The sequence below is a fragment of the Alligator mississippiensis genome, chromosome 12 (assembly GCF_030867095.1).
Source record: "Alligator mississippiensis isolate rAllMis1 chromosome 12, rAllMis1, whole genome shotgun sequence".
Taxonomy (NCBI): Eukaryota; Metazoa; Chordata; order Crocodylia; family Alligatoridae; genus Alligator; species Alligator mississippiensis.
In genome coordinates, this window is record NC_081835.1 from 7,690,134 (window position 1) to 7,823,960 (window position 133,827).

The 133,827-nt window shown below is 45.6% G+C and overlaps 1 protein-coding gene across 1 annotated transcript; it reads right to left on the reverse strand.

Moving 5' to 3' along the window:
* Positions 1 to 804: 804 nt before the first annotated feature.
* RYBP (RING1 and YY1 binding protein) lies at positions 805 to 65,793 on the reverse strand. Its single transcript, XM_059716128.1, has 5 exons — positions 65,651 to 65,793; positions 65,215 to 65,340; positions 9,930 to 10,106; positions 9,696 to 9,794; positions 805 to 5,072 (listed from the first exon to the last, which is right to left on the reverse strand). Exons 1-5 carry the CDS (start codon positions 65,674 to 65,676, stop codon positions 4,820 to 4,822), a joined length of 681 nt encoding a protein of 226 aa, XP_059572111.1. The 5' UTR covers positions 65,677 to 65,793; the 3' UTR covers positions 805 to 4,819.
* Between the last annotated feature and the right edge of the window lie 68,034 nt (positions 65,794 to 133,827).

Consider the following 133,827-nt stretch of genomic DNA (forward strand, 5'->3'; position numbering starts at 1 on the left):
ACTTGCAGGACCAGGGGCCTTAAGCTGCAAGCTCTTTGAGGCCAGCACGATTTGCTTTGTCTCTCCGACACGCCCAGCAATTCTTCAGGCTCTCAACAACACCACCTTCCTGTTTCTTCTTATTCTTGGCACAAACTATTTTGAAACACTGCCAAGTGAGCTTAGAGTAGTCAGAAACCACAAAAGAACCAAAGCTCTTTCTGGTTTAAGAGTTCCACAGGCTGAAAGTGCAGGGATTTTAAGTTTAAGATTGGAAGCAGCATAATAAATTTTCTTCTACTTTTTCAACTTAGAAATCCTCTTGTACAGTTACACAGACAGCACCTCAATCATGTACAAAAACATCTAAACTGAAACAGTCCAATAAGTAACACTTTTTGTGGACGTCCAGTACTGCTTGTCAAATACCAGTATTTTTTTCAATGCAAAAAAATGTAAGTAGATTTTCAATTAAGGGTTTTATAATTTTGCTCTTGGGAGTTAGCTAGATAACCCAAGGGCTCTTGCTAAAATCCTTTCTGCACTGTGGAAGGGGGAGGAGAATCATTTCTCTCTCTCGTGTCTAAGGCATTAAGACCCAAATCCTGCAAACACATCTGAAGGTTTAGGCGTGCATTTAGTCCCACTGGCTTCACATATAAGGGTACCCACTGCAGTTAACCACGATCTTGCGTGTTTGCAGGATTTAGGGACATGAGCTGTTTTTCATTCTGTGCACTACACAAAAAAGCTGTTTCAACAATACTAGCTGCTCACCTTGTCCGAATCCTGGCATCTCCCAAAAAAGAGAGCTTTCAGATATAATTAAATTTTACTATTTTATTTGTGAAAAAACTACAAGCAGAATTCATAAATAGACATTTCTATTTAAAGCAGGAAAATGATAAAGTGGCTTCTAATAACAGTCGTGCACATGCCAGTAACAGGAATATATTAACATCTTTTATTTGCTAGACAAAGAGCAGTGTCCAATATAAATTTCCCAAAAACATTTAAGACCTGTGAATTTCTGACCAGTTCACAAAACCACCATTGACACTTTAGCATGAAGATTAAAACAAACCTAACAGGACTGTCAGCTCTAAAGACTTTACAGAGCGGAGAAACTTTCAAAAGCGTTATACAAGCTGTCTTTCTGGGCAAATGAAAAATAGAGCTCGTATAATACATTAACATAAAAATCCACAAGATAAGATTATGTTTTGACATACTTAAACAAGCATTCTATATTTGTCTCCAACAAACAAAGCTAAGGAAATAATGTAACCATCTTTACACAGTAAATTAAGGTTACAAGTCATACACAAGAACAGAACTGCTTGCGCATTAAAAACTGTTCAGCTCCATTGTCATACTCTAAATGTTGGCTCTTAAACCATTTTCGGTTACATACAAGCAAAGGTTATTATATAGTCAGCAATTAACAAATTTTCAATAATTTACGTTTATGGTAGCTTAAAAAAGTAGACTGAGAATGATCTTGATAAGGCAGGTGAAAACATCTCAGTGGAAATTAACTCACAGAAGCTACTGCCAGGTTTTAGATCTGTCCAATTTGAAACAACCAATGTGTTCCAATCAAAAGAAATAGCCTTTGTGTTGAAATGCTTCTACTCTTCCTTTTTCCTTTGCATGACTATGTCAAACTGAGCAAGTCAGGCAAGCTATGTTGGTGTGTAGGTGTGTCAGGGTGTGTGTGTCTGTGTGTGTGTGTCTGTGTGTTTGTGTGTGTGCGCGCGCGCATGTGTGTGTAAAAGTTGAAACTTGAAAACATAACACTGTGCTTTACTTACCTGCTTTCTGTGCCACTGAATACCAAGCATATCTGGTCCATCCTCTACACTAGTGTTTTTTTGTTGTTGTTAGGTTTTTTTGTTTGTTTTTTGTTGGTTTTTTTGTTTTTTGTTTTTTGTTTTTTAAACATGCTCCCTACAGATAGCAGGTTAAAACTGAAAATGCAGAGCGTGGAGCGAATTCCATTTCCAGATACATGCCTTAGGGGTATCATCAATTCTAGAAATTAAGTGTAAAAGTAAACACTATCCTTCAAATCCACAACACAACAGCTAAGAAAGCGGCCCGGGTAAGTTCAAATGCTTAGCTAGCAATTTCTACTAAATGCAGAGTTACAGTTCACTTGTTGCAAAGTAATTTTCCACTCTCTCTTTACAATATCCTATTTTATAAAGGAGGCACACCAAAAAAGAAAAAAAGATCAAAAGATGTCACTGAATCAGTAGCCTATGAGTAGCTGGTTACTGTGTGTTAAAGCTTTTTCAACTAATCTACAAGGTCCATTCACTTTATATGAAACAAATTTCCTGGTAGACATCATGCTTTTATGCACAAATTCCCAGATCCAGCAAAGAACTTAAATATGTGCATAACTTTAAGCACCAGTATAGTCTTTTTTGAAACTAGGGGGGAGAAGCAAATGCTTGTCTCCAGGCTTTGCTGGATCAGGGCCAAAATGCATGCAAGCCTAACTGATTATGATTCATTTATAAAGCAGTGCAAAATATACAACTTCAGGGGCATCTTCAAAAAGTCTCTCTTAAAAAATTATTCCAATACATCTCAGTAAAATAAATAAATATGGCTGACCAGTTTACCCTCCCTGAGACCCTTAAAGGAATAGTAAAAACTGGAAAAGGAATGTCTTTGCAATATCCCACTAATGTTAAAATGTGGATCGAGAAATTCATAGTATTAAAACTATGTATATTATATTTTCTTGATGCTCATAGGGAGCATCTGATTTCCTTTGGTTCTTTAATAAATACTTTAAAAATGTTGTTTATAAAGGTAAATACAGCCTATATTTCCAATATAAGCAGAATTAAATGGGGGTGTCCATGTTAAGGTGTTCACAATAAAAAATGCAGTTGCAAAGGCCCTGCTTTTTACCATACACCTTCAAGCACAGCTTGTAATGAATTAGTTAAGTACAGAATACTTTGATCGTACGTGTGAAAGGAACCTATGTCTGCTACTCAAAACCACGCTGATCTGAAAACAAAAATTTAGCTCAGTTGCCTCCACATACAGAAATGATTTTTGCCAAGCTAATAATTCGCAATGGAAGAAGCTAGCACCAGGTTACTATTAAATGGCCCTCTTTCCAAACATGGCACCCAAAAAAGGGTATCCCAATGCTGTTGAATAAAGCCACAGACTCTGTGCCTGAAATTACTGCCAAGCACTCTGGAGCCACACAAATAAGGATAAAAAGCCAAAAGAGCTCCAAAAGTTTAAAAATAAAGCAAACGATATTTGTTTCACCTCTTCAGACTAGTGTTCTAGCAGGCTAACACCTAGAAGGAAAACTATAAAGCAAGGCTAACAGACCAAGAAATGCAGTCTGAATAGCTTTAGAGCTAGAATGAAAGAGATACTGGCCATCCGTCTGAGCTGCACTTGTTGCTCACTTGCCAGCCCGAAAGCTTTTCACAACTTTAGCTCCCACAGCAGGACAGCTAAACATGTCCCAACACTGACAAACCTCACATGTCGTCACTGGATGATCCGCTGTTCAGAAGTCACTCTTGGAATCCAAACCCAATTCAAACACAAAATAATCCCCGTAACAACATGGAAGGAGACAGACATGAAAGGGTTGGATCAAGGAAGAACCATGAAACAACAGATGGGAACAAGTAACCATTTCTTACATCAGCCCCCCAAAAAGGCTTCTGGCCCTACAGTTCTCTCTTGCCTTGAATCCTAACGCAAAAAGCTACTCCACAGACTTTTAAAGTTACCGCAGTTAACGATGCAGGTCTGGAAAAATGGATGGAATTCATCAAAATTACACAACGTTGTATTTTTGTGCAACTGGCTATGCAAAAAGATAGTGAAATAAAACAGGTTACCAGCATACGCATGAAACTGTGGCATTCAGCTTAGTTTTGAATGCACCCACTTGAATCAAGACGTGAACTTGTGATTTGTCAGTCTGAGTTATCCTACCGGGAATGTGTGCTATCTGGAGCAGTCTTCCAACAACAAATCACAACACTCATATAAAAAATAAACAAACCAGAAGATCAAAACTATTTGTCCAGCCAAAGCATGGGGAGGAGGGGGAAGGAGGGGATGGGGAAAGGAACAAAAAAAAAAATAAAATAAAATTCGGGTCCCATCTAGATTCAAACCTTCAGGAATACACTTCCCATCTCAGACCGGTTCCATTTCAGCTTCAGCACTTTCACAGAAGGGGACTGTCCCAGATCTTTACTGTTCAATATTATTGTTTCGCTTCACAGTGTTTCAAGCACCAGCGTTTCCATGTATTGGTTTCAAATAACCCTTTATATATATTTATTTATATATATATTTATATATAATTTATATCAAAACTGATAGTACACAGTATAACTGGAGGAAGAACTGAACTTAAAGGATATGCTGAAAAAGAGGATGGAGTTTGTGAATGCAATAAATAAAGCCCCCTTCCCCTGCCCTCCCCCCCACTCCAAAAACAAAAGGTTGTAATGTTCATGGAAAATTGTGCACAGCAGATATTATAAAAAAGTAGATTCAGGAGCACATCCAATTATAAATGATTGTTAGGAAAATCATATAAAACAATGGAATACATAAAAGTGTCAAGAGTAATCGTCAGGGTGCGAAATTCCTTGGTGGCCAGATGCCCATGGCAAGCAGAAATTATCCTGGTTGCATCAGTAAGAGGTCGATGTCCAAGAAAGTGTATGTTCAAGCACAGAAGAGGCTCTCCAGGATTTAAACAGCATGGGCAGGTGGAGTGTTTGAATTTCATACCCTGATTCATAGTTTTCCACAACTCCATGTGCAATTTTCAGAAAGATTCATCGTTGACTGCTGACATGTCCCCCTTGGGTGTGGAGGAGCGGGACGAGCCCTTGTCTGTGCTCTCAGAGCCAGAGCTGCTCTGATTCTGTTGTTCTGATCCTGCACTGGAGGTCACTGTAGATGAGGATGTGGAAGAGGAGCGAGTCTTTTCTTTAAAGTCTGTGATAATCACTGTGACGTTCCCTACTGTGACTGCCAGCTGCTGTGCAGTACTTCTGTCCACATTTTTCAGTCTGGGTCTAAAAAAAGAACAGAAGAGGGGAAAAGGAAAGGTTTGTTAGGAACAGTGTTTGGGACAAACCTTCTGTGTTGGCAGCCCACTTGCACCGGCAGGTCTCGGACATTTGGAAGAAAATGCAGCACCCGCCCCGTGCTTGGAGCTGTGCAGAGCACGCAAAGGACTCAGCAGGCTTTTTGCTCCTGTGGCAGCACAGTCTGCGTGGGTTGTAGCAGGAACACGTTCATGCCTGGGGGGGGGCGGGGGAGGGGGGGGGAAGGGCTGCCTGGCAGACCTCTGCCAAGAGGATGGGAAGGTTAAAGAGGTACTCCCTCAACCCTATTCTGACAGAATGGAGGATGCTATGACACAGCTGTGGGGACAGGAGCCATAGAAATCCTCAGGATCCCCTCCCCACAGGGCAGATGAAAGAACTGTTATCTGAATTCTCCATCTCATCACGTGCCCTGATATAATGAGACAAGGCTGTGACTTTGCAATACAAAACCACATGAAAGCATCTGAACATGGCTTTCATTCCCATATGGAAACTCTGCAGCTGCAAGCGAGTTGGGCACTGGGACAATCTGGCTTTCCTGCTCAGTTGTTCCCAATTTCTATGAATGAGATGCCCAACCAGCCTGTGTATGAAACAGCTCAAAATGCTCCCTCCTGAACAAGGCCGTTGGAAGTAAAACCCAGAGCATTCAATTCTAGTTTTCAGTTAGCTCTTTCCCCATTAGGAGACAACAGGAGAGCAGAGCACATTGGTATTTATAGCTCAGGATTATCTCAGTAATTTGCGTGCTGTGCTATCATGCAATTAGTAAACCGGCTAATAAGGAACTGGGCTGTGCACAGAGACTGACATTCACATATGCTTTCAAGGCTCGAGCTAAACCTGATACAAATATACAATGAAATGAATTAAAGGCTAACTTGAACAAGGAAGTACTGAAGGTGGTCTAACGACTTATCTCCAGCTACTGGAAGACAAAGTTTCTCCTGCGACTAATTTTTTTTGCAAATATCTAGTTGATCTAATAAAAGATATCACCTCTTCCACGAGTTTTGATTCCTTTTGCCTCTAGACAAATATGGCTACTACAACCTGGATACCTTCTGTGACTATCTGCATTTTTACAATCAACTCCTTCCCCTTACAACCAAGGATATGACAGGCAGTAGAAAATTCCCAATCAGGGTAATTACCGAGGTTATTCTCCAGGTCACTGGGAAGTTGCCTTCTTAAGAGATATGGGGGAAAGATGGGTTAATTCAAGACCAAGCCCCAGCTTTTAGACAAGCAGGCATCAGAATGAGCCTGCCTTTTCTCATCTGCTTGTGGCTCATTTTAAGCTAGCTCAGAACAGCAAAAAAAAGATAGGAAAGAAAACTGATCTTTTCTTTTCCCAGCCTATTCATGGAAGGAATTTGTAGATGACCTTTCTAAGGCTGCCTCTTCCAAGTGATGGTCCTTTAAGAAACACCGGGAAACTGCACTAGGGCTATCAGCCTGCGGAAAATAGTGATGGACTGAAAGTTTCTGAGGGCAAATAATAACATTCTTGCAAATCCTCCAAGATGCTCTTATTCCAAAGAAGTAGCTTTACAGGTAACACATGAAACAATGTTCTTATTCACTGCATTTATAACATGCATTTAAAATGTGCTTAAAATATTCCTGTACTGAGATAAAACAGCCATGGAATAATCTTGTTTCTATTTACTATTTATTCCCTTTCCACTAAGTAACTCCATTCTTCAAAACTGTAGTTACTCTCAGTGAATTTGAATACCGAGTCCTACACCCACATGCTTGTGTGCTGTATACCCATACGTACAAGAGTGTGTGAAATTTTCACATATAACCACAGACTTAGATGAAGTGATTAACATCGCCCAGCTTGTGGGGGAGGAGAAAGGCCAAGTAGCTCAGCATAACCGGGGGTTTCAGCAGTTCTCAGGCGTAGGCTCAGCAGCCTGAGCATGGCCAACATCACTACAGTAAGCATGCCAGGAAGTGTAGTAAGTTTATATATTTTTCTGAACCAAGCCCCAAGTTCCTCTAGGAAACCCAGCTCTTCCTGTAATTTTACTGGCCTGTTTGTTTCTCTCATGCTCAGAAACAGCTAAAAATCCTGGCCTGGATTATCTCCCTGTCCGCACTCTTCTCCTCTTGGTGATCTCAAACGCATTTCTACAGAGAAAGACAATCCAGCCTAATATGAAATAGCTTTGCAACACATACGCTTCGATTTCCTAACTTAAAATGCATGAGCAATGAGAAATGCCCTTCAAGATCCACCTCAGAATAGAGATTCCCCCTCAGTTATATGACAAGATATGGTTGACTAATGAAATTAAATTTACAGCTGAATTTTCATGCAGACGTTGACATTGGAAAATACACTATTTGCCATTACACATTTGGGGGTTGCTTTAATGGTGCAGGAGAGATCCAGTTTTGTAACTGCTGGGGTTTCTGGCTCCTCAATGCTAGAGAAAGCTTCTACGTATTTCAGCACGTTAGCAGCTGTTCGTTTGCTACCGGCAGTTAATCCGTCATGCAGGTACGGGATAGAAGTTCGTACTAAGGCCACAGTCAGCAGAAGCACGTGGCCATGTTCCTGCCATAAGCACAGTTGAAAGGTGGTAGCGATCAGAGGAGCACTAGCACAGACTGACTGGCCCATGCAGAGTACAGCAGGTCCGAGTCTCTTGAACACCTGGAATTTACAATGGCCCTTACAAATGGGGAGGGACAGTGCTCTACCGCTGCAGCACAAGTATCTGGTATTTTCTACAGAGCCTAGTACAATGGGAGCAGTGCAACTTAACAGCATGCTGCAGGCTTTACATTAACAAGAAGTAACAACCGGAGACAAAAGACCATCCTGCCACCCCCTCGGACAAATGCCCCAAGATCCACACAGATTTCTCAGAATTTCTGAGAGGGTTAGTTCCCAGCTTGCTAAAAAATGGTTGAGAGATCTGAACAAGGACAAAGACCGAATAAATGATAAAGTGTTTCTATACAAATAAAAGTTATTTAAAAGAGACCTGGGATGGATGAACCTCACTGACAGCCAGGAGCTGAAGCTGCAACAAGAAAACCAGGGTTAGAGCAGCAAAAGTGTTAAAACTATAAAAATTGTCGGTAGGAAGCTGCTGTATCATCAATGCTGCGTTATGTCCTAGGTCAGACCTGACAACCTTCGAAAACTATTTTGGTATAATAAAATCTTCCCATGATGCACAGAATGGATTAGAATAGCCCCACAGTGACTGAGCAATCCTGCTAAGAAGTTCACCCAGCCTAGGTCATTCTTATATATATATATATATATATATATATATATATATATATATATATATAAATAAAACCTAACCATTTAATGATAGCTGACTGGCAAGGTGTCTCAAAATCCTCCTATGACCAAGATCCCAAACTGAATATTGCTGCAACACATTTATACAGCAAAGACACAAATCCTTGAGAGAAGAAAGGCAGCACTCGTCAACAGTCAACTCAATCTTCTAAATCAAGCAGAGCAAACTAGTTCTGCAGGTTAAGTGAGCCAAAGGACCAAACGTGTGAAGAGTAGCTAGCATTAACAAACACTGCTTTCCTATAGCTTAGGAATTTCCAACATAATAGCAATTCTGTTGAATTGTGTAATATTAGAATCCATATGCAGTGGACTGGAGACCTTGTTTTACCAAACTTAATACCACAGTAGTACACGACCCATTAGTTTCAGTTTCACATTTTCCACAAACCACAGCAATTCAGCTAAGTTTCATTATAAGTTACTGTAGTATGCAATTCACATGCACACATAGACAACACACACGCAATCCAGTTCCAGTGAGATTTAGGTGTCCAAATTCTGCCTTCATGACCTCTATGATTTCAAGTTGTTAACAAGGCCAGAATTTGGCCTCCAAGATTAGCAACTGCTGATTTTGAGAAATAAGGAGTAAGACTTCATATAAAAAAAATACAAGTCAACACAGCTGAGGGCAAGATTGGACCCTAGCACACAGGTCAACTGCCATCCAACTTATCTATTTCAACCATCCACTTTATCCTGAGGCAAAGGAATAGAAAGTTTCCCGTGTTCAGGCCAGATCTCCTATGGTCCTTAAAAGCATATATTCAAAAATGAATTCTCCAGATAACTGAAGTGCTTGTATTGAAGAGCAAGGCTCCAGGAGAACATAACATGCCCACTCCTCACACTGTTATTGAGTATCAGGGAAAGAAGATGTGAAGAAGCCGATAGGTGACAATTTAAAAACTGCTTAATAATGATTTTTCTACACTGCAGTTTAGCAGCCAAACAACTGCCACCCCGACCGAGTTCTGACTCCTTTATTAGAGGGCAAGAACCAAGCAGCTATTAATGATTATTCGCACTACTTGAAGCTGCTCTTTCCAGAAATGTTCACATGCATAGGCATTACTGATGCCCTCACCAAACTCATTCTGTAAGGAAGTACAAATACTCTGTTTCCAGGTCTGTTAATTCAGTTTTACGAAACTACTCATTGGGACTTTTCCATTCAATTCAGTTTTGATGTTTCATTAGTGAGAGACGTCAAGAACAGCAGCTACAGCAGCTGATTCTGTAAGAGTTACCTTGAAGTGTGATTTGAGTCGCTGGTCTTTGTTGTTGTATTCCCAGACTGTATACTGTTTGCTTCACTAGGAGGATCTTTCACAATATCTGACTTTGGTCTGCAAAAGGAAAGAGAGAAAATATAAACAGCAGGTTTCTGGCTGAATAACGTACAATACTGCCTGACAACATCACTACTTAAAGCTTCAGCAGAGAATAGCTCTGCGTCTTACTAGTCTGCCCTTGTCACTTACTTAGTCTTCTTGGTGTTGTTCTTCTTTGTAACACTTGGACTGATTTCTTTTTCCTTGTCAGGTTTTTCTTTGTCTTGCTTTTCCACTTTTTCTTTCTTTTCCTTTTTAGGTGGCGGTGGGGTCGCATATTGCTGAGCAACTTGTTGTGCCACCAACTGTGAGTTTATTCTAGGCTTTCTATAAAGAGAAAAAAAATACCCACTATCAATTATTTAATAAAGAATGTGTCATTTTAAATGCAACAAACAACATTACAATCTATCCATCAATCAAAGAAGAATATTTTCCTCCAGGCGCAGAGTATATTTTCCTCCTTAATATCTGCAAGCAGGAAATTTTCAGACTAAGCAGCTAACACTGCTACAAAATTGGAGTTATATTGGTAATCCCATACGTTTTTAATCATTTTCAATATTCCTAACAAATGCAATGCTCCTTTTCTTCCACAGGCGTCATAAATTTAGTCTTTATACTTGGGAGACAATAGCGAATGATAGTTTTCAAAGTTGCCAGTGCTGGGTTTTTTTATTCTATTTTATCAAATGGACATTGGTAGCACGTTGCACACAGAAAGTGAAATCAGAGGGTCATGTGCTCTGCTTAAGCTAAGTTTCCAAAAAAATTCTACATGTGTGAAGCGGCAGACTTGCAATTCAAGAACAACAAAAGGTAACTAAGGGTTGCTCTGTTCCAAAGGCTGAGATTACAATTCACTGCACAGAACAAATGGGACATTCACAGAGCCTTGAAGACACTCGTCTGCGCCAGTCTCTAACTGGTACACCCTCAGTGCCAGTCTGGAAACTCCAACTAGTGCTCAGTTTATCTATACAATGTATATTCACAGTTACACAACCTCCCCCCCCCCCCCAAAAAAAAAACAAAAACAAAAACAAAAAAACGAAAAGAAAGGATGCTCTTCCTGGAAAGTAGTGACACCCTCAAACAACTCAGCTAGATTAGATGCAGGAGGGGTGGTGTTCATGCTCTTGCAGGCTTGCTCTAAAAGCAGAGCTAAGTCTAAAGCAACCTGCTGCTGCTGCCCAGTAAGTGGCAAAACCAGGTAAAGTGAGGTCCCTAGTTGTTGCTGTGACCAGTAGCCGCAGGCTTGGATTTCTCAGATAGGTAATGCTGTTCATAAGGCAGATGGTAGGCAGAGAGAAAACACAAGAACAAAATTTATGAAAAAGTTAGTCAGGGAGAGAAAACTGGAAGAGAAACAATGTAAACAAGCTCTTTGTTCAACAGATTTCTATTGCAAACTATTATCTGAAGTAGAGTGATAGATCAGCACATAATTCACTGGTTCTGCATTCTTACTAGAAATGCATATACTCATATCTTCTGTAATCCTCATCCAAGCTATTATCACCTTGAACTTCCTTCCGTGAAGCAGTTCACAGAATATTTTTACAGCACTACTTCTGATTTTTAAAACTCTAGAAATCGCAGGACTTCAAAGTCTGGCTTGTGACGGAATTAGAAGAATCCAGGCCCTCTGGATCCTACGCTTCAGAAGTGCATTAATGCTGTAACCATCTCTCCAAGAATCTCTGCAACATCGTTGATCTCTAACCTGGGTACAATGAAGATCCAATGCTGTATATGGCCTGGACCATGACAGGAGTATTGCAATTAAGCAATGCTTGGCCAAACACTATTATACTATTTGAATGGACGAGGTCTTTGTCTTTCTAACACTATCGCTAGAACATGCAAGCCTAGTAATTTCAGTTCCAAAGCTCGGAAACAAGGTAAGAACGAACCCCCTGACAAACTTAATATGCAACATCTACAGTGCCTACTCCAAGGACTAACAGAGGGTAGGTCTACAGTACAATCAAGGGTGCAACTGCAGGCTGTGCATTCATATCAAAGCAGTTTTAAAAACTCACTAGCTTGGGTATCATTATCACTGGCAGCATAGCCCTGGCAGAAGTTCCGTTCAGATTGGCCACCCCGAGTATTTAATTACGGCAGCAAACAAATCTTGATGCTGCAGCTACCAACCCCCATGCTAGCAAGTTTAAAGCACCAGCTACAGTCATGCCTCTGACGACAACGTAGGCATACCCACAGGAACATTAAATCACCATGCGTCCCTGTTTAAATAATGCCAGGCTACTGATTAGTCCGCTCTTCAGAATGTCAGTTCTTTGGCTTCGCTCAATATTATGTGGCAGTAAAACCAAGACAGTTAAAAGATACCTACAGTGAATGGTGGAAGGTGCTTTCACAGACTAATAAGTCTGCTGCATAAACTTACTTTGGTAATAGAAAAAAGCATCACACTAAGGACTGCTACTGAATATAGTCCTTGTAAGACCAGAAATTAAATCAAGAACTAGCTTAAAAGCTGCTTAGTGGTTTCCTGGTTCTTCGGTGGAGAAAGACAACACTATCTGCCAATAAAACCTTTACACTGATCAATGATGTGTGCAGACAACAGAAGCAGCACAACGAACGGTTCCTACTGCCATCACGTGAAGGTCTGTGCAACTAAAAAAGCCTCTCAGTAAACAAGGGAAGGGATTTTGCTGGTAATTCCTGTGCTTATATTAAAGCAAGGTTTCAGGGGTTCAGCTCAATTACAAAACACACTATTAGGTCCAGTCTGCCTACTCAGTAAGTTACAATCATGGTTGTAAATGGCTTAAACCAGCCATGTTGCACCTAAATTCTTCAAACACATGCTTACAGCCTAATCCAGTTTATAACATGGCTGTATTCACTTCTGAAGTGAATACAGATAATATGAATTCAACTCCTCATGCCGCATTTTGAACTCCTTAATAGTTAGGATTTTAGAGATAAAGTGAAGAAGGCAAAGCTATGTCAAGTGCTGCATGGCTTTGGTTACCAGGAAATTTAAACAAACGTTCTCTTGCACACCAGACAATGAAGTTGTAATGTAAGCATAATTGTCCTTGAAAGCTTTTTTCTGTATAATGGTTGCTAAGACAGTGTACATTAAGAAAGCTTCTTTGAAAGAAGACCATTTTACCCATGAATCATCCATCTTCAAAAATGTTCCCCTTGGAGGAATCAAGGGTAAATGGGATTAAGGGTAAATCTACTGAACTATTTTGTTGTTTTTAATGGAAGATTGGGGACAGTTTCACATCTGTATGTTTTACAGAGATGATCCTACAGCTTGACTGCATAGCAGGTAGTGGACATAAAACATGACACGCAGAACTATTTAGCTGGTATAAAAAAGGAAGATTTTACTAGACGAATGAATGCAGTCACACACACAGCTCGTTAAAATAGCAGAGATGATCGTGAAGTGCAACCTGTTGATCTTTTAAATTTCCAGGAATAGTAGAATTTCACAACTTTTCCTTGTTACCAGTTTATACGGTTGGATAAGAAACTGAATAGTCACATTATTGCTTGGGTTGGTAGCTTATTATCATCTGTCCTAAAAAGATCACACAACGAAGGAAGAGAGTTGACAAATCCTTGGAGAAAGGGGGAAGATGCTGTCTTCTTATATGACTGACCTGACTGCTTGAAGCTGCTTTTTCTGCAGTGACAAACTTTAAATTATTTGCTGTTTTAGATAATGAGTTAAATCAGAAGCTCTTACCATTTGTGCTAATGCATTTTGTCTAAACTAAGTGATACATCAAGGATCCAGACTACCAACGTGAGGCATGCCTCAAATAAGGTGATCTACTTTACAGACTTTTGATTGGCTCTTTGTGATGGTAGCCAGGTGTGGAGCTCTCCTACAACTTTAATGACTGGGGAACTGATAATAATATACTATATTTATAACCTTCCCAACCCACATTTTCTGCCAAAGTCTGGAGTGCTGCGCTTCCCAGTAAAATATTAAACTCCTTTAAAAAGGGGCACTATCAACCTGGGGGGAGGGGGAGGGGGGAAATCACATTTCCATTTGAAAATACGCTTACTTGTAACTTCAAAAGATGCCATAAACTGGAATAAAAAAATCCCCGCAGAAAATGGGAATGGGGCTGGTTAAACACTTCTCCTGCTTGTTTACTAGAAAGTACCATGTATTCAGTGTTGCAGCCTCCAGGCTGGTCAGGGACATAACTCTTGCAGTGCTCCACCAATTCACGTGCCTCCTCTACTCTACAAGAAAGTGAAAACTGCAGCAGAAATCTGAAATTGTGTGCAAAGAAAAGGGGGAGCAGCAGGCAAGGGCTGGGAGGGGTAAGGGAAGAGACCTGCCTGGGAGAAGAGACTAAATAATTTTAAAATGGCATTTAATATTTTAAGGGAACGGCCATTTATTTGGATTTCTAGCAAATTTGGGGAAATTAGAAGAGGACAAAAGTGCACAAGTGAGGAGGACCAAACCTACTGAGAAAGAAAAAGGAATAAACCCAGTGATTAGGGAGCTGTTGATACTCAAGCTACAATGAGTAGGAGCCCTTTAACACTAAGAAAAAACAAGTAAAAAAAAAAAAATCAAATGCACTGCTAATCACACAGCTCAATATAGACTGCTTTTGCAATGTCCATGTCTGTAATATAGCTGGTTGGCTTCTAAGCCAAATAAATTATCTCCAATAGCAGATCTTTTCCACAGAGACAACTCAATATTTTTTTTTAAATACTTAATGCACACCTGCTGTAGAGACCTAAGCCAGATGGCACTCTCCATACAATATTCTGGGTCCTTCTGCCTCCATGACTTCACAGAGCAAGCTGAAGTTAGGCTATTTCCAAAACAGGCCGTTCTCTACCAGAATTACGGACCCCTTTCTATAGTGGTGTAGTCTATTAAGTTTTTTCCATGTCAGAGGACTCGGTACTAGGCTCTCACTATAACAATAATAGAAAAAGCTTGCTTTCCCAACGTCCCAAAGAAGGGTATGCATTCAGCGTATTCTCTGATGGGTGCAACTGCTCAGACTTTGAAATGAAAGAGGAAAGGATGAAGATTTTGGGAGGGAGAGAGTGGTGAGAGGGCTAAGCCATATTTCCCCTTGGAACACAGTGAATTAACCTATTGCAGAGCAGTGGGCCACCACAGTACAGAAGGATCCCTTTCCACTAGTTTAATACCCTACTGTGTTCCGAATCTTTCTGGACACTTTACATTCAAGATCTACAAAAACAGACTACTTTAACACAAATATCCTGTTATTCTCAAATAAGGTCGCATGAAGGGAGAACAACCCAAAGCAGAAATGTCTCTAGACGACTTGTGAACACTAGTAAGAAAGAAAATGGCCTCAGAGATGAAGATGAACCACTCTGGGGCCAAATCTTGCTGAGACAGAAAGGGCACTGAGTTTTAATGGACCTTCAACAACCATTTGACTGCTAAAACAAAAGCAGAGGCAGCCTCCTCTCAAAATTGTGCGACTAAGACAGAGTCAAGGAAAATACACTAGTGGTTCAATAAGCTATCTGCAGTCTTTACTCAGACAAGCTTCCCAGCTACAAACGACATTTTTTCTACCAAGACGGGCTAAATGAACTAGACAGAATGCAAAACTAACTACTTCTGGCTCATGTCTAATGCTGTTAATAAATCACATAGCATCCCCTGAAAAACCTTTAAACAGAAAGGACACAAGACTTCACATGGCTACATTCAGACAAAAACTCCACAGAGCAAGTATGGAGTTAACTGCAATGCTCTGCCTCTTTCCGCAATCTAGTCAGAGTCCTCCTAAAGCATCCAAACAAGGTGAGCGTTCGAAGGAATACCTACAAATCTGCCGGCAGGTTTTCCCCTTGGCAGTGCAGACGGCTACTGGAAACTGGTCAGGCACAGAACACCTGGCAGAAAGCAGCTTCTAATCTGTTCTCACCCATATGGCACTGGGGCAGCAGATCACTTTTTTGCAGAACTTGTTAGAAGTATCTGGCAAGAGAAATACACCTTGCAATAACTATTCAGGGGTTGTGATGGTGCTAGTACCATTTGGGATGACTGAAATATGACAGGTCGAACACAAAAAGCTAAGAGGTAAGTTTTATTAATATCCAACAGCCATGTAAAGCCCAACAAATCCTCATGCTGCCTGCCAGCCAGTCTTGTGCCACGGGACAAGATGGCCAGTCTGGGGAAACCTGGTCACTTGAAAACTGAGATAAGCTACACATCAGCAGCCAGCACTGCCTGTCAAACACATTTTACAGCCATCACATCTGAAGCTCTCAAGTGCAGGCAGAGAGCTTGGTCTTACATCAGAGGACACGTAGTTATGTCGAGTTAATATGGCAGTGACATTCTAGGCAGCGAGCACTTGAGTCAAGTGGATGTGCGAGGCAGCAAATATAGTGCTCAGAAAACCAAGACAAAAAAGCAAGCAAGCACAAATGCAGGCCTTGTGCTAGGCAGGACTTTAGTCAAGATGGTATTCCCTAAGTGGAAGTAAGAATTAGCAGCATCACCAGAAGGCAAGAGGGTGAAAGAACAGGTTATTTCCCTAGGACTAGTTAGAGCAATGAGTTATTTCAGCAGTAGAAGCTGAACAAAAGCCAAATAGGAAATACAGGAAACCCTCGCTATTCGTGGGTTTGGCATTCGCAGCTTCACATATTCGCGAATGTCGAACCCACATTTTAAATACACTTTGTACACTTAGAGGAGCTCCTTGGGAGCTCTGTGCTTGCTGCCGCCGGGCTCCCACCACCACTGCCAGAGCCGTGCCCACCCCTAGCCGCCGGGGGCACTGCGTTCACGAACATAGTGCCTTATTTGCAGATTGCGCCACTCACAGGGGATACAAGAACATATTCCCTGCGAATGGCAAGGGTCACCCGTATCTTCTTTTTAATAACAGAAAGGAGGTGGTTTTTAGGACTGCACTCTTCAGCCAAACAGCCCGAAACAAAATAAACAACACCGTAAGAGGACTTGAAACAGCCAAAGCAGGATGGTTACAATACAGAAAAGCATGATGCACCTCAGAGGTGGCGACCTGAAGCACATGTGCCACCAAGCGTTTGTGTGTGTGGCATCTGGCAGATCAGGGACGGTACAGGCAGCACAGAAGCAGATAGGGCAAGCAGCAGAAAGCAGAGCAGCAGATGAGGTAGGAAGCACAGGGCAGGAAAAAGAACAGTAGATTAAGTAGGGAGAACGATGGAGTAGAAAGCAGAGCATATCAGGAAGGGGAGGTGATCAGAGTGGCATGGGGCTAACTTGTGGCACAAGTGCCAAAAAGTTTGGCTCCCACTGACGTATCTGTTGTACAAGCAGACTGGCTGGTGCATCTGGATGCTACTTTGCTCTCTTCCATCGCTAAAGAATGGCAACTGAGAGGCTCAGAGGAAAAGAAAATCCTGTTTTTGAATGTCTGCATCTCTCCCCCTCGCTTCACTTGCTTCAGAGATGACTTTGAAGCCTGGAAGGAATTCCACTGGGGCCCAGCTTGGCAAATTGGATACTCATCTCCTTTACTTTGTTTTGGCCTCTTCCAAAAGGGAACATATCAGCTAATGGCTTATTGACTAAATACTCATTCTAGAGCAGTTTCAAGGCCAGGTACCCAAAATCAAAAACGACTACTCTTTAAAAAGATTTAGAACTTTAAAAAGTATACAGGTTTCTGAACACATGCCACTCCTGTAATACTACCAATTTGTGTGCATTAAAAATAACAAATCCTGAAGATGGCATCTAAAAGAGTTAAAATTCTCCAGGCCAAATGCCGAGACTGAGTCGTTCCTTACTTGGGACAACTCCCGCTGATCAAAATAATGCTCTGCCTATGTAAGGACATAACCATCAGGAGCAAACCTTCCGGGTTTATCCCTGGGCACAAAAGCACAAAATGTTGTGCTTTTATAAAACAGTTAACTAGAGAAATTAAGCTAAAACAGAAACAGCCAAGCTCAGCTCAACAATGTTTTGAAAACTGTGGCTGGGCAAGTATAAATTTAGTTCTGGAGGCCACGGATGCATTACAGTTCAGATCCTGAGAGCAGATACCTTCAGGCATGGACCAGCACAGAGATATATATTCACCTCTTCAGAGCGGTTTTAGCATCTAGGTCTTTAAAACTGATTACTGCGTATATGGGTAAATAAATGCTCTCATTACTGTCTTTTACTGAGACCAGTACAAATGTCATTTTTATGACAGTAAAGCTCTACCCCTAGGCACTGCATTAGTTGGGGTTGAGAAGTTTTGTTTTGGTTTTTCTGAAAGAGACATTTTAGTAGCAAAGCCACTAAGATCCTTTGTGAAGGCCTTTCATAGTGCACGTGACTAATTCCTGATGGCTGTATAGTTGCACATTTTTGAGGACTGAAAAAATCTTTCCAGTACAGATTTTCTTCCTTGCCCACAATATATTTCCCCTGTCAAGAGCTCATCCATTGGGATGCTCAGATTCATGACTTTTGTCTGCTATTCACAGCTATTGCTTTTATCAAACTCAGAAGAATAGCACAGAGCAGCATCTTCCTGATACGAGTTATATTTACAGGGAATGAGAGTGAAATGAGGCCGTAGCAAAATCACTTTCACAAAATGGTACAGAATATTTTCCCTACGAGCCTAAACTTTGCATCTGCTCAGGAGGTCTGTGTCCTGTTTCCAGGACTAGAAAGATGTCATTCCATCTTCCAGAGAGAGAAGGGAATGACTCTTCTAGGTACCAGTACTGGCTCGTTTGATACCCAGGAAGCACAGAAAATCTTAAGGGACTCGTACACTTCTCAGAAACTTAGATCTAATTATAATGGTCCTTACCTTAGAGCAACTCTGTTAGTATAGGAATGAAAATAACAGCAAGTAGAATTTCATGGGGTCCAAAGCCTTATGTAAGCAAAATATTAAGGATTCTGGATAAATTCATTCAATTTCTAGCTTTAATGCAATACAAAGACCTCTGATACAGTAGCATTACCCTTCGAAGAGAGTAAGGGCTGCTTCTATGCAGTGCAGCGCAAACTCAAAGCGTAGAAATATTCTAATAATCATGTGAGTACTTATATTTACATATAAAGAGGGGAGAGGGGAACCACAGTCGTTAATTATAGAAATGTTTACTGCCAAGATCGTGACACAAAAAGGAGCACACTTCTGAGACGGACACATGGTGACAGAAAGATTGAAAGCAGCCCTTTAAAACAGGAGTGTCAAACTGGCTGGGCCAGTTTGCAGGCCAGATCAGGAACAGCACCATGCTGTGTGCAGTATCCACAGCACCAGGTCCAGCCTTCCACTGTATGAGGCATGTGCCACGCATACTGGACCAGCCCTGTGGCCTGGCTCTGGCACAGCCTGATCTGCACTGGCCCTGGAGCCAATGTACCAAGCTGGCCTGGCATGGGCGTCGCATGCCACGTATGACCCGTACCAAGCCTGTGCTGTGTGCAGCAGGAGCAGTACCTGGTCCAGCCTGCCTTCCACGTGTAGCACAGGGACTGGGGCCAGTACATTCCCTGTGCAGCGTGTGGTGCTGGCCCAGAGACCCATGGGCCGGATCCAACCCATAAGCCACGGTTGATACCCCTGCTTAAAAAATATTAATCCAAACAGCAAATTTTGTTCGCTCAAAATCTGGATGTTTCAAATCTAAAATCAGAAGTTTTAAGTTACTGAACCATGTATGAAGTTGCAGAGTGTGAACACTTGTTCTTTCATGCATGGTATCAAGCTTATTTGCTGTAATCATAATTGTAGAGATCAGAAAGTGAATAGCAGTGTGCACAAATTCTCTCTCTCTCTCTCTATATATATACCATTATGCAACACTGCTGACATAAATGGCAGTTGTTCACATGCGTCTGAGAAAGACTTCAGACCTGCACACAGCATACTAAACAAAGCATCAACAGAGTAAGGCAACTGGACAACTACAGAACATGATCTGAAACATAACAGGGAGAAATATTAGTGCTTAAACAAAGTACAGAAATATCTTACTTCAAGACAATCTATATTCTTCTAATACAAGTTAAACTGTTTAAAATAGTCTGAATAAAAACTTTTAAGAAGTAACTTACAGATGATAAATTGATCTCATTTATTCATATGTAAACAGAAGTACGATACATATGTTCAAGAAGAGAAGTATATTTATTTTCTTGGAGAGAATGAAGGAGTGAGTGAGAGCTTGATACTATTTTTCATTTTCTCTTTTAAATTAACAGCACAACATTGTATTTTGACTATTCTCAATACAACTACAGGCTTCTCAAGTGAAGAAATACTGTCTACAACAATATATACACACACTACTTAAGACCTCGTCAACCCTGAAATAATAACTGGTCCACGGGACTTGGCTTCCATCTGGCTTTATTATATAAATAGAAATTTTACTGATGGTCTATAATTGGATGTAACGTTTTTAGTCCCATCTATTTTCGAATGCCCGACAATGCTGTAACAAGACCAGGGAACACCTATGCTAGAACCAGTTCCCTCGACTCTTGTAACTTCAGCATAAACTGAGCTTTAGTTGTTCATTATACGGATCAGTTATCTTCAGAAGTGGAAATGGAAATGTGAATTTATTTGATTAGGTTGTGAGATGGGTGGAAAAAGGAAAGTGGCATACAAAAGTAAGTACTATTGATAACATTTTATACCTAATAAAATGTGAATGAGGAAGGCAATAATCACTTTGACAAAAAGGTAAAAATATGCTATTTTCCACCCCAAAAGAAATTTACGTACTTTTACAATATGTTGGCACTATAAGAAAGATTTTAACATCTCGGTTGCAGGACTCATTTCAATCTTTAATTCCTTCACGCCAAGTAGACTTGTTTTATGAAATCCTAAATTGCTTGCCTCTTCCCCCCTCCACCCTTTTTTTTTTTTTTTTTTAATATTGCCTCATCTTCCCTTTTATCAATTATTACATTTCCATATTCACCGCCCACCTTTACACACCAATGTACAGATTGAGGAACACACTCGCAAAGAACATTAACATGACAAAAGTCAAAAGAGAGTATCTAAACCAAAACGCATATTATAAGAGAGAACAACTGTAGATTCACTAATAGAACAGCTAGTCTGCTGTCATTAAAGAGGTAGGAAAAGTAAGCTGTAGTAAAAGACTCAATAAAAATACTCATTCTGCTCTGTAAGGAACCTTATCTAAAAAGAAATAGCTTCACAAATTTGAAAAGGTTCCTTTTGCTTGAGAGAGAGAGAAGAGTGATGCTGCATTCAATATGCTTAAGGAAGGGGAGAGACCTTGGGAATTTTTCAGCATGAAGCTCAATGCTTTTATATTAAGAAATCAATACTTATAGCTTTTGTGTTTGGTGCATGTAGATTACGTGCTGTAGGACTGTATGAAAATGTGTACGGCAGAAGGAATACCTGAGAAACATGGGAGTGGAAACGTAATACCTTTGCACAGCTAGAGGCCACCTCAGAAATGTTCCTCAGACAATAGGAGACACATTTTTAGAAAACGTTAAGTCCTAGCCTAAACAGGCTACAGAGTAAGCAAGGGAGAAAATATATAAAAACAGATTTTCAATGAAGTAGTTACAGAACTGATTACAATGGAGATCCCATCCATTAGGACATCCAAAATTAAAGTTACACAAAAAGCAGAATGCAAATTTGAACGGCACAACTATTCTGAACTCTGCTTCTAGCAACCAGAAATCTTCCCATTGTTGCTTCTCACCAAACTAGGGGGGACCTTCCTCATTAAATCTCACAAGGACACCATGGAGCCTATAGTTTCTTCCTTTTAGGGGGTAAATATCCTGCTTTTCCTTTTAAAATGCAGAGAAGGAGAAGGGATTATAAAAAGGGTAATATTTGCTTTCTCCTTTGAAAACAATGAAAGAAGCATACTGGAAAAAAGACACTGCTGGTAAATTGTCTAGTTAAGACCATCTCAGCCTACTTATTGCGATATCTGCTTTACTACACTACACCTGCCCATCAGGGATCGTCACTGACATTTCACTTTACATGAGCTTAGAACCAGACATTACAAATTCTGGGACTCAGGCTTGCTTGTCCCAATATGACTTGGATAATCCGTGCTTCCATGACTATTTTTAGCTATTTAAAAAATAATAAAGTGATTCATAGTCCATCACCCTACCTAGTCATGCCACCAGTGAGCAAAAGCCTGGCTCTTTATGGCATCTATAGAGTCTTTTGGGCCATACGTGCTTTTTTTGTGTGGCCATTATAAAAGTGATTCTCAACAAGGGTGCTCTGGCAAGATCCTTTAAAGGGTGTAGCAAGGTGTGAGGAGTTAGGCAGATAAGCACAGGCTCAAGCTTGTCCCCCCTGCCTGGCTGCCCTGGCCCCTTCTGAAAGGAAGCAAGCACTATAATATATAAATGGATAAATTACTTTTTGAAATTGGGTTCATAATTCACAAAAGTTATGGAGGGATGTCTAGAGTCCAAAAAGGCTGCATTATATAATATTAAAAAATAATCCCAAAAGAATTTCCATCAAACAGTAGCATGAGCCAGGACTTGCCTTTCCAAATAAAAGGGTCAGAATTCTGCAATCCAAAAGCTTTGAATATTTACATACTTTGCCATAAAATGACCAGCCTACAACCACAATATGAAAATCAAAACCATCTATATGTTTCCCATGATTGGCAGTACATGCATTAACAACAAATCTAAATTAAAAAGTAAATAAGGACCATAAACCAAGTGCTGAATCAAGTGAAGAACACCTTATATCCAGCTCTGTACGCTGCCAAACCCTGGATCTGCTAGCCTATAGTCAGAAGGAGCTCCAAAGCGGAGGCCCTACGCTGAGAAAGCCAGCCTGAAAGGACAATGCCAGGGCCAGATAGTAAGAACACCCTAACTGATTTAAACTACAGTTATGGCATAACTCATGAGATGTACCCACTTATAACGCCAATCTGCAACAACTTACAAATAGCTCCACTGAACTACTCATAAGCATGTGCATTTAGGCATGTGCATAAATCTTTTCAAGATCACACCCATAAGTATTGGCCCCATAGCATCCATTACCAGCCACAAAATGTATATGTAGTCCTTAAAGGGTAACATTAAAAGACAGAGCATTAAGACAATCATCTCTGGAAGTGACCAACATACAGGTGACACAGGTTTATATTAGACACTGGAGGTGACTAGGAATTTCTTGATGAGAACCTTTTCCATTGAGAAATGCTAATTCACTGGAACTTCATATGGGAGCATATCAGTTTTGATAGAATCATGGTGTGGAAGACTTTACAGATGCTGAATGGAATGGTTGTTAAAATATGAGAGATATCCTTCCCTTGATTAGCTGAGAGCTTTGTGCTTAGCACAATCACCTGCGTGAGTGTCTGTGCTCCACCTGGGTTTCCCGAAGCCCGGCGTCTGGATTATTGGTTGTCGAGCAGGTTGGGCTCTGTTTTTTCAGGAAGTTACAAGAGGTCTCAGTGGACATGTCAACACATGCATATTAAAGCGAAGCAATAAAATCCAGCGCTTATTGCTCTGGGCGCACTGTTTGCATATGTGCTGGGGACTGCAGCATGTTGAGCTGGGTCGGAGCAGCCCCAGTTGGCAGGGGGCCCCAAGAGTCAGCCTGCCAGCCTCAGGCTGCTCCCCCCAACTTCAATGTGCTGCCCGGGGGCTGTCTGGGGCACTAGGGTGCTTCCTTGTGGGGCTAGCCAGCAGGCAGCCCCCACACTGAAGCACCCTGTGCCCCAGCCAGCTGAAGCAGCATCTGCATGTGTGCTGCTGTGGAGTACAAAACTCCGCAGCAGGATAGTACTTCTATTTACAAGTATTATCCTGCTGCGGAGTTAATTAATTAGTTTACTTCAGTCACTATGCAGTAAACATCTCATGCACCCAGTGTCATCCTAATGTGGAATGAAGGTTTTTAAAATATATATATATATTTATACTTTTAGAGTTGTTTAGGATAGGAATACCATGCTCTTTGGAAAGAGCAAGTCACCACCTCCCTCAGTGGCTACAGAAGGGAAATGGGCCACTGCTGCTGCTAACAAATCTAGAAGCTGTGAATCATGTTGGGGAACACAAGACAGTTCCTGAGATAATACACTGTAGATGCAAATGTTAAATTAAAGAAAGATCAAAACAAGTTAGATATTCTAGACCAGAATGTGGCACGTGAAGGTATTTTGCTTGGCGCATGTGCCTTGGGATGGATGGTGGGGAAGGGGCCAGGGCTGTGCTGCCATAACAAGGATTGGGTCTCTCATGGCTCCCCTGCCATCCACCCCTGGCACTCCAACACCTTACAAGTTGACGTTGTGGGTATTTTTGCCACCCTGCCCAAAAACGCTGCTGACCCCTGTTCTGGGCAGTGTGCTGGACAAAGTGCTGCTCACTAGTTCATTAAATCAAGGGTGTCAAACTCAGGCCTGCCCAGGGGCTGATCCAGACCCTAGGGTTCCTTGCAAGCCAGATGTGTGGGGCAAGCAGTGGAGGTGGCAGAACCAGCGGTAGACCTGTGCCGGCAAGGGAGTGAATGAGGGCTTAGCCATTGATGGCCACATCCAGTGGAGCCCTGTAGCCCTGGACTCTGAAGCTGGCCCGCCAGGATCCCCACGGGCCAGATAAGGGTGGTGCCACAGGCTGAACTGGGCCCAAAGGCTGTGTGTTCGTCACCCCTGAATTAGAGTTTACCACTTGAGATGGTCTCCAAGCCAAAATAAAACACATTAAAGCTAAGAGGAAATGCCAGCCTTTTACATGCCACCTGTACATGCCTATCTGAAAACAAGCTCCCCATTCTTCCATGTTGAACAAGCAATGAAAGGACGGGTAAATGGAACTAGGCAAGCTGCACGCTGGTCCCAAAAATTAATCTGTCCTTTTTGAAAAGTAACATGGGAGTTTTCAACACACCAATCCTCCGTATGCTTTTATACATAGTTTTCCCCCCTAAATCATCTTGCTGCTCATTCATTAGAGTGAATGGTAAGGCCGCGACTCAAGAACTCACTACAAAGTGCTTTGCAGAACAGCATGACTGAGGGTTAGGAGAAGCCAAATTCTCTCTTCTCCCCCTTGGGAGCTATTTCATACACTAGTGTGCATGACCAGCAGTACTTAACAGGGTTTTTACTCCCCAAAACCATTCAAAGCCAACTCGCGTCGGAAAAAAGGGCAATTTAAAATATATATTAAGTAACAAACAGGAATCTAAACTGCTACTTGGCAAAATATGACACTTCTTGTTTAAAACAAGACAAACTTGGCAAAATATTACGCTTCTTGTTCAAAGTAAACAAACAAACATTGCTTTAGTGTGGTTAAGCCACTAGTGGGATTGAGACACTGCAGATGACCCACAGTTACGAGTCCTACTCATAATAACTCTATATCCCTAAAGCACCAATGGGGAATACTTCCCTACCTAATCTCTAGTAGCTAACATGGGTTCACGGTTAAGCCAAAATGACTATCCAGCAACTGCAGAAAGAAGCAAGTGCTTCCTCCAACAAGCTCATACTGGAATCTGTCCTGATGCTGTACAAGTCCACAGTACTCCAACGACCTGAATGCCGCTCCTCCACAGTTGCAAATGGATATAGAAGTCTTCACTTTCTGTCCTAACTTGCTGTGTAACTCCATTATGGATCTGGCTGCTTTTCACTGACCAATGTAGTAGGTTCTTTATAAAGAGTTTTAAGCCACTGAGTTCTTGCTAAATGCGCAAGATCATACAGGTAACACTAGAAGCATCTTACATTGTAACTGAAGGAAAAAAATACACCAATAACAACCAAGGGAAGGACTTCGGGCATGTTAAAAATTGGTGCTCTCTTGTTCATCTTTAGTTAAGAATAAAAGTACGTATTTCTTATTTAAGTTTAGAATACAATGATAAGGCATTTCTGAGTATAACATAGAAGAAATAAATAACTTGGCAAAACGAAATAAAAGCGTATGCAGTCTTCAAGCAGACTTTCTTTCATGTTCTTTTTAACTGGGTATCTGAGAAGTGCACAAACATAATCATTAGCTTCGCAATTAAGGTAAATTAAACACACAAGTCTTTCACCTTTTAAAATAATGAGAAATAGATAAGATTGCAAATTCATGCTGAATTTATAAAAAATATTGATGTTATAGATAGTTTTCCTATGACAACGTGTGAACTAAGAAATAAGACAAATGACCTTAATGTTAACCACAGGAAGTCTGAAGCTCAGCGGATGAGCTTGTATTTCCCCAAGTAAAATACATGATAGGAACTGAAGCCACGATACTGAACCATTATTTTAGGCACTTGAAGATTTGTTTAGGAGCATTTTATAAAACTTGGGTATTTTAAAAATTTACTGTTCAACTTCTAAAATCTATGGGACAACTTTTTAAAAGAAGTTTCTCTGCAGTAAACTTAGCCACTTAAAATAAGAGCCTCTACTTTCCCCAAAACACATGGAAAGAACCGCATAACTGAGACCGAGACCTTCACAAAGACAGACTCGTGAATTAGCAAGTGAACATGATGAATATGAAAAAACAGTCATTATTTAGTTCTTGTGCAAATATGCTGCACACAAATGGGTCAGTTCATACTTAATCATCCATCGGCACTCACATGCCATTCCTTAAAAGGTTAACTGATATGCCACCTGCATGCACACGTGAAAACTTTTTGAACAGTGATTTGGGCCTGGGGACAAAGAGAGACAAGGCTACAAGACAGCAACATGGAAGTTGCTGCAAGCAGTAACCTACTCTTGCAGTTGTAAAGGCCTGTTAATCTAGCTCAGAAAATCTATACAGGCAACCCCTGCTTAACACTGTTTCCCTTAGCGTTATCATGCCCACTTTAAATTGATACCCGATTTCACTTAGCACACAGTGAGTTTTATTATAACGCTCGCAGTCACCATCTTGGGTCATTAAAAACAATTGCGGTTGCAATCTTGGGTCGTCAAATACTTCCAGTTTCGCTTAACGCCCAGTTTTTCAGGAACCAATTAAGAGCGCTAAGCGGGGGTTGCTTGCATTGGCACTTGTGAGCTTGCACACTGAAATGGGCAAAATTGGCTTTTGAGTCTTCTGTTCTTTCCCTTTGTGTTTTGGTCTTTCAGCATCATGGCACAAGGTTATTTGTCTACCCAAATAAAAAAAATGGGAAAGGTTATTAAAAGCTCACAACAAGTTACTTTCTCACAGGCTCATCATTTGAGAAGATGGAGGGAAACAAGTGAGACACTGAAAATTTACTTAAGCCAGGCAAAAATCTATTTGCCCCTGCTCCCCTTCATCCCCCATGGTTACAGATGAGATCAAACTAATGACCGTTTACTTGCAGGTGAAAAAAAAGAGAAAAGAAAGTTCCTCTTGCAGCACAATTGTGAATAACCGAAATGGATTGTAAAGCTAGAAACAACTAGGATGAATGTAATCAAACACTCAGATTTACAGTGTACATTTACAAATAGAGATGATTTATTTTAAATAGTGCCTCAGATGTATTGCTCTGTTTTCTAAACTAAGTGCACTTCTCCAATTGTACAACTATGAAGAATCCGGACATATCATGGATAGCAGGTACATTTTGTCACTGGGAGTATGCTGGGTCAGAAACTAGCCTAGCCCTGTAACATTGGTTTCTAACAGCTTTGCATGGTCATTGCAAAGGAATCTCTCTTTTCCCCCTTCAAACACAAAATCAGAAAGACAAATGGGATTTGCTATATCTGAAGCAAAGGAATAGCTGAATTAAACCTACATATTACACAAATACTTTAAGACCGTTTCAAATAACTGTTTCAATTCCAGGCTTTGAAGTCCTAAGTTAAAAAGAGAGTCTAGAAACTACATCACACCTTGATCTGCAGGGCCGCCCGCCCCGGGCCCTGCACTTTGGGGGCCCCGTAGAGCCGGACGGAGCGGCCATGGCAACTCTGTGCTGCTGGCTTTGTGTCCAGCCACTTGCTACCCTGCCGCCGTCACCATCGGCTTCTTCACATTCAGGGCCCATGGGATCAGGGTGGGGCCCCGCACCCTGCTCCGGTCAGCTCTGTTGATCTGACTTGACAGGTCTCATCTGGGAGCATTCGTTGTTTCAAGGATTTTGGTCACTTGAACCGAGACTTTTGTGCTCATTTAAAGAACTTCAACCAGTATTTCACTAGACTTGCAGAGGGATGGAACAAGATGCCTCTGGAGGTGGAAGAGCACCCGACTGGGTCAGTGGTGCATGTGCCCTAACTGTAAGCGTGATCCAAAGGCTGTGGATAAAGCAGGGGATAGCTTTTTGAAAGCTGCCTGGCTTCCCTCCACACTCCTACAGCTGCCCCGATACAGTTGGCTGCTAGAGAATTTCACATGTCAGCCGCAGGCTCTGGCAACAGGCTGCCGAGCTTCTCTGCTCCCACGGCACTTGTCTCAATCACCAGAGCGCACACAGGCCAGCCACCAATGAATGGTACCAGCTCCCCGCTACAAGCAGCATGCAGCTCTCCAGTGGCGCAGGGAGGAAGGGAAGGGCTGAGAGAGAGAGAAACAGGGAGGGAAAATGGCAAAAAAGACACAGAATAGAAACACTGAAGGGGAGTGGAAGAAGAAACACTGGTAATGGTGCCAGAATGCAGTGAGAAGAGCTGTCAGGAAGGCAATCCCCTGCCCAAGGGAGCTGTAACACAAACCAGCCTGTTCTTCAGTCGTCCCCTTCCCCCATTACTGCTTTCAATTTCAAGTCCTTTTTCCCCAAAGCCCAAATTAATGATGGGGATGGGGTCTGGAAATTAATACAACATTTCTAAAAGCATTCTTCTTAAAGGCACGCTCCTGTGTAGTCCTACGCAGGCCCACTGCACAGGACTGACTTTTTAATGAAAGGGACGTCCTGGATTACGAACAAGTAATCACCTCTTTAAAACGTGCCAAAGTGCCTCCAATTTTCAAAACACGTATGCCACGCAATATTCAGTGCTGCAAGGTCTTTAGTAGCATTAAAGCCATGATGCCCAAGAAAAACTCCAAGCCAAAAGGCTACAGAGATTTAATATGATATAACCTATACCTGTAAAACCCTGATTTAAGTAAGGAAAAGCTGGCCATCATGGCTGAAGAAATATAGAAAATGGGTGGAATACTAAGAAGCTGCAATGATTCTTTCAGTCTTCTAAAAATTACTTTATCGACACTACCAGGTGTAGAATGACTTTTTTTTTTTTTTTTTAATAACATTGGGGCTTTCCCAACATCTAATGTATTACTAAGTTTAAATGATGGCTTTCTGAATTTCTAGCATCAATGAACAAACTTTTATCTATCAATAAATGTATAACATTATTCCAGACTTCCCCATGCAGTACCTGCCAATGTACTTCAAACCCAGAGAGACCAGGGATCACTTCTTATAGTCTGCCAACAGCCAAGAGCCTAAAAAATCAGTGCTGTGAAACAGGACTGACATGGCCTATGAATCTATTAATGGTGGTGTCTGGCAGAAGTGTCAGCTGGCTCTTCCACCTGGGAACCATTCTTGGGCAAACTTGCTTAATGTTACACAATAACTCCCCTTCGGAGAAGTACAGATGTCACATAACCACACTTTCACTTCCAGCATAGACTACTAAATCACTACAGACACACCAGCTTCAAATCCTGTATAATCTTTGAGTGCAATGTCTGTGAAATAAGCATGCGCAAATGAATCTGTGCTATAATGCTACAAGGCATCCCGGGAAGTCCTGGCATATCACTGTAAAGCTTTATTATGTTCACAAAAGACTGGGACACTGTACACATATAGATAAGCAAAGGAGTGTGGCCAATCACTCATTGCCAAGTGCTCAAGTCCAAAAGGGAGGCAAACGGGACAAGTCTTCTTTATTCAAAGACAGATGCTCTAAATATGCTCTCTTATTGCAGACCCTCTCTCTCGGGGTTTTACTAGAACACCAAATAAGAAGTCACCTATAAATAAGACATCAGCTTTATGTTCAATTATAAACAGTGCAAAGTTTTAAGGTGTTTAAATTCTACAGAAAGCTAAAACACTTTAAAAATGAACATCAATGGTAGGATTTCCTTTATGAAAACAAAGCTGTTCTTGGGCAAACAGAAAAGTAGCTTTATAAACAAAGTTCCAATGAACAGTACAAATCCAATGTATGACACATACTCCTGTCACAGCACAATTTGCAAGGGAATTAAGTTTATCAAAGCTTTTTTTAAGAGGAAAAAAAATTACTACTCCAGAAAGTAGTTTGCCTCTTTAAAATCCATGACAAAGAATATTTATAATTATCTATAGCACCAGAAGCAGACACACAGAGTACACAGGCATGCATTTTCAAATTCACACCAACATCCCAAAGTGCTATCTATCAATATAGCTGCTGTTGAGACCATTAGAAATGCAACTATGCAAAATGCTCAGTGCATTTCACAATCTCCTCACCCTCTCCCTCCAGCCTAATTAGGAAGCCTTACAAGAGACCTTTTTTCCTTCCTTAGGCTCATAATACTAAATTATCCACATGTACCTAACAGCAGAGTAGAAGGTGATTACCTTTAAAAACAAAGCTAGCATCAGAAAGAGTGATCCTGTACCATAAAAAGGCAGCAACAGATACATAAATATTGGCATTTTGTAGCTCTACGAAGTAAAACACTGATTTATGAATAAGGGATGTATTTGGTAGCCATGTTGGTCTGAGACCAAAAGAAATGAAAAAATCTAGAACTCTTGGTTCAGAAATTATACCTTTTATTAGACTAACTGAGAAATTGCAAATATCTTTTTCTGCAAGCTTTTGGGATCTATGAATAATACCATCTACTTTATTGGTCCAAGAGGCAGAATGATAATTTTTTGGAGAGAGTTTTGCTTAAAGCTAGCCTTAGAATAAAGGGATTGATGTTACCATATTTCTTCTTGAGTTTGCTACATCTATTTTAGTTATGGACATCACTTTACTGCTCAGCTAAATTACTTGATTGTGCAAAAGAACAGCACCCTTAATCTCTGAAGAGTGCAAGCATTATTAAGCTAAGCCAGCATTTGTCAGGTACATTTGTTATTGGTTGTGGGGTTGTTTTAATTAAAAAAAAAAAAATACTAGTAGTACAGTCTGAAGAAGTAGTTAGTCTTGCTGAGAACTAGCAGTTATACTATGAGCTGGTGCCAGCTGTAAATCACTCCAACCATCCTGGCACCATCATTTAAAGTCATTTTCCATTTAAAGAGTCGCACATCAGTGCCAGAATAGCCTTTCATTACCCATCCCACTTAATACCCACAATCTCTCCACAGCTCACTTGTTCAGTCTCCACTGACCAAGGAGTATACAGAGACTGATGTGTGGATTATTGGGATTCCTAATGCTTTTTTTCCCTGCTGGCTCAAAGCTGAGCACTTGGCAGTGTGCCTGACCCACAACACGTGTGGAATTGTCAGCTGAATACAATATGTCATCTGGAGAGACTCAGACTGAAGCACAACTAAACGATGCCTGCTTAGCAACAGCCGCAAGCTTCCAAAACTTCTAGCTATCAAACTTTCAAATGCTAGTAGAAAAGAACTAGGCTTTGCAGGATTCGATTTTTATCAGAAAATGCATGCACACACTGGCACATCCCTAACTTCGAGCAATCCTGAAAATTTAAATTGATAAAAATGTAAAATGCTAAAAACCCCCCCACTGATTTTACCCATTAAAATGATAAAAATATAAAATAAAAATTGATTTCTGCCAAGCCTTTCCAAAGAAAAAAAAGATACGTGAGTGACTGGTTGGGTATTTTCCCTTCCTAATTTTATGCTGTGGGCCTGTACATTTATAAAAGCAAGAACAACATTTAGCCTTAGACTGCTGTAACAATGCACATGAGTGCAGGAGTACTACAGAGTTTTCATTTGACTTAATACTTTTTCTAATAAGAAAAATTCTCAAAATATGGAAGTAAGAATTCTGTTTTGAAATCTGCCTACATAGTCTATGGACTGTGTAAATATTGCAAAGGATTCACTGGCATGAACTTGCAAATGAGTTATGACTAAAATGGTTGTCACTATTAAGTTCCAGATATTGCTATTAAATTGTTGGTAGCAACTTTTCTGGACAGGAACAAATCCAGCACAAATACAATTTTGAATACATTAGCTAAATGCAATATTGGAAAACACAAATTACTTCATTCTTTTCCAATATCTGATGTTAACTCTCTGCACATAAAAGTATACAATAACAGTCCAAACACAGAAGAAAAGAACACCAAGTTCCTATGGACACTGACTTGGATTAAGGGATCACTGTTGATGGAAGATAAATATCTGTCTTTAGGGGATTAGACATTAGGGAGCATCTTTAAAATGCTGAATTTATCATCTGGCAAGCTGGATTCATTTATAAATTAAGTTAAAAAAAGGAAGCCCAAACAGCATATAAAAGTCTTTTCAGCAAATACTCTCATTTATACTGATCTACTGGCTCTCCACATATATAGTTTTTATAAAAGTGTAGCTACTGTCAAATTATAGGTTACTGAACTTTATGACTTCACATAAGCAAACAACAATAATGGAAAGCTGGGAAATTGCAAAACAAAATATACTTTATTTGGAAAAAAAAACATGGTACAGACCTAATTTTTGCCACTAATAAGTGTATTTTAAAAAAGAAACAAGGATTTTTGTGGGCGATATCTTTTATTGGACCAACTGCATGGTTGGGAGAGCCTTAGACAAGTTTTCGAAAGCAAAGCATTCTTCATGAGGTCTGAGAATAGAAGCAGGCAGAGCAATGATTGAAAACGGCGAGGAAGGCTATGAAATTTGAGAAGAGAAAAATCCCAGGGGTAGCAGACAAACAATTAAGAGGAGACAAGATAGCTTCATTAGTGGAATATCAAGACCTTTCAAAAGGAGAGGGTCATTATTACCTGTAGTATGAAGTATGATTTTCAGGAATTGGTTAGTTTACATTATGCCATAAAATCAGTATCAGCGTTCAGTGTCTAGCCAGTTTATGAACTTTTGTTCCTGGGCTTGCCTTTTGAAGGCTTTTTGTAAATCTCCTCTGAACACATGGATAGCGAGGCCAGAAAGGGCATGATTTTTCTGTGAAAAATGCCATGCAAATTTTCTGTCGTTTCACCTTCATAGTTACCATGAGGTCGTCTGGTGCACTGGATCAGACAGGCCACATTTTGAAAAAGATGCATGTAGGATCCCTGGATTCTGATGGGTTGGGGTGCGGAGAAGGGGAAGGGGAGGTGTTGATTGCTCCATGGGTAGTGAAAATGCCTCAACAGGTTTTGCATCCGTTGTTAAGGCAAGGCTGCATCCCATTTGAGGTCTGCTGAACAGCAGGTAATTTGCTTCTGATGATGAGCTGGATGAAGTTAGGGTGTTGTTTGAAAGCCAGGAGCAAGAGAGCTGGGCATAATTCTCCCAGGCTAAGTACAGACAGTCTGAATTGATTCAATCTTTGCAGGTTAGTCTAAACTGTGTAGATTGAACCGATAAACAAGCAAACAGATATTCACTTCCAATTCCAGAAATGCAGCCACCTGCCTGCAGTGGCCCAGGCCAGAATCTGGGGGGTGCTAGAGTATGCCTCCCTGCTCAGCTGGGGCAGACAGCTTGAGCCAAGGCAAGCCCACCCACCCTGCAAGGGGGAGGGGGGAAGGGGGAGGGTGTGGTGGAGGTGCAAAGCATCCTGGGATGCTAGGGGACTGTGAGTTAACTTCATCTGAAGGGGATCTGGAACAGAAGTTCAATAAACTGATTTAACCTAAATCAGTTCAGTCTGATACTACATCTATCCGGGCTTATTTTAAACCGGTTTCGGACATTTGGAAGTGGTTTACATGCACTGATTTTCTGCTGTGTTACAGATCTGAAGTGGTTTCTGATCACTTGCACCAGTTGATGTGTAATTTCTGTCCCTAGCCTCAAGGTCAGCAGAAGAATCCTTCTAACTCTCCACATATTAGTAACTTGTCAAGCTGCATCTCTAGGCAGAAATTCAGGTGGTGTTGTGATAAGTTAAAGATGTTGGTGTTCTGGATACTGCCATCTTGATTCTCTCCCACCTCCTGGTAGAATTTCTCTCTTCTCCAATTTCACAGCCCTACACACTGTTTTTAAATCAACACTGCGCCTACTTCTTTTTTCAGACATCATGAAGAATACTTTGTATTTGAAAACTTGCTTAAGGCTACCCCAACTGTGCATTCAATCCAATAAAAAAGATATCGCCCACAAAAATCCTTGCCTGACAATTCCTGGACCACCATGGCTACAACATTATTCAAATACTACCAAAAAGTAGAAGATGTTTTATGAGGGTAACACAACACCTTATCCAGAACAGTAATGTTAGGTCACTGAGAAGTGATGAAAGGTCATCAAGGTTGGGTTGTTTGGGGGTTTTGCACACATTTAGGTGTGTATCTTGCCTCTTTTGTCTTAGTAACAGAGTGACTAAATCTTTTTATTGCTCTAGCTTTCGAATAGGCCCCTAAATTAGAGACTTTATTATCCTCATTTTATATTGGAGAACAGGGACAATAAAAGACTTTAAGGGACTTACTCAACAATATCTGTCATGAAATGGGCACCCTAACTGCTAAACCACCCTTCCTCAGATTGGGGCAAAAACTAGGGTTCATGACAAATCTGTGAGAGTTTGTTACCTTATGCTGCTTCCTAATTTAATTTTTGCTTGGTTTGGATACATAATTGCCTAATTCTTTTAACACAAACTGATAGTTTTGGCAAAACTTCAGTTTTGGGGGGGTTTTTTAGCGTCAAACTGATGAGTCCAACAGGGTCTGATCTAGTGACCCACTCAGCATGTCCCAAGAGGTACTTCCTGCTCAAATGTGCACTAGCATCAGGTGATAAGGAGTGCTTAATTTATAGGACTAATTCAACACTTTCTTGATCTCAAACACACACTGAAACAAATAATTCTAGCTTCTCAGTTTTCATGAACTTGAGCATCACTTAACAGCAGAAGCTGCAAGTTTCAGATCAGCAGGATTTTAATCTCAGTGATGTCTGAGTGTAAACCCTCCCTCCTATTTACACCTGGAACAGTTCACTTTTCATATATAAGTTTCCTCAAGGGAAAGAAGTAGCCTGAAAATGGCACACTTACACATATAAAAATGTGTCAAAACAGAAGTCACAGCACAAAAGCAAAATTCAGAAGGCTTTCTTTGTACATCATGCCTAACAAAAACCATCACATATTGAAACAAACACTTAATCTATTTAAAATATAAGCTCTCTCCTGTGCCCTAGCTAGAGTTTGCTTCCGTTCTGTTTATTTCACAGGTTCCTGGTTTATTCAGCTTCTTTCCTCCTCTGGCAACAGCCAGATCAGCGTGGTTTCTTACAACTAGCTGAAGTGCCATGCAAGTCACCTCATCCAAAACCAACAAGTACTACTCTCCATGGACCTGTCCCTCCATAACTTTGGATTCAATTCACACAAGGCTCTTTGAAACTTATAACTGCCCCTTCCCATTACCATTCCCTTAAAAGCTACTCAACTCTGTGAAAGAGCACAAATTATCTCAAGTAAAAACACACTAAAAGAACTAAGAAGGAACCTTCTTTTATTAAAGCTTTTGATTAATTTAATCTTTTTTCCCCCCAGAGTTTAGGGTTGTACAGTCTAAATTTAATCATGTACCTACAAAATTTGCATTTTAAATACTACTTAGTAATCTAGGAAAAAACTTGCATCTACATTCATAACTTAACAGGAAGAGATCTACCTAGGCATAACAAAACTCTACAAATGTTTTCCCAGAGATCCTAGAAAAGCTCCCACATGAGATATACATTGAAGATAAGTTGCATTTCTTCAGTTACAGAGAAGCACCCATCAAGAGTGTGCTTAGGTAATTTAGAAAACACATCCACTTGCCCAAGTCCCACTTCAACAGGAGTACTGATGCCTTAAAGGCAAGTACTTTTGGTGATATCTTTTAATGGACCAATGTTATAGCTGGGAGAGAAGTCTGACCACTTCTTGGTCACATGCTATCCTTTTCATACATTTTGTGGACCATCACAGCTGTAACAGTACTCCAGACCTCCTGCCTTAACTAAGAAAAGTTACTTACCAGGGACTGGAAGTCTTTGAGATGTATTATCCATGTGCACTATGGGCACACAAACCACAAGTACTGGAGCTCAGATTTCTTCCCTTAGCAATGCTTGCAAAGCAGGACATAGCCCCAACCCTCCTTGAACTCTGCACTGAAAGGATCAAGGGCAGTACATGCTCCGGTTTCCTCACAACTGCAGTCTCCAGAGGAATTATCCACGATATTGGTGAAAACGAAGAAATCCAACCTGACTCCCACCTGGACAATAGAGTTCATAAAGGAGGAACTCTGGGACACGCAAGACATAATTCCACTATGACCTTGAAGACTCGCTTCTCCATTCTTGGACATCAACATCTTTGTGATGCAGCATGCCAGACTTCACTTCAAATTCATGCAGTCCTATTTCAAACCTTCTGCTCTTCGGTGACCATCTTGTAAGCCCAGGGTGATGGTTCCTCAGTGATTCAGTCCTTCCTAGCCTAATGGAAAAGCCAATCCAATATACGCAAAGGAGTTCTGTTCCTTCCCTCACACTTAGAGGCTACCACAATGTATGCCACTATGTTAGAGTGGGAAGATCGTATTCATGACCTCCAAGCAAAAGGTGTCTGAAGCCAAAGCAGACATAACTTGACATCAGTGTGCTGGAACTCAGAACAGAGTGCAAACCGAGTCCTCCTACATTGTCTACAAGTATAGTGTGGGAAGATTATGAGACGTCATCACCACAATATTATATCTCTGGGTTGTCCAACTTCTGAGTGGTTTGGGGCCACACAAGCAAGAGTCTCAGAGCCTCCTGGGCTGCATGCCATTTAGGTGCTGTCCCCACCTCTCCCCACATCCACCTGGTAGGCACCATCCTGGCCTCCCCTCTCAGCTCTGCCCCCCCCCCCCCCCCCCGGCCCTGTGCTGTACCTCACCCTGCTGCTGAGGCAGGGGCAGGAAGCAGAAGCCAAAAGACAGAGGGAGAACCCCAAGATCCCAACTGGTTCTAGTGCAGTCAGAGCAATGATGGGGAGCAATGGCTGGGTGGGAGCCTGGGGGCCATAAGTTAACTTCTCATGGGCCACAAGTTGGAAAGCCCTGTTTTATCTCGCCAAGCAATGCCATGCAGGATCCTCACCCGCAGGGAACTGGTGTGCCTGTGGCACTCGGGCATTCACTACCAAATACTCTTATTGGTGATGTACTTCCTCCTGCCAGCTTGCACCTAACACAGTAGAAGCTGTCTCAGCAAATACAGGCCCTTACATCACGAGTGGGAGGTCAAGAGTCCAGTTTTCCATCTCATCTTCACTGACTAGTGTTGCACCAGATGTCAACAAGTTTGCACCAGATGTCAACAAGAAGTGCTAGTCCCTCTGCTCTGAGGGAAGCTTCTCACAGGACCCCAAAGTGTTACATTCCTAATTTCATGGTCAGAACCCCTCCCATATGTCCTCTTCCCCATGACAACCCCATGAGTCTTTTGCAAAGTAAGGAGGCTGGTCAGAACTGCTGATATTTGATTTGTGCGAGTACAGGGCTCATGAGCCTACACAGCAAAATGAAGGTGCGATTGCAGCCCAGGTAATTTTGAAAGTGAAGATGCTTTGCCTTCAGTAGAGGCAATACATGCCCTCTACAAAAGCAAACTTGTTAACTTATGCACCTGAATCATGTGCTACAACCACACCTTCAATCTGCTGTGTAGATATCCCCCTTCAGGCCAATACTCGGATATTATTAGGTTGAACCTGATATTATTAAGGTTCATCAGCCAAACTTACTGAACTAGTCCAAATCAGCTGGGCACTTATGGGTCTTCCCTTCATGAGTGTTATGAACTGGTGTGTATAGAAGGATCAGTCTCAAAAACTCAAGGATTGGTTATTTTAACAATAGAACAAAGCATTAAGAGCAAAAGGATTTAGGTCTCTATCCTACCTAAAGTTCAACCATTCTGTAATGGCAGCCTAAGTAAGCTTAGAGGATTTCTGGAGTCCCTCAGCAAGTGTGTGCATCAGAAAGCAACCCCAGAAAAACTTCTGCCCCCTTGGGAACAAGTGTCCCAGCTTTATTGTTGTGAATTCCTGGGCTCATCAAAATGTGTCTGCAAACTGGCTGGAGCCAGGAAATAGAATTTTCCCTGCTAATAGTTCGGGAGTTCTCTCTTAACAACCTTTAAATGCCTCCCAAGTGGCAGTTTATCTTGAGCCTTCCTGCTTGTTTTCAGGCATACAGTATGCATCCCACTAACCAAGGAAGCAAGCAGCATTTAGGAACTCCAGAACAACCCTATTACAGCACAACAGACTGCAAGATGAAACAGCTACAAACCTAACTCATTCAAGTGGGGCTTTAAGCCCCAGGGAAACACTTGCTCTCTAAGTTATGCCTTAGTGTCCCCTTTAATGCAGAATTGCTTAATTTGAAGTCAGTAAACTTTAAAGAGGGCTAAGTTAGTCTCCATACTGCACCTGCCTCAGTTCCCATAATTGCTGGGGGGGTGGGGCAGGAGTTCAATAACATTTTCCCCATTTTTCTCTCTCTCCCTCCAAGGAGGGGAAGAAGGGAGAGACAAAGGCAGGAGCAACACAGCAGCAACAAAAGGATGCAGAAAAATAAAATAGAGTGCTATCAACATCCACAATAAAATAAATAGCAATCTTAGGTGTTACTCAGAATAATAGGTTTTAAAAAACCTTTCAGAGAGAAGTGCAACTTAAATGCATATCAGTCATTGAAATGAGGATTTTAAAGGGACACATTCATTTATGTGGAAAAAAAAAAAGTAACAGTATGTTTATATGAAGAACAGAAGGAGACTGCATCCTCCAAGGCCTCAGCACTGTAAAAAGCTTCACATGACAGCAAGAGGCTGCCCTCACAAAGCTCAGAGCAGGTTTAAGACCCAAGACTTTTGAAGCCACTGAGAGCATTTCATACTCAAGCCAAAGCATCAAACTGGTTTTTCCATCTTAGGAACCTACATTCAGCTGATGCTTTCATGAATCATGCTTTAATGATAGATGAATTCTTTGCTACAAATTCAAGAACTTAGGCTCCATTATACTCATTTCGTAGAATCATAGAGAAGTAAGGCTGGAAGGGACCTCTACAGGACATCTAATCCAATCCTGTGCCTGAGGCAGTATCATCCCTATCCAAACCATCCTATACAATAGGCCTTCTAATCTCCTAGCAAAACTAGTCAGGTAGCTCATTCAAGTGAGAATTACTCATATTAATATGGCAGAGCACCCTCCTCCCTCCCCCCACCAAACTTCAAGAATCAGCGTGCCAAATTCCTCAGCCCAATTAGACTATATTAACTCCCTATCCACATGCTCCTGCAGACTAAATCAATATACAAACAATTGTACTGGCTGGGAAGCAACTTCCTCAGTGGTTTACAAACCTATTTGACATTCCAATACCTGCAATGAAGTTTTATGTGAAGACACCAGACTTTTCTTGAACTTATTTTACAGCAAAGGCATTGTGCCCTCTACTGCAAAGCCCGCTGCTATCAAAGCATCATTCAGAAATTTTTAGTCATCCATATTCACAAAATGATTCTAAGTCAACTCAAATATCAGACATCTAATTTATGATGTTGTCTGTTCTCAGATTCCAAGGTCTGACTTTCATTATATCCTAAAAACAATTGTTTAGGGCCTGAAATTAAATGGAGATTTCAAATACAAGGACTGTTGGGTCTGGTTTCTGAGAGCTGAGCTCTTACATAAGTCTTCCAATTAATTTTAATAAGAGCTAGGTTGACCTCTAAATCTCCACACTGCATTTAGTTACCCATGACCCGACACCCAGATGTAAACAAAAATGGGTGGCATTACACGTTTAGCATTGCTGGGCTCATTTGAAAGCTGGAATACAAAAGGAAGACGACAAGTTTCACCTTGTAGTTCATCTAAAGTCTGGATCTACTTTGAATATATATTTGCACTGATAAGTGATTCCAGGCTCTTGTTAGCATTTCCTATTTTACATCACATTTCATGTCTTATCTCTACAGAGAACACACTAAAAGTACACACTAAAAAATACACATGCTGGGAAAAACCCTGACTTTTCTAAACTCTTGCGATACAGTGATGATGTTAATTTGTGCACATTTATAACATAATCGTCTTATGGATTCACATTCTTTTCAGTGAAATAACTTTTAGAGGACTGGAGGAGCCTTCTCACCTAATTATTGAATATATCTGTGGCTACTATCCTCACTCAGGGGTGGTGCAAGTAAGAGATGTCCTCATATCTGCGAAGCAAGATATAAAATTATCTGAGGTGACAGCAAAGCATACAAAAGAAAATAAGTCACCAGGGAAATACTGTCACCAGAACCATCTTCATTTTATCCCTTTCTAAACTGGGGGAGGATTAAATCTTCTACTCTTAGCCACACAACATGCAGTAAACCTTTCCCAATAGAGCTGTTTTGTAATGATCAGCCTCCTTGCATTTTTTCTTTTTAGATGCACATCCAAATTTTAGTTTAAAATTCAACTGATACGTTTACTATGGTACCCTGTATTGTTTTGGATTATCCATTGCCATCTCCTGAAGAACTCTCAAGATCATTGACTGAACTGGCAGAGCAAAGCTGATGATCAATGGCTGCCTCCTCAACTGCTGAGTTCAGCCAACAAGCTACTTGTTAATTCAACAGCCAGAACAAATTTTATTGATCAGCTTTAGTGCTCTCTTCCTTACTAGAGGAAATATAAGCAGAGTTGAGCTCTTGCTAGGAAACACCAGCAAGAAAGTGCTAAGGAAACAAGTGGTTCTATTATCATCATAAAACAATGATATATGTACATTTATATCATGTTTTATTTGTTCAAAATACTAAAAGGAAATGCACAGCATTTATTTAACAGGATTCTATTTATTTCCAAACTCTACACTGTTGTCCTTTTCTCTCACTGTTGGAGTACAGAATGCAAGGAAGGCAATGGGAGAAAGCATGAACTTCCCAATATCAAGCTAACTGTATGTTGCCTATATTGCAAAGTAAAACCCATCTTCAATGAAACTCCTCATTCAAAAAGTTTCTATGGTGGAATTTATTCTGTGATGGTTGCTGCCTGACTTTTTTCTTAGATCTGTGTATAGACCCTTTTCACAGTAAACTGTAAAAATATTAAAGCCTACAGATGGAAATGATAAAGTGATCATTTACATAATAAATATTATACAGCTTTTTACCAAGACCCTACCTAAATAAATAAATAAATAAAGCTGCCCCCAATACCCCATCCCTCTCCGCATTTCCACCGTACAGTGAATCATGGTTGATTTCAAGACTTTGTGAGAATCATGTGGTGTCCCAAAGAAATCCTTATTTTTGTGCTTAAGGTCTGTACTTTTGGTTCATTTAAAGTACCTGTTATTTATACTATAGCAATGTCCAAAGACCCAGTCTCCATCGCCATCCCACTGTTTTAATAACTCTACTTTAAGAGCCAGCTAGATATGTATATATGGTCCTCCTCCAGAAAAGTTCACAGTATAAGCCTATCACAGCCTGACAGACATAGCAGTACCAGACCAACAGAGTTGGGCCAGCAAAAGCTGCTGGTACAGATGCAACTCTACTGGCAAAGCTATGTTTTGTACTAGTCTATCTTATTTTACTGCTAGAAATGGTTTCACTATGCCAGAACTAACTGAAACTTTCCCAGAATGGCAGTGTCCAAAATAGGAGTACTTTGCCTGGTTAGTGTATACCAGTCCCGCACTCCTCATTTAGTGGAAGCCTGAGACAGAGATGAGAAAACAGCCAAGGGAATGAGATCCATCCTGTGCAATCAGGATGAGGGGAACAAGATGAGTCTTCTCTTTAAAGCAAAGCGCATATTTTATGTCACAGAAGTGAGTAGGCTCAGGGAGATGTAAAAGGAAAATTCACACTGTGGAGCAGAGGAAGTGGCCAGCAGAAAGCAAAGTGGTCAGCAATAACAAGCTCCTGCTATTTTCCTTGCCTTCGTTTGGGAAGATAACTTCTTACATCTAACAAGATCTTCTGGTCCTACTTAGGTGAGTTTTCTGTTGCTTTTAGGATTGTGGCTTTCCCCTTCTCCATCACCTGCCTCAGTCTTCTCTTTTTTTCTATTTGCGGTTTTAGCACACAGAGCTAAGCAGCATGTCTACATCTTGGAAGCTCTCTGCCCCTTACCAGAGTACTGCCAACTTGTCTTGGAGAAAGAGGAAGATTTAAATGAACCAACAGCTGCTCAGCGTTATGCAGCCAGGGCACAGGCCCAAAGCCTGAAACAAACCTGGTTCAGTACACAACTAACAGCAAGCAAGTACACACATTCACAATTATGGGAACAGACTCATGTCCAACTCGCCCCATCAGCTGGCTTCAATTGGAGGCAGAATGCATGCACTTTGTGAGGTGAAGTTTTCCTTTCTGGAGTCCTTGATGACACTTGCAAATTGTCTTCAAAATCGTATCACAGAACCTAAAGATTGTGGAAGAAAGACACTGAGGGAACAGCTACCACCTTGAAAAAGAGGGCCTACAGAACTGAACACAGGATCCTGTATAACTTGAGCTCAATAGCCAGGTTCTGCACATGGAAACCGTACCAGACTCACACTTCAGTAGATTGGGCACATAACATGCAGACAGCAGTGGCTTGTTTCATTCGGATAAATAAAAAGGTGTCTCAAACATGCGGGGACAACTGCAGTTTGAATGAGAACAAGCCACCGCTTAGGAGCTCAGAGGGGTACATACAACAAATGCTGAGCAATGGGTTATACACTAAATTTCCAAGCAAATTTAGTGTAACACCATAGCTTTCTTCAGAGCAAGGTTCTCAGATCTGGTCCTTTGAAATACGACAATTCCTTTCCAAAATATGATCCTCCAACTCAGATTGATTAGGTTCCAGAGTTACTCAAGTGTCAGGCTGTCATGTTACTATATTAATGCTTATCTTCAACATAAAGGTATCAGGCTGTATGCCAGCACAAGCCTTCCTAAAGCCATCTAGAAAAAAATCTCTCGGAAACGTGGTGGCATTCAAGTAGCTGCCCAGGCTTGCACAGTTACTTCTTGTCTGAACCCCAGTCAGAACTGTAGTCGTATCTGGCAAATATGACAGAATACCATCTCTATATGCATAAGATATTTATAAAGTTAACATTAATAATCTTTCAGAGCACACATGGACAACATGCGCAAAAAGAGTTTGAAGAGTATGAACCTTACCAGTTAACAGAACCACTCTGTCTATGAAGTCTATAGTCTTTCTAGACATGTTATAGCAATTGTTTTGTTGAGTTCAGACAAGTTCAATAACCACTTCAGCATCCCGAAATATTTTGGGCTCCCAACACAATTAAAACATGGACCAAGTTTTGTAAGCATTACATTTAAGACTGGTACTGCACACTTTCTTGGAAGCGGCTGCTTGAAATAGCACAAGCAGCAGAGAAAAAAGTAGAACTGACTGGGTGAACTAAGGGTTTAACTCGGGGATGGGCAAAATGTGGCCTGCCAGGCCATTCTATCCGGCCTGCAGGATCCCTAAAAAAAATTTAGAAAATTAATATTTATCTGCCATTGGCTGCCTGTCATGCGCCCCCTCGATGGCTTGCCAAAACTCAGTAAGCAGCCTTCCGCCCTAAATAAATGCCCACCTCTGGTTAACTCCTTTAAACGGGATATACAGTTCTGCTTGTAGAGATGACAGTTAGAGGTTCCAGCAACAATGGCGGCAAAGAGCAGATCATCTGATATGGAAGGTATCCCCGCTTGAGACCTGTCCTGACCTGAAAGTTATTCAAAAAGACGCAATTGTAAAAGATTCTTCTACCTGAATCCTAGTGAAATAAACAGATGATGGCAATAAGCCTGAACAGGCAGCCGAGTTTCCTGAAGAGTTGCCACAATGCTTCTATTAATCCCACGAAAGGCCTGTTAGCTTAATAAAAAGCTGTGTATTGTGGTTGGTCTTGTTCACATGACTTTTCCTGGAATTAACAGACACTAGAGATCACATTGGGAGGACCACATCATGCTGTGAAAATACTGAAAAGAAATGGTCTTGTATACATGATTCTTTAAACATACCCACAACTTTCCAATATGTAGGGATTGAATGTGGCCTTGGGGACAATTTCCTTTAAAAGCTTTTCTCTCTTTTCAAGGCCTGCTTTAGTTTCCCATGCTTATTGATGATGTTGAAGTTTTGATATAGTATAGAGAGTCCATACTCTTGCCTAATAACATTTATAAAAAGATTTTTCATGAAGTGCTTCAATTTAATCTAGTAATAAAAGAATGCACAAGCTAATCTTCAGTGACTCTTTATGCAAGACAACAGCGTATTTAATTCTGTCATCCATGTCCTATAGTGACTTTGGGGAGCTTGCAAGCTGAAGGTTAGAGGCAAAGGAAAGAACCAGCAGAGACAATTTATGGGGCTCCTGGGGCTCTTCCTCATTCTGAGGGAGTTCTTCCTGATCCTGGGAAGGAGACAGACCTGTTTTGTAGAAAATTTCCACTGGTTTTCTACAACTTCCCAAACCATCATGTTCCAGTTCCAAAAGTGGCTCCCTCCTAAAAACTAGCCGGGGTCTCAAAGGAAAAGCAGTCATACCAGCACTGCAGCACATCTCCTAGATCAGAACATGCAGTCTCCTGTCTGCCCTCAACAGAAGGAGCAGAATATTCCCTGCACACATCCAACAACAAGGAAAAGTAGAGACAGACATCCTGAACATATCGGTAATCCGAAACTAAACTACAAGCAAACACCTGGGGACTCCAGCACAGCTCAGTTCAACAACTGCTTGCTTTTCCCAAGAATACTCATTCTTGACATAGAGGGTGCTTGCAGCCATGAAAACAAAAACAGTGCTTTACTCTTAAGCTCAGTGCGCCCATGCACCAAGCCCAGCACATGCCTGGAAGAGGCACCGCGTTAGTCTGACCCAGCTTGCACAACATCTGTATAGATCAGGCTGATTGAATCAGCTATTAGATAAAAGTGCCAAAAAGCCCTATACAGATGCTGCGGAGACAGGTCAAACTAACACACTTCCTCTTCCGGTATAGCACTGTTTTTGGTTGCCTTTATTTATTTATTTATTTATTTATTAAATCTGCAAGCAGCCCTAAAGACAACATAAAAATGGACCTACCAGAGAAAACTTGGCTGTCTCTACTACACACATTTGGTGGAGCAGACAGATATGGTTTCAAACAGACCACAACTTAGGAGGTTCAAACTTGGTGAGAAAACTTACCACTTTGGCCAAAAAAAATTTCTACATGGGAAGATCATTATTTTGAATCTATGTATGACACAATGCTTCATAGCAAAGAAGGAAAAGGCAAGAGCCTGAGATCAGCAAACTTCACCTCTCGTCTTCCCGACCCTGTGGATTAAAAGACCCTTGACTAAATGTTCAAAGGGCTGCACACGATTCTCTCTTGTTGTGAAAAACCAGGACACGCTGTCTTTGCTTAGGAGCCAAGGAAACACACAAGCTTACTGACAGAGAGCTAGAATATCCCACTCGGACTGCAGGAGAAACAGAGCGCAGCACAGAGAAGTGATTAATAAGGTTCAAGTTCCATCAAAGCCACCTCCCATGATTGTATCGGGAACTAAAGCCAAGCAAAACTGACTTAAAACCAAAATTACTGCATATTTTGTTTCTTCACAATCAAGCAGTTTCCTGCATTTTAAGCTAAAAATATTACTATCCATTATAACGCTCCTCAAATCATTTGATATATCAGGGTTTAGAAGTAATATGGGGGCGTGAATACAAGAATGATAATGCAGACTGCAGATTTTTCCTCAACTTCAGACTTACGTAACAAACAGCAATAATAGTCTCCCACCTGTCTAACTCGGAGCTCTGAGCACCTTTTATTTTTTTATTTATTTATTTTTTTTAACCTACTGTTAAAAATAAATTAATACACCTCACTTCGGGATACATGTTTAAGTAACTAAAAAAAAGATAACAATTAACAATCAAAGGAAATTAAATATTAATTTAATTCCAGTTTGCTGTTTTTCTTGAGGCTTTACCACGTTAAGGTTCTAATCCAATATCCACTGAAGACGAGGGAAAAAGCCAAACCGGTTTTGCAGGCTTGGGGCAAAGTTCATGAGAGGTTACCCAAATGGCTAAAAAAAAGGAAAATAATTTTCCACATCTGTTACCTGCTTCTCCAACCATTATGAGTTTTTAAATGCCTTCTAGATTAGAATGAAAAATTGTCAAAACACCAGTGGGAAGACTAATTGGATTTACAACGTGAGAGAAAGTACAGGACAGCTGCTTAACCATGAATGGGGAAAGGAACTATATAGCTGGTTTGGGATGGGGGAGGAGAAGGGGGTGGGCACTTACCTTTTCTTTCCTGCATGCAAAAGATAAGCCAGAAAACTTTAATTATTGGTACAGGACTGCAAGAGAAGCCTTCTATGGTCCATATTCTATGACTTGCCCAGAGTGCTTCTAAGAGTTGGTGAGACCGTGCTGTGTAAGTACAGATGGTGGGAGAGTCCTGAAATTCAGGACCTTTGGAAATTGGTATGCTAGCTGAATATTAAAATTACAAGGTGTGATCCTCCTTAGCTTTAATATTGATTATAGCTATTCATTATGCTGCCTGTTCACATGGCATATGGGCTCAAGGTTCTAGCCAGTCTGTTGAGCATTACTGTTATTCAACAACCAGTCAATGAAAGCATAATTAACCTTTGAACAAATATGGAAGCTTTTATATGAGATAAAAAGGATGGGTGATTTCTTAATTACGTAGAAACCAATTTTTGCAATACAATACTGTGAGAAAGGCAGCATCGATGCCTGGCATTCACCTATACATTTCTTGCAGGATTAGGGATACTTAAGCAACAGACAAAAAACTTCTGAGCTTGAAACGTATCAAAATATTTTAGAGGCATTGTGAACGTTCAGTTGCAACTGAACTCGACAGAAAAGCCTGCATATACAGTGGTGCTTCACATAGCCAAGTCTGAAAACACTGTTCACAGCCCAGAGCAATCACGAAGTTGTTTGGCACATTCACATGTTCCAGTCCTCTACCTAAAATCTTCAACTTCTATAAACCTCACAAAAGAAACTGTCAATCCATGCAGAGTGCTATCATTTTTACTTGAAATGCTACCTTGGGCCAAATCTGGCTGAGTTCTTAATGCTTTTCAGTATGCATGTTAGACAACTATGAAGCACATTTTTAAAAGAAACCACACATGACCGATGTCACAAGTATGGCTCCAATCTTGCAGAATGATCCACACAGAGTCTTTCACATACCCAGAACCCCATTGATGTTCTGTATGGGCAGATCTCTGCATCTGTGCAATACCCCAACAGCTTGCAGGATCAGGCTGAGACGTTTAAGATTACCTGGCACTAATAAACGCCTACATTACACAAGGCAAAGCCATGAGGACATATCCAAACTGGAAGCAATTTAGCCACGTTTGCACAACACTGCACCTGGGCCAATTAGCTCTGCTTCTCAATTAAGTGCATTTGTAACTAATGAGTCTTAATTGTTCCCATAATACTATATTGTACTCCCATACCCACCATTAAGTAAGCTTGCTCCTTCCTCTGCTCACCTACCCATAAAACATAGAACCCTTCCAGCCATCACATGCCTTCTTCAAGAAATGAATATGAAACTGCAGTTATATACAGCACGTGTGGGTCCAAGTTTAAACTCCTGGAACATCTTGGAGCAGGTTCGCTATATCCCACAATGAAGCAAAAATTCTAACACCTAAGATATTTCTGGAATCACTTTGCAGGAATGTACTACCTGCCTTACAGTCCAACTGGCACTGTACAGGATTTTCTGTGTGCTGGGTTATGGAAGGTACAAATCTTAGGCATTTATACATATACTTTTTGGTCCCGTGATGCACCAGAGATCTGCTGCTTCAGAGCAGACTTGATTAATCAAGTCTGTTCTGCACATGAGCCGATACGCACTGCGCTGTGCTGTATAAGTGATGCAATGTGCATCAATGTGCAGAAAATGGCAGTGGCGCACTTCTGAACTAAAGCACCTATGTATTTTAGTTCAAAAACACGCCACCACCATTTCCTTTGAGCTGACGTGCATTTCGCCGCTTATACAGGTGCAAGTGTCGCAGCACCCAGCGCTGTGGCACTTGCACGTGTAAAAATGCTCCTTGTTTCTAAGTGTAAACCTAAAAACACTTATTTTTAAAAATCTCAAAGCACTTCACTAACAATTATTAAACTTCTCAATAGCCATTTATGAAATACAGTACGATGCTTTTTTACCAGAGGGATAAACTGAAGAAAAATTAAGCAATTGTACAAGGTCACAAAATAGCTAGAAACATCCACTCACTCTCCATTTCCCTACCCATAGCATTAAATCTACCCACTCACTTTAGTTTCCTCAGCTGAAGCACATATTAGCACCAACTGGTTTGAGTAATATCTTTCTGATACTACTCTCTTCTCTTACCAGTGTTTATCTCATTTCCTCCTGTGTCAGTGAGTGGGGGTGGGAACCAGTTTTCTCTGGACGCTCAGATCTTAGAAACGCAAAATCTTCTGCAGCATTGTCAGAAAGCAGGATCACTCTCTAAGCTAACTCATTATGATTGACACACAATAAAATAAACATAAAAGATGACATCAGTCGCTCCTTTATTCAATATAAGAGATTAAGTAAAAGGAACAAACAAGGTTTGAAAATAAAAACAGAATTTGTAACAAATAAATGCCATTTGCTGACAGTCAGTAACCAGCGTGCTGCAATGAACCTCTCAGCTTCTTAACAAAACTGTCTATGGAGTCCAACAAGAAAACTGCTTTCTTACCCTGTCCTCAATGAAATCAAGTTGTGTTAGATGCCATTAAAATAGCACTTCTTTGATCTAAATCTCAATTTTAAACTTATTTCGTATGCCCTTATTTTTGAGTTAATGATTGTTCTGGCATTGCTTGAAATACGCAGCGACCACTTGAAAGCAGGAAGCTTTTTGAGTGAAGTGAAACTACCCACTGTGTATCTGAGCATTGTCACAACTGCTCAGAAACAAGGCAACACAACTGCTCATATAAGATGTCCCATTTTCACTCTACACTTGAGAAAGCTGTGAGCACAACAGAAGAGTGCAAGTAAACTGGCAAACTTGGTGGAGAAAGCAAAAACGCATGGTCAAGGAGAGCATGGCTGAGAGGAAAGCTCAGAAAAGAAATGCTGCCAGTGAAGTTACGGTGGAGTTGAAGGAACAAACTCCCTAGCACAAATTAACCAGACAGTCTGGAAATAATAGCAGCATCTCCACCTAACAGCTGGGAATCTTATTTAACCAGATACCTGCAAGTTCAAGCTTTTGAATGCACCCTCAACAGGGTGCAGGCTCTTGTGAGAAAGAAATCCAGTAGCTCTCCCACCAACCAGTAGCTTCCCTGCCACCACCTGCACAGATTACACAGTAGCCAAAGGGGATCCACTAGATCTCTCACCCACACCCAACTGTGATGTCCCCCTAGCCTCATTCCTACTTTTGGCTAAGAGATAACAGGTAAATCTTGCAGGCCCCAACCTTAATTATTAGTTGTAAGAAAATGCAACAACATTAGTTCATTATGTTGTTTTCCAAATATGCCAGTAATTGAATTGTCCATAAAATAATCAGATATCCAGTGTTTCAGACTACATGGCTGCCATTCTGTCCTTTAAAATTCCTGCCTTCTCCCATGTTAAACTGCAAATATCTCGTCCACAAAATCACCTTTCTGGAATTTATTTTATTTATTTATTTATTTATTTTAAACACCAGTTCTGGGTTTCTGGAGAGCAAAAATTCAGTATGTTTTACAGAATTCAAAATGTTTTACATTCAACAAAAATGTAAACAATTTACATGATTCTCGTGTGTAGATCAGTAATGGAGGATACAACCCTACCCACCAGGCAGCTATTGCTTTGCTTTGCAGATTTGCATTCGCTAAATAAATAAATAAAACCAGGCAGCTCTATTTCTTCCCTACATTTCAACTGAACTTGCATATGCTCACAATTTAGAAGTGATATCTTTACTGGACTAGATTACCAGAGTTATGTAGACAACAATTCCTTAGTGACACAATGAAGCTTTATGGGGACTCAGCTGTTCCTTGTTAGGGATGTTTACAATTTTATACTCTAACTTCACTGTGTAAGCAGAATACATGATATTACATTGAACCATAAAATACAATTCCTATTGACAACACAATTCTTGCAGCAGAAGTCACATATTTTGAGAGACAAACTACTCCTGATTTACATTCAATATTTAGAGTAATACCACGTCAAATGATCAAACTGCTAATATCCAAAATAAAGTATTAAAGCAATTTAAAAGTAGTCTTATTTCCACATGCCACTTTTGACAGAGGACTATGCCTTATACCTCTTAAAGAAACTTTAAATATAAGGGTACAATGAAGTTTTAGTCGTAAAGCAGAGAGACCAGCATCCAAAAAACACAAGCAAGATTTGCAACTTTCAGGCTCAAACAGTGGTACTAATCTTGCTACTGCTTAATAGTATGCAACATTTAAGAACATTTCACAAGGCTCATTAAATACTTTGCTGAACTGACCCCATGCACAAAGCTTATTGTGCATCAGAAATTAAAACGGTTTTACTTCCCCACCTTTTCAAAAGGTGATTTTATTAACTCAGTAATAGCAGCACAGCAGCAACAGAGTTTCTAGAGGATATTAGCATTACAGAGGAAAGCCTCTACTATAGCTAATGATGTACCCTATCCTCAGGAGACCAATGACTGCACTGGCTGATTGACTGTATCACAGGGCCATCTTCCATCAGTCTATTGCCGCTTCTATTGAAATCTCAGAGAGAAAGTGCTCAGTACTTCTCCCCCCCCAAAAATCAGTGAAAACCCTTTCAGAATAAGAGTCCCATGACAGGGCAGCTCAAGTAATTAAGAGCCAAATATCTGGGTGCAATCTCAGAACACACATCTGACAGCTTGAACCTTTCAAAATGTGTTGTACAATTAAGAACAAAAGATTGCATGACCTCCAGTGTATCTGGATTTGACATAAACAGTGGAAAAATACTTTGACTGTAAACAATTAAATATATTCACATACACTTTGTCCACAAATTAGCTTAACTAATTAGGGGATAATAAACAGCTAAACTCCTAGCATATTTTTTTTTATTCCTATTCCTCCCAGATTGGTTTAGAATATCCAATAACAGTTAAAGACAGGATGGGGGAATGGGATATCGATATATAACTCATTGTATTTCCTTAGTATTAAATCACTTATAGGAATATAAAAAGTGAATAATTTTATTTGGGGACACTGAAGTCCATGAAAACATCCTAATAGATGTGAATGAAAGCAGAACTAAGCCTATACGTCCATATTCAGTATTGATAACATGATGGTCCTAGTTGTAAAGCCTGAAGAACTTCTGCAGAGCCACAGAAGGTAATGAATCCCAATTCCTCTACGTCGCACATAACATCTCTTAGACTGAATAATGCTTAAACTATCCTAATGTATGCCTGAATACCTTTAGGTACAGCTCCCAGTATAATTTGGCCCCTGGAAAAAACAAACAAACATAAAAACCCAGTAAAACCCACAACACTCCCAACTTACTTCAGAAAAATATACAGTATTCCAAATTCTACTCACTTTCATGCCTACCCATTATAAAGCTGACAAAGGCAGTTTCTCTCAGGCAAGATAATTCATCTCATTCAGTACTTCTACACATTGCAAACAAATCTATCATAACACTTAAATACTAAAGAATGCAGTCATTCTTGTGAAAATAAACCTAAGCATTCAATCATTTAGTTCTTATCCCTAAATCGAGTGCAAAACTAACTTAACTTCCAGTATCAGAAATGGAGCAAGTTAAAAAAAAGAGTGAGTCTAAAAGGATCCTATGAGCTTGAAAGCAGCTAAAAGGTTTTTTTTTTCTTTCACACATTTAAACTCAAATTGGGAAGATGTTTTTGACATTTCAATAATTTCGCATTACATGCGACACTATCCATTTCGTTCCCTCACATTGGTGGCTAAAAGAGCTGGTTTGACATAACAATGCTAATCCATTGAGCCTGGATAGACCTTGACTTTAACAGTTGCCTAAAATTAGGGATCTCCCAATAAAATGCCCTGAAAGGTCAACCAAGAGTTGAATGCACAGAAACAATCATTTGGGAAACAAACACCAGTCAGGACATGCTAGGCCCCTCTCCACTTCTGAAAACACAGGCAACATTTCCATGAGACAAGAGTGAGATATAAACGGTTTGGGATTAGACCAAGTCTGTCATATGTAGCTAATTTTGCATCTCCTGACTGGAGTAAAAGTCACCTGTTTTTTAGTAGGCATCATTGCCGATTCAAGTGACAATAATTATACAGGTTAGAGAAAGCAGATCAATCTTCTCCGTCGTTAACTGATGAAGTTAGAGAAAAGTTAGGAATACAGGAATTTAAATGCAAAGTGAGACTGCTGATGAGTTTATTAGCATGGCATTATCCAGAACTCTCCCCTAAACTGCATCTGGCCTATGAAAGGACAGGTGCCATGTATAAAGAATGAACCAAAAGGCTTTGCCTCTAGCTCAGTGGTTCTTAACCTTTTCGAAGTCAGGGCATCCCTTCCCAACTTTTCTGAATTTGGCAGCACCCTGAGTTGAAAGCTACTGTTGTGCTGCCTCGACCTGTCATTTTCCAGAGACGCTGCCAGGTAAAAGCGCTGCACACCCAGACTGGGAAGGCCTGCAACACTCGCATGCTCACCAGAGTTCTCTGTTCATTCGAAAGCAGGCAGGAGAGCCCTTCCTGGTCTGATCCAGCACTGTCTCCCCCAGAAACACAGATTCACAGGGCAGGTGGAACTGCTCTCTGCGTGCCTTAGGAGCAGGGGTAGGGGAGGATGAGGATGGGAAGGAAGCAAACGTGGAAGGGCTGCAGCACAACTGGGTCTCCCGTCTGTTTTAGGGTCTGGCTGTGCAGCAAGAACGCAGGGCAGTTTTATCTGGCTGCTGCACAGGTAATGGTGCCCATGTTGTGACACCCATGAAGGGCATTGTGTGGCACCCCAGCTGAGAATCACTGCTCTCGACACACTGAAGACATGAGAATGGCGTTCTGGTTGTGCACGCTAAATGTGTGCACAGACAAATATAAGCATGACATGTAAACAGAATAGACTTATGTAAATGAGATATACCAAAAGTGTATTATATATTGAATAGTTGTTACATGTTTCCAAGCTTTTATTAAGTCTTAAATAGCAACAAGGCAGCTATAAGGACAAGCTGCCCTTACCTCTCATCTAAAATAGGTGTACACACACACAAAAAATAAAAATAAAAAAATCACCACAAATCCTCATGTAAAACTGTTTCCACCTGGGAAGGGCCAATTTTTTTACTGTACCTTAGGGGGAGAAACAATAGGACAATGACAGATATTGTACTATAGCCAGAACTTCTACAAAATAGTTGCATACACTGCTTGTATGAGATTTATTCCAGGTCAAAAGCTACTTATTCCAGAAGTGCTGCACACCTTCTAAGTGACCTACATTAAGGAAAGAAAACCCACTAACCTACAGAACCATCTGACAGCTCACAAAGTAGGTCACTGAGTTTTTCTTAAAGAGAAAAAACCAAAAACTGACTCCACAGAGACAACTTTACATGGATCCCAAAGAGAAGCATGTAACTAAATAGGATTGTTTGGGTTACGTCTTCACTGAGAATTAACTTGGGTGATCCAGGCTAGCTTATCTCATGTGCAAGCAACCATACTATAAAGCCATCTTCAAAATACCATCTCTTCACTGGCGTACTCACCCATATGCACTGCTAGGTCTTCCAAAGATATTATCCTACATATCTCTGTGCTTCAGTAAGCAAAACTATTCTATGATTCTTTCCCAGTGAAGTGCAGGAGAACCTATTTGTCCCTCTGGACACATGGGGGAAACTGTGGGAAGGCCATGAGACACAACAACACTCAAACTATATTGCTCTTGTCCTCTCTGCAAATCAGGCCACATACCAGCCCAAGTGACACCATATTCCTGGTCAGGCAAGGCAGTCTGATTTAAAGATGGAACCTGAATGAGGAGACTGCAAATGCACAGACAGGAAGGCAACATCCAAGCAAAGGCCAAGTTAAATCTCCAGAATAGACATACCCTTACAGGCAGCATCACAAGTAGGTATCCAAGTTTCCTAATCACTTTTTACTCCTGCCTATTTCAGGTCTACATGAGGTAGGACTCCACTTAAAGAAGCTACGTAAGAGACCTTCCAGTGTATATCAGTCAATCTTTCAAATCTGCTCTGCTGTTCAGTTTTCTTCCCAACTCACAGGAACAGTAAAACAACCAGGTCAGTTTAAGGTGGGCACGCAGGGGAAGTGGCTTTGCACTCCTTTGCCTAAAACTTACTCCAACGAAGGGTGCACTGATAAAAATTTGCTTGGCCGATACCAAAAGCCAATTATTAACCAAACATATCAGCCAATAACCAATTTCCTGACATAAATAACCCTTTTTTTTTTTTTTTGCTCACTGCAGCAGCCTCCTGCATCACATGTGTCAGTGTCCTGGCACTTAAAAAACAGCAGCAGGGGCACTTGAACTAAAGCTTGTTGAATAAGCTATAGTTCAAGAGCTGCCGCCACCATTTTGAAGTGTGGGGGTGGTTTTAAGCAGAGCAGAGCTGAGCTACTCACTGTGGGCTTGGGGCTGTCCATTCTGCTGCCTACCCCTTGGGAGCCCCGTGCCAGCTGCGCCCCCTCTGTACAACTCTCCACTCCCACTGCTGCCATGTGGGCAGGGGTTGCGCAGCCGGCGCAAGGCTCCCAAGGGAAAGGCAGCAGAGCAGAGCTTGCATCTGCCCCACACAATTCTGGGGAGGCACATGCACCCCCTCTGTCTCCCCAGGACGAGCCACCCGTGGCTCTATCCTGCTCCCTGCCTGCACCACCCTGGCTGGGCAACATCCCCAGCCCCACTCCCTCCCTCACTCGGGGGGGGGGGGGGGGGGCCTCAATCTGCACCTCCTCGTGCCCCTTCCCTTCCATAGACTTACCTGCAGGGAGCTACTCGGCACACTGCTCAGCTGTAATCCTGGCCATGTGCAGGCATGCAGCTGCGCACACACATGCAGTGCCCCCTGCATCTCATGCCTGGCAGCCACGAGCAGGACCCTTGCAGGCTGGAATGCTGCCCACCTGCAAGGGGACACCCATCATTTCCCAAGGGAACCCAGGCATCTGGGCCCAACAACCCTGCAGGGGAGAGAGAACCCAGGTGTCCAGGGTCCTGGCCAGAAAGCATAATTATCAATAAACATTGACTGTAATGACCCAAGAAAGCCGAGAGCCAATAATGTCATTTCCCCTTTTATCACTGATGATCCAATAAGCAACTGATACATTGGTTCACGTCTAATTCCAGCATAAAGCTCTAAAAAAACAAAGGAAATTGGTGTCCAGCTGATGAAGAGCCAGTTTATGAGTAAGGGGGTATTTCTGTATGACCACATGCACACTTGGATTTAAGTTTCTGAGCTCCAGAGGAAACCAAGTTATGGTGGGGTGGCAGGGTGGAGGAAAGATCTGGGGATGTCTCCACAGTGTTTACAACTGGCAGGAGAGCAACACATCCAATATCACAAGTAGGGCTTACCAACAGGACCCTTTGAGACAACATCTTCACTAGGCCCTACGCTTCCCCATCAACTAACTCAGATGAAGATTACAATATTACTACAATTAGCCAACATATAGCCAAAAACAGATTAATTTCCTCTCCTGTGGAAAGCTCTGGCTATTGTTTGAATGAGGTGTTCTAAAACTGGACAGAGATGAGAGAACTGGAAAATAAAGTAAAAACTTCTCCCCTCCAGTCACTGTGGCACTGCTATATGCATCACCTGTAGGCAGGAACTTGTCTGATAGCCTGGGAATCTCTATCTGTAAATCAATACCTTGGACACTTCCTGCTCAGAGCTATTTTCCAGAGATACTGGAGTTTTAGCTCTTGGGGGGAAAAATAGAGTGGCTCATGCTGTGCTTGTGAATATCCAGTGCTTTCCTCTTTAAAATGCCAGATTTGACAAAAGACTCTTTTTAGACTATTTTTAGCTAACCTACAACACCGTATTTGCCAAAAGCAGTAAAATACGAAGTCTTCCCTTACAGTTAAAGCAATAGCCAATTCCTTTCAGTTGGTTCTAGTAAATAAAAGGGTGAAAGGAAATGGAGGGATGAAAAGAGAATTTCCCATTTCTGATAGAACACTGGGTAAACACCCCAGATGCACACAAATGCTACAAAGATGGGCACATAACCCACAGATATATATATTCTCACATGCCCACACCTTTCCCAGAAATCAGCCCTCCACAATTTCAGTGTGCATTAAGTGGGGAGAGTGCACATCTGAAGCAGGGGAGAAAAGAAGCAAGCATACACTATGTTGAAATGGTTGCCATTTCTGCCTGGGGCAGCAACAGTGGAGGCCAGTGTTAACCTTCGCACAGCTGCCAGAGAGGCAGTACCTTTTGGTTGAAGGGCCAGTCACTGAGCTGGCTGAGCATGAGTGAGCTGCTGCATGCAGTGTGTAGTATCCTAATGAAGCTGCTGGTATGAAAGCAATGCTTTCTTATTTACAGGAACTAATACGAAGAATGATTTACAGCAAATAAGTACCAGTCTTGCTACCGTCTTTGCAAGGCCTGGGACCTAGCCTTGTTGATGTCCTCCCACACCAGGAAGTTCCTGCTGCCCTAACCAGACTGTCTCCTGGAATGCCACACTTCCTGGAGTCTCTTATTCTGGGTCATACATCAGACATGACTCTGCAAAAATCTCCTTTTCTACATTGTACCTTGCAAACAAGATGCACATCTTATTGGGGCATATGGTATGCAAGAAAATATGATAAGTATAATGACACTGTCTCATTAATTTTCAATTAGGCCGTTATGCAAGTTTTCAAGAGTATGGAAATCAGAGCATCTCAGCAGATCACTAGCATCAATCCAGTCCAGACCAGCAGTGACCAAATGTCATTACTATCCAACTCCTTTGCAGTGTCGGTCACCAATTTGATGAGAGTTTTTTCACTGCCGTTCCAAAAAACTATGTGTCTACTTTAGAAAGCCTAAAACAAAGCTGTCAGAGCTACCACCTGGTATTAGAAGAGAAGAATCAAGGATTATTTATTTAGGAAGAGAGAAAAACTAAAGTTCTTACAGATTGAATATTTCATTTTCAGACGTGATAGTGCTTTAAAAATGAGCTAAGTATAATTACCACATTTCACAAGGATGACACCATTAACAAGGCATTGTACTTACTTGGGGGGGGGGGGGGGGGAGAAGAATCCAGCCTATGGTGAGTCCTTTGGTCCCACCAGCCCAGATGCAGGGGGCAGCCTGGGCCATGGCATCTGCAGCCAGTCCTCTGCCCCTGGGCACATAGCAGACTCACTTCCTGGTAGCAGCAATGGCAGCGGCTTCTCTTGGCTGCCATTGCCACTGCCAGAAAGCCCCACTGCCCAGGTACCCCAGCCTGTCTACCCCACACCCACCACCAGGAACAGGACCCATGTAGGTAGGTAGATGGGATGGGGCCGCAGGTAGGTGATGAGCGGTGTTCTGGAGCAGGATAGGCAGGTGAGGCCGGGATCACAGGGCAAGATTGTGGGCTGGTGATAGCACAGGACCAGACCTGGGGCAGAGTCATGATCCACTGCCTGCACAGCCCTGTGATGGGCATGGGTTTCTTGGGCAGGGGCAGAGAACGGATCACGGCTCTGCCCTGGGTCCTGGCCCGAAGATCCTAGCTCCAGCCCCGACACAGAGTGCTGCCCAGCCATGGCACTATCCCATCCACCTGGCCATGCACCTCGCCCCTACAGGTCACGGCTGGTCTCCATGAAGACCCTGGGACAGTGCAGCAAGGGCAGAGCCACGATCTGTTCCCTGCACCTCTCTGCTGACAGAATTGGTACCTGTTGCAGGGGCATAGGGGCAAATCATGGCTCTGCCTCAGCCCCACACTGTCACAGCCCCACCTGCCCATCTTGCTCCCTGCTCACCCATGGCCCCATCCCAGCCCCTCAGCTAAACAGGGAGCAGAGGCACTTAAGGAGGTTTTGTTGAGCAGCTGCATTGGGGGGGGAGGGGGGGTTTGCTGATCCAGCCTGCAGCAGCTCACCAAAACTCCTTATGTGGCCCTTGAGCCCAAATTATTGATCGTTGAAAAATAAAACTACTGCACATGATAAATTACATCATAGCTATAAAGCAAAGCAAATGTCTGCAGAAAGGATGGCCCAGCAAGAAATGGAGATAAATTCTAACCTTTAATTGATGTAAACCTAGTCCCTCAATCAAGAAAACAGCAGGATTCAAGCTACTATCCTGGGTTAGCTCAGGACTAATGCTGAAAGAAGCCACAGTGATACAGTTCTTTGTACTGGATAAAGAATGAGGGAAGCACTTTGGGGAAGAGGGAGAGAAGGAGAGAGGGAAAGAGACTGATGGAAAAATTTGGGGTGTATCAGAAGTGGCTGAAAGCTACATGCACTCTCAAGGAAAGAAGACTGAAAACTTTTACTTTTGTCCCAAACTAGAGATTAGTTTTAATGTTGTATCAAGCAATGTTTACGTATGAAATAAAAATAGGCCTGGGGATGGAAGATTATAATTCTGTGGCTCTCATGAGAGACAAGCTCAAGTCATCCAACAAGATATCCACAATGTCCAATTTGTGTATACAAGCACCACAATAGCAAGTACCATAGAAATGCCTATTAGTAAACACGCATGCCTTGTTGTAGGGTATTTACACAGTAACATCGCTTTCATACTCAAAAGCCACTTGCCTACTCTTCAGGTATAGTGTAAGATAACAAATTACTGTTCTCACACTTTATACATGTTCATTCTCCTGAGCTCTTTCCAGCTTAGGCAATTTGATGGGGAAAGCCCTGCTTTGGGATATGATGGACCTAAAAGAAGTTTTAATCAAGGAAAGCTACTAGACATGCTGTTTCCTCCATCAGTCTCGGAGCTTCCCTGCTCCCTGAACTGGAAAATCCCAGAGAATTATCAATACTGTTGCTAAATACCATTTTCTGGGAGTAACAGCAGCTTTGTGAAACTAATTACAAACAGGGGGATTTTACTGTTCCACACTGTTTTTCAAGGAGCACTACCGAATAGGATTCACAGTCAAAGTTGCTCATATGGGAGAGGAAATTATAAGAGGAGGGCAGGGTAATATAAACATATAAACCAAAACAGAGAGAAAAAGGAGAATCATAGAAATTAAGAGCTGGAAGGGACCTCAAAAGATCATTGAGTCCAACCCCCCTGGCTCCTGGCAGGAATACTCCTGAGGTCAAGTGATCCCAGCAAGGTGTCTGTCCAGTCTCCCCTTGAAGACTTGCAGGGTTGGGGACTGAACCACCTCCCTAGAAGTCTAGTCCAGATTTTGTCACCCTTACTGTAAAGAAGTTCTTCCTTACAGCCAACCTGCAGCCATCTTCTAACAGTTTATGGTCATTGCTCCTTGTTCTCCCCTGGGGCACCCTAGTAAAGAGTTTCTCCCAGCTCCCGATATTCACCCCTTATATATGTACAGACAGCCACCAAGTACCCCTGCAGTCTTCTCTTCCCCAGGACAAACAGTCCCAGATCCCTTACTGTCTTTCCTCATGAGGTTTGACCTCCAGGCCCCGAATCACCCTTGTGGCCCTTCTCTGGACCCTTGCAAGGTTCCCCATGCCTTTTTTGAAGTGTGGTGCCCAGAACTGGACACACTCCTCCAGCTGGGGTCTCACCAGTGCCAAGTAGAGAGAAAATATCATTTCCTTATCCTTGCTCGCGACACGTCAGCTAATCCATCCCAGTATGTTATTAGTTCTGTTGACTACAGCATTGCACTGGTGACTCATGTTCATCCTGTGATTAACCATAACCCTGAGGTCCCATTCAGCCATCATGCTAGCCAGGACATCTCCTCCTAACCTATATTCATGTCACTGATTACTTCTCCCCAGATGAAGCACTCTGCGTTTACCCTTATTGAAGTGCATCTGGTTCTGCTCCGCCCACCTTTCCAGCATGTTCAGGTCCACTTGGATCCACATCCTATCCCCTAGCGTGACTACTTTTCCCCATAACTTAGTATCTTCCACGAAGTAGGCCAGTGGGCTTTCCACATACTCATCGAAATGAGAGTAGAGGTGCACCGATATCGGATCAGTACTGATATGAAGAAAACTGCCTATATCTAATATTGGCCCTATGGGGCCAATAATTTGGCCAATAAATGCTTGTGCTGGGCACAGCCACAGTGCAGCACGGAGTAGAGCCAGCAGCACAGAGAGCTGCCTCCAGCTGGTAAGTCAGAAGGGGAGGGGGAAGGGAAGGGGTGTGTGGGGGGGGCCCCCCCTCACGGGCAGATTAATGCCCCCGTAGTGAAGGGGGGCACGGATAAGCACTGCCCCGGGGGGGGGGGGGGGGGGGGGGGGCTGCAGGATGGAGCTGTGACTCATGGGGGGGGGAGAGGGGGGGCGTGCCCCTGGATCTGCATGGTACAGGGCAGGTGAGGTGGTGCCGGAGCTGGTGCTGTGCGGCTCTCCTCAGTGGGGGAATGCCCCACCTCCACACAAGCACTGGGAAAAATCACAGCTGGGCAGTGGCGCAGGGCTGGAAGCAGAGCTGCAGCATAATGTGCGGTGGTTGCAGCCTCCACTCAGCGCTGCCAAAGCCTGCTCCGAGCCCAGCCCCCAGCAAGAAAAGCCCCATGCAGCACTGGCTCCACCTCGCAGCTGCCACCTGCCCTATGCCACACAGATCCAGGGGCACACCCCCCCCCCATCCCCTCCCCTCCCAGGGTGCAAGCAGCAGTGGGAACTGCCCCCATCCCACAAGCGATGCCTCCATCCTGCACCCCACCTCTGCCCTGCCAGGGCAGAACCTGCCCCTGCCCCCTCCCTCACTGTGGGGGGTGTTGACCTACCCGGCCATGCCCCTTCCCCTACACCAGATTTACCACGTGGAGGCACCTGCATCAGATACCGATTGGCCTCCTTAAATATTAGCTATTGGTATCGGCCCCCAAAATCTCTATCAGTGCACCCCTAAAAGAGAGTGCTATTAAGACTAGCACAGGGGTTTTCAACCTTTTTTAACGGGTGTATCCCTTCTGGTGGCAGTGGCCGGACGGGGGGGTTCTCTCACATGGAGGGGGGGTGCTCACATGCAGCCACCACCTACCAGCTTCTACCTACCACCCATGCCAGCACGCCCTGCTTTCCCACAGCTGGTTGCACGTATGGCTCCACGGGCTGCTGACGGGCCTCACCTGGCCAATCATGCACCACCTGTTAACAGGCCAAGGAGCCGCCAGCTGGGTGGCATCTGTGCAGCCCACAGAGAGGCGCTGCCACCCTCGGCCGCCCCCCCCAGCCCTGTTCCCGGGAGGTGGCAGCATGGGGTGGTGGCGGCAGTTGCCATGTGCGAGCCCCCCAGCCCACGTCCATCCGCAGAGGGGTGCTGATGCCCTTGCACCTCCCCCCTCCCCGCTCCATCCTCGCCTAAATGCACCACCCCCCCCATCACCTTTCCAAGTACTCCTACAGGTACACATACCCCCGGTTGACAACTGCTGGACTAGCATTTGGAAACAATGAAACAGACGCTACCACCAGATAAGCCTGTACAACTTTCATTAATGTTAATAGAAAATAGATGACCATCCAGCAGCTTTGTGCCCTTAAGACACCCAGAGTCAAACTGCCTTCTACATCTGAGGGAGTAATTAGGACTGACAGCGAGTATGCATGGAGCACCTCCCCCAAACAAGAAATTTTGCTTCAAGCCCTCATCTGTTTTTAGGCCCTGGTAAAACCAAGGTAAGACCAAAACTCAGGATATTAGTGCACCGGGGCTGCTATACCAGGACCAAGAAAATCCAGCACAGAAAATGATTACGTTTGTTTGGCTTCAAGTCACTTCTATTTAATCACAAGTCAGATTTGATGTTTTCACCTCACGGACACAAACAGCCCCTCACTTTTGCTGTTGCATGTTTTCATACAGAACGCCTCAGACAGCTGGGAACATTTGTTTTAAAAGAGGGATAACAATTAAGACCTAACAAGTCAGAAGAGAGTTTGTGAAAGTAATTGGTTGCGTACTGCTGAATTAAGCCATAGCATTACCACACTGTATTTGGCCCCTTATATTGTAAAATATTATTTTTAACTTAATATTTACAAATGGGCAACTGAAAAGCTACCCCAGTGCGCCCTGATAACCAAGCATATACCACAGCCCCTGTTCCTTATCAAACTTGGAAAGTACTCTGTGCATAAAGTTCCCTTTCAGGGTCCTTTGGAAAGGGAAGTACTTGGATGAGAGAAGCAGTTAAACTTCTGGTTGCTGCCAGTCACCCCTCCCACATGGCACACAAGGATTATCTTAAGTCTGTAAAAGTGTACACAGTCAGAATGAGCTAAGTCCAAACTAGTTCACAAATCAGAAGACACTAATCTGCCAAAGTAAATTCTACAGCCAACCACAGACTTCACAGGAGGGTTAAAAAAGTAGGTCACGTTGTATCTAAATAAATCTGTGAAACTGGGCATATTATAAGTACACGCAATATTTTTGATGAAAGACATTTGCCCCTATTACGTCGGTCATTTTCATCACTTAAAAAGGTATATAGCACAAAACTTGTCAAAATTAAGTATAAATCAAAGTACTTCAGACTTTAACGATGGCACTTATCCACACTTAAAACCAAGTCTCAAGTTACTGATCCAATATCTCACAGGTTAACTACAGTTTTATCCAAACAGATTTTATTTAAAAAAAAAAAAAAGAAAAGAAAAAAAAAAAAAAAGAAAAATCACTCAAAAGATCTTTTCAGACACGTATACTTCAAGTAAGAAATTGTCAACCATAAACCAATGTTTCATTACATTAGTAGTTTATGAAAAAATAAATTCTCAAGAATTTCCCAGCCATTGACTCGTACGTCACATACAGTAATACTCAAAGCAAAACCACAATAAAGAATTCTGACCTTTGAGGTCTTCTGCGTACACACACAAACAAAGTATGCTCGCGACAGTCCCTCTTCTTACTTTCAGTTGCATTTATTCACAACACTACCATAAAAAAACCATTATCACGGTCTCCACAATACCCTGCATTAGCAGTCCTTTCCCAAAACCTTCAGCACGTACAAACCTTACCCGTTCTAAATTAAAACGATAAGCTGTTCACACAAGCCTTTAAAAGTTAATGGGGAAAATATTGTAAGACATTCTAGGCCCACTGATCACTTGGCCAGTGAAGTTATATTTCTTAACTCCATGTTATCAATTACTATCCCACTTAAGAACATTTTTTTTTTTTTTTTTTAAATCCCAGACAAACATTTTCGGAGCTGAAGAAACATGTGAATATTGATCATTAAAAAAAAATGAAAAAAAAGAAAAAGCAGCAGCCTACTGGATGAGGAGTTTCCTCTTTCAAAATAGTCATCAGCAGCACTCAAATTGACGGGATCTAGTCACAGACTGAAAAATTGGACAAAGTGCTAGGACTTGCGTTCTTCACTTAGGCGCCCATCTTGCGCTTGTGCATATACCCAATGTGTATGACCCTGAAAGCGGTCTTTCATCCCATCAGGACTTCTCATAGAAGTAAATTTAACATGGGGATAAATGTTTGCAGGATCAGGGCTTTATGCCTCAACCCTGCAGTTGTGTCCATGCAGATGAAACCTTAGAGGAGCCAACTCAGGGATTCCCCTGAACTCAAGCATAGGTAAGAGACCCTGACTGAACAAAAGGAAGGTCTATACTTGCAACATGAGAACAGAAAGCCATTTATGTGTTAAATTCAAATAGGAGAGTTAAATGCAACACCTTTTAGAAGACCTAACAGCACAACATACAGTCTTCTGATCAACATTCAATGCAATTAAAATATGCAAGCAATATAGCAAACTAAAATAGGAGTCAATGCTCCAAAAGCATGCTCCTGTTAGACAAAAAATACTAAGGCTTAAGGGGCTTTACATTGTTCAAACCACTGTACAAACAATAACCAGCTGAACACGGCCTCTACCCTCCTCCCTCAGTCAACTCAAGGCATCCAGTCATGAAAAGTCTGCTGTGACAACGTCTCGGTTTGCAAAGAGTTAAGCCTAAAACTAGGCTAAACATTTAGGGAAAAAAAAAAGGAATAGAGCATTTTCTCCACTGTACGCCACTCCAATTCAGAAGCACACATTTTCCAAACAACAACAACAACAACAACCACCACCACCACAGGCAAAGAAAAAAATCAAAATGAGCCTACCTGGTTTTTAAAGCCTATTCCATCAACACAAAAACAAAAAAATGAACCTCCCATTTCAGAGCATGGCCCTCACGGGTATTTTGTCACCAGAAACTTTCTGAAAACCACCTCGACTATGAAAGGGGAGGAGGGAAACGCTTGTTATGTTTCCTTCCCCTCCTGCATGGCAACTTCACCATTTTGGAAAGACCAAAGCAGGCCTAGGTGAGCCAGGAAGATAAATAAATGAAGCTTTCGGAAATCCACGCACGGCCCCTAGAAACCGCGTCCGCTCAGCGCTGGACGAACAAGGGGGGAGCGCCGGCTCCCGCGGCATCCTCCGTCTCCCCGGAGCATTTCCACCCCGGCGCTGGCCAAAATGGCAGAGAAACACGTCCAACCCGCAGTCAAAGGCTCTTTAAATCCATAAACTGGAACAAAGAGCGCGGAGGTGAGACGCGCGTTTCCTGGGTCCGCTCCAGCGCTGGATAAACAAGATGGGAAATTTGAAAACAGAAATGTGGAGGGGTGTTGGAGCGGGGGTGGGGGGCGAGGACACGCTTCCTTCGCAGCCCAGAAATCGATCAACAAGTCTGGGGGGACGAGGACGAGGAGGAAAAAAGAGGGGTGAGGAGATGGAGGACAGGGGGTGAGGAGAAGAGAGAGGAGGAGGATGGGGGTGAGGAGATGCAGGACGGGGTGACGGGGGTGAGGAGATGGAGGGCAGGGGGGTGAGGAGGAGGATGGGGGGATGAAGAGGGCAGGGGTGAGGAGGCCGGGAGGGGGGATGAGGAGATGGAGGAGGGGGAGGCGGCGGCGCCGCGGGCTGTACCTGGTGGAGGTGCCTTTCCTGACGTCGCAGATGCTGCATTTGAAGGCTTCGGCGCTGTTGCGGAAGGTGCAGACGCTACAATCCCAAAATCCCTCGTCGGCGGCGGGCTTCGCTTGCCTCTTCGGCCTGCAGCGGGGAGGGGGGGGAGGGTGGCCGGGAGAGACGGGGAAGCACACGCGTGAGCCCCAGCCCAGCCCGGCCCGGCCCGGCCCGGCCCGCCGCGCTCAGCCGCCTTTGTGCGGTGCGGTGCGCTGTGGTGCGGTGTGCGGCGCGGGCGGGCGGGCGGCGCGGCGCGGAGCGGGGCCGCCATAGCTGCGCCGCGGCCCTGGCAGCCCGGAGCCCGCGCCCCCCCGCGCCGCCTCCATCTTGGGCGCCCCGCGCCGCCCCCGCCCGCCGCCCGCCAGCCCGCCCGCTCGTGGCCCCCGCCCGCGCCCACCTGGTGGGGCTCTTCTTGTCGCCCATGCTGGCGGGCGGGCGAGCGCGGCTCGGCGACGACGCGAAGGGCGCTGGCTCCCGGCAGCTGCTCGGCCCCGCTCCCGACTCGGCAGCGCCGCGCGGCCCCGCTCCCTCCCCGCCCGCCCGCGCCGCTCCGGCGGGCGGAGCTCCGCCCGGGCCCGCCAATCCGCGCCGCGCCGCCGCCGGGGACGGGCCGGGGGCCGCCAGCTCCGCCCGCCCCGCGCCGCCGCCGCCCCGCGACCCGCGCCCCTGTTCCTACACCGGGGCCAGCCTGCACCTGCCGCCCGCCATGGCCCCCGCGCCGAGGGCACCGGGCCCGCCCGGCATGGCCTCCGCCACCCTCAGGCTGAGGGGACCGTGCCCCAGAGACACCCGCGCTGAGGGGACCGTGCCCCTTGCTTGTACACTGAGGGGACCGTGCCCCGGCCACCCGCCATGGCCCCCACGCTGAGGGCACCGTGCCCCTGCATCCCCCACGCTGAGGGGACCGTGCCCCGGCCACCCGCCATGGCATCCGCCGCCCTCAGGCTGAGGGGACCGTGCCCCAGAGACACCTGCACTGAGGGGACCGTGCCCCAGAGACACCCGCGCTGAGGGGACCGTGCCCCTTGCTCGTACACTGAGGGGACCGTGCCCCGGACACCCGCCATGACCCCCACGCTGAGGGCACTGTGCCCCTGCATCCCCCACGCTGAGGGGACCGTGCCCTGGCCACCCGCCATGGCATCCGCCGCCCTCAGGCTGAGGGGACCGTATCCCAGAGACATCCGTGCTGAGGGGACCGTGCCCCTTGCTCGTACACTGAGGGGACCGTGCCCTGGCCACCCGTCATGGCCTCCGCCGCCCTCAGGCTGAGGGGACCGTGCCCCAGAGACACCCGCGCTGAGGGGACCGTGCCCCTTGCTCGTACGCTGAGGGGACCGTGCCCTGGCCACCCGCCATGGCCCCCACGCTGAGGGCACCGTGCCCCTGCATCCCCCACGCTGAGGGGACCATGCCCCAGCCGCCTGTCATGGCCTCCGCCGCCTTCAGGCTGAGGGGACCGTGCCCCAGAGACACCTGCACTGAGGGAACTGTGCCCCTTGCTTGTACACTGAGGGGACCGTGCCCTGGCCACCCATCATGGCCTCTGCCGTCCCCACGCTGAGGGGACCGTGCCCCGGCTGCCCATCATGGCCTCCACTACCCTCAGGCTATGGGGACCATACCCCTTGATCGTACGCTGAGGGGACCGTGCCCCAGAGACACCCGAGCTGAGGGGACCGTGCCCCTGCCACCCGCCATGGCATCCACCACCCCCACGCTGAGGGGACCGAGCCCACACATGGCCGAGGGGACTGCTGCTCGGACGCCAGGGCAGGAGCAAGCAATTCCTGGCCGGTAGAGAGCGGGGAAGATGCCTGCAGCCAGCCCCACAGGACCGGACCGGCAGGGAGCGGGAGGAAGCCGTGGGTCCGAGCCCCGGGAAAGGGGAGACGTGTACATGGGGGTAGGGGATGTTCCTGTCAAGAGAATGGGCGCAGCTGGCCCAGACGAGCCGGGGGAAGTGGGACGCCCGAGCAAGGCCAGCCAGAAACACTTGCGCATGCCCCGGTCAGAGGCCGGGTCCACGAGCCAGCCAGGAGAAGGAACCAGGGAGGTTGTAGCCCATCCTGTGAATGTCGGCGATGCGCTGCGTCCCATTAGGCCCGCGGCCGGCCAAGGCAAGGAGGGCAGGGGAGGACTGACCGCTGCTTACTCTCCGAAGTCCCGAGTGTGAGGCGAGGGTTTCTTAGGGTGGTACCTCTTACTGGACCGACTATGCAGGTGGGATAAGTTAGACAAGCTTTCAAACGCAAGACAAGCCACGTCCGCCTCCACAGACGTCCAGATTCATCCCTGTCTTTGGGGTCAATCGTGTCCGGTCAGCATATTTATGGAGCAGTTTCCATTCACATTGCTTAGCCTTTCTAGAGCAACATTCAGATTTGTCCGCAGTGGATGCCTGAATCCATTGTTTTGGGGTATTTGTGGCGGGGGGGGGTTAAAGCCAAGTCAGAAGGCAGGGGCTAACGTATTCATCACAAGCTTTGCAAGCTCCCCTTGTTTCCAGGGCGTGCAGCACAGCAAGAGAGAGCCTCTGAAGCAAGTGCATCTATTAGCAGGTTTGGATTAGCCATTGGTTTACATTAGGGAATGCAGGCCTGAAGAAGCCTAGGACTTACTGGTGTTAGTAATGTTTGAGCCCTGTCCTCATTAACCAGCTTCGCTCCTGGAGAACTAGGGCAGCTAGGACAGGCAAGGACACAGGATGCAATGTGGTCACGTATGGCACATGCTGTAGACGTGAGTCTGTGCCCACTAACTGGAAGGGGAAGAGAGCAGTCAGCAAGGAGAAGGGGCTGGAGATGAAGGAGGAAATTCAGGCTGCAGATGATCAGTTGAGGGCGAAGGCCTGAAACACAGTTGCTTCATTATTTTAGAAACAAATCCATGTAAATCACTTAAGCCAGTACGTGCTTCTATAAGGGAAAAGCAGAACCAGCTGCCCTGCACTTTACAGTGGTGGTGACATTGGAGCATTTCCCCCCCCAGCTCTAGACGCCAGGCCTGAGTGGATATCAAGAGGCAGTCTCAGAGACAAGACGAGTGGTCCCCAGCAAACACGCACCCCGGGGCGCTCTGTGACAAGCAGGTAAAAGCTGCAGCCCTGTTCCCATGCTCAACCCAGAGAACACATGGGAATCACGCTCTTATCCCACAGGGATGCCCGGAGAAATTCAGAGCATCACAATAACTCGTCCCACTAACACGCTGGGAATACAATCCCACATGTTACAAACACCTGGCAGATGTCTGCGGAGGCAGACGTAGCTCCAAGTCAGGCTCCAAAAAAATCCTAAAACTGGCTTAAAAGTTGTAACAGTTGTAAAAGAAATAAATGTGGTGTTCTTTTTATTTGACTTCTGGTTTTGAGTTTGTTAGTATCACAGTTTCAAGATTTGGCTGCTACTATCTGTGCTAGAAAGGTACCTTTTCTTAACAAAAGCCAGGATTCTCGTGCAATCGTACATCCCCAGAAAAATCACCAAATGTCACAAGACTCTTGATAAAAATCACCAGAGAGAGAGCAGCACTGAAGGAGCTGAACATTTTCTGGACTGATCACAACCTCTGCTTAAAATTCCTCCTTGGATACTCCAACAAGACTCTCAACTTTGTCTGTTCAGCAGCAGTTACCTGCACAGAAATTGCCACAGATTGTATCGAGCTGTTTCTCCCCCTTGTTTCCAGCAGCAGTCACAAGTAAAGAGGCTGATGAGAGACTGAGGAGGAGAGTGGTTCTCAACAGAAAACTTACTTCTACTTCCTACAGATCCTAGATTTCTCTATCTCCAGAGGAAAGAAAGCAAACATCCTGGAAGAGCAGAGTTAAGGTTGTGTAGTTATCAAGTGTGGGAAACATCACCTTCCCTTTGCACGTCCTGTTTTCCAAACATTTGCAGTTGTTTCACCGCTTGTTTTACATTTTAGCTGCAATGTTGTTATAAGGGATCTGTGTGGGAGCAAGGACACGATAATCACAAGACCCTGTTGTGTAACTGTGACCAAAACACCATCACAATATTTTGGGCATGTGAGTGAGTCTTTTGGGAAATGTCAATGGATAACCAGAAAGGAAAACACTAACCTGAAAAGCTGCTGAATATCAGTCCAATGTTTGATCTGGACAGAATTTGACTCTTGTATTCTGACATACCAGGAAAATGCCACATTTGCTTGATGTTTCTGGCTAAAACTTAACTCGTGGTGCCTCTATTATACTTAATGACAATCACCACCAGCGCAGAATAAGCCATTGTTAAAGGGTACTAAGGATCTATGGCACGCTGCGGGAAGCAATTTATCTCCTAGAAAAGTTTGTTTCTTTCCTTAGCCAAAACTGTTCTCTTTCCAAAACCTACAACGTCCTTTATACAAATCCCCCTGGAAACCTTCCTTACTTAGCAAATGATGTTTTCAAAGTCACAGGTTGAAAGCTTGGCAACCTAACCATTGGCATGCCTTCACTTAATTATGCATGTACAAGAGGAGGCAATCATTCCCAGTTTATTAAATACTCTTCAAGTAGCAATTAGTAGATTCTAGTTTCATGGACTGGACGGTGAGGCTAGAATGGTTTACCGGCAAGCAGCATGGTCCGGTGGTGGTGCTATCGCTGTGCTTCAGCAAGACGTTTAAAGTCGTCTCATCCAACAGGACACTATTTCCTGTTGACCCGCAGAAAAAAATAATGGACCAAGAGCTTAAAACAGAGATTACAACCAAAGGAGATTACAGGGGCATTGTGGCAGTCTGTGCCTCATATACTGTTGTTAGCTTAGAAAAAAAAAGTTACCTGAAAACCTGTCTCAGAACGGACTGAAACAGAGCAATGGTGACAGCACTCAACTGAGCACCAGGGCATCACGGTGCAGGCTTGCAAGGCAGCCTGGTGTGTGTCACTTAACACTTCCATATTATTAACTCCAGCACTGCTGATTTGAAAACCACAAGGTGGCAAATGTCTTAGCTCACATGTGAAGCCTGTGGCTCCAATTTAAAAACAAAACCATGCCAGTTAGGTTCCAAAGTAGGCTCAGCCCAGGCCCCAACATTTTGAGCAGACACCAGTCTCTATATCTAACTTTTCACTCTATCCTCAAAGCAGTACGTTGGGAATAGCTACTGTCATCCCTTTTGTCAGCCTGCCATTACTCTTCTGCCCATACCTCCAGCCTCCCCAGCACAATCGTATTTGCTAACCTGGCACCACAGGCCTTGACTGCTCCTTTTCTGGAGACCCTCACTATTGCTCGCCTCCTCCAACCAGTGCCCACTAAACTACTGCTGTGCCTTAAGCCAGGTATTTGCTGTCCTGGTAGTTAATAGAGCCATTTGAAACACCAGGCAAATCAAAATTTATCTTTGCAGATTCAGGTGAGTGCAATTAGTGAAGATCTTTTTTCTCTTTTAATCATCAGATGAAGAACTTCAGTACTCTAGTGACGGCCACATCAGAAATACCTAATTAGGCAGCCACTTTCTTTGCTTGCAGAAGTTCCAGGAACCATGTGAGACAGGGCTGCTAGCAAGGACATCTCTACCACTTCTTTCATAATCCCTCCTACTGGTATACAGTCACCTACCTCTGCTTCCCCTTCCCCCATCCCCACAACCACTTAATTACTGATTGAACAATCCCTCATCCTGGGTAGCAACTGCAGCTGCTCCTTGCTTCTTTGCTTCAGCTAAGTGAGTGGGATCCAGGCCAAGTGTACAGTCCACACCTCTCCATGGAGCAGCTGGTGAGGGATGCTCCATAGTCCACTGACAACTTGCACCCCAGCTATGCACTCCGTTAATTGCCTCTGCAATGTGGCTAGATTTCCACAATCGGGGGACAAGCAATCCTGAGATTACTTTCCTGCACCTGGTCTGTCAGTATAAACTGTTTTAAAAATAAACCAGTGCACAACACAAGGAGCCAAAGTCAGTATTTGTGCAGAGGGTTGGATGCCAAATATAAATATTAACTTGAGCTTCTTAGCCTCATTGGTCAATGTGGTAAATATGCATTTTTTTAATTTTACATCAGATCTGCGTAACTTCTGAGAAGTGACGGCTGTCTGCAGCAGCCTGATTTCTAACCGCTCAGAAGCGGGGGCGGGTTTTCCTTCTTGTGGGGATTTTTACTCAAGGATTTATTTCCCAAATTTAGGAACAAGGACTCAGGTCTCTCTTACCGGAGTCAGAACTAAAGGGAATACAGAGTAATATTTCCACTTGGTGGGGCAGGAGATGTGAGTATCCCTACAATGTTTGCACTTCTTAGCAGATGCAGAAGTGGAAAGAAAAGGGAAAATTAGTGGTAGACCTGTTCCTACTCAGGCTTCCACACCAGGCAGCCTTCACAGGCATGTATTGAACAGGCAGGATTAGCCTGACCGATTCAAACACATCCCACTGAAGGCAAGGGACATATCCCATGGATTAATTTAATTCTAACCATGTCTCTAGAATGGGATGGATAAAAGCCTGCAGACCTCGACATAATATACTGTAGCATGTGGGACACCATTGGCATGGGCAAGGAGAAGAGAAGAGCTCATGCTCAGAAGTCTGAAAGTTTCTACCACAAAAAGGAAAAAAACAAACAAACACCCAGACAGAAACACTTCACTTCATCTTCTTCTGTATTTACACCCTCCTGAAACATAGGATTAAATTACATAGGCTTTCAGGTGTTGATCTGCATGGGAGTTAGATACATAGGTACTTTTGAGAATCTCAACTGTCATCTAAATACCTTCAGAAAATCTAGCCCCTATGTCGACTATAAACACTTTGGGACAGGGACAGGTCTAGGGTAGACAGAGCACCCAGCCTTCAGGGACCAAAATCCAGGCTGTGGTACCAGACAACCTGCAGGTCTCCAGACCTAGACGTAGTCTCCGCACCACTTCCAGTTCCAGCTGCCTCTGTGCGGTACTGGGTTAGCTAATTAGCTGTATTGCAAGGCAGAGCTAATTAGTCTGGGGGCAGCACCAGACTAACGAGGCATCTTGTTGCATCCTCTCAGCAGCCACAGCAGGATGCTCCCTGTGGCCAATCTGTGACCACTGCTTCAGGGAGTCCCAGAAATGGATCTTTTGTCCCATATTTGAAAAGTATCATATAGAAAAAAATGGATGATCCTGAGGACTGGAGTAAGAGAAAGGGGATTACTTTTAATAGTATGTAAAACAACTAAATGCTCTTAGGGCCTAATAACAAGAATTTCTCCTATAAGCTGGGAACTCTTCCGTTAAAAACAGGAGGAGAAAGATCTGGGAGTACCAACAAACCTCACTGATGATGAGCCACCAATGTGACGCAGCCATGAAAAAAAGGCAAATGTGATTCTAGGATGTGTAAGGAGGGATATTTCATGTACAGGTAGAGAAGGATGAACTCCATTGCACAAAGCATTGGCAAGACTTCATCTGGGATACCATTTCGTTGGTCACATTCAAGAAAGATGAATTCAAAGTGTACCAAGGGCCAAGAAAGGCTACAACGATGAGAGAAGAATGCGTCAGGAAAGAAGACTGAAAAATCTTGGCTCATTTAGCTGAGGCAGGATAGATACGCAGGCTAGCATATTACAGACTAACAAAATAGAGAGCACAAGCGTCCATGAACTTGAGTTTACTTCATCTAGCTGAGCCAAACACAGGCTGAGAAGGGACATGACGGCTCTGTATAAGTAGATTGGTAGCGAGGTGAAATGAATTGTTTCAGTTAAAGGACATTATCCCCCAAACAAATGGCTATAAACTTAGCTGGGAAAAAAATTTAGGCTAGAAATCAGAAGAATATTTCTGGCCATGGGAAGACTGAAATTCCCAAAGAGCCTTCCAATAGGAGCACTGGAGACAAACAAATGATCTAACTACTCTTAAGATGGAGGTTGATCAATTTATGAAAGGGATTCGATGACACAGTTGCCTGCAGTGGCAATTTGGTGACCTCCGAGGTCCCTTGCAGTCCTGCATTCATGCTGTCACTTGAAAGCCTGGAAGTGTACGAGAAGGACATCATCATGAGGGGGAAGGGCAGTTCAAGAACGAAAAAGGGAGACAGTTAAAATATAAAACCAGTGAGAGAGTGGCAGAGAAAGAGCATGCTGAGAAATCCACCATGAATGACAAACGTGCTGCTGATTCTCTCATGTTGCTCTGCGAGGCAGACGGGGCTGCAGTCCTCAATTGTTCTCTGGCCTCTCTTTTGTCTAAACATATAACCTTTTCCCCCACTGAGTAAATTTTTCTGACTTGGTCCCAGTGAATAGTATTCAGGAGACACTTTCATGTGGCAGTCATAGAGGGGAGAGGGGAAGGGAGTTTTCTTGCCATCCCAGTTGCAAACACTTTTCAGATTTAAATGCCCAGAGGCATGTTTAGGTTCAGTTTCTCAGTTTCAACTTTTCTGCCCAAAAAAAAAAAAATCCTTTGTACTGCACAGTATTTTAAAATCACCTATTTATAGGTGATCTTGCATGAATCTTTAGGAAAAAATAAAATAGCAAATGAATATTTTTTTCCCATCCGCTACTTAAAACGAGGTAAAACTTTTTTCAGACATATCACACATAAAGCAGAACTCAGTGTAACAAAGATCTGAAAGATGAGGAGCAATATACAAGCCATAGCCAGTGCCAAGAATTTCTAGCGTCTACAAACCCTTAAAATGCCAGACAGTCTGGTGTAGAGAGAAATCTAAGAAGATACAGAAATATGCAAGAAAAGCTTTTGTTTGACAGAGTTAAAATACAAAATTCAGCTGAAGAGAAGAGAAAGGCAGGTAAAACTAGGGACTCCAGCTAAGCATCCTGCATGCTGTATTCGGCAGATACTGAAGTCTGTGCAATTTAAATCTGTAATCCCTACCCTAGCAAAGAGTTTTTGCAGTAGTACAATCTGGATGTCACCAGCATATGAATAGGTATCTTGGGACTGCTCTAAGGAGCAGAGGTCAAAGTTTAGTGATGTATGTAGTTGTCTTCCTAATGGGTCTTATTGATTATTATCCATAGAAACAACCAGCAGATCTGAATCCTCTTCCTCCTGCTAGACACTGGTGACCAAGAAAAAGCACCGTGGTCTCCCAACCCAATATGCTACAATCTGTAGAATATTCAGGCTTGTGGTATGGTTAGACACGAAGGTACTCAATAGATTGCTACAACAGGATAAGTGGAAAATGATAAATAGATCTGTGTATCATCTGCATAGCAATGATACCTAGAAGCAAAATGCTGAAAAACAATAAATATCTCATAAAATACTGAAAAACCAGGGGAGCATGATGGAGCACTGGAGGTGGCCCAGTGTTGCAATTCAACCAGCTGAGCAAAATATGCTTGGGAAGCAGACTGACAGCACGAATGCAGGCAGAACTGAAGTCACACCAGCCCAGCCCCATGCCGCCTAACTGGAGAGGCTGATCTTCCAAGGAGATCTCCAAATTTATGGCCTCAAATATTGCTAGGAAGTTGAAATTTTAACAACGTGAACTCACTCCTGAACTGAAGATTTACAGGAAGCTAGTCAGCATGTTTTCAGGAGGGGGTAGTTTGCAGGATTTGGTCAATAAATATGCTAATGCAGAATCAAGTTGTTGGCAACACTTATGTGGTTGAATGGACAGCAAATATGGTCCACTTCTACGGCAGAATCAGACAACAGCAATGCTGTCGCCTCTTCCTGCTGTCTGCTCTCAGGAGAACTGCCACCGTTGCCAAGTGAGTAAATCTGGTAGGGTTTGGTCTCAGCTTTCCAGCCCCAGAAAAAAAAACATGAAAATGGAGGTCAAACTCAAAGGGAAGATTTTTCTTTACAAGGCTGAGAGCCACAGCGCGCTGGTGCAGGATTAATTCAGATAAACAACTGAGGTTATGGGAGAGTATCAGAATTATACACATTTCCAGAACTTGTCAAATGGAGTTTGAAAGAACAGATTTGTTCACAAGATTTCTGGCACTTCTGCCTCTGGTCAGAGCTGGAAACTGAAAGTGAAAAGACCCTACCCAAGTATTTCAGAACCATAGAAAAGATCCCATTTTGGTTGTTTCCATTCTCAGGTGAAGAGCATGGTTCCTTTTTCTCGCCAAACCACTTTGCCCAATTGGTGCCAGTATCCTATGACTCATGAACACGTGAAACAACCACTTGAAAATGTAGCATCTGGTCAGCAAAATTTATGTCCCTCCTATATCTGCCTGAGAATTGTTGCAGTCCTATTTGCAGACTTCCTTCCTTTCATAGCCTTTATAGCTGCCATGGACCACCATCAGATCCCCCCACCAAAGGCCAAGTGCTATCTCTTACAACACACTGGGCACATCTACATGAGATGCTAACTGCACAGTAGCCTTAAATACTGTGCAGTAGCACGTCACAGCACTAACAGTATTAATATGCTACTATGCAGTATTATTAGGATACTGGGCGGTAGCATCACTAAAAAGGCATTCGGCAGTGCTACTGTGCAGTAACTCCAGTTACTGTGCATTTATGTAGTACTTGATTATACCAAATAATTATTTAGTATTTGATTATACAAGTACTAAATAAACGTGCAATAACCACTGCGCAATAGTGTCTCGTGCAGACGCGCCCATTCTGTCCCAGCCACCTTGGAAGCAAGAGCAACAGAACAAGGACCCTGCATGAGCTCTGTGAACTGATTTAAGTGTCCACCATATTGGACACTGAAGACACACATCCCAAGTGAAGCTTCTCCCTTCACTAGGATTTAAGTGCATGATCTTGGCAGACATGTTTTCTGTGTTCCCAGGCAAATGGGTGCATCTCAATTTTTCATTAAAAAGCATTATGAGGCACTTTTCCTCCTTCAGGAACATGGCAGCTCTTTCAGCTCATACTGGTGCAAGTACCAAGAGACTAAGACCAGTAGTCAAAGCCAGGTATTTTGCATGGCAGCACAGGCCAGATGCTAAACATGTAAGGCATTCATCCAAACTAAAAACTTCGGCCAGCATTTTCAAATTTGGAGGTCTCTAGTTAGAAGCCTAAATCCAAATGGAAGCACATACATAAAAGTGGCCTGTTTTTTCAGATGGCTGGAGCAAGACCAGACCTACAAATCAGACTCCTTTATATGAATCTAGAGGGTCTTGAATGTCTAACTTGAAACAAGGGATCTCTATATCCAATGCAGCACTACAATGCAGAGCACAAGCAAGCCAGTTGCACTGGACAGTACAGATATTCAAAACTGTTCCTACCAGAGACACAAGCCCAGCTTACAGTAAAAGACAGCTTTAGGCAATGAGACTTGATTTATTAGACCAACTGGAACACTTACTTGCCATTTTCCAGTTGGTCTAATAAAAGGTATCATTTTGGAACCAAGAGTTCTAGTTTTTTGTATGTCTTTTTGTCTCAGACCAACACAGCTCCCAAGTACACCCTGAATCATCCATCAGTGGTGTTTGGGGGGACTGAATCATTTTTAATTTGGCTGAAACATGAAAAATGCATTACATTTCTTTCCTCTTATTCCCTTCAGGATCAGAGCATTATGTAGTGCATCTTATTGTCTTAAACACAAACATGTCTCAGTCAACTATTCAGAACGAAAACTCACTCCAAGCTGGAGAGCATGCAGCAAGCTTCAGCTAAATGTGAACTTTCATCACGGAGTAGTAAACACCTCAATATGGGGGTCTCAGTGAAAATGCTGAGCGAACATAGCTCCAAGCAGCCCAACTATAATAAAAACCAAAATATTTTTACAGAGGAAAATGTTGAACAAGCCCGGAGAGACGTGTCACAGCCCTTTGGCTTAGAAATACCAGGAAAGGACGAAAGTGATACCAGATGCCAAGAGAGTCATTTGCTTGCTCTGGTCCCAGTCCCGCAGGTGAATCCTTGTGGGAGCCCAGGATCCATGCCCAGCTCTGACTGCCCCATTGCTATGTGCCATGTTAGCAGGTGGATTAGACTGGTGGGGCTAGGCTCAGCCACCTGTACAGGGGGAAAACTGGTTTCAAAGAGACCAAGTCCAGGGTCTCCAGATGTTCCTGTGGACATCACTACTGGATTTGCTGTGGCTGGGAACACTGATTTCTGTCATGCAGTAGCACATTTACCCCAGCAAAACAACAATTACTGCCTGCTACAGCTGCTATCATTGGAGGCACTCGAACTGGATCCCCTGCGAGTTCAAAGAAATAGGGCTGGCCGTGAAGTGCTCTCCAAGGGAGCCAGCTTTCATCTAAAATAGCCCAGGTCTGCTGGCCTTTATGGCATGTTGAAGGGCTCCTCTGTTTGGGCTTTTGCAGGGGATGGGCAATGAGAGGGTTTTGAGGGCAAAGAAGAGCTTGTGAGAGTTTCTTGGGGTCAAGTTGCTGTTGGCTGAGGGGCTGGCTGTGAGTTTGCTTTGCTGTTGGGCAGCTGTGGGAGTTCATCCTTACTTCCTGAAGGAAGAACGGTTGTGTGTATGTACATCTGTGGGGTCCTAGTCCATGAATAGGACTCCCAAGTGCTCTGGTCATTCAAACCACATTATGAATGTTTTGCGAGTAAAATTTGTCCTTTAATGCACATGTTTAGGTTACAGACACGTGTTCAAGTCCCAACCCTATTTTTCCAACAGCTCAGTTTGAGAGGATTTAACTTAATTAACCAGCGAGATTTTCATGGCACTTATTTCCCCCTCCCCTGCAGCCCCATGCAATCTGCTCAGACTGGGACTCCTGTTATCAGGGGGAAAGAGTGGGAGCTACCTTGCACCTCGTGCTGGGAGCAAATAGATTGTGAAGGAGGGAGAGAAAGGAGCAGAAAGCAGAAGAGCCCCTGCAGCGAAGCTTTTAATCCTTGGCCAGGAAGGGAGGGAGGGAGGAAAAAAGGGTGAAGTAACTTGGGAAGCAAGTGAGGAAGTCTGACTATGTCATATAACCCATCCTCTGGTCTGCTCCTGGGGTGCTGCAGCCAGAGGCCAGCTCACAATAGAAGAACAATACTCAGTTATTTAGAGGAAGAATCTAACTGATGTAGATTTAGCTAAACTCCCCCAAGCAAAAAGAAAGTGAGGTTCCCCACCCCTCCCTGCCCCCAGCTAAGAGTAATATTGATCAGGATCAATATTAGGATCAATTCAGACATAACAGGTTGCAGCATTCAGAGCTAGTATTAATCTTATGCCAAGAGGAGGAATTAAAAACTAACAGGTTGCATCGTTCATAGATAAAAATTAATCTTGAGCTGAGAGCCTCCTTTTCCGCTTTCCAACTGGCTGCCTTGGTTTCATTCAAAGAAAGCTGGAGTGAAAATGTTTCCAGGTGGTTCTGGTTAAAGCAAATGAAGAGCAATGAATTGCGTCACTGTCTGGTCTCAGTCATGGCAGAAGGTGGAGGGTTTGCCAAAAAGAGAGAACCACTGCTGCTGAGAGGCAGTGATGGTCTAATTAGGTAGAATTGCTATTCCACCTAATTAGATAATGAGATTAATTATCTAATTAACTTACATTGTTGTTAGACAAAGGCAGGTAGTGCCTCAGAGGTGATAAGAAAGATATCAAGGCAAAGTTATTCCATCATTTATACTGATTCGTTTAACAGTTCAAATCCTCCCCTGGTTTCCACATTTATTTACCTTAGACCTCCTCCTCCAGGATTCTTTTCAAATTATTAAAATTTTTATTAAAAAAGGAATTCCCACCACAAATTTGTCCCCAGCCAATCACCCTTTGTGATTGAATATCCAGAGTTTAGGCTCCTTAGGCTGCAGAGGGTTGACTCGACTGCATGCCAATGTTTTCTGTGCTGACAAGTGAGAATACTTCTAGATAGTAACATCGCACACTCCCTGAAATAGTTTCTGCCTTTCATATATCCGCTGTCCTGCATCCCTCTGTAGTGACCCAAGACCAGCAATTAACTGGACAGGACTAGGCACAAAAGGGGGACGTGTTAATCGAGGGAAGTTGTATAGGAGAAATGCAGTCCAGGGCCCAAATGTGACCATACAAAGCTGCCATAATTAGAGCAGCCTCAAAGGCAGCTCTAAGTTGTACCAACGATCAGGAAGGCTTTCAGTCAGGCCCAGAATTTAGAGGATACAAATAGCATTAAGCCATGCTTGCCCTGACGCTTCTCATCTCAGCTGTACCTCCTTCACTGATGCCAGTTGTAGCATAGACTAGAGTCTGGCCCAGGTAGGACAAACTGGGCGCGTCTACAAGTTCGTTAATGTGCAGTGGTTACTGCACATTTAATTTAGTGCTTGTATAATCAAGCACTAAATAAATGCACAGTACTTGGAGTTACTGCACAGTAGCACCAGCAAATGTCTTTTTAGCGATGCTACGGTGTAGTAGTCCATGCTATGACACGCTACAGTGCAGTATTATCCGGCTGCTGCACAGTTAGCATCTCATGTAGACGCACTCACTGAGTGCAAAGCTTTGCCATGCTGCCTAGATAGCATGTGACCACCATGTCACAGATCTGGTTGGGCTTTCTTTGGCTGGCAGTCACCAGGTTGCTGTGAAAGGATCAGACTGCTAAATCCTGTATGATTTTTAAGAGGTGGGGGACTCAAAGTACAGCCAGCATGGGGATGCTCTCTCCAGTCTTCTGGAGAGCAGGGACCTTGCAGCTCAAACACCAAGCCTCTGGTCTAGTAAAAGATTCTTCCAGCTTCTACCATTGCTTAAACATTGCTTTCCTCAGACTTCCACCAAAGGTGTGATTATTCTGGTTACCAATTTCTTCAACATGAAGCAGGTAGGGAGTCAGCAGACACACGCAGGGACAGGCTTTGCAGAGAGTTTCTGAATACAATATTTGTTTTATATTTAAGGGACAGAACATGAGCGAATACAGATTATTTACCAAGCGAACATCCTGAACAACTCCCTGGCCGAGGTCACCCTTCCTTTGAGTCACCAGAGGTCTCCATTCAAGCAGGTAAACCTTCCCCCATCTTCTTAGGCTCTTACAAGCAGCATCTTCTCTGATGTTGGCATCTGGAGCAGGTCCTTTCTACTACAAAATCTTGGCCATCACTTCTCTGTTGTTCAATGTTTCTTGTGTGTTTTAGAGGTCTTTCTAGCAGCTGTCTTAGCAAGTCTGCCTTTGATTATAGTCCATTACTCCATAGCCAGCTTGAAAGGGAGGGAAAAAAATCATCTCTTCCAACCCATCCACCACCTTGTCAGATCATTTGTTCAGCAAAGCACTAAAGTCAAGTCCTCTCCATTATCCTTGCCTGGTGGATACATGTTGGAGGCCTTGTCAGCAAGGCGGATACATATTCATGATACAATGCTGTTCACAGCAGCTACATGCAGCTTCATTAATCACCCCTGAATCATCACACTGCAATCTTTATGGTGTAAACAATGGCACAAGGGGGAAGGCAGGGTAGGATTAGGCCCTTGAGCTCACTTAGCCCTGAGAATGAAGATGGAGACTTCAAGGAAGAAAGCCCCCGTTCCTCATAAAAACCAATGGGGGCTGGAAGGTTGAATTGAAAGCCCACGGATCATTATACACCGTCATGTTAAAGGAATTTTAAGGAAGTTACTTTTTATCATTTTCACCTCAACAGTTCCCTGACAGGAGCTGAGGATTAATTTGGATGCATCTCCCATTAAAACACAATCAATTTCAAGAGGACAAAAGCTACAGCCATTCTTCTCTGCAGTTTCCAGCACGCGTGGTGTACACATGTACACAGCCGACTGCTGTGCCTCGTGCCAACTTTGTTGGACCACAGGAGCAACTACAAAAGGTTTAACTCTTTTCCTCCTGAGAACTGAGAGCATGCAACTACTTTGCGATATCAATTGTGAACCAGAGGTACAGAAATCTCTCTACTATCCACCCACAGCGATCTGCAGTGGGGAAGATTTTATTACTAAATGACACACACAAGCCTGGCTCACTAGACAGGCAGAGAACTGCTGGGTGGCGGGATACTAAGCTCTGCCCTTTGGTCCTGCATCTCAGGTTTTCTCTAGGTGTGCGCCCAGCTCTTTTGAGCTGAAGCAGATATCTGATTCAAATGGACTGTGAGATCATATAAACCCTGTGGCATGGTGGGCTGAAATGCAGCAAACACGTCAGGGCCAATGCCCTCAGCATTCCCCAAACATACCGCGAGATTTCTCACGGGTCAGGATCACAATCCTGAATTTCTTCCAAGAGATCGCATGGCAGTTTTCAGAGGCACAAGAGACAGCTAGAGCCTCCAGGAGCAGGGCAAGGAGTTTTGCCACCCTCCCTTGTAACGTGCTTGGCACCTGGTGAGGGCGGGCACCAGACAGAGCCCAGGAACTGGAGCAGAGCTGCCCTCCTCACTTCTGCACATGCCCATACTCCTGAGTTGGCCCCTAGTGAGCATGTGCAAGGTGTGTGCATGCTGGTTTTGCTATCTCCTTCAGTTTGCTGCCCTAGGTGGCCACCTGTGCAGCCTTGAGAGCCCCCCCCGCTGCACTCACTGCCAATGGAAGTGGGGCATCTATTCACCCTGTTTGCCATAAAGAAAAATCTCCGAGTCTCTCTAGTAAGTTGATGTCCACCTGCCCAGTGCTCCTGGGAGCCAGTGATTTTGAGGAAAGTGTGTCACCTATGGACTCATTTCCCGTGGCACCCTTGGAGATCATTTCTCCGAGTACTAACCTATTGCAAGTGGCCAAAACCTCCTCCAAGACAGTATAGGAGCACAGCCAGAATGAAAGCAAAGGGGGCTGTTTCCACCAGGACACCATCCTGAGGTCCTCACACTGCTTTTATTCAGGTCACTGAGTTTGCCTGAGCATAGGTAGCATGAGCATCTCTGTGTTCAGGTCACTTACTGCAGATTGAAGGTTGTTCATCCAGAAAAGGCTAGTAGAGAGCAGCTAATATACATCTTATCCTGGGTGCTCAGGGGCTTGGCAGGAAGCTATTTCTATTTCAGGCCTTGGAACCCAGCAGCATCTCTGACTGAAGTCGGTGGACAATAAGTCACAGACCGGTGTGCTGGCCACGTATTGACCTTCCTCAGCAGAAATACCATTTTTCACCCCGCACTGCTTGCAAGCGCAGGGAATCTGTGTGGCAAAAGACTTGTAGAAGCTGCTGGTTGAGATGAATCACATCCTGTCCATGTCTTCTAAATAACGGGATTCTTCATGATCGTGGGTTAATTAAGACATTTCTCCAAACCGTCAAGGAACAGGACGAACGGTAGCATGAGACAAAAACCTGACAAGGTAGAGAAAGTAATTTCACTGCTGGGAACACGCCCACATTTCTGAGCAGCATAGAGGTGTAAGCCTGATCAGGATGTTCCACCTCGTGCTTAGATGGTAGAGATGACATCTACAGTGAGATAAGTAAAAACCATCACGCAAGCAAGGTCAAAAGTCCACCAGGCACAGACAGAAATGACAATTTTTGCCCAATTTGGCCACAGGAAGTGGTTTATAGCTGTGACTAAACACAAGTGCATGGCTGCAGACGGCTTAAAAATAAGTGATCAGGTGAAAAGCTGACCTCTTATTGCATAAGGGCGTCAGATGATGACATTTCAAAACAGGGTCTTCTGTAACTCGTGTTTGCCTGCTGTGTGGCTAAGACAGACTAGCTTTTGCATCCAGTGGCACACATTGGAGCCATATGGCTCACCTCACCTTGAGCCACCTTCAGTTCCCATGGCTGAGGGTGGGTTTCAGTGTGAGCTCTGGAGCAAGGCCTGAGCCCAAGTCTCCACTATTGTGGTGGGAGAGTATCAAAGAACTGATTCTCTCTGACCATCCTAGACAGCAAGGCAGGCTCAAATGTGCGTGAGAAACAGCGCTGCTGAATGGGATGCAGACAAGGAGAAGGGCCAAGACAGAACACAGTATTTCGGGCTGGCATGGGGCTGTTCACTAAGCTATGCCAGGTGCTGGTCACCCCAGGTGGCTCGGCAGTGAAGTCATACCCCTAGACTAACAGATAGCAGAGGCGGTGGCGGCAGCAGCTGCTGCTACCATGGCAATGTAAAGCAGAAGTCCACAAAGAAACAGAAACCTCCCTCTCAAGTTCCTGCTTTAAGCCCTTTCCATCATTCCTCCGACTCTGTCTTCTTACTCCTTCCACCCAGGTTGTGAAAATCCCCGCCCAGGAGAGGAACATGAATCTACGGGAGAGGGAGGGAGACTGGCTCTGCTTGTTTACAAAGCAGCAGAAATAAACACCTTTCATCATGCACGGATCTGCATCTCTCTTATCTATTCACAGCTGCTCTAAATCTGGCTTCGCAGATAAGCAAAGCAGCATTTCCAATTCTTCTCATTCTTCCTGTCAAGCCAGTCTGGCAGCTCTTTGTTGTCTGTAGCAGAAGAAAGTAGCAGCAGAGCCTCAGACCAATGTCTCTAGGAGCCCCATGGCTTTGCAGGAGAGGTACGGTGGCAGAGGGCTTTTACTAAGATGCCAGCCTTGCTGGCAGGATGATAAGGATGTCAGCACTGTGAGGTCAGAGCAGATTTTTCTCCAAGCCTTCCCTCCTCCTGCTCCCAGAGGTCGGTGAGGGAGCTGGAATGAGTGTGGTGTATTTCTCCTATTTCTTCCTCCAACTTGATTCCCCCTTTCAGTTCCCTTTTCCATTTTTCCAACAGCGCCAGGGAGAGCTGGGCTCTGGCATTCCCAGCTCCCTCCCCACGCAGACACCAGGGAGTATTGCAGTGACAAGTATCCTCAGGACTGCTGAATACATGCATGCACTGCACTGGGCCAAGTTCATCCCAGGTGTCCTCCCATCAATTTAAATGGAGGGTCACTTGGGATGAATTTAGCCCGTTATGCAGCATGTTAATCATATTACTGCAGAAACCCGACACCGCTCCCAAAGCGTGCGCTGGAGAATCCTCCCAGAACCCTGCGGGTCTCTAAGCTTCATTTCCAGCATGCCAGAGGTTCTTTTATTCATTAATCATATTTGCTTAATAACCTTGTTGTATCTCTCCAGCGCAGGAAGCTGACAGGATCTCATAAGGCAATTGTAAGATGGCTCTTCTGTGAAAAGGAGTGCTAGATATACTGTCGTTTCCAGCCGATGCATATGCTGCAGATCCTTATTAATTTGCTTTCCCAGCTTCACACGGGAAGGCCCTGAGAGGTATATAAAGATGTGCAGAGGTTAGGTACCTATTCTCACCGCATTTCACTCTTGACCTGGCAGTAAAGTTTATGATGGTGAATTCATAACGCTCTGAGTTTGAGTTGCCTATTGATTGACAAGCCCGCGTGGGGCTGCAGTGCGTTTACTGCAAGTAATCATTGAGGATGTTAAGAAAAAAACCTGCAGCGGGAATACAGTAGCTAGTGCATTCCTGAGCTCCGTGTACTGCCTTCTCCTTTTTACAGTCCCCACAACTTTTAACCAAAAATGAGGTTTTAGACTCACAAGGGGAACTAGGAACCAGTGCTGCTCACTTAGAAATCAATGAGAACAGGAGTTGGTCTTTCCAGCTCCTTTGCTGGTGAGCTAAACCTAGTAGATTTGCATCTTACACACTGACTGAAGCAGAAATGTATAGCATGAGTTTTGGTGAGTACAAGCTCACGTCATCAAATCCAAACCTGATGAAGAGCTAAGCAAATGGGAGTTGGCTCCCATGTTTGCTTGCTCCCCTTACTGTCCCTGAAAAGCTTCTGCTTTTCCTGTCCCACAAACATATTCCCCTTTGTGCTAGCAGCCTGCGAGATCAGCCTTGGTATTACAGCGGCACGGGGTCCCACTTGGCTGCTGGACTTCTGGACCTTCCCTTTGATGGTTCTCACTGCACAGGATATCTTAAAATATCCCGCAATTATTTCACTGCACATCTTTGCCTGGCACCTTTTGCCAAATGCCAGGCTGCCTGCAAGCACTCACCATCGTTTTCTCATCCTCTGCTACACCTCATTCCCGACAGCCTCACCTGCACGATTTTTCCTGGAGACAAAGTTATAGTCTTATATAACTTTCTTATATATGATCCCAGTGTCACAGCTGGAGGTTTTGGTTACTATTGCAAAGTCCTGGAGAATGAGAACTGTGGTGAGGGAATCATTCCTGTACTCCTGGAACAGGATTAAAGACGCAGCATCCCTTCTAGTTTGTTCAGTGCCGTCTACCTGCACATTTAGGTACGTCACAAAAATTTAGGTACGTCACAAAAGATGGGGATGTGTTTTATGCTCATCTGGGTGGTGTCTATTTAAGCTCTTACACGACTGTGTCTGAGGGTCTTCCAGCACTGCACTAAGTGATGTGATTAATATCTGTCTCATTCTGGTTTTTGTCCTCTCTACCTCTCCTCTCAGGAGAGACGTACCCAGGCAGCATAACTGGCTTCACGCTCCTCAGTGACAAGGTGTGACCACACAAGCAGGCTGGATTCAGCTCTCACTACATGTGGGAGAAATCTAGAGAACCGCCTCTCTTTGTCTTCATGTTAAGTACCAATCTACCGCTCCACCTCCACCTCCACTGACTGGTAAGGGCCCTGAATCAGGCCCCACTTGCAGGTAACACTTAGCACTGAGCTACCTGCTGAAGCACTATGCAAAGTACTCACTAATTACTGGTCTCCAGCCCCAACCTGGGAGGTGCAGGTAAAACTCCATGAATCTCTATTTAACAGATGGAGAAAGTGAGGCAGGAATTTAACAACTTGCTCAGGCCTACACAGCAAGTCAATGGCAGAGAAGAACTCAGCTTTTCCCAGCTCATCAGCCCTTGCTAATCCCTCCAAAGCTCAGTTTCCACAGCAAAACCCATGCTAAGAGAATACCACTGGCATGTCAGTGAAACTCCTGTTGAAAACAATGAGAATTACGGGCATCTCAGAGGGCATCAAGAGACAATTGGTCACCACCAGTGCAGTTCACCCAGTGTAAATTAGATTGTGATCAGAAACAGAGGGACATGTAGCTATCTCAGGGTAGATTAAACAATAGGAGGCTATTACTGTGCTGTGCTGCTAGGCAGCCAAGAAGGCAATAGCTTTGAACAAACAAATACCCAACCACCAACGTGAACATATGCAACTTCCATTGGTAGAGCTTGACCCCGATTCTTTCAGGGGCAATGCTCCACCAAATTGAGTAAATTAACCTGGGTTAGGATTTTGTGTCACCCAATCCTTACTTCTTTATTTTGCCTGCTCATTGCCTGAGCACGGATTGTGGTCCCTTTCTGTCTGAATTACCCCAGCAAGGCTCTCAGCTCAAAGATCAGGCCTGGGGCCTCTTCAAAAGTGTAATTCAGTGAGAGCAGTTAAAACAGAACAAGACATGAACTTTGGAAAAATTAATTAGAAATGCCTCCAACCTGTATTTTCAGTGCAAACAACTTTAAGAACAGGGCAGCCACCAGCCCATCGTGAGACCTCGGAGGAGAGCCGCGGCTACTGAAAAAAGCTATAATAAATAAAGCAAGGCTAGTTCTGGGAGAATCACAATATCTTAGCAACATTGGTTGGAGGTTAATGTTGAATTTAATGTGGAGTAACTTGGAATACTGTTAGTTCCAAGGTCACAGGATTACTTCGGAGCAAGCAAGCTAATCAGTATTGTGTGTTAATTTTCTGAGTCTAATTAAGCAGTCAGGCAATATTTTGTATTGGTCTAGCCATAACAGTTCTCTCAATGGTTCATCCCTTAGATACTTTGCCTTGGTTCTCAAAGAGAAAAATACACTCATTTATTTTTCTAAAAAAGCATATTATGATGGATGCAACTGCCAAGCTAGAGCTAATGGATGGAACATGATGGAAAACATCATTATTTAGGTGGGGAAAAAAATGTTCTTTAAGAATCCAATGTCCACAGGAAACCCACACTCCTTGAGCCTGGAGCCGATAGCACATTTCAGCTCTGGATTGTAATGGGAATATTCCCAATTAGCGTATCACAAAGCCCCTTCCAGCAAACGGTACTAATGCGTGCGCAGTATTTTAAGTCACCTCTAAGGCCTTATTAAGACCTTAAGGCCTTATTAAGTCACCTTATTAAGACCGTCCCACCCTCTGAGTCTGGGTATATAAAGCACTGGGTAGCTCCTCAGTAAACCCGCGTGAGCTGAGCCAAGCAGTACAAGGAGAAGAGGGAAGAGCAGCATAGCTGAGTGCTGAGCGCAGGACAGGGAGCCAGGAGCTTCAGGCTTCAAGCCCAGCTTTGACACAGCTCTGTCTCAGGCCTGTGGTTCAGCTGGCTCCTCTGATCGAGGTGAGGGATGTTTGCAGATGTGCCTCATGCTCGGGTGAGGGGTGCATTCTCCACATCACGGGGAGCAATGCTGAGAGCTGATCCAACCCCCCCACCACTGCAGACCTACTCCCCAGCTGCCAGTCCACCGCTCCAAAGACCAGAGCTGACGGAGCAAGAAACCCCTCAGCAAACTCACATGGGGTTGGGATGGGCTGCACACGCCAGCCCGGTGTTACCCCAGAAACGGCCCCCAGGCTGCTATATCCCCTGGCCCTCTCTCTATTGTTGCAAGGAGCAGTATAACAGGCATGTCGCTGCAGGGCTGAGGAGTGCCCGGGTAGGGTCTGGTGGTGGTGTTATACTTTACCCATCATCAAGGCAGATGTAATGTCTCCATTCCAGCGACAGCAATAGAATTAGATTAAACCCTTTCCTAGTGCAGTGACATGGGTGCAGAGACGTATCCAAGCAACTGATCTTTGCAACACTGAAAATCCATCCTGACTGCAAGGCACTTCTCCCCTGTTCCTCCTCATGGGCAGTGGGGTTTTGCCTGAATAAAGGAGGCAGGGTCAGACCCTTTGTATCAATCGAGCCATGTCTGCAGAGACTGGCCAGAAGTTTGTTTATCCCACAGGGGACCCGATTCAGACTCCACTGATGCTCACAGAAAGGCCCCCCCGTGACCTCAATAGGCTTTGGATTGGGCCCCGGTTGCCTACGTAGTGCTGTTCATACACCCCTTCGCTGCAGCACACCAAACTATGCCCCTGCCTAGGAGGAATGGGCCCAGACAAGAATATAAAGAGCTTAGATAACTGCTCCATTTCTTCAGGAAGGATGTTGAAATAAACATCAGTGGGCTGCCGCCCATCAGCCTCACGAAGGTCAGTGCGCTGCCGGTTCAGGCGCTGCTTCATGAATACGTCTTCCTCTCTGCAAATGCTGCTGTGGTGCATCAAAGAGGCACTAAACCTGCCTAGCCAAGCCTATACCAGGGCAGTCCTTTGCAATTTCGACTTTGCTGCAATGGCTTGTTTTGCTAGGCGAGCACTCAGATCTGCCCCTAGATATGTGCAAACAACTCCTACTCACTTGGGAAGGTGCAGAGTTGTTTTGTGCATGGGAGCGGCCCAGTTTCCAAGTGTTTAGCATCCAGAGCAAAGGCCAGACTTTCAGCGAGGCTCAGTCCCCTTTTAAGCCTCTGGAACAGGATCGATTTCCCCCGGTGCTCGGGTCCTGCCCAGCCCACTCTTGGGAGAAAGTTGCTGATGCTTCTGGCACCGAGTGGGAGAAAAGCTCTTCAGCTCCCGATTTGCCCAGCCCTGACAAAATCTGGCCTGAGATAACTAGGAGGGTGTCAGAGGACCCGCAAGCTTTTGCACATCAAGGATCATGAAGCAGAGCATTGCAGAAATGATGCTGTCAGCTTCCAGACCGCCTTTGGCTCACATGGCCGGCTGCAAAGGCAGTGCTGTTACCTCTCACCATTCGATCACAAGGTGAGGAATACTGGACTTCCTTTTAAAAGCTCCAGATGAAGTACAGATCTCAGCGGTAATACATGTCTGGCCTTTGTGGCAGCAGTGAGAAGCCTACACACCTGACCCAAGTGCACTCCCAAAACTCAAGAAACCAGAAGGTGAAAGGAATGAGCACCAAAGTTGTTGTTTGTAGGGTCTCAGTACTGAAGTTAATGGTATAATTTCTTTCAGCCGGACTCACATGTTTTAAATCCTTGGGGTAGGTGAGACCATTGCTGGGCTTCCCAGGGAGAGCTAGCAGCACAGCCACCAGGCATTAGCTCTGGGCGGTGCAGTGAGGAAGGACTGTATGGCACCGAGCCTGTCAGCAGTACTAAAAACAGAGTAAAGCTCATTTGAGAGTGTAGTTATGAGACTCATCAGCAGGTCTGAGGAAGAGCTAGCTCCCTGGGCCGGGACTCCCTGAGTAGTGCTCAGCGTTCATAGTGAACCGGCAGGTAATTACAGGACAAAAACGACCATGTTTTATTATGTCTTAGGCTTTTACCAGAGAGGTGAAACCTCCTGTTGACATGGAATAGCTGCACTTGTTTCTCCTTGGTTTGGGGAGCCAGAGCAGCCCATCAGCACAAGGAGAGGTCTCCTGGAAAACATGGCTGCATACAACTGGAGCCGCGTGCAGGCTTGGCCGCAGCAGCATCCTGCCACTTTATTCAGCCGAACGCCGCAGCAGTGGTTCTGCTTCCACGCGAAGCACATTGCACGTTCCCATTGCTCCCCGCCGCGTCGTTCCAGGCCCTGCGCAGAGGGTGTAACTGCAGCAGGCACGTGCTTTCAAAGCTGAGCGCTTGCTTTCCTGCCTATCTGACACAGCCTTGCTATACACAGCCAGTGCCCAGGGAGGCAGGACGGGGAGGTTTCAGAGCCCCAAGGCTCGGGGCTGCACCAGTGTCTGGGCGGTGGGGCGGTGCAGGAGGCCATGGGGACACTGCTAGGTAGTTCAGAGCCCTGAGTGAACACCCCCGGCTAGACGGGCTCTGCTGCAATCGGGGGACTGATTTGGGGATGAGCGCAGTGTGGTCTTTAGCAATCTCTGAGTACTCTCCATTTGTGCACGTTAACACGCAGGCTGGGATGGCAGCTTGCTCTCTTGCTTGCTGTGCTGAGCTTTGTGGGAGGACACATGCCCATCCTGCCAGCGGTGAGGGAGGCCAGGCCCGGAAACTATTTTCGGTCATGCAGACAAGGGCCAGCAGCACTGCCACCGCCCTCCGTGTCTCGCCGCCAGGGCCTTCTGGCCCATCGCACAAAACCTATGCACAGAACTGAGGTGCGCTTTAGACCCATCCCCATGGACCTCCTGCACACGCTCCCGCTTCCACCCCCATATACCCTACACCCAGTGCACTTCAGCCCCTGGCTCGGGCCAAGGCACCCTTTGTCACAAGAAACCCTACCTGAATGAGGTAGTTCAGCTAAGCAATCTCACAGGTACAAGAAACCACTTACACAACCAAGTGCGACTTCAGCTCGGTGGACACAGGTTTGTGTTTGTCTACAGCTGGGGCTGGGACCAGTGTCACTCCAGACACCCCAAACTGGTTGTGTTAAACCAGTCCCCTGGCTGCTTCAGGCCCTCTGCAAACTGTAAAAAAACAACAGAAAAGGGCAAACTGCTCCTGTCCATCTCACAAGTGTTAACTCACTTTTACTGATGTGGATTTAGATGTTCATATGGTAATCCACTTCACTTCTGACTACACACGGAAGAAAGGGGGGGCAGGGGAAGACACACACACACACACACACACACACACACACACACTCACAAAGCCTACACACTCTACAGGAAATAACATTTCTTTTTTCGGTGGCCGGAAGCTAGTGGTGAAGGTCTGGAAGAGCCATGTCAGCCCTTGTTCAAACCACTTCCCTGACAGAGAAGGAGATAGGAGGGTCCCTCCTACAGCCCCTTGCCACCCTTGCTTTGCAGCCCTCAGGCCTTGCTTTGCTTTCCACGACAAAGCTCAGCCCTAGAACAAATCACCTCAACCGGCCACATCCTAACCCTCCTCCCCCTGCAGCCTGGCCTGTGAAGAGCCAAGCGAGCAGGATCCCTTTCCTGCATCTTCTTTGACATCCCTGTCCACGCTGGCCTTAGGGGAGGCACCGAGCCGGTGACCCCTTCCAGCAGAAGGACCTTCCCACTGGGTCACAAGCACCAGGATATTTTCATCTCGGGAGCAGCTGCCACGTGCACGGCTGCCAGCAGCAGCTGGCCAGCGCCAGGCTGCCCTTGTGCGCTCCAGCCAGCTGCAGGTGGCTTCAGGAGGCAAGGAGTTAACCAAAAGCACAGGGCAAAAGGAGAAAGGGCAGCCATGGTGCCAAGACGTGGCAAGAGGGGACGCACAGCAGGGAACCCATTGGCCGAAGCAAAGAATGAGGGACCTGGGATTTCCTCGAGGCATCAGCAACAAAGGCCATGCAATCCCTGATGCCACGGTGGAACGGGCCCTCCTGCACACGGCACCGGGGCGGGGGGGTGCCACAGGTGGCCAGGACCAGACATCCACAATGATGCCGTGATGCATGCGCTGCCTCGGTCTCCGGCCCCTGCCCTGCTCTGCCCTCCCCTCCTGCCTGCTGACCCAGGGGCACCTCCCTGCCCTGTGCGCCCGGCAGGATGCTGCTGCAGAGCTCAAGCCTCAGAGAAGCAGCTGCTGGATGGAGCATCCTGCTTTCCTCTCTGCAAGGTGGAGACAGGGCCCAGCCGTGGAGTCTGGAGCAATCACACATGGAGCAGAGCAAATCCAGAGCCTGTGCAGCGAGCCCAGCCCCCGCCCGGGAGAGGAGGATCCAGCTGTGCAAAGCAGAAGCAAAGCAAATGCCCCCCCCACACACTTTTGGTGCACCAGTCCTAGCTCTCGCACACGTTACAGCAGCCAAGGCCATGCTCGAACTTCTGCCAGCTGGCAGCAGCCCCCGGGGGACTGAACATCCACAGGGGAGAGGCAGAAAACAGCTTGCCCCAGCTGCTCTCCCTGTGCCAGGCTGACGACCCGGTGCCAGTTGCAAGCCCCTCGGTGCTGGGAGCATGCCCAATTGGTCGGCACTGGCTGCTTTCCAGCCCCCTTCACGCTGCCAGAGAGGCTGGGAGGCAGGAGAGAATCAGCCTGTGCAGCGAGGCTCGGTGCTTTGCAGACAGTGTGTGGCCGTCGTCTTGTCTGAAGCTGCCGGCGTGCTGGGCGCCTGCCTCCAGTGAGTGACAGCCCCGGCAGCCTGCCTGGGAATTAAAGCAATGCCATGGCTTTCCCTGGACGCTTCCCGACCCTCAAGGTCAGTGGGGTCAGGTACTAGCTGCAGTGCTCCTTGGTCCACTCCCAAGGTAAACCTCCTCGCTCACGGCCCCAGTGCCAGCACAGTGTGTGTGCAGAGCTGTGTCTGGAGGAATGGGAGAGTGCCGGGATCCTATTTACTGTGGGGCAGTCCCGGGCACCCCACGTACTTCTGTCGTATCTGGACCTAGGTGGCACCACCCCACTGCACTCGGAGATGTATGATCACACCAAGACCCAACATTTATCGTCCGTCGTCTTCATTCCCACCGCACCCCAGGCCCCGTCTCGCAGCCCCTACATCAGGGAGCTTGCCAGCACCCGAAACAAATAACCCAGGGCTCCCAGGGCTCAGCTGGGCCCCAGTGTGGGACAGAACTACCAGCCTTGGGATCTGGCGGTGTAGGATCAGCATGGCACAGTGCCAGCCCCCATCTGCCCTCTGTCAAGGCTCACGTGGGTAGCAGGTGGGGAATCCAGCTCCAGGCGAGAGACTCTCTCCTCCGGGGAGTATTGTTAACTAGGGAGGGTCACCCACGACCCAGCCCCCGTCACACTTCCCGAGCAGCACAGACCGTAAAAAGGATCTGGCTCGGGGTGTAAACTCTCCACATCCGCCGCAGCGCTAATGGTAGCGTGTGTCTGCGCTGGACCCCTCGGCCACTGGAAACAGTCACTGCTGCAACGCCACTGACTTCATCATCGCATGCGTGTGCACACCCATGTACCCCCGCCCCCGTGCAAGGAACTTGTTTGCGAGCAATTGTCAGCTTCCAGGCACTGAGCCGTGCTCCCCCGCCATGCTTTGTGTTCCCGAGCTCACGCCTGCTCCTCTGCTCGGGGAGAGCGCGCCGGCAAGAGTTGCTAAGCAGCTGCTTGTTGTTTTTTTTGAGCTGGGAATCTATTGTCTGCTTCCCATTTCCAGCAGTGGCAGTGTGACCCAGGTGACAATGCAGCTGCCACTCAACCCAGCACCGAAACAACTTGGACACATTTCAGACACCTGGTGTAACACAAGGCGATACGGCGACAAAGGGGCGACTCCCCCTCCTCTTCCCCCCTTGCCTCTGCCTCTGCCCCTGGCGGTCGAACCAAACAGAGACGAACTTTGGACGCGGCACAGAGCTCCCTGCAAGGGGCTGCGTTTTGGCAAGCCTCGCGGAGGGGAGCCAATCCAGCGCGAAGGCTCCCAGCCAAGCCCTGATTGCTTTGCTCGCTTTTAACAGACCTCGTGCCGGAGGTCCAGGGTTTGGGCGCAGCATCCGGCGCTGAGGAAGTGCTTCTGCCCCCCACTGCAGCGCACTGCCTCTGGGGGAGATGTCCCTGACCACCGTGCTTGCCAGCCCGGGAGGACCAACCTGTCTTGCCCGAAGCTGTGGCAGGAATGGTGGGAAATGGGTTTTCTTTCTTTTCCCCTTGACTTTTTCCCCTTGACATCTCTAGAGGGGTCCGGAGCCAGAACTCAATACCCCCAGGTCAAGGGGGAGCCTGAGATGGGCCCAGCTCCAAGTCCTTCCTTGTCCTTCCTAGGCAATCTCCTCTCTCTGCCCTTTCCTTCCTCTAGCCCATATTCTGGATAGACCTTTCTTCTCCCCTTGCTTTCTTGCATGCTTGGACGACCCGTATTTCTACCTTCTCCCATACTCCTCCATGCTGAGGAATGGCCATGGCATGAATGGCTCAAAGGCCCTGGACGCTGCGGGGACTATTCATTCCTCTGGCAGGTGGCACAGAGGCCTGTTGCTACTGCTCCTTTCACTGGCCTGAAGGAGGTCACAGTTTGAAGCCCCCACTCACATGAACACAGTTCTCCTTTTTGGGAGCCTGGGGCCAAGCCTTACGCTACTGCACGGCCTTGCACCCTGCCCAACCCCTGTGCATGGGTTGAAAACTTGCACTGAGCCTTCTCGCTTCAGCAAGCGAAACGCTGGCGTGCAGGGTTTTGCAGCGGCCCCATTCCCAGATCCCTGCAGCTTCCTAGGAGAGGAGGACACCGCAGTCCTCTCCTCCTCTCCATCCCAGCCTACCCCCCCCCAGCTTTCTTCTGGCTACCCTGCATGAGACGGAATAAGCAAGGAGGCAAGCCACTGACAAAAGAAGAGGAGCTTTTATTTATTATTCAGCCATCTCCAGGGTGTCAGTCCCACACAACGTTAGCATACTTCCCAGATGCATTATTTATTCCACAGTTCAACGCAGGTGAAGCTGGAGCTAGTATTGCATAAGCTCGAGGCATCCACACCAAAGTGTGCCTGAGCCCAGCTGCCTCTGTACCGAGACCTCTTCCCTCGGCAAAGGCAGCAGGGTGAATTCCCCATCCTGTGGGAGCTTTGCGATTCCCTTTGCTGGAGGGAATTAAGATGGCCAGGCCCAACTTCAGGATCCATAACAAAAGTGGCGGGTACCTGGCTTTGCGTGGCTCTCAATTGAGCCCCAGGTGGGACCTGTTCGCACACCCCAAGTTACTTTGCACCATTTTGCACCAGTTGCCTGATACTCTACAGGAATGGCCAGCAATTTACCCTGATTCATCCCGAGAGGGTTAATACAATACATGTAGCATAGAAGGCAGCACAGAACAGCCCCCTCTGCCCCAGGAGCGGGCAGAAGCAGCAATTCCTTTGCCCGCGTTGCTCTGAAACACACAGGACTTTCTATCCTTATGTTTCAACAGCCTTAGCACGGGCCAGCGTTGCCTCTGACAGATGCGGCAAAATGCCAGCGATAAGACATCGAGGAGTTTGATGGCGTCAGGAAGAAGTTGAACCTGGCTTCTCTAACTATTCTTACTTGTTAGGATTTGCAGAAACTTGCTCCTTCAGCCCCGCTTCCAGCGGGCCCAACCACGCGGAGGAAGAGCCGGACGGCACCCTATGTCAATTATCAGTAGATCACAAAAAAGCAAAACAGACAAACCAGGGTATTAAATCGAGGCTTCCAAATTCCCCCATCTCCTGTTACCTTTTTTTTTCAAAGCAGTATCTGAAGCCCAGGAGCTGCATAGATCCCCAAGCCCTTTGGGGTACTCTAGTACCCCAGAAGCATCTGGGAAGGATTTCACTTCAAACTGCATCCTTCAGGCTTCAAGCCCAGCTTCGGCCCGGCTCTGTCCCAGGCCTGTGGTTCGGTTTGCTCCTCTGATCCAGTTGACGGAGGTTTGCAGACCTGCCTCAAGCAGCTGCTGAGAGGGCTCATGAATGAGCGGAGAGGATCCTGCAAGGTGCGTCTCAGGAGGTGCAGACGGGTGGCCTCTGGGAAGGGAAACCACGCCTGATCCTCTCACTTTGGAGCTGCTCCGGTGGTGGGTGCATCCCCCACATCAAGCTGATCTAGCCCCCTGCAGACTTACTCCCCAGCTGCCAGTCGGTGGGTCCAGGGACCAGAATTGCCGAAGCAAGAGAGCCCACAGCACATTCATGTGGGGTTGGGACGGGCCGCTTATGCCCACCCTGTGTTGCCCCAGAAATCCCCATTTCCCAGGGTGGGAGAGTCCACAGCTCTTCCCCCAGGTTCAACCAGGGCTGCAGGAAGCAGGGTGAGGCTACGCTGCGTGGCGGTGAAAACCCCACCTGTGATGCCCTGGAAGAAGAGTGAAACTCCTCCCATGCAAGCACTCTGTTTTGCACACCTCGGTGGCTCCAGGTCTCCGGGGCTCGCCCGGCCGAGTTGAAAGGATGGCTTTTTCTCACAGCAGCTTTGTTTGCATAAGTAAGAAAGCAGAAAATGAGACTTCATCACACTGGTCTCAAGAGGGGACCGAACAATATCCACGGGGTTATGCAGGCCACTGAAGCCTTCGTTTCAAACTGGAAGTCGCCGTGCATCCTTTTCCGAGGAGACATGACGTGGGCTCCTCTGATCGGTGCCACCGACCGTCCCTGGCAGAGGGGAGGCAGTTTGTAACAGTTTTTTAAAGTGGTTGATTTGGGATGGTTAAAATAAAGAGCTCCCGACACCGCTGACGCTCATTTGACATTCAGCCGCTCAGAGGACTACTCCCAGCTTCTATCGCACGCGCTGCAGGAGAGAGAGCCACGTAACTCTTGAGCAGTTCAGTAAGGATTTATTAATCCACAGCATGAATAAATGCTAATTAATCCTCCTTCCATCCCCAGAAAAAATGGGTCAGCATTGCCAGCCTTATTCCATACATGGGGAAACCATGGCTCAGCAAAGGAGAGAGACTTCCCCGAGGTCGCAGAGTGAGCCGGTGTCAGAGTCCCGGATTAGGACCCCTGCCCAGCTGCATCGATCCTAGGGCTGGTTTTTCCCACGAGAGCAGGGGTGCTCAATCCCCAGCCTGTACACTAGAGGCAGCCCGTGAAGCCATGTAATCCAGCCCGCAGATCTCCCCCTGGGTTCGGCAATTTGGCAATTAATACCGCCGCTGCCCTTCTGCTGCCAAATTTCCAAGCCTCGTAGAACGGCATCGGTTCCCACCGGGCTATTGCTGCATAGCTGGATCGGGCACGCTCACTGGATCTAGCACTTTTTATTCAGCCAGCAGGCCAAACAGGTCGGACACCGCCATCACTGCCCTAGAGTAACCCACCTAGCTCCTCCGATTCATGCCAGCCGGAGCGGACCCCGGGGGAGGACTCTTCCCCTGACTTAACAGCTCTCCTGCCTGCTGCAACATGCTGCGTCCCTGCTCCTGACATGCATCTGGACTGGAGGAGGGGAAGGGCCACATCAGCTTCATACCAGGGGGGAATTCTGCCTTTTTTAAGGCAGGTTTAAGTCCTACTGACCTCCCCACCTCCAAATCTATACTGGTTAGCGTAGCCTTTGCCTTTAATAAGAGGCAGTGGGAGCCTGCTAAGCAGCCCCACTGCTTTTTGCAGCAAACAAATGAATTCCACTCGTCCCTAGCCCAGAAATATCGACTCTCCCAGAGGAGCGTGAGCAGCTTGGCTGTTTTACTGCTCCAGGCTCATAAAATCGTGACGGGGTGAAAGGAATCAGCAGGGCGAAGACGTGCCAATTATTTGGCCAAGTTGCAGCTAGTCCGTGGCGTACGCGAAAGGGTCAGGGCTTGCTCAGACCTCAGCGCCGCGCACAGCTCCCCTGCCTGCTCCGCGCAGACTTGCTCCAGATGAATTTATCATTTGGTGTTCAGTCAACAAGCAACATTTGCCATGGTAACAAGTGCAGCAGGAGGCACGTTCGTCGCTGCGCGGTGCTCTCGGCACGAGCCCCTTCGCCTCGTCTCACTTCTGCTGCAGGACCGCTGCTCCCCGTCACTTTGGGCCTCAGTCCTGCACCTCTCCCTCTCTCCGAGCTGCAGGGAAATCTGGGCTGAGCAGAGGGTGGAGAATGAAAGGAGGATTGTGTGAATGGCCTTAGGGAAGGGGGCAGCTCCTGGCTGATTTTACCCCATGGTCAGTTTGGTAGAGATGGAGGGGCTTCCTCTGTACCAGGGCAGCGGCCCCATTCCTGGGCTCTCTTGAGCGTAGTTTAATAACCCTTGCAGCAGCAGGGCACTGGCAGCTGCCACCCCTCTGCTTTACCAGCTCAGGGCGCCCTGCTGTGTGGTTGTGCTTCCCATAGTTTGAGCAGTAGGTTAGGCAAGGATTTGGCCAGGATGGTTTGGATAGGGATGGTCCTGCCTCAGGGTGGGGTTGGACTAGAAGACCTCTGGAGACCCGTCCTAACCCTGCTTGCCCACGATTCAGATTTTAACACGGCTGCTCCTGCTCTCTGGCCCTGGAGCGCTTACACTCGTGCTTACCTTTCTGCCAGCCAGACGCACTCATGTGCTGCAAGCTAAGTATATGGCTGAGCTCGTTCCTGAATATACGCCTCTCCTATCCCGACACCATGACTGGCAAACACCCTTTGCCAGGGGAGGCACCAGGCTGGCAGGCCGGAGGGCTTAACTCTGCCACCTGTGACCTTGACCACATCTCCGTGGCCAAGCCTCCAAGGCCTCCTTGCTAGTCGGGGACTGCTGATAAGAAACAAGCCTTGCTCACCCATGGGCCTAAACCTGGCCATTAGGTTTACTACAAGTCTCAGTCTGGGGAGAACTTGGGCACGTGTCTGGGGCTGTTTGAACCCCCTGTCAAAATGCCAGGCTTAGGCGCACGGAGTGGGGGTGAGCGGGCAGGACTTATCTTTGGATGAAGCTTGCCAAGGAGGCATGAGAGACGTGGCCTGTGTCCCTGATTCCCTGAGAGCAGTGCTAAGAGCTCTTACATTAATTGTCACAGGGGTCAGTCCCCATCAGGATCAGGCCCGTTATTGTGTCCCGTCACAGCCGGTGGCAGCTCATTTGATGCTGACCTCTGCTCGCTGGGACACCCACAAACCTCTCGGCAAGCCCGTCCCGAGTTTCGCATAAGGAACAGCCTTGTGGTTTGGGCCGGGCGCGGAGAGTCAGGAGACAGTGCTGTTCTCAGCTCTGCCACAAACTTCGTGTGTGACCTCAGACAAATCATTTACCATCGCAGCGGAGGCAGAGACCCTGCCTGAGACCTCTGCACCTTGACCAACTTCACCCCGAGCAAACTCTTGGGGAATAATCCTCCCAAGATATGAGACATCTGCCAACCAGGAGTGTTGATCTAATGATTACCAGTATATGTTAGGTTAAATACAACTATTTAAACAAGCAGTGCCCTGAAGCATGGTGCTGTAGAGCCCATGTCAATATTAACTTGTATGCAACAGAGACTGGATAAGCGGGCAGGGCATGCAGAGATATTTCTATCAACCATTTTCTCAATGTGGCCCGAGGAATCTCTTTGACTTAACTATTCCTGCCATATTTTACAGGCATCACGACTGTCATGTCATCAGAAAAAAACACACACCTTTGCTATAAACAACCAGGCTGCTTTGATCTAATATTTTTAATTTAACCTTGGGTCAATATTTATGGGCTTTGATTCAGCAAAGCATTGAAGCATGTACTTGATTTTAAGCGTGTGAATAATGTCACTTCCTATTCAACAAAGCACTTAAGTCCTATTTATTTCAGAGCAGTTTAAGTATATGCTTAAATGGCTGGTGGCATAGGGTGGGATTGCTCATGGGCTTAAATTTAAGAAAGTTGTTAAAGGGATTTGCTGGACAGGCGCCTTAAATGGAAAGCAGTTGTTTCTTTTACCTGTGTATAAATAACATTGGTTTTTATAGCAGGGGCTGGTTTTTAATGACCGATGTTTAACTACCTTTCAGTGTAAAACAGTAAAAGAACTTGTGGATAACACCCCAGCAGCATTTCTTGTCCATATGGAGAACATATTAGCTGAGCTCAGCTATGAATCGACCTTTATCTTCGCTCGTGAGGAGAGACCAAATAAGTCACTTGTGGCTGCACTGCCGCTGAGTTATCATTCTCCTTACCCAAGAAGATAAAGGTCAGATGCAAGCCCAGTGATCATGTATGCTCTGTGTACTGAGAGCTGTTCTCACACCTGTTGCCTTAGGTTTAGCACACACCCACTCATTGCTACTTCGATGACTCAGATGCTAATTTTCAACTAATAGAAAAACTTACCAGAGCCCAACAGGATTGGAGATGTGAGCAGTTAGAGGGGCTTCCATCTGCAATTCCTCTTTCCTCACTGCTTTTGATCCTCCTCCTACTGAAATCAACTGATCCGCTGCAGAGTAATTAAAGCAAATGTAGGGAACTTGTGTCTGGGGTGGAGGGGGAGTGGATGGAAAGAAAAAAACATTTTTTTTTTCATGTGGATAGGGATGATCCTGGTTGGGATTGGGAGGATCCCGTCTCAGGCGGACGGTTGGACTGGATGACCTCTGCAGGTCCCTTCCAGCCCCACTTCTCTATGAAGCCTATGAAAATAACAAATTGAATAGCAAGGCTACATCACAGCTGCACGTCGAACTCGTTTCCATCTACGTTTGAAAAGGCCCTGGGCTGTGAAGTTCAGCTCAGTGTCCGAGCTCCCTCACATGCTGGAAGCACAGGGATCTGGGAGCTTGACTTCGGCTCATTTTCAAGGTCACACACTTCGCAGCTAGTCAGAGCAAAGCCCTGGCCCAGCTAAAGCAACGGCAAGACTCCCAGGGCCTTCAAGGAACTCAGATATTGCATGCTGTGGGCACATCTACACATCCATTAACATGCCTTTGCTACTGCACATTAAATTTACTGTTTCTAATATGAGGTGCTAGGTGCAGTAGCTGCGCTAATGCACAGTAGCAAAGGCAAACTGTTTTTTGGTGACGTTTAAAGCCAGTAGACTAATTCTACTGCGCATTAGCATGGTTTTTGCCATGACGCACGAATGCGCAGTAGGACAGTCCCCTGGGCATTAAGGCACCTCGTGTAGGTGCACCCTGTCTGTTTATTTCGGATCCTAAACTTCTCCTATTTGTTCCAGCAGAAGAGTCTTCCACTTATTTGGGCAAATTTCCCATATGACAACTAAACAGGCACGCTCCTGTCCTGTGTCATAGCACAGTTTGTCCAAGAGGCATTGCTGTGTTGTAGGACGGCTGCACCAGCAGGGAGGGCTCGGGCCGCTCGATCAGGGTGGCTTTCTCTGGGCCCGTAGGACGCAGGGCTGTTGCTGCCTAGATGATCACCGAGTGACTGCGGGTTTTCAGAATCACTCAGCACAGAAGACCGAACAGCAGCAGCAACAGCACTTGGCACTCACATGGCAACAACGTTTTTTATCTAAGCATCCTATAGCTCTTTACAAGGGAACCGAGGCCCCCAAACCGCAGCATGGATGCTATATACAATGACCACAATGTGCAAAAAGTTTACGTGAGGCAGCGACAGAGGTCCAAGGCTCGGACTTCACTCATTTCCTGCTCTAGGCACGAGGCTGCACAGATTGCAAAAGCAAGACGCAGACCTGTCCAAAGGTCAAAGAGCCACAAGTGTTTGCTCGATCCCAGTTGTTTATTTTTCCTCGGTAGCCTTCCACATGCTCTTATCTTACTACGGGTCACTGCCCTAAAACCAGAGTTGCAGGGGCTTTATTACTACTTTGAAGCATCCAAATGGAACAAGAACCTGCCTCCAGGGAACCCCACGCATCTCAAAGTGCAGGTTTTGAACAAACCACGCATCAGGAGAAATACATGGCTCCATGACATGTACCAAGAGCTGACACTATGGCCAGGTACAGACATTACACTTTTACCAGTGTAAGTGATTGGAAACCCGTCTATACCTGTAACAGAACAGCGGTTTGGCACAATAGACTGGTTTATACAATGGCAGAACCCGGTCCAAAATTCACCCCTACCACAAAGGGCGAACGTGTGTTCAGTTCACTACTGGTCTAAACTATGCCGCTTACAGAAAACTGCATAACTTAGACTGATTGTGTCTCAGGCTTTTTGAACATCTGTACCTAGCCCGTGTGATTCTGTGGCCTTACCCTAATCAGTGGAGATGATGTGAGCATCAGGCAACCTTGATGTTGCTGGCTCCGAGTCTCCAGGGCACTGCTCTGGTACCATACAATTACCTGAAAGCCAGTCAGTCCATCCTGTTCCCAAACCGTGGCCTGTGGGAAGTGGCCAAACCCAAGGAGGGGTGGATATTGTGGTCTGTCCAGATCCCAGCTGCAAGCTGCCCCATTGGCATTCATAAATGTTTGGGTCAGAAGGGACGTTAGCAGATCATCGAGTCCGACCCCTGCCCTGGGCAGGAAAGAGCGCTGGGGTCAGATGACCCCGGCAAGGTACATGCCTAGCCTCCACTTAAAGACCTGCAAGGTAGGGGAGAGCACCACCCCCTTGGAAGCTTGTTCCAGATTTTGGCAACCCTTACCATAAAGAAGTTCTTTCTGATGTCTAACCTGAAACTGTTCTCTGTTAGTTTTCAGCCCGTGTTCCTAGTTACTCCCAGGGGTGCCCAGGTAAACAGAGCACCTCCTATTCCTTGCTGTCCCCCGCTGATGAATTTCTAGGTGGCCACAAGATCCCCTCTCAGCCTTCTCTTGCGGAGGCTGAAGAGATCCAGGGCCCTCAATCTCTCCTCGTAGGGTTTTGCCTGCAGGCCCATGGCCCTCCTCTGAACCCTCTCCATGCTGTCCACATCGTTCTTGAAGTGCGGTGCCCAGAACTGGACGCAGTACTCCAACTGTGGCCTCACCAATGCTGCATAAAGGGGAAGGATCACCTCCTTGGACCTGTTTGTCATGCACCTGTTAACACATGATAAAGTGCGGTTAGCTTTACTGATCGCTTCGTCACATTGACGACACGTTCATCTTGGAGTCAGCAGTGACTCCAAGATCCCTTTCCGCTGCTGTGCTGCTGAGAGGGTCATCCCCCAGCCTGTAAGCGTGCTAGTGAGTCCTTCTTCCTAGGTGCAGCACCTTGCACTTATTGAACTGCATCCGATTCTGTTTCGCCCACTTTTCCAACCTGTCCAGATCTGCCTGGATTCATTCCCTACCCTCTGGTGTGTTAACTTTACCCCATCATTTGGTATCATCTGCAAATGTGAACAGGGTGCTTTCCACATCCTTATGCAAGTCACTAATGAAGACACTGAACAACGCCGGTCCAAGCACCGAGCCCTGTGGGACTCCGCTGCCCATTTTTCCAGGTCAACACCGACCCATCCACCACCACTCTCTCATTCAAGCTACCCTAATTTATTTTGGAGGACCAGCTGAGAGCCCTGTAACTCCAGAACCAGGGATGCACGGAGATGGCATAGAGTTATTCTAGCCCTTCTCCCAGCAGCTCCAAACTTGCATCAAGTGCTGCTCAGCCAATGCAAAGCATTTGGTCCCCAGTAACCAGACTGTCATGGTGATGTCACTTGGGGTCACTCAGAAGCCATGGGAGGCTTTGGAAATGTGCTCCAATGTGATCTCCCCTAGGCTTATATGTTTGGGACTGTTGTCAGGTCCAATAAAGAGATGCATCAGGGGGAGATGATTTTTTATGATGACCTCTTCATTCAGTGAAGCGTATCTAGGGTTTGGCAGCATCTAAGCTGAAATCAGCACTTAGGTCTAACACTAAACACTGATACAGAGAGGAACTAGGATACGACGCACGCATTAATCCCCAGCATGGTGCAGAAACCGAGCATGTGACTCGGGGCCATCTTACTGCTCAGCCTAGTCCCTGGCATCAAGAGAGCCATTCTGCTCATGTACAATGTGAGCCTTAGTCTCTCTCATTCTTGACCTCTGAACTTTAACCTTTCCTTTGAACTGTGCACTCATAAATTCAAATTGCAAAGAAAGAGCCCAAGTCCGTCCCATTGAAGCCAGTGAGAACTGGGCTGTTCAGTTCAATGAGGGCAGGATTGGACCGAAAGCCGAGCAGCTGGCAGGAGCCCTCGTGAACAAAGCCGTCGCAGGCAGGGTTTTGTCAGCCACCAAGAAAGCTGCACAAAGACTGCACACGCATGACAGGGCTCTGGCAAGCTGCCGCAGAGCCATCAGAAACATCCGCCAGCCTCTCGTGCTACACAGAGGGCAACAGCGTCTAAGCTAACAGGCCTACTGGGCTGAGGTGCTGGGGAGTGCACAGCCTGCTTGGCTTGGCGGCCTCATCAGTCACCTCCTAGACCTGAATGCATTCAACACCTGCTGATTTTCACCCCTACTTCACATTTGCAATAAAACACCCCTGCCCAAAACAGCTCGGGGCAGCGCAGCTGGGTTTCGAGGATCTAAATAGTGGGAGTTGGCTGTTGGGTAGTGACCTTGTTTTGGCCAATCTAGCTCTACACACCTGCTGTCTTGTAAATCATTTACAATTTGGGGAGTCCAGAGCGGGTAAAGAGGAAACAAGGACAATCAGCACATCACGATAACCGTCTCCTACCCCCACTGGCAACGCGTAGGGGGTGCACGCGGGTGCACGTGCACCCCCTGAGATTGGTTGTGCACCCCCTGGAAATGCCAGCTGCAAAACCAAAGGTGCCGGCAGAAGTGACTTCCAGTTTTACCCCTGGTGATTTCAGGCTCAGCGATCGGCCACTGGGGGACCCTTCCCAGTCGGTGATCTGCTGTCCCTCCAGACTCGGGAGGCACCAGCCGCCCATGCCTACTCCAAAGATGGAAAAGGCTACAATAGCAAAACGGCAATTTCACACTTACTCCATCTTCAAATAAGTGATGGTGTGAACTACAAGGACAAGGAGCCCTGAATTATTATTCTTAAGAGCCCTGAATGATCCTCAGAGGCCTGTGATGAGAGTCCTTCTAAGGAGACAAAACTTCCTCAGCAGAAAGAGCGGCTCTCCTCCCTCCAAGCACAGCATAAATGCCCCACAGATCTCTCTGCGGAGATGTTCTCTCTCCTAATGCACTATGTCTTACTATCCTAAGTGTCCTTCGGCCCTAACCTCCTTGCCACTGGAACAAATGGTAAAACACTCATTAATTTCAGCCAGAAGGCAGGGTGAAGAGCACCTTGAAGACTAACTGGTTCAGAGAGGCATGAGCTGTCCTAGGATCATAGAAAATGAGGGTTGGAAGGGACCTTGGGAGGTCATATCTATCCAACCCCCTGCTCCAAGCAGGACCATCCCCAATTAGACCATCCCAGTTCATAGGCACCAACCTACCGTGTCAGATGCTGAGAATGATGGACACATTCATTTCAGTGCGAGCCTAAAATGTGTGTTTTCTTCAGAAGATGCTTTGCCAAACAAAAATATTAGGGTGACCACAATATATTTTTTAATGGTCCTCCCACTTCCTTCAACAGGCTTTGGAAAAACCCATCGACATTTACAGCTTGTTGGTAATCATAAGGTGCCACCATATTCTGTATCCTCCGCTAGCTTCCACTTTGAATGTCGCCCCTGTTGTTGTGCAGGTCCAGGCCAAAAATAGGAGCACCCTTTAGTTTAACCGGTCAAGTCTGCATGGAATGAACTCGTCAAAGGGTGCGATGTACAGACATGGAATAAAGTTTTAATGACTCATAAAACTGAATACATTAAAGGCTCTCAGTTGATCCTGGGTTTTTCTGGGGGAAAAAAAAACAACAACAACTTTAATGTCCTGCGTGGTGTCCTTTACAAGTTGGGATCTAAACTTATCTTATGGAAAGGAAATTACAAAGGCAATCGTGGAAGGTCTTTTATTAGTAATTCTTTTCTCCCTGGCTCAGAGTAGAATATGAATTGATTGTCAAAGATTTTTTAAGTGCCTTTGATTGAAGAGATGATCTCTGATAAGCTGTTAGAGTGAAATAAAAGCTAACAGCTGCTCCATTTAACATTGGTTTGCCTCCATTTCTGGTGGTTTCTAAATAACTATTCTGTATTCATAAACATCGCTCTGTGTCATAGCGACACTTGAACACACCTCCCCAGTTATGCAGAACTACACACAGGCTGAGGAGACGTGAGATGTTAAATTTGGCCATGTGAAAAGTTTAGTGGTAATTTTCAAAATGTATAGCCCTTTTGCTATTAGCATGATTTTCTTTTCAATCACTTATGCAGTGTCTAAGAGTGAAATGTCTCTAATATGCACTCTGATGCAGAGCAAAAGTGAATATCTGTATTCTAGAACCATTACAAGAAAGGATTGTATTTGCTGGTCTCGGTGTTGACTGTGTATATATATAGATATAAAAAGAAAGTTGTGCTCGAGTAACCTTCTGGGGGTTGCTGACATAAGTGCAAAATCTTTCAAGATTACCTCTGGCTTGCACCATATTACAGGTTAAACAGCAGCAAATGACCAGCTGTGCACGTGAGAACTACAGTAGCTGTTGGTGACTATAAATCGTTAGGGGCATTAAACCCGTTGCAGGAACGCTATCATGGTCAGCATGCTAAAGCCTTTCACAAAGACTGCAGAGCCGTGCCCCTTGCTTTGAAGAACCTACAGCGCAGTCACTGGGACGCCCAGAGCCACGTGTGAGGAAGCACCTTGCGCTCCAGATGGCCTCTTGCCCAGATGCTCCTCACAGCTGTTATAGAGGACAGAGTCCACTCTCCTTTTCCAGAAGAGAAGGGGAGGAACCAAGGGGATGGAAGAGGGCACCTAGCTCTCATCTAGCAGTTTTCATCAGCAGGTTTCAAAGGCCACATGTACCCCGTAAGCTGTCAGCAGACTGCTTTCTAAACCAGATGCAGTAAACCTCCTCCACATGGCTTATCAGGTGGATAACTAGACGGGGAAACTGAGTCACAGAGCACTGAAGTAATTTGCTCCTGGTCACCCATCAGCATCAGTGGAACTAGAAAACAAATCTCCCAATTTCCAGTCGAGTGCTGTATCCACTGCATGCTCCCGGAGGCTGGAAGTTGGCTTTTTCCTTGGTCTATGTTGCTCTATGCTCAGCTAAATGCTGTAAAAATAATCAGACTTCATAATTTATGCTCAACAGCTGCATGGTAAACAGCGTCTGAAAATGCTACAAATTAATCCCTCCACGCCATTTAATTACTTAGTTCAAAGTGCATCTGAAAAACAGTGCCTTGTGGTTGCATTTTTTTCACCCCACAGTTAAGAAACCTCTGCAAGAGAGTGACAAAAGCAATGAGGCCAGACCACAGAGGCAACACGGTTCAGTACCCAGTGCATTTGCCCTCTAGATACAGAGGCAGCCCCCCTAAGCCTTTTACATCTGTAGCAGCCTTATTTATTGGCAGCCACATTTGATGCTATCTTTGCAACACTTGTAGGAGTTCACGGATTCAGCGTTTAGGATGAACAGGGTGAGGCCAAAGCACTACAGATATGCTTTTGCAGGAACAGAGGTATAATGATCTATAGTATTATTTATGGCAAAGAAATAGCTAAGTTAGGGAAACAGGCTTTATCCATTTGAAAGATGATAGAAGCAGATCAGCAGCAGGGGTCCTCACAAATGATCAAACTTCCTCTGAATTCATAGCATCGTAGAAAATGAGGTTGGAAGGGACCTCAGGAGGTCACATCTAGTCCAACCCCTTGCTCAAAGCAGGACCAGCCCCAACTACATCATCCCAGCCAAGGCTTTGTTTAGCCAGGTCTTAAAAACCTCCAAGAAAGGAGATTCCCCCACCGCTCTGGGTAGCCTGTTCCAGTGCTTCATCACCCTCCTAGTGAGAAAGCTTTTTCCTAATATCCAACCTGAGTGTCCCTTGCTGCAACATAAACCCATTGCTCCTTGTCCTGTCATCTGCCACCACTGAGGACAGTCCAGCTCCATCCTCTTTGCAGCCCCCCTGCAGGGAGATGAAGGCTGCTTTTAAATCCCCCTCGGTCTTCTCTTCTGCAGACTAAATCAGCCCAGTTCCTTCAGCCTCTCCTCACAAGTCCTGTCCCCCAGCCCCCCAACCATTTTCATTGTCCTCCATTGGACTCTCTCCAATTTGTCCACATCCGTTTTGTAGTGGGGGGCTCAAAACAACACAGTACTGCAAATGTAGCCTCACCAATGCCGAATAGAGGGGAATAATCGCTTCCCTTGACTGCTAGCAATGTTTCTACTAATGCAGCCCAGTATGCTGTTAGCCTTCTTCACAGCAAGGGCACAATTCAGTGGAGTTACACTGATTTACATCAGCTTTACTTATCTCTGGAAGCTTTTATATCCATGCATAGGTCCCTAAGGGATGATCCAGTTGTAGATCTTGGTTACATAGAGAATACCCACTGTGTTGGTTGTCCCGCTCACAGTCATGCTGCCAGACGGGCCAAGTGAAATACCCATAATTACTCTTGGGGTCTGGCTACATGTCCCTCAATAACAGGTAGGGTGAGAGGGAGATACATAGATTGATAGATATTGGCATTGTAGCATTATCTAGAAGCTCAAATCAAGTATCACATCCCTATGTATTAGGTGCTTTTAACACACGTCACACAAAGATGTCCCTGGCCCAAGCATTTACAACGTAAGTGTATAATGGGGGACAAGGGGACACCACAGAGGGGTTGTGTGCAGCATAGCAAGAAGATGATTCTGATTACTGTCAGAGAGCACAGCCAGGGCCAGGCACACGAGTACTGTCACTCAGGAAGTTGCTCCAGACCTACATGACCAGATGAGCATGACTACAGTCTAGCCCAGTGGCTAGGCTTTCCAGGAAAGTTTCCAAGGAACATAAGAGAAAGACCAAGGGATAAACCAGAAGATGGTCCTGAATGGGACGGATGCAAGCTCAACTTTCTGCATGTTTTCCAAAGACTTTGGACAGTAAAGAATGAACAGAAACTGAGGATTCAGAGTCCTGCCGCATCTCCTGAAATACAGGAATAACCCCCGCAGAATTTGATTTCCCTGCAATCAATAGCAGGAATACACTACCTAAGCCCTTCTGCACCCTCTCTGCACTGTGAGAGCTGCCCAAAAGAGTCACCGGTGAAAGTCCAGGCTGAATTTCTCAGCGCTGTAGTTATAGCAACAGGCACTGGATTTTGCGGGCGACAGCTCCCGAGACAGTCACATAACCAGATTCACGCACAAAAGTGGAACTCAGTGAAGGAAGGGTCTAAGCAGGAGAGATGGGAAAAACAAGGGGTAGGGCAAAGGGTGGGGGGAAGGCTGCTGAGAAAGCCTGTTGTTATAATGCACCTGCCCTCCACCTGCCCTTGTTTGCCTGATCTCAGTGCTACCTGCCCATGTACTGTCTCTCCCAACCCCATGTTAAGACAAAACCAAACCTGGGTGTCTCTTTGCTTCATTTATACCCCGAAGCGTTAAATTGTTATTATATGGAAACAGCAGAGAGAGATCTGCCCGTGCATGCAGGAGTGAAACCATCCTATCGTGGCCAGCAGCACCTGGGGGAGCGAAGCACACTGGGTGTCCTGAAATTACACTTTGCTGCCTCTCTTCCTCCCAGCACGCAGTCAGGCTAAAAGAGCAATTCTCTTGCCTACAACTCAGACACCTTGCTAGGAAATCAATAGTCATTTGGCAATACACTGGCACTTGGCCAGCTGCATCGCAATGTCCCCAGAGAAACAGATTCTATTTGCTGGTCCCCAGATTAAGCAAAAACACGAGCAAGCATCATATTAGCTCGGAGCCGAAATTCTTTTGCCTTCACAATCCTGCATCCGGACATATTTGTTTTAAGCTCCCAGTCTGATTTCTGTGCAGAGGCATAAAGCAGGGCCGGCGGGGGAGCTGTGCAGCCCATCAGGCGTGGCAGATGAGAGATGGGAAAAGGGCTGTGAGGAAATACAGTACATCTCCCTGCTAGCGCCTCCGCTCTGCCTACAGCACAGACTCCAGGGTTGGATCCAGCCTAGCCCCAAACGGCCCTCAGTTCCCTCCATGAACTGGGTCACAAGGTAACTGAGAAGAGTGGAAGTGGTTAGAGAGCTTGCCTGGGACTTTGGACACTTAAGGTACATCTCCGCTGTACGCTGAGGAGTAGCACGGCCCGCCCTTGGGTACCACAAGCAGCGTAAAAGCCGCTCCACATAGCTGCGGTGGAGTCCAGCGTTGCAGCAGCCAGACTGGTTCTGGTTCTGGCACTGGACGAGCTGGTTTAAAGCAAGCATGGGTATTTCAAGACTGCACCAGGCTGGTCAGACACCCCTGAGGTCCCATCCCATGGGCTCCCTGGGTGCCTGTGCACTTTATTTCAACAGGAGAGAGACAGGTGACCTTTGTACCTCTGTGCCTCAGTTTCCCCTCTGCAAAATGGAGATGCAGCCACTCCCCTGCCTCCATGGGCAGCAAAGATTAGGAGGGGCCGGGCAATCTTCATGCTATGGATGGCCACAGGTACCTGACCTGTAACCGGACCATTTCTCCAAACAAGGCTCCCCTGGATAATAATTCAGAGCTTTGTTTGAGCAGCTACCAGAGAAACCAGCCCTTCGGCAGGGGCCTCTTCCTGCTGAACCACTCTTCACGTCAGCCACTTACTCCTGCCATACCCCCACCATCTGCCTCTGTGGCTTCCCTCTCTTGTGCATTCACAGACCTCTGTAAGCTTATGCATCTCTGATTCAGTTAGTCTATAAGGTGCTTCTTTACCTTGCTTTCTGCTCAACTTGAGGCTAGCACAGCTAACCACCTCTTCGGATGTCCATAAGACAGTTTATCCTGCAGAGTGCTACTGCAGGGGGGAAAGGCTCTCAGAGCTCAGCCCTCCCTGGGGGAGACACAATCTCCGGGCACCCCAAATTGGCAAATGCAGCACACAGCCTCAGCAAGCATTCAGGGGACAGAGGGTGTCTAAGAGCTCACCCTCAGTGGTATGACTTATTCAAAGAAAAAGGTCTTCATCATACAGGAAGTTTGCTGCAGAATCAGGACTGAACCCCGACCTCCTTCCCAAGTGATACCACAGTAACTCACTCGTACGCAGATCTAACAAGCAGATGCATGGGGACAAGAAGAGCAGATACACCAAGCAGCACCGACAACGACTTAACAAGCCAATAACTTAAAATAGAAAATAGGTACCAGTGACCTCCCCACAGAGGTCTGCAGGTTCATGTGAATTAATTACGGCACAGAAAAATTCAGGTTGGTGACTGGCCCACATGGACACAGCTCCTCCAAAGGCAGCAGGATTATTCAGTGAAAAACAACACGCATCACTCTGACCTCTGGAAGCAGAGCATCCACTTTGCATGCTTGTCTGTCTCTTACTCTCTCTCCTTCTCCTGGCACCTACCTACCTCTCAGTGCAGGTATATTATGTTTTATATATTCCTGCCACTTCCTGACACACAAGCACTACAGCCTGAAGCTGCTCTCGGTTATCATCAGCTCTGGAAGCAAATCCCTGCAGGAGAGTGGGAGGAGAAGGACATGGCTCTTTTCCCTTGGGTGTTGTCTGTGATAAGAGGAGAATTAAGCCCTCCAATCTGTTTCTAATAGGGAGGTTGCACCAGGCCATTTTGGAAGCAATTGAAAGGTTAGCAAGGAAACTCTGCCAGGAAATGTATGGAGTCTCATTACCTTTTATCTTACCAATGCATAAAGTTTGCAGAAATCACGATTTAGCCTAGTAGGAGACCTCCAGAAGAATTATATACGCAGCATGCATGCTTATCAAGGGAGAAAGAGCTCTGCTCTATCAGCCAGCTGTGGGGCCCTGCAGCGATAAAGATATCCCCCCGCACAGGGCTGCCTTGGGATAAATCATTCTGTCCTCTCCTTGCCATTATGCCTCACCTCTGTTCGGCCCCTTCCAATTGTCTCATGATTTTATTCCAGAGCTAGTACAAATGAAGACATCTGTGTCTTTCTCAAGTTTCTTGGTGCTTTCTCATCAGTGCAAGAGAGGAGCTGCTGAATGCATTAGCTCGGTTCAGTTATAAATGCCCTCTTCTAGTTGGACTGCTGAGCAAGCGGTTAGATATGCACTTGGGTCTGGATTAGGATTTTGCTGGAGTTTAGGGCTCAGGGCTGAAGTACAGGCAGGATCTAGGTACCAAGCTGCTGATCCCCACTCCTCGCAAGCTGCTTTCACCGGGCCTTGGCTTCAAATTATGCTCCGCGCAGGTTCTCACCCCATCTCAGTGGCAGTCCCAGGTCCCTCACACCCCACTGTCTGTTAGGTGACAAGGGAGAGTATCAAGTTCTGCTTTTCTTTCTGGCACGTGCAAGGTGACAGGAAACTGCTGCCTTTTCCTGCTGGAACGGGGAGAAAACACCATGTCTTCTCCAGAACCAGGAAGCAGGTCTGCGATGCAGGACAAGGTGCTAATCTTCCTGCGGAGTTAATCCACAGTGCCAGCAAAGAGTTCAAATCTGCACACAGCTGCAGCTAGAGACAAAACCCCAGGGTATGTCCATACCATAGCCCGTGCCGCGATGATAGCTCATGGAGACACACTCATGGCACGGGTGGTACTGCTAGCAATGCAGCTCCAGCAGCACGGAGCTCAGGGCTAGCCAACTGTCCATGTGGTTACTCGACTTTTTGCTGAGATTTTTTGCCACTGCAGGTACAGTGGTGGCAGTATCCAGGCTGGCTCCCTTGAAGCTAGTTCTGGTAGGTCGGTCTGCTCGAGTTGCAGTTAGGTTTGCTTCTGGGACGGCGTTCTGGTAGGTCTGCTTTGACTGCAGCATGGACCTTAGAGAGAGAGGCATCACCTTCAGGCCAGATACACATCAGAAGACAGAAATAGAGAAAACTCTAGGAACAGTGTGTACATGCATGCGTTTGTACATGTATTTGTGCGTGTAGATTAGAAGCTGAAAATGCCGGTGTAAACCAGTGGTGGCCTTAGAGGTGTTGGGGTCCTGGGCAAAAGAGTCATTTGCGACCCCTTAGAGGCTCAATTTTGATGACCTATCTGCAAGTTGGACGTTTTTAATTTCAATTTCACTTTGCCGTATCCATGAAACTGCAATGAAAGTATCTTAATACAATATTGATAATACAGATATTCCATGTAATTCATTTTTATTACAACTGGAGTGGAGAATACTACAACATTTTGGGCCCCCCCTAAAGCGTGGGGGCCCCGAGCAGTTGCCCGGTTTGCCCTCCCCTAAGGTCACTACTGGTGTGAACTTGTTGGAGGATCCACATGGTGGGAAATCTGCCAAGGAAGGAAGTTACTTGAGCAGAAATGAATGAGTCCTCCCCCTCTTCATTGGGAAGGGCAGTGGGCTGCTGAAGCCCACCACAGTCCCAGAAGCACACAGCACTGGTTGGAAAAGGTAAAGATCCCGGGTGGCTGGAGAACATAGATAGCCCCATGCATCCCGGATGGGTCCCCGGGGTGGGGGTCCTACAGAGCCCCCAGCAGGAGTTGGCCACCACTTTCCTAAGAAGAATTCAGGGTGAAGCTAGGTGAAAAAAAAAAAATCACCACGTTTGTTCTTTCTGGAAAGTGGCCTTTTTTGGGACAAAAATAGAAAATTGTCACAAAACCTTTTCTGCCTTCACCAAAAAATACTGTTCTTTAGGAAAACCAAAATAACAGTCTCGGGCAACATTTTTGGCAGGGAAAAAAATCGCTTTCTAACCCCCTGTAATTCAGAGCAAGGAGGACATGGTCGTGCTGCCAGGAGTCTTCATTCTGGTAGCGTGCCCTTTTCCCTGCCCCAGTCTCATACTCTGCTTCCAGGGCTGTGGCTTTTCCTTGCTGTATGAACTCTATTTTGCCAATTTCTGCAATAAATTTGTTCCACTTGTTGTTACAAAGGAGACTTCAAATGGGTCGGGACGCTGGTAGGCTGCGTTGTGTACGGCACAAAGTATTCACTCTAGGCCAATGCCACCAATCAATGAAATGCAGTGCTCTGTGTAACCAAAATCCCAGAAGGCTACTTCCTTTACATAAGCCCCATAGATGCACCTGGAAAGTACAACTGTGTGTCTGAAAAAAGAACAAATTAAAATTCAATTTTATCTATACCGAAGCGATGCCATCATCAGGAAGCGGAGATTATATATTGGTACGAGCATAATTCCTTGGTGAACTTTTATGGGCCAGTTGATACAAAAATATTCTCATGAGGGCAATGTACATTATTTCTGCAGCTCCGGTATTTTACTAGCAAGTCAGGGCAGGGGTGTGTGATTTACACAGTGAAAATGCAAGACTACCTAGATATGGGTTGTACAAGTGAGAGGGCTCCTTTGTGAGTTTTACACTAAAAATCAATGCACTCATCTATGTTTTGCCTGTAGAGAGATGATGATCCGAGATGGGATTTACATGGATCTTTAGTATTATAAAAAGGAGCAGACACCTTTTGCTGTATTCCAAGGCAGAACAAAATAATGCAAAGAAAGAAAATAAAATCCAGGGCACTTGCTCATCTTTTCTTGCTACTTTTTCTTAAAAGGCTACAGTAGAATAGAACAATTTCCTTTGGTACTCCATGAGTTTATAAAAAATGAGCATGGCACTCTGGAAGAAGCATGTCTGCTCCCCTCCTCTCCAGATCTATGGAGTGGGTTTGAATGTCTTTATGAAAACAAGCTGGTTAATTAAAAGCGAATGTATTCACAACCTGCAAGACCCTGTGCAGCGGGCAGCACAACACGTAGGCATCACCCTAGACCTTTTTTAGGACTGAGGAGGGAACCGAAGGGCACAGGAGCCTGCTGTTGCCCTGACCCATGGATTCCCGCACGTTTATTGCCTCTCTGCAAGATCTCCAAGTGCTTTATAGTCACTAATAAATTCAGCTGCTGAACAGCTTCTTGTCCCAATGCAACTCTCACTGATGCCAATGGAAAGATTATCAGGGAGTGCAATGGAGGCTGAGTAAGGCTTCTGGAGGGTAGATTGTTATGCATGTTTTGCTCCTGGGGACACTGCGGCGCAGAAAGGTTATATCATTCAAGCTAAGCTACATTCACCCAGAGCCAAATTTTGCTCTCATCGACGTCAGTGCTAAAATCACGAACTGGCTCCGTATGATGCAGCAAGGGCACACGCACAGAAGAAGTCAGAAGTAAGCAAGCTTGTGCAACAAGATGTGCCTACAGCGGCCCTGTAATCCCTGTACCCACGCGCACCGGGAAACCATTAAAGTATTTCATTACTTGTGCGTTCCAAGGGGATGAGGGACCTAAATAAAATACGTCTTGTCAGCCTCGTGGGGAGCTTGGCAGTCAGTTTGTCTCTGGAGAGTTGAGTTTACTAGTGCTTGAGGAAGAGGGGTAATTATCAACAACTGACCATGGTTTATATAGAAAAGATCATTAAAAAAAAACAAAACAACCCTCTCTCTGAGCAAAGCACATGAAACGTACCTTGAAGGCTTGGCAGTCATATGCTTAGAAGATAGCATCCTTTCGTTCGACTGCGCTCAAGCGCTGCCTGTGCTCTGCCGACTACAGCAAATTACAAAGGCCCAAGACTCTGAAGAGGCTTTTCTGCATACAGCATGATTCATCTTGTCCTTTACTGCTACAGCAAACAGCGGCTGTCTGGCTTTCTATCTAGGGCTCAGAGGTCTGCAGGTCAAAACCTCCGACCTCTTTATGATAAGGAGCAGGTAAATTGCTCAACGCTGCATGAAAGAGGTTGGAAGAGATGGGCTACTTAGGTAAATGCTTCGTGTGACCTAGGATTGTTATCTGGCTTTGTAACTTGTGTGCTGTCATGCTAACCTATGCCCCGTTTGACTGGAAATTCTGCTTTTAGAACGTCTTGGCCAATGACTCAAGATGATGGGACATAAAAGAGAACCTGGTTTGTGATCCTTACTGGAAAAGTCGCAGCTTCTTTTCCAGCCACAAAGTCCCTGTGCAAGCAAAGTCTTAGTGCTTTATGCAAAAAGCCCATTTCATTCCTTGCTCAGGATCAAGACAGTGGCTCCTACGTCATGCACGGTAAATATAACTTGGTAATCCCTTCCAAGTATCACTACTGGTAATATCTCAATGCATTAGCATGAGCATGGTGAGAGCCAACACTTACTCGTGCGGAGTAGAGCCTTCCTCCCTGGAGGTCCCGTGTCTGTCACTGGAATAGGTTGAAGAGTCTAGTGTAGTCTATTCAAGTATGAAGGTCAGAAGAAGCCCACAAGGAAGAGCTGTATAAATATAAAATTGCTTTACCGGTTTATGTAAGAGTTTTAGTAATGACAACACTACTCACTGCAAATCAACCTGCGCCTGAATTTTAGCTGGCTCAGCAGTTTTGACCCTTTCTGTGCAACCATTTCGTTAAAATCTAATCTCGGTGCAAAATAAGTAAAAGGCTTCTGGAGACACCCATCTCTAATTAAAAATATTCTTTTGCATTCACAAACTACCCATTTGTTAGTCCAATGGTCACAAAGGCATAAATGTGTATTTGTGTAATTTAAAGGGTCAGGTTTTTCTAGGGACTTTAAAAAAAAAAACCTGATTAGCAACGGAAAGAGATGTCTGGTGCCACAGCAAGAGGCTGACATGATGATACCGTCAGGTGATTATTTAGGCTGTGAGGGTAGCTAAATTAGGCTGACAACAATTTGGTTGTACTGATCAGTGATGTGGCTGTATGGATCCCACGTTACTTTTCCAAAAGGCATAGCCCAAGGATGCTGATGAGTATGGCTTTTTTCTTTATACTGTACATTAGGGTTTTTGCTTGTAAAGACCGGCTTGTAAATCATTTCTCTGATTCCTTTGATGTTTCCAACAGCAGGAATAGATGTTGCCACAAGTACAGAATTTAACAGCTTGTGGGAGCCAGTTAGAGCCAATTAGGACTTGAATGACTTACACTAGTACCAAGACGGCCAAGATAACCTACCGTGGCCTTCTAAAATGCAGATTCTGCCTTGTAGAGCATGTCAGATTGGAAAGCTAATGATGAGGGTTCGCAGAACGCAGGATCAAAAGAGGAGGATGTCCTACCTGATAATTATGTCTGAAATCCAATGCCTTTATTGCAGAGTCTCTACCAAGGCCTCAATCCCCACATTTTCTTTGAAAAACAATTACATATGAGTACAAATGATTTATTCAAAACTCACTAATTGGGAACCACAGCAATGGGTTCAACACAGCACAACTAGGTGGTGACAGACTTAGCCATGGGCCTTGGGTAGCACAACTCACCTAGAGCCATGGCTCTAATGGAACTACCTGGCTTTACGCCAACTGAGGATCAGACTTGATGCATCTATGTTTTCTTCTGGGTCTGGGGGAATTTCCCTGGCTTCTCAAACTGCAAAAAACACACATAAAAATGTGATCTAGCCAATACTTTCTTATACCAAGATGGCAGCATAAGTAAGTTTCCAGCGTGCTTTCAGCAGATATCTGGTAGCATAAGGTGCTACGTGGTTTCTGGCATGAACTTTATTTAAACACATTGGATCAATTTGAATCAATTTGACATGTACACACTTCAGGGCACGGCTAGTTTCAAATCAATTAAAATCCGTATGACTTTATGATTAGAAACCTGAGGTTATAAAACATTAATATAAAATCACAGTTTATAAAGTGAAAAATAAAATCCCAGCGTAATGTTTCATGAAGATCACAGGAATCATTATATAAGCTTCATTAAACAAACAAGGTAAGGGTAATTAGGCTGTAAATTGAGTACAGTAGTTAAAAAAGAGAGACTATAATTAGGATGTGATGGCCAGTTAAATGAAAAGAAGGAAGTATAGCTAACTAGTTGCCTTCTGCGCAATTTCAAATACAAACTCCATTGATCTCTTTACAAAACAATACTTCCAAAAGGAAAACTTAAACAATACAGGTTGCTTGATGCAAATGGATGTGGAACTACATAGGCTTGGAGCTCTGGAAAATGGTCGTATAAACTAACAGAAATATATATATATATAGTCTCATAAAATACTGTGAAAATAAATGGGTTGTACATAGGCTATAACTCATATTTTATGCTGCTCTGATTCAGCAGAGAACTCAGGCCAAAACTTAAATTCATGCCTCTTAAATGAACCATTCAGCATGTGCTTACCTTCAAGAACATATTGATGCCATTGAACTCCAGACCATGAGCTTGGATGAGCTGATGAACTAAATTTAGAGGTTGGAGAGCTTGGCTGGATCAGGACCTGCATGCAGATTTTGCCCTCTGCTGCACCCAGCCCAGAGGTGCTAAGTTATAAAAGCCATTCTCCTCAGCCAGGTTCCCCGGCTCAGCACAACTCTCCAAGGAAGTCGGCTAGCTGTGCTCAATCTGCCAAGGGAATAGGAAGATCTTGCAAACGAAACACATGACCCACCACACCGTGTCCATCTGCAGTGTAACTCTGTTCTTGACTTCAGTGGAGCTCCATCAGGGACCGTTCTAACCCCAAGTGCATCCGTCAGTGCCTGGATCAGTCAAAACCAACTGAAGCCTGGTCAGCCCTACAGAGTCCAGGGACTGCTGGCAGAACTGCAAACGAGTCCACACTCACCGTTTCCCCTGAGGAGGCAAAATGCTTTTCTTTTGCCCACAGATCAACACTAGGTCTGCAAGCAATAGATACTTCCTTCCAGCTACTGCAGCCTCTTTCACAGCTGGTGCCTCCAGGGGTGCACTATGCCCGCACAGCTGTTACACTGGAGCCCCGTGGCTCCGGCAGGTGCTGCACACAAGCTGAGTGGGTGGAGAGGTGCTTTGGGCAGCTGTCTGCCAGTGGAAGGCTTGTAGCGGAGACAAGCCTCGTGGCCGGCTGTAAAAGAAGCATTTTGATGTTGCATGTGGAAACTTTCAGTAGCTTTTGACACACTACCCCGTGCACTTCTTTGAGCACTATTCATCGCACATACTACTTAGACATGGGTTTGGGGAAACTGTCTTTCCAAAAGGGTATGATCTAACGTCTATCACAGTCAGTAAAAGATACACATGGAGTTCAGTGGGCTTTGGAGCAGGTCCCAAGTGCTCCTGGAGCCAGTTTTTTGGTTTTAACCAGCTACTCAAGAGCAGCTAATGTTCCCCCCATAGCTTATAATCTTAACCCTGAGCCTGTGAGAGACCACAACTTTGGCAACAGCAAAAACCTCCAAAAGGGACTGTGTCATAATAAGTAATGATTACTGGGAACCAGGCAGGAGACACTAAGCTAATGGGATTTGGGGGTAAGTAATGGCTGTTGAATATGAAGCAGGAAGACTGATGGGAGTGTACTATTTACTTTCAGTGGTACCTCAGTACTACCAGCACCCATCAAGTTGGTAAGCTTGGGAATGTGCTGCTGGAGAAAAGGTACTGATAGCCAAAGGTGTAAGTGATATGCGCACATCTCCATCACTGCACCTGTCATGTGTCCTACCTGCAATAAGTGGCAAGTAGAAAACAATTCTAAGAAAGAACAACTCAGGAACTGCAAGGATGGACATATAAAATGATCATAGTCAAGCCAACACCACAAGGACAGAGGATGTACACCTGGGCTAGGTACAGACCCAGCCTAAGTGATTGGAAACTGGTCTAAACTGCAACTGAACAGAAGTTTGGCATAGACTGGTTTAAAAATGGCAAAATCTGGTCTACGATAGACCTGGATCAATGTGCACTGAAACTTAAACAATTTAGATTAAACCAGTACATCAAACTTCCATTCCAGTTCCTGGCTTGAAGATAAGCACCAGGGTTGAACAGGCCAATATAAAGATGAATCATCTGTACCCCCAGTTCATTCATGCCTCTCTGTTGGAGAGCAAACCATAATGCCGTTTTTAAGAGCATCTCCCCTATGCAGCCAACCCTCAGTGGTCTTGTGGTTGCCATATGGTTTTGCTTCACACATAACAGCATCCCCCCCTCTTCCTATTTCCTTGGTATCTGATATAGAATTTATAGCAGTCTCAAGGTAGGAAGGGGCAGATTCATCCAGCCATCGTGGGAGAGGAATGCAGGAGTGCAAACCAGAAGCAGCACAAACGTTGAACTGGAAAATCCTCCCACACACACACAGACACCAAGATGCAAGATAGAACCTTACTATTTTATGGGGATTAAAAAGAAACCCAAGGCTACAAACGAGGTGACAACCCATTTCAAGGCAGAAAGCACAATCAAGCAATGAGACCCTCCCTCCCAGGCTTTCTATAGAAAGACCTAACAGCTGAGAAAATGAACCACCAAGATTTTCTTCTATCCTAAAACAAAGCACAAACCTGGATCATATTGGTCTTTTGTCATCTTAGCGTGCTCTGCCAACTTAGTATCCTCTGTGGGCAGCTGTGCACATCCAACCTCTGATCGGAGGCTGGGGGGCACACAGGCCCCTGGTGCAGAGCATCTTATCTCAGAAATGTTGCAAACTCTTAAAAACAGCTTCTTTCTCATGGCTTTGCAGGCCCTGCAGCTGCATGTGTGGGAGAGGCTGCAGTTGGCAGTCGGGATGCGGCCTCAGGATCACTGCTGTCCACAGCCGGGGCCCTGCAGATGTGCCAACTCCATGGGAGGAGAACCCAGGACCAGACACTCTTCTTGGATCAGCCAGCGATGGCTGGTGGATGTGTGGACGTGGTGGGCAGAGAACATTGCTCAGCAGGACAGGTGGCAGGTGGAGGACATGGCCTACGAGGATGCATGGGACTGGGTGGACCAGGAGTTCAGGGCACAGGTCCTGGAATGGGACCACATGGAGGCCCTGTGGGAGTAGGGCACTGTCATGGCCAGGGCAGTGCAAGCTACAGAGGGTGACTGCCAGGTGCTGGACACCTTCCTGACCCTGGTGGTTACCTTCATGTTGCCCACTGCCCAACCCCTGACCTAGCTCCCCCTACCTCCTGACAGCCACCTGCCACCCATCAGGAGGCCTCCCTGTGGGCCTAGGTGGAGGTCCAGCACCTCCTTCATGGGCCAGGAGCCCCTGCCCTGGCCCCCACCCCAGGTCCCCCACTATCCAGCCCCCCCAGGCCCGCTGCTTACCCCAGCTCCATGTGAGTGCAGAGCTAGAGCTGCCTGCAGCATGACCAGGACCACATGCTGGCCCTGGCCACCAGCTGCCAGGGAGTGAGCTGCCCACACTGGGGGGAAGCAGCTGCCATCACCTGTGGGTGAGCTCCCCCACCCATCAAGCTCACCTCAGTGTATGCACCCACATAGGAACAGCCAGATGCTGGGGTGCTGGCAGCATGCCCCCGAGCTCCACCGCCTAGTCACCCCCACCCCACAGCTGCCCACCCTGGGAGTGCATGCACACAAGCACAGCACTTCACTTACTTTACTTATAAATAGTTAGCATGGGAAACAGGGTGTTTTGTGGGTGGTGCATGAGATGAATGGTGGAAGTGTTCTGGTGTTGGGAAGGGAGGGGAAAAGGGGGGCTCAGTTTGTTGTGAGGGCAATAAAGTGCTTTTCTGAGAACTGTCTGTAGTGAACGTGGTGCTGGTGGTGGGCAGTGGGGTGGGGTGGGGAGTCCATGGGCAGCTATCCAGGTGCGCTACAGCAGGGAATGCAGGAGGTGGTCAGCTAGCGCCTCTCACAGCCGGTGCCCTGGCCCCTGCTGGCCGTGTGCGGCTCACCTGGGGACTCGGCAGCAGAGCCAGCACCGTGGTCAGCAGGAGCCTGGAGCACTGGGTGTTATTGCCAGGGGCAGGGGCTGGAGTTGAAGCGGCCATGACTTGGGGAGGCAGAGACTGCAGCAAGAGAGCCGCCACATGCTGGCCCCAGGTTCTGCACACTGTTCCCAGATGGAAAAGCAGCTGGCCAAGGAGCAGGGAGTGGGACTGCCTTGAAAAGACAGCTGCCAGCTGCTGGCAGGTGCAGCCAGAGCCTCGAGCTCCCCCTGGTGGTGGCAGCAGCCCATTACAGGGCCTCAGGAATTGGGAGCAATTTTCTCCTAGGAGCAGCAAATCTGCTCCCACATCCCTGTACATGTACACTACACACCTGCCCCAGAACATTTACTCACAAGTAGTTTACCTGCAAGTAAACTGGTCCCGGATCAAATGCTTGTATAGACACACCTACTGTGAATGTCCTGGCTACTGATCTGACTTCTTAGAGCTTACATACAATTTTAACTCGCCCCCAATCAGTTCAAATGCAACGGGCTCCATGAATCCAAGCTCAGATTCAGTCAGCAAGTCCATGCATTCAGACCAGAGCACAGATGAGCTGGAAGCGAGTCAGAGATGCCCCACCACAGCTGTCCCATGAGAGGGGCAGGTTGGTGGCATGGGGCAGAAGGGCGAAATGAGAAAACCCTGGCTAGTTTGGGCTCTCTTGTTGCAGAGAAAACACTGTGCCCTTTAACCTCCTTTTATCTTTTTAAGCTATTTAGCGGCTAGGAACAGATATTAAACTTATTAAAGGAGAATCTGCACCATTAAGTAAATGTTATTAGAAACTGCTGGATTAATGAGAAAAAGAAAGAGAGAGATGATTAGCATTCAAAGGAGTTGGAATGCAGTTGTGCAGCTTAGTCACTTCATTATTTACCTATCTTTGCTAATTATGTGGCCCCCATTCCTGGAGTCTCTGAGCACGTCACCATCTTCAGTGCAATTATCCTCACAAGACCTTCTGTGGTAGGAAGCCCTGTTGTGTCCACTCTACAAATGGGAAACTGAGGCACAAGCAGAGTAAATCACCTGCCCAGAAACCGTGTAGCAGAGCAGGGCATTAGACCCAGGTACCACAAGTCCCAGGCTAGCTAATTAACTCAGCTATAATGTTACCAAAAGATAAAAGCAACCGGGGTCTAGAGGGTGGCACGTGGATGGCTGAGGGAGAGAGGAAATAGTGAGCTTTATAGGGGAACTCGCTAGAGCACTTCTATCCTGTTCAAATTCTTAGTCCAAGTCCACCATGATAGAGAGATTTGCCACGACAGCTGCACTTAAAAGCTGGTTAAGGAAAAAAAACAAACACAAACCAAGAACAAGAGGGGAAGGTGTAATTACACATCAGGAAATGATGCTTTCAAATGACATCACAATCTATATCGGCACTACAGCTAATGGAGATTGACACACGGGAAGGCATAGCTTAATTTAGCCGATCGCATATTGACAGCAGTGGCTCTGGCTTCAGTGTAAGTCCATTGACGGGGGCTTGACAAGCCAAATGAACCTCTTCTTGCAAGCAAGTTTGTCTATGTTTAAAACCTCATTTTCCATGGAGAACCAGCTTCCCTGGCATTTTATTTTTAATCAGCCATGGCCACCTCTGATTTTTTTATCCACTGACTGTCCCAAAAATCAATAGAGGTTGTAACAGCCAACATCTCAGGATAAAGCTCAAAGTGAGTGAGTAACACACAAGTAGTAAAGGTAAGTCCCTGGAGTCACCCATCATGAGACAATGTGAGATATGTACTGAAAGGAGTCCAGAGGATTCACTCTATTTTCAGCCCCACAAAAATCAAACTTGTGCTCAGACTTCTACAAGGATAACCCAAGAGCACTTAAAAAGGTAGAAGAGAGCTAGCAACAGGAGGAATAAAGTCATTTTAAAGACCTGGAACCCAAAAGAAGGACTGGCCATGAAAAATGGCCATGCAACCATTACTTCCTGCCAGCCCCAAGTGTGTAGCATCATGAATCAGGCCTTCCAAAACTCATGAGCTTTTTAAGAATAATAAATGCTGAGCTTGCTTTATTTGCCATGTTGGGGTCTTCAGGATACATGCACTTTGCAATCTCAGGGTTTTCTCCACAGCCACGAGGACCAGAAACTCACTGTCAAAAAACAAATGAAAGCTGAAATTCTCCTCGGTCCAGGAGTTGAGGCTTTGAGAAGCATAACAAAAATGATGAGACTCATGATAAAATGACAAAAGTTGGCAAAAAGTTCCTTTAAGTGTCTATATAAGGGGGAAACGACCCGGCCCGTTAAGAATGGTGGTAGGGAAACCAGGGGAGGCTAAAGTTATCAAGCGCTTATTAAACGCGTTTTTTTTTCACAAAGAACAAGGTGGCCTGTTGTTTCGAATCAGATTTACCGTGTCTAGAGATGAATGTCAAGCATGTCCACCTCATGTTGACGGGGCCATTAAAAAGTGCACAAGTTCTGATAAGGGACCAGGAGCAGCCCTCGTAGGTCAGGAACGGCGAAGGGAGGAAGAATGGAAATTGGAGACGTTTTAGCAAATGTTTTTACAAGCTCGCTTACTGGAATTCATGAGAGATCCCCGAAGCCTGGCCCGCTGCCAGCACAACACTAGTATATTTATTAGGGAACCTGCTGGCTTACCAGGAAATTACAGACCAGTTAAATGCTTTATACATTGAACTAGTTTATTAAGGAGCTATTTGAGATTATCGAAGAGGGAGCATTCTGGGAAGTGTAATATTGTGAATGGAAGTCAGGAGACCCTCAGAAACAGTAGGTTTATGTGTCACCTTGGAGCCATCTCAGAGTAGAGGGAGGCTGTTGCCACACCGGATACATAAAAGAGGAAGCGTGGATAATGTAGGATCCAAGAAAGACAGCATTGTGGGCAGCGCGTGGGCAGGGAGGAAGTGTCACCGAGCAGATTTGTCTTACTAGACAGATACATTTTAAAGGGAAAACAGCAAGGGCTATACATGAAGCAACTATGGCTGTCAGCTGTGCAATGCAAGACATGGTTGCAGAATAGCACACGTGCCCAAACTGGCTTTAACCTAGTTAGTTTGGGCACCGATAGTAGCAAAGATGTAGTGACACCAAGGTCTGGCGTGATCCTAGCTGGAGCCATGTGCTGTGGCTCCAGTGCCGTTGTCCCCAAGTTGGCTCCGGTGTACCTATGCATGCTGAAATCACTCCTGTTTCCAACAACGGTGGGGTTCAGGGGGGCTGTACAGAAAACAAGATTTCCAAGCCACGGGAAAGGGGAAGGCAGAGTAAATACTGAAGAATAACACAAGCCAGTAAAGAACAACACAGATGAGTCACATCCCTTAGGCTAACAAGCACCAAAGCCAATACAGATAAATAACAAAGAATGAATCTTGAGATTCAAAATAAAACCATTGCATCTCTGCTGGATAGGAAGGCAGTGATAGGGACTGACCAGTAAAGCCAAGGAGGTGATGCAGAAAAGCTAACAGAGAGATAAAAATGAATATTTTTGTAGCATTTAGGAAATCACATCGCCTGGGCTCTTCCTTTGGGTCCTACAGTGTCCTGAGCAATAGGATTTCAGGCTCCTTGCTTCTTGCCGGCCCAAGCCCAGGCAGCTCCTCCCCTGCAATTCAATCTTTCTGCAGTTTGGACTGGGTGGTGTCTGCCCTGCGTGGCTGGCTGCTCCGACACTTCCTTCTCCATCTCATCGTCCCTTCACCTCACCTTCACCCACACCTATCCCTTACACCCTTTCCTCTTTGTCTGCCCCATCCCCACTGCCTCCACTTCTTCTTTCCAGGGACCCGATTCTCTATTCAGGAACCTCACTGAAAAAATTGGTGAAGCTGCCGCAGCACTTGCCCCTGTGTCCCATTAGTTCACCCTGGTTGCATCTCATAGTCTTTCCCCGCACCCTGTGTCTGTCTCACCTATTTTGACCTTCCTCTGCTCTGAGCAACTGCTGGTTGCTTCTTGGGCACTCCTGCAGCAAACACGATAATAGGAACAACAATTCAGGTGTGGACAAATGAGCCCAAATCTGCAGGTATTGAATATGGCTCGATTATTCTCATAATGCTCTTGCACTGTTCCTTAATAATCTGGTGTTTTCAGACTGACTTCACATTGTATAGGAGGGGAGATAGGCCACCGAGTGCCCCCACCCCTGCAGGTTTCACGGGGCCGTCACTGGCAGTGAAGCAAAGAGGAGGGAGTAACCCCATCCCTTAGAGCCCACTTCCCCCCCAGGTCCCAGCTGGGAGGGTGCAGACGGCACCGTCTACTTCTCACGTGCAGAGTAAGCGAGTCCCACAGCAAACCCTGCTGCCAGCCCAGGCTGTCTCCAGCAGAGCTTACATAGGACTGGAGTAGCTTATGTGCCCAGTGCTGAGGGCTGGCGTTCATCTGGGAACCGGCTGCTGAGAAGTGCTCTCCTGTCTCTATAAACAAAACCCAAACCTCCGTGCATTCAGCCTTCCCCTCACTTCTGGCATTTTTCCAGTGTTTTGGGCAGCAAGGGCGCTCGGTGTTATTTGCTAGGACATTGGTCACGCCTAGAATAACACAGTGCACCCAGAGAACTTCCCTAACTTATTGGACTCCTCCCTGCACCTGGGAGACAGCGTGACCTAGTGGACAGGGCACCGAAGTGGGCACCCGGGCTCTATTTGCCCCCCTGGCTTCCTCGGTGGTGTTGGGCGAGTCATTTTCCTTCCCTCTGCCTCCATTTCTCCGCCTTTGAAACGGGGACCAGGAGGCTTGCCTGCTTTGAGCAGTACTGTGAGGTCTGGCGCGGAGACGTCCTCTCTCCTTGCTTCTCTGCAACAACCCCGTGCTATCGGTTGACCCATTCTGTCGTCGGGTCGAAAGGCTGCTACAAGCATGTAGGAAACAGCAGCCTCCCCCTTGTCTCTTAGGGCAATGGTTCTCAAACTTTTTGGAACCAGGACCCATTTGTAAACAGCGATGGCCAGTCCCGGCCCAGTAAGTAAGTAGAAAACAGTCCCCTGGCTCTGCTGGTGCCCCTCAGTCCCAACCCACACTCCCCCACACCTAGGCCCCAGCCTTTCAATGTGTGGGGCGGGGAGGGGGGGAGTGTGCACCCGCAGGAGACAAGGGGCTGCAGCCTGGCCGTACTGGCACGGACAGGAGCCACCTCCATGGCCCAGTACAGGAGGGCAAAGCAGGGCAGCAAGACTCATTGCTGCTGCCTGGACCCCCACACCAGCCATGCTGCCAACTAGCATGAGCACTCGTCCCTAATTGGGCAGGACAGTCCCAGAATGGGAACCTCAAGTCCCAGTCCTGGGCTGTGTGACTCCAGGACAACATTTGTCCTGGATTCGAGCGAGGTGCAGGGATCCATGGGAAACGGTGGGTTTCCCCTTTGCAGGCTGGCAGCTTTCCAGGCTGGCTGGTGGGGGGGTCCTGGCGGCAGTGGCATCAATGAGTCTTGCCATCCCCCTCTGCCCTCCCACTGGGCCACAAAGGCACCTCCTGCTCATGTGGGTCTCACCAGGCTGCAGCCCCATGCATGCTCTGGTCACACAAATCAGGGTGGGGGGGCATGTGCCCCGTCATGGGTCCCCAATATGTTATCCATGCCCCCCTCTCTGCCCCATAGACTTACCTGCGGGGAGCTGCAGAAGCTGCTCTTCACACTGCCTGACAGCCCTGTGCATATGTGTATGCTCATGCACGTGGTGCCCCTGCCTCATCACCCTCCTCCCACTACCCCCAGCCCCAAGCAGCCCTTTGCAGGCTCGTACTCTGCCAGCCTGCAAGGGGAAATCCATGGTTCTATGTTTTTCTCCTTTAAAAGGCAAAAATCCACATTTTTCCTCATTTTTCTGTGGCAAATGGCAAACCTGTTCATTAGTACGCACTGCACTAACTTATTATGAAGCACAAGCAGCATCTTTTTTTTTTTTAAATGTATGCAAAATATGATCCATTTTTTAAGTTTGTTTGTGACCCTTTTATATATCCTTGAGACCCAGTTTTGGGCCACAACCCTGGGTTGAGAAACACTGTCTTATAGGACTGTTTGAGCTCTTGGTATCATGACACTGGGCTCTGTTAGACATGGAGGCGAGTGGGAGGAGCAGGAGCGACTGAAGACAAAAGAAGGAGGTTGGAGGAACTGAGCTCTGGTAGCAACTGCACCAGGAGCTGGGAGCCCTGGTGCTGTTCCAGTGGTACCCACACTGGCGGGGATACTAGCCACAGCCCACCAGCTTCTGAGGTATCTGGCTATGTGCAGCATCCAAATCAGCTCAGGTGTTTCAATACCACACTGCACTTTGAGCACAGACCTAAATCCTTCCCAGGACCAGAAACATAACTTGAATCTCACACTTTGTTGCTGTCACCCTTCCCCTATGCACGTCTCCATTTACGCTGTACACTCTCCCTTCCTCTGTTTGTCCAGTGCTTGTACAACAGGGCTCAAAATCTAGACTACAGGCCCCTGCAGAGTGATACGAACCATAATGTAAGGGTGAAACCTAGTTATATTTAGTGGCAAATCAGCAAGTCAAAATGGCAGGGGTCGCTCTAACACTTGTGAGCACCCAAAGGGATGTTGTTAGAGTCACCCAGACCAACCCCAAGCAAAAGGTCGACTAACATGCGATATGCCCGTGTGTGACAGCAGGGTAATGACAGCCGTTCTGCAAGTCCCGATGAGGAGAAGCAGAAAATGAGTTTTATTTGGCAGACATAACTGTCAACACGCTGCTTGGGTCACATTGATTATCTCAGGAGAAAACGGAGACAGAGAGTGTATTGACCTTTACGGAGGGAGCCGGAAGTATCAGCGAGCTTTACCCTACAGCCGTGGGGCTCGCCGACGAGAGCAGCAGCAGCTGCGCATGAGGGTAAAAGGAAGCAATAACCCTACCCCTCTCTCCCGGGCCTCTCAGCATGTGTGTTAGCTCTCTGGTTACCTCTCTGCTCCAGGACTTCAGCACATGATCTAACAATGCCGTCTCCCAAGACATGGTCTTCTGGGGCTTTAGCTGTGTTGCTTTTTGACCTTGAAGATAAGGTTGAGTGCAATAGTCAAGAAGCTAAACAGCACTTGGGCATCAGCCTCTTATCCTGCCAAATCCAGACGGCACTGAGCACGACTGAGCGGTAGATCACGTAGGACTGTTTGAGTGTCACCAGCAGCTAGGATGGAGTGAGCCGAGGCTGCAGCCACTCACCCATGAAATGTAAATTTAATGTAACTATTTGCAATGTAAAGTGCTTTGCACTTTGAAAAATATGCTATTATGTGTGTCTTTTATTAAAGGAGGAAAAAAAATTAAAGGTATCCAGGCTTTCAGAAATAGTCTCTCATCCACGTGCGCTTTTTGCTGCATCCAGAATCGTGGGGTTTAGATTGAAATTTGCCAGCCGTACAGTACGTGGACACCGCTGCCATAACCACTAAATCAGCTCTCATTTAGCAAATGTCCTTCATAGCACGCTCTCTCCTGCAAAAGCCACATGGAGAATAGAAAATGACCTGACAGATTTAAAGCAGCCTGGCCAAAGAAAGATTCCCATCAGCACAGTTTGGTTGCTGCAACATACCCAGTCCCCAGTCATATCACCAGTGTATTTATAAATATAAAGGCTACCGGGTTTGTTCTTATTAGGTACATGTATTCTCAGGGGTCCTCTGTGTACAACAATACCAGTAACTGTCTACGCCTTTATGGTTAAACCAATCGGTGCGAATGGATGCGCACACACATTAATTATGGTGCCACAACAGTGGGGGGAACTACTGTATTTCACCTCGTTTAAAAATTAGAATAAGTTTCTGTTAAAAAGTGTATTCTTGCAAGCATGCGTGCATTACCAAAATCCACTCCAGTGCAACAATGTATCAATGGATCTTAATAAAGCCAGCAGCTTTTAGCTTTGCGAGAAATATTCTCCGTCTATAAAAAAAAAAAAAAAAGGATTGCAACAATTTTGCTGTCATCTAACATTTTTTGCACTCCTCTTTATTCTCAATTCATTTTTCTCCTACTTTAAGATCAGCGTAGGTCAGGAACTATGGTGGGTGAGAAAATATGGACAAAACAAAAGGAATTGTGTTTCCCTGCCATTTTCCAAGCACACATTGAAGAGACAAGGAGAAACGTTTTCTGGATAAATATTAACATTATTATATAAATCAACAAACAGAACCTAAAGGAAATGCTACTAGCACTTTGCCCTTCTCAGGTTTCACTTATCCTTTGCACTCACTAGCAAATAAATTGCATCTGTAAGTTTTTAAAGATTAGCCAGCCCACTTCCCAGTTTTTCAGCTATAAACATCTTTAAATGCTCCTGCTTCCTCATTGCGAATCTGCCAAAAGCAAGACTAGAAAGGAGATAATCAGAAGCATCTTTGTTTATTGTGTATGGGCGAGGCTCTCGCCAACTCGCTCGGTTTGGAAGAACTTTCTCTTCGAACCACCAGCTTTGCAAACTCACCATGGGCTTGATCATCAAAACTTGCACATTAAATAGTTTGCAACTGGACTTCAGTCATCGCTCTAGTGATGACGTTGAGCCAGGAGAGGATCCAGCTCATTCGCTCCTGGTAGTGCAGAGCCAGTTCTGCTAACTGGAAAGTAAAGTACCAAATGTGTTTTGCTATGAAAGGAGCTAGCTGTCACACTAGATCTATTAAATAAGAAGGCACCACTTTGATACAAGTGTTTTGGGGGGTCAAAATCATATTTAGTGTCTGATTCTCATGTATACTAAAGCCAGCTTATTTTCTGAAAACATCAGGGAGGACTCAAAAGGAGCATTAATTACAGTTACATCCCTTTTGCAAATAAAAAAAAATAATCAGGCTCTTAAGGGATTTTTTTCTTCATTAAGAAAAAACATCGTTAACATATGTTTGCTGTCTTGTCAAACCAAAGTAGAGACAAAGCTCTTTGTTTTTACCACAGGATAAATGACGCAATGTCAACCATTGGCAGGCCTGCTATCGTGCTGACCTTGTGTAGTGTTACCTTGTGGTGAATACTGCAAGTACCTTATCTCCAATGAGGATTTCACGTCAAGCTAACTGTCACACGTTACAGACAGAACTCTTGTGGTAGAGGCGATCTCTCTTATTAGACCAGCTAGATAGTTGCAAAAAAATGTCTTTATTTGCAAGCTTGCAGGCTCACGTGCCCTTCCTCAGGCAAAGGAAGACGCAAAGATTGTAAAATTTCTCCCAGGTAGAAATGAAACTTCCTATTGCACAGGAGAACTGGAGGATGGTATAAGTTCTCCTGGGTGGAAAAGTTCATTTTATACAAATTAGGCATAAAATTAACTTTTCCACCCAGGAGAACTTATACCATCTCTTGGGGCTGTGCTAATACCCTTTGGGGGTCTAGCACAATATAGGGAAGGAAAAACAACAGAGGGGTTAAAGACTATCCAAAACGGAACTGGTAGATCAGCAAGATGCACAGCGACAGTCCATCGCTTGGCACAGGATTCATACATTGTACAGATGTTCGCTGCAAATTAGGCATAAAATCAACTTTTCCACCCAGGAGAACTGATACCATACTCCAATTCCCGTGTGCAATATGAAATTTCATTTCTACCTGGGAGACATTTTACAATCTTTGCATCCTCCTTTGCCCGAGGAAGGGCACGTGAGCCCAAAAGCTTGCAAATAAAGACATTTTTTGCAACTATCTTGTTGGTCTAATAAAAGATATTGCCTCTACCACAAGAGTTCTGCCTGCTTTTGCCTTTAGACCAACAGCTACAACCTATATCCCTATCACATATTAGTTATCTTGTCTTAATAAAGGCATGTGTTTGACTGTGGTTTACTGACACAAAGACGTGACCTGCTACTTGTTTGCCACCTGATCTGCTAACGCAAACCATGACTTATCTTCACTGGGATTTTGCTTCATTAGTCAGTCAATGCAAGGTTGCTAACTTTAACTCAGGACATTTTTTTTTTTTTTGGTATTGCTGAAGACACATTTTGTTCCAGAAAACAAGAATGACTCATATAGTCTGGCTGGTCTTAAACTGAAGGCAAGATTAGGTAAATGGCAAGCCAAGAACACGAATATCATCAGAAACTTGGCAAGAAATGCCCATATGGTAAACCCCAGTCTTTCATCAGAAATCAGACATGTAAAACAGCTCAGCAGAAAACCTTGCATCCTGTTTATTTCAGATCGACACCATACCCCATCACAAACCGTGGCAGGTGGCAGCAAGGAGCATTCATCAAGAAGCAACCCAGAAAGAAAACCTCCAAGCTACATCATTCACCGAGATAAGCTTGGAGCATTACATACCCAAATAGCCATGTTGACACAGTAAGTTGAAGATAGATGATGGTGAACAAGATTTTCATCATTCAGCGAGATAATTTGAGCCAGAGATAAACACATCTCAAGGCTACAAGGTGTGGAGGACTGGACTTACCTGGAGCCTTATTCAAGAGTTTCATCTGTCCACACTAATGAACAATCCAGTGCCGTAGTTGGCTGAAATTTATCTTTAGTGGATATAGTAAAACTTACCTTTAATCACTTTGCTAAACTATACTTTTTTTTCTCATTATTGACTGACATGAGAAATAGGTGCTCAGTTTAATCATGCTGAGCCACACAGGTAGATCTGTCATTTATCTAATCAATGCAATGGATTACTGGTAACAAACTAATCCAATTTGAAGCATGAGTTTCCTATCACAGCCCCTCTTTAACTAAATTGTACGAGTCTCTCTTGCAGTCACTTAGCAGTCTCAAATTGTTTAAAGAAAAATAACGGGGCATCTATATCCATTAATGTACTCTATCTATTGTTGCACATAGTAGGGAATAATTATGGAAGGCCTGATTCTTCTCTCATTCACACCAACACAACTCAAAGGTAACTACACCAATGTGCTGTAAAACCAAACTAAGTGACAGGGGAATCCATCCTAAAAGGTCTGATCCTGATACACCCTTAAAGCCAATAATAAGACACCCATTGACTTCCAGGGGCACCAAACTAGACCTTGCCACGGCCTAGAGAACATCTGTACAATGTATGAATCCTGTGCCAAGAGATGGACTGTCTGTGTGCATCTTTGCTGATCTGCCAGCTCCATTTTGGACAAAGGCTTTAACCCCTCTGTTGTTTTTCCTTCTCTATATTGTGCTAGACCTCCAAAGGGTATTAGCACAGCCCCAGGAGAGGGTTGTAAAAGGACATCTGTTCAAGCATGACCATAAGCTAACTCCTACCAAGGGAAGCTGTTACTTTAGCAAATGGTCTCTTCAGCCATAGGCTCACTGGGCAGGCCTGTGATCATCTAATGAGGGCTGACCAGAGTGAGGTGACAGAGCTGGAAGGTTTAAAAAAAAAAAGGCAAGAGCCGAGAGGTTTTGTTTCTTTGAACATTTTCCTCATGTCAAACTTAGTGGGGGCAGCTCATCCCAGGAGACCAATGAGGCTGGGGAAACTACCTTTCTGACCAGAGACACCCCCATTCTCCAGACACTGGAGGGAAGGTTGAGCTAGAGTAAGGGACATGGTTAGTGCATCTGTATGGTGCACTGTACTGCTGTGTAGACACCCAAGCTTGTGGCCATTATTTTACAAGAAATAATGGCCACAAGCTAGCAGAGAGCAGATTTAGACTGGACATTAGGAAGAACTTCACAGTTCGAGTGGCCAAGGTCTGGAACGGGCTCCCAAGGGAGGTGGTGCTCTCCCCTACCCTGGGGGTTTTCAAGAGGAGGTTAGATGAGTATCTAGCTGGGGTCATCTAGACCCAGCACTCTTTCCTGCTTATGCAGGGGGTTGGACTCGATGATCTATTGAGGTCCCTTCCGACCCTAACATCTATGAATCTATAAGCCAGCTCTGGAAATAGGGTCAATGGCTAGATTCATTGACAGCAACTGGGCGAGTGGCTGAAGGAGCTGCTCAGTCAGCTGCCTGGCCCTGGGCCCGAAATCAGCTATTATATTATGTCCTGCTCAGAGAAAGACACTCCAACACGTGCTTGGGCCCCTTTAAACCGAAGGAGGCACTGAAATGAATCAGAATCTACCCTGAAGTCTGAGTGAAAAGCCCAGTCCCACTAAAATGAAGAGTGAGGCTTCTAGGGTGGCAGACACGAACCCCCAGAAGAAACATCATCACTAGCTACCAAAGGCCATCAGACCCACGGGTCAGCCCTTTGTATTAGCAGTTCTTGTGGAGCCCTAAGCAACATCTGACCATGTGGGAAGGACTTGGATTCAGGCTGCAAGCATGCTAAGTGCCTTGCACTTCACCCATGGAGAGCAACTACTTCACCAGCGAGCAGCTGATAATTTCATAGATTGAGTTTCCCCCATTCAATGTATCATAGAAAGTTAGGTTTGGAAAAGACCTCAGGAGGACATCTACTCCAAGCCCTGCTCAAAGCAGGAACATCCCCAACTGGATCATCCCAGCCAAGGCTTTGTCTAGCCAGGTCTTAAAAACTTCCATAGATGAAGACTCCACCACCTCTCTGGGTAACCTCTTCCAGTGCTTTACTACCCTCCTCATGAGAAAGTTTTTCCTAATATCTAACCTAAGCTTTGCTTGCTACAACTTGAGCCCATTGCTCCTTGTTCTGTCATCTGCCACCACTGAGGACAGTCCAGCTCCATCCTTTTTGTAACCCCGCTTCAGGTAGTTGAAGGCTCCTGTTAAATCCCTCTCAGCCTTCCCTTCTGCAGACTAAATAAGCCCAGTTCCCGCAGCCTCTCCTCATCAGC

Excerpts from the sequence above, each read along its gene's own strand:
- RYBP (XM_059716128.1), bottom strand. The coding sequence starts at position 65,676 with ATGGGCGACAAGAAGAGCCCCACCAG. Across the intron at positions 10,107-65,214 it reads AGGAAAGGCACCTCCACCAG|AAAGCCTAGAATAAACTCAC; the intron begins GTACAGCCCGCG and ends TTCTCTTTATAG. Across the intron at positions 5,073-9,695 it reads GACTCAAATCACACTTCAAG|ACCCAGACTGAAAAATGTGG; the intron begins GTAACTCTTACA and ends TTCTTTTTTTAG.